Here is a 144,179-nt window from a genome sequence, read left to right as displayed (position 1 = left end):
GCTCCCTGTCCCGGTCTCACTCCCTGTCTGTCTCTCTTGCTCTCTCTCTGTCAGGGAACATAGGGGCTGATGAGAGGGAGGAACTGAAAGAAATCAGTATTTGTAGGGAAATGGTGTTAGGGAATTGATGGGATAGAAGGCTGATAAATCCCCAGGGCCTGATAATCTACATTCTAGGGTACTTAAGGAAGTGGCCCTAGAAATAGTAGATGCATTGCTGGTCATCTTCCAAAATTCGCTGGAATCTGGAACAGTACCCATGGATTGGAGGGTAGCTAATGTTACCCCACTATTCAAAAAAGGTGGTAGAGAGAAAACGGGGAATTATAGACCGGTAAGCCTGACATCGGTAGTGGGGAAAATGCTAGAGTCCATTATAAAAGATGTAATAGCAGAGCACTTGGAAAACAGTGACAGGATCGGACAAAGTCAACATGGATTTACAAAAGGTAAATCGTGCTTGACTAATCTACTGCAATTTTTTGAGGATGTAACTGGTAAAATAGATAAGGGAGAACCAGTGGATGTGGTGTATTTGGACTTTCAAAAGGCCTTCGATAAGGTCCTGCATAAGAGATTAGCGTGTAAAGTTAAGGCACATGGGATTGGGGGCAAGGTATTGACTTGGATAGAGAACTGGTTGGCAGACAGAAAGCAAAGAGTTGGATTAAACGGGTCTTTTTCCAAGTGGCAGGCAGTGACTAGTGGGGTACTGCAGGGATCGGTCCTTGGACCCCAGCTATTCACAATATATATTAATGATCTAGACAAGGGAACTAGATGTAATATCTCCAAATTTGCAGATGACACAAAGCTGGGTGGGCGTGTGTGCTGTGAGGAGGATGCTGAGAAACTCCAGGATGATTTGGACATGTTGGGTGATTGGGCAGAAACATGGCAGATACAATATAACGTGGATAAATGAGAGGTTGTCCACTTTGGTGGCAAAAACAGGAAGGCAGATTATTATCTAAATGGCAATAGATTGGGAGAAGGGGAAGTGCAACGAGACCTGGGTGTCCTTGTGCACCAGTCGCTGAAAGTAAGCATGCAGGTGCAGCAGGCGGTTAAGAAGGCAAATGGTATGTTGGCCTTCGTAGCGAGAGGGTTCGAGTACAGGAACAAGGATGTCTTGCTGCAGTTGTACAGGGCCTTGGTGAGACCACATCTTGAGTATTGTGTGCAGTTTTGGTCGCCTTATCTGAGGAAGGATGTTCTTGCCATGGAAGGAGTTCAGTGAAGATTCACCAGGCTGATACCTGGGATGGCAGGAATGACGTATGAGGAGAGATTGGGTCGATTGGGCTTGTACTCACTGGAGTTTAGAAGAATGAGAGGTGATCTCATTGAAACTTATAAAATTCTGACATGACTGGACAGACTAGATGCAGGAAGGATGTTCCCGATGGTCGGAGAGTCCAGAACCAGCGGTCACAGTCTAAGGTAAGGGGTAAGCCATTTAGGACAGAAATTAGGAGGAATTTCTTCACCCAGAGAGTGGTGAACCTGTGGAACTCTCTACCACAGAAGGCGGTGAAGGCCAGTTCATTAAATATATTCAAGAAGGAGTTGGATATATTTCTTAAGGTTAAAGGGATCAAGTGGTATGGGGAGAAGGCAGGGACAGGGTACTGAATTTGGATGATGAGCCATGATCGCATTGAATGGCGGAGCAGGCTCGAGGGGCCGAATGGCCTACTCCTGCTGCTATCTTCTATGTTTCTATGTTTCTGTCTGTCTCTCTCGCTCTCTGTCTGTCTCTCTCACGCTCTGTCTGTCTCTCTCGCTCTCTGTCTGTCTCTCTCGCTCTCTGTCTGTCTCTCTCGCTCTCTGTCTGTCTCTCTCGCTCTCTGTCTGTCTCTCTCGCTCTCTGTCTCTCTCGCTCTCTGTCTGTCTCTCTCGCTCTCTGTCTGTCTCTCTCGCTCTCTGTCTCTCTCGCTCTGTTTCCCTCACTCCCTTTCTCTCTCTCTCTCTCAGTCCTGGGTTAATTTGTGTATGACTGTGTAACCTCTCCTTGTTGCTAGACGGCTCCTCTGCTGTGTGTCAACGCTTCACTGAAATGCGGAATATATCTAAGGGTCGGTGCCAGCTGGAGAATGTGGCGGTCAGTTCCTGCAGGGGAAGCTGCCTCTCCCGAGTACAAGTCATCCCAGAGGTAAGAGGACTTAAACACTTGGGGGGAGAAATTTGTGCGTTTAACGCCACACATTAGTGGCACTAAAATGCCGTTCAGAGCTCTACCGCCAGCTGATGGCGGTTCCAGCGCAACAGGCCATATCCATCTTGCCGATAGCGCTGCCGGTAAACTCGATCGCCAGGGACATCGCAATCATGGAGACCATGACGTCAGTGAATGTGCAACGCTCACTTGACGCCCGATCTCCCAAATTCATTTTGGCCACTGAACTTACCGGCTGGAGAAAGCAAGGACAGATTGAGGTGGCGGCAGCAGGAGGCCGGCTCCAGGGACGCTATTTAAAAGGATCCTCACCAATCGCTCGCACCTGACAGGGTTTTGCAGTGTGAGTGGCTGTGTGCTACTTCCTGCTATTGCAAGAGTTTTCTTTAGTCATTTCAAGGTTTTTTGGTATCGGGGAGTTTTCTGGCAAATACAAAACTCCCTAATTATTTGTGAAACACTTCAAACTACAACACTTGCTAAAAGTCACCCTGCTCGATGCCTCCTCTCCCTGTCGCTGTCGGGGCAAAGCGCTAAGGCAGGGAACGACAATGAATTTTGCAGCTCGGGCACCTGGTTGCACGCTCACTGACATCACGATCTGCCTGGCGCTGAGGTCCCCGGCGGTAACTCATAGCGGCAGCGCTACAGGGTGGACGGATTTGGCGTGCGTCGCTGGATTCGCCGCGCCCCGGCGCTACTGCATCAGCGCCCCCACCAGGTGCTAACTGGAGCAGCTAACCAACTGAAATTTTCCCCCAGATTCTTACATTTATTTCTGTAAGTTAGGGAATGGGTGACCGTCAGACAGACAAGGAGGACCAGGCAGGTAGTGCAGGAGTCCCCTGAGCGCATCTCACTCTTCAACCAGTATTCTGGTGAGGGCGATGGTTCCTCTGGGGAGTGCAGCCAGAGCCAATTCCATGGCACCATGGGTGGCTCAGCTGTACTGCGGGGGGCGTGGGGGAGGAGGAAGATCGGGAAGGCAATACTGGTAGGGGATTTGATAGTTAGGGGAACAGACAGGCATTTCTGCGGCCGCAGACGTGACTCCAGGATGGTCTGGTGCCAGGGTCATAGATGTCACTGAGCAGCTGCAGAACATTCTGATGGGGGAGGGTGAACAGCCGGAGGTCGTGGCCCATATCGGTACCAACGACATAGGTAGGAAGAGGGATGAGGTCCTGCAGGCAGATTTTAGGAAGCCAGGATAGAGATTAAAAAGCAGGACCTCAAAGGTAGTAATCTCTGGATTACTCCCGGTGCCACGTGCTAGTGAGTACAGGAATAGGAGGATAGAGCAGATGAATGTGTGGCTGGAGAGATGGTGCAGGTGGGAGGGCTTCAGAGTCTTGGGACATTGGGGCTGGTTCTGGGGGAGGTGGGACCTGTACCGGCCGGACGGGTTGTGCCTCAACAGAGCCGATACCAATGTCCTCGCGGGGGGGTGGTTTGCTAGTGCCGTTGGGGAGGGTTTAAACTAATTTGGCAGGGGAATGGGTACCAGGATGTAGTATTAGAAAGGAGAAACAAAGGGCACAAAGGATGGGGAGAGACATAGCACTAGAGTTCCTGGTAGTTGAAGGTCAATCATCACAGCCCCAGGACATCGCTGCAGGAGTTCCTCAGGGCAGTGTCCTAGGCCCAACCATCTTCAACTGCTTCATCAATGACCTTCCCTCCAACATAAGGTGAGAAATGGGGATGTTCGCTGATGACTGCACAGTGTTCAGCGCCATTCACAGCTCCTCAGATAATGAAGCAGTCCATGCCCGCATGCAACAAGACCTGGACGACGTTCAGGCTTGGGCTGATAAGTGGCAGGTAACATTCGCGCTACAGAAGTGCCAGGCAATGACTGTCTCCAACAAGAGAGAGTCTAACTACCGCCCCTTGACATTCAACGGCATTACCATCACCGAATCCCCCACCATCAACATCCTGGGGGTCACCATTGACCAGAAACTTAACTGGACCAGCCACATAAATACTGTGGCAACAAGAGCAGGTCAGAGGCTGGGTATTCTGCGGTGAGTGTCTCACCTCCTGACTCCCCAAAGCCTTTCCACCATCTACAAAGCACAAGTAAGGAGTGTGATGGAATACTCTCCACTTGCCTGGATGAGTGCAGCTCCAACAACACTCGAAGCTCGACACCATCCAGGACAAAGCAGCCCACTTGATTGGCACCCCATCCACCACTTTAAACATTCACTCCTTCCACCACCGGCGCACCGTGCCTGCAGTGTGTACCATCTACAAGATGCACTGCAGCAACTCGACAAGGCTTCTTCGGCAGCACCTCCCAAACCCGCGACCTCTTCCACCTAGAAGGACAAGGGCAGCAGGCACATGGGAACACCATCACCTCCAAGTTCCCCTCCAAGTCACACACCATCCTGACTTAGAAATATATCGGCCGTTCCTTCATCGTTGCTGGGTCAAAATCCTGGAACTCCCACCCTAACAGCACTGTGGGGGCACCTTCACCACACGGACTGCAGCGGTTCAAGAAGGCGGCTCACCACCACCTTCTCAGGGGCAACTAGGGATGGGCAATAAATGCTGGCCTTGCCAGCGATGCCCACATCCCATAAACACATTTTTTTAAAATAGTAAGGTATTATGTGGGGTCAGACTGAGAGAGAGTACAGGATGGTCTAAGTCAGATTTACAGTGCTTGTGTGTAAATGCACCAAGTGTGGTAAATAAGGTTGGTGAGCTACAGGCGCAAATAGCCATATGGGAATATGATGTCGTGGCGATAATGGAGACCTGGCTCAAAAAAGGGCAGGATTGGGTATTAAATATTCCTGGATATAAGGGGGGAGAAATTCAGTTGTTTGCACCACCTGTTAGCACCTTAAGAGGGCGATAAGTGGGGCGCGAGGCGGCTAACGCCCGGGCATGGCGAGACCTGCGCCTCTCGTGAAATTGGACATTTAGCGGCGGTGCAAAACCGCAACGCCCACTCAGCTGCGCGCGAAGCTCCTGACGTCATTTCATGGTGCAACGCCCTTGGGGCGCCCCGAACCGGAAATTCAGTGGCGCCCCCCTCCTTTCCGCCTGGCGCTCCCAGCGACTGGTTGACTGGAACGGTTCCCAGTTGCTGTGGGGCTGGGGGTGCGCTATTTAAAGGGGGCTCTTCCTGGCTTCTTTGTGGTAGCCATTTTTGGACCACTCCTTCTGAGAGAGAGAGAGAGATTTGCAGAGGGACAAAGGGAGAGAGCTTTCTGCATCGAGTCAGCGCTCGCACAGGAACTTCTGGCTTCAGCCCAGAACTTTGTAGTTGGTTTGCTTTTTCACTGGCATAACCTTGAGTGGCCACATACTGTGGGGGCTGCAATGGGTGGAAACGTTGGGCTTCTCCATTACATTGAGAGGGCCCAGAGATGCCGAGAGAGAGTGCCAATCATGGCCAGACGGAGGAGGGCCAACAGGCGTCGGCACAGGAGGCCTTACCCTCCCAGGGTATACCGCCAACAGTTCTCATACCTCAACATGTCTGAGGAGCAGTGTTTTCGGAGGCTGCGAATCAGCAGGGAGGTGGTCACTGAGCTCTGCCACCTGCTTCAGCCAGATCTGCAGCCTCAACTGAGGGCTATCCTCTGTGCACCTGGCTGATGACCCCGCTCCATGCGCCCAGCACCCCTGCTGAAGAACGTTACAATGAGAGCCATCAAGCGACCAGGAACATCATTGAGCACACAATCGGCGTGCTCAAGCAACGGTTCCGCTGTCTGGACCATTCCGGAGGAGCCCTTCAGTACTCACCTGAGCGAGCCTCCCATTTCGTTGTAGTGTGCTGCATGCTGCATAACCTGGCAATCCTCAGGACTCAGCCACTGCCACCAGACATTGGAGCACCAGCAGAGGAGGAGGAGGAGGAGCACCAAGACTGGAGGGAGGCACAAAGTGCAAGGGCTGTCCGTCAGCGGCTTATTGCAAGTCGGTTCTAGGCCCCCTCTGAGGGAATGGCTTCTGCCATTGGAAGAACATGAATGGAACCGTTCCGCAACCCCTAAGCCGGTCAAGGCAAAAAATAGTTCAAAGAGCAAACATGCACGTTCTGAATAAAGACACTTCTTTATTGAACAAACTGTGTGCCCTTCCCACATGACAAAGTATAGAGAGAAACCCAAAAAAAAGCCATCAGACACATAACTGGCTCTCACAACCTGGAGACAATGAACAAAACAGTAACCAAAAAATGGCCACGATCCTCAGCCTTCAATAAAACATTTAACAGCATTTTGCCACACCACCTACTTTTTGCCCTTCGAGGGTGATTTGCTTCGCTTGCGAGATTGGCCCCTTCCCACCCTGCAGCTCCTCCGCACTGGGACCCCAGTGGCTGCAGCAAGGCTGGGGGAAGGCTGCTGAGTGTCAGAAACTGAGTCGGCAGATGTACTTGAGGGACGGCCTGGACCAGCTCTGGGCCTGGATGGCCTGGCTGCTGACTGCTCCAACTCTGCATGGGCGGCAGCAGTCTGTCCTACGGGTGGTGGCAGCTGCAGTGGAGAAGTAACAGTGTTGGCAGCAGGAATGCTGCCATCCTGACAGAGGACAGCCACTCCCTGGTCAGACAACACACTGGCACTCCCACGGGGCAGCACTGCAGCATGCGGCGCAATCTGCTGAAGCACAGACTGCTGGCCTGCTGCAGCGCTGCGAGGGCCCTGGCGATTCGTGCCCGATCCAGCGAGGGTGGCAGCAGTCAGTGCTCGTGTGGCCTCAATCTGCGTCTGCATCAGACCAGCCACTGACTGCATTACACCACTAAGCACTTGCGTGGAAGCCGCCTGTGCTGCGCCGAAGTCCTGGAGACTCCTTTCCTGTGCTGCGCCGAAGTCCTGGAGACTCCTTGCCTGTGCTGCACCGAAGTCCTGGACACTCCTTGCCAGTGACTCAATGGATTCAGGCATCCTTGCCACAGCAGCCATGAGCTCAGTGTGCCTGTGCTCCACCTGGGCGCTCATTTCAGCGAGGAGCCGCACCTCTTCTGCGCTCACTGTAGCAGGACTCAAGGCCAGACTCTCCCTCCAGGGAGAAGGCCGCCGAGCTTCCCTACCGCCCCCGCGTTGCTGCAGCCCGCTGGGCCCCGGAGCTTCGCCCTCCTCAGACCATTCCCCCCTGCTCCCCTCCAGGGAAGACGTGTCCCCATTGTGGCCTTGGGCTGCCTCAGCTGAGAGTGGCACTGATGGTCCGGCTTCCTCCTCGTCGTCGCCTTCAGAGTCACTCACAGTGGCAGCTTGAGGGCCCGCCTCCTCACCTGGCGAATCAGCATCTGAAAGCAGGGAGGTACAAGAGTGGCTTTAGCGTGAGGACAGGGCGGCAGCGAGAGAGGCATGAGTGCTGCAATGTACTGTATTGGTTCAATAGTGGCAAAGGATGCTGGTGTGAGGCACAAGTGGAAGGAGAGAGGTCAAAAAGGTGATGACCTTACCATTGCTGTCCAGAACGGGGTCGACATCTCCAGTGGCGACGGGGCCAATCATCCGGCCTGCCATAATCCGCTGGACTCGCTGCTCCAGATCGGTGAGGGCTTGAAGGTGAGGCCGGCCTCCCCCGGTCTGTTGCTGTTGCCTCCTGTTATGGGCCAGCTTGCCCTGCAAGAGAAAGGATGGGCTCTGAGTACAGTGTGAAGCCCTGATCTTGGCTGCACTGCCCTCCCATGGTGGAATAGCCCTTACAGTTTGAAGCCCTGATCTTGGCTGCACTGCCTCCCATGGTCGAATAGCCCTTACAGTGTGAAGCCCTGATCTTGGCTACACTGCCTCCCATGGTGGAATAGCCCTTACAGTGTGAAGCCCTGATCTTGGCTACACTGCCTCCCATGGTGGAATAGCCCTTACAGTGTGAAGCCCTGATCTTGGCTGCACTGCCTCCCATGGTCGAATAGCCCTTACAATTGTGTAAAGTGCTGAATGTGCGTGTGAGTTTCCTGAAAGGGCCATAGGTGCTGGATGAGGGCTGGGCATTGGGGCTTTCAGGACCCTTTGGTCATAAAGTGAGGTCGACATGCAGGGATGAAGAGGATTCTGAAAAGGGTACTCGCCCTGACGACCCGAGTGAGGTCGTTGAACTTCTTCCTGCATTGCACAGGGGTCCTAGGCGCCATGCTGCTGGAGGTCACTCTGTGAGCCACCTCCCTCCAAGCTTTGCGATAGTCGTTGGGCAGCGGCCTCCTGCCACTGTCCGGGAACAGGATAGATCGCCTGCGCTCCACCGCGCCAACCAGAAGCTGCAGGGCCCCCTCACTGAACCTCTGCGCTCGCTCCCTGGCCCTCTCCATGGTCCTAGGCGTTAGAATGTGGCTGCAGGTCTGTCCAGGCCGAGAATCAGGGCTCCGATGTGCAGGGTGTGGCTGCAATCCAAGATCGAACCTCCCCTTTAAGAGCTGACCGGCGCCAGCGTGTCTGCGTGCAATCGCTAACTGGCCGCACCTGCGCTGCGCCCACCCTCGGTGGTAGCGCCTCGCTTCTCCGGCTTAGCGCCTTAAGACAGTCGTGCAGCGCCTGTTTTAGCGCACCAAGCACCTCCTGGGGCGAAGCAGGTCAATTTAGCAGTAGGTGGCGATAATTTGCACCCGCTCGAGTATTACGCCCCAAACGTGGCGATACTGAATTTCTCCCCCAAGGTGTTCAGGAAAGATAGGGAAGGAAAGAAAGGAGGTGGGGTGGCAGTATTGATTAAGGAGAATATTACAGTGCTGGAGAGAGAGGATGTGCTGGAGGGGTCAGGGACAGAATCTATTTGGTTAGAGTTGAGAAACAATCGAGGTGCCATTACACTACTCGGTGTATTCTATAGACCACCAACTAGTGGGAAAGATATAGAGGAGCAAATTTACAGGGAAATTAGAGAGGTGCAAGAACTATAGAGTAATGATAATGGGGGACTTCAACTACCCTAATATAGACTGGGATAGTAATAGTGTAAAGGGCAGAGGGGGAAGAATTTCTGAAGTGCGTTCAGGAGAAATTTCTTGATCAGTGCGTTTCCAGCCCAACGAGGAAGGGGGCATTGCTGGATCTGGTTCTGGGGAATGAGGTGGGTCAAGTGGAGCAAGTGTCAGTAGGGGAACATTTAGGGAACAGTGATCATAATATAAGGTTTGGATTAGCTATGGAAAAGGACAGGGAGCAATCTAGAGTAAAAATACTTAATTGGAGGAAGGCCAATTTCAGTGGGTTGAGAGCGGACCTGGCCCGGGTAAACTGGAATCAAAGATTGGCAGGGAAACCTGTAATTGAACAATGGGCTGCCTTTAAAGAGGAGATGGTTCGGGTACAGTCGAGGTACATTCCCATGAGGGGGAAATGTAGGGCAACCAAAGCCAGAGCTCCCTGGATGATGAAAGAGATACAGAGTAAGATGAAGCAGAAAAAGAGTGGGTATGACAGATGCCAGGTTGAGAATACAAGTGAGAACCAGGCTGAATATAGAAAGTTCAGAGGGGAAGTGAAAAAGAAAATAAGGGACAAAGAGAGGGTATGAGAATAGATTGGCAGCGAACATGAAAGGGAAACCAAAAGTCTTCTATAGGCATATAAATAATAAACGGGTAGTAAGAGGAGTTAGTATATATATATATAGATACTGGATGGGATTAAAATTGATGGAGGAGTTACTAGAAAGGCAGGCTGAATTTAAAGTTGTTAAGTCACCAGGACCAGATGGGATGCATCCTAGGATGCTGAGGGAGGTTAAGGAGGAAATCGCGGAGGTACTGGTCATAATCTTCCAATCCTCCTTGGATACGGGGGTGGTGCCAGAATTTGTTAAAGTCAAATCGTGTTTAACTAACTTGATTGAGTTCTTTGATGAGGTAACAGAGGGGGTTGATGAGGGTAATGTGACTGACACAGTGTACATGGACTTCCAAAAGGCATTTGATAAAGTGCCACATAATAGGCTTGCCAGCAAAGTTGAAGCCCATGGAATAAAAGGGACAGTGGCAGCATGGATACGGAATTGGTTAAGTGACAGGAAACAGAGAGCAGTGGTGAACGGTTGTTTTTCGGACTGGAGGAAGGTACACAGTGGTGTTCCCCAGGGGTCGGTGCTGGGACCACTGCTTTTCTTGATATATATTAATGACTTGGACTTGGGAGGAGAAGCATCCGGGAAGGCGCCGAACACCTCGAGTCTCTTCGCCGGGAGCAAGCGGAAGCCGAGCGCAAGGAGCGCACGTCAACCCAAGCACCCCACCCACCCGCCCCTTCAACCACCGTCTGCCCCACCTGTGACAGAGACTGTCGGTCCCACATTGGACTCATCAGTCACCTGAGAACTCATTTTTAATGTGGAAGCAAGTCATCCTCGGTTCTGAGGGACTGCTTAAGAAGAAGGACTTGGGAGTACAGGGCACAATTTCAAAATTTGCAGATAACATTAAACTTGGAAGTATAGTGGACAGTGGAGAGGAGAGTGATAGACTTCAAGAAGACACAGACAGGCTGGTGAAATGGGCAGACACGTGGCAGATGAAATTTAACGCAGAAAAGTGCGAAATGAAACATTTTTGTAGAAACATTGAGGAGAGGCAATATAAACTAAAGGGTACAATCCTAAAGGGGGTGCATGAACAGAGAGACCTGGGGGTATATGTGCACAAATCGTTGAGGGTGGCAGGGCAGGTCGAGAAAGTGGTTAAAAAAGCTCACGGGATCCTGGGCTTCATAAATAGAGGTATAGAGTACAAAAGCAAGGAAGTTATGATGAACCTTTATAAAACACTGGTTCGCCCTCAACTGGAGTATTGTGTCCAATTCTGGGCACCGCACTTTAGGAAGGATGTGAAGGCCTTAGAGAGGGTGCAGAAAAGATTTACAAGAATGGTTCCAGGGATGAGGGACTTCAGTTAAGTGGAGAGACTGGAGAAGCTGGGGTTGTTCTCCTTGGAGCAGAGAAGATTGAGAGGAGATTTGATAGAGGTGTTCAAAATCATGAGGGGTCTGGAGAGAGTAGAGAGAGAGAAACTGTTCCCATTGGCGGAAGGGTCGAGAACCAGAGGACACAGATTTAAGGTGATTGGCAAAAGAACCAAAGGCGACACGAGGAAAAACTTTTTTACACAGCGAGTGGTTCGGATCGGGAATGCACTGCCTGAAAGGGTGGTGGAGGCAGATTCAATCGTGGCTTTCAAAAGGGAGTTGGATAAGTATCTGAAGGAAAAAGTTTGCAGGGCTACGGGGAAAGGGCGGGGGAGCGGGACTAGCTGAGGTGCTCTTGCAGAGAGCCGGCACGGGCTCGACGGGCCGAATGGCCTCTTACTGTGCTGTAACCATTCTACGATTCTATGATTACAGATTGTTCACATACAGGTCATGTTCTGTTCCTACTGATCCCGTGTCTGATTGCTGCTGATTGTGTTACAGGAGCCGTACCTGCAGAGTGAGTGCGAGTGCTGCAGTTACCGTCTCGACCCCCACAGCCCAGTGAAGTTCATGAATTTGCAGTGTGACAATGGAGAGGTGGAACCTGTTGTCCTGCCAGTTATTCACAGCTGTGAATGTAGCAGCTGCCAGGGTAAGTGCCAGGGTTGCATGGGAAGGGAACGCCCAGCTTCCGACAGGGATAAGACCTATTGATCTGTCGGAGGTAAATAAGGTTGGTGAGCTGCAGGCACAAGTTGCCGCATGGGACTATGATATAGTGGCAATAACAGAGACTTGGCTCAGTGAAGGGGAGGAATGGGAACTTAATATTCCTGGCTACAAGGCATTCAGGAGAAATAGGGAAGGAAAAAAGTGAGGTGGGGTGGCAGTATTGACCAAAGACACTGTTACCGCACTGGAGCGGGATGATGTTTAATGGGATCAAAGACAGAATCTATTGGGTTACAATGAAGGGACAATAGAGGAGCTATTACGCTACTGGGTGTATTCTATAGATCACCAAATCGTGGGGAGGATATAGAGGAGCAAATTTGCAGGCAAATTACAGAGAGGTGCAAGAACTATAGAATAGTGATAATGGGGGACTTCAACTACCCTAATATAGACTGGGATAGTAACAGTGTAAAGGGCAGAGAGGGGGACGAATTTCTGAAAGGTGTTCAAGAGAAAATGGCCACCATGCTAAGCCAAATAAATTTGCCTGGGGTACTGGAGATTGGTGGCGCAGCGCTTACCTTCTGTGCAGCGCCGTCCTCGTGGCATTACTGGAGACCGCCGAGGCTAAGGTCCTGTCTTAAATTGGCGTTCGAGCTTCTAACAACCTCTGAGAGCGAGGCTGTGGAGCTTGCAAGGAATTGTGGCCAATGAATTAAAGGAGCAATGCACTGAGACCTAATATAAATTAAAATGCAGTTAAAAAATAAAGGGAGCAAAATTGGGTCCCCGCGCCCGAAATTCACTGGTAGAGCACCAAGAGGGAGGCGGGACTCTACTGGCAGCATCGAGCCGTGGTACTGCAGGACTTCCTCCCCTTATTAAAGGGGAGGGGCTGAGCGCAGCGTGACCCGGGGATCCCTGGGCCACCAGGGATCGGAGTGCCAGCAAAAGAGCCCGACACTCGAGAGACACGGAGCACATCCGGCACCCCGCGGGGGGGCTGCACAGGAGACCAGGATCAGCAACGGGGGCAGGTGCTGGCAGGCGGCCAGCAACAAAAATGGCCGCCTGGCACCTCCCCTTTAATTTGCGCCGCCCTGGCCGTAGGTAGGCCCCCCTGACCCTGTTGGACATAGCGTCCGGCGGTAAGTCAGGAGGCACCACCGATGATCGCGGACGGGACGCGAGCGGGGCACTGCGCATGGCAATGATGTCATTGCCGGAGGCGCAGCACCGCAGTGCGCTAACAGTTACCGCCGCCGCTAACCTACCGCTGAATTTCGTGGGAGGCGTTAGCGGTGCCGCGCCCAGGCGCTGGTTGCTTTGCGCCCTGTTAGCGCCCTCTTAGGGCACTAATGAGAGGTGCAAATCAACTGAATTTTTCCCCAAAAGTTTTTAGCCTTTCAAAAAAACTTAACATTAAAAAGAAATCCCAAAGGTGAATATTCAGCTCTTAAAGCTGAATTCCCTTCCTAACCTCAATAAATGGCAAAAGTGCTTCAGCACTGACACAAGTGACTCAACAAGCCAGGGAACAGTCACCCAGGGTCTCGCACGCAGCACTCCAGCTTTGTGCAGGGGGTCAACACTGCAAGAGCGGTCCCCTACCCACAGGGGCCTGGTGGCCCTCCAGGAAGAAGGATGTGGGGCCACGTCACCGAGGCTGTCACTGCCAGCAGCGTCGCCCCCACCACCTGGCTCCAGTACCCAAAGAAGCTTCATGACCTCAGACCACTGGTCAAGGTCAGTGAATGCATCTTCAAAAGCCGTCTCCTACCAACGGCACCACTAGCCTCACACACAGCTCAATGCAGGACACTCACCTACCAACAATCTGCACCAATCCTGAGGCACATCTCCCATTCCTAGCCTCATCTCACCCCCTTGGAGGAGATGGTGCAGGCCTTTCTTGGCAGGGGCATGGTAGAGCCCTTGGCCAGCGGGGGGGCTGAAAGGATACAAGATAATGGTATCCTCATACATTATCCTCCTTCTGTTTCTCTCTCCACTGATGTTGCTGAGTATTTGCAGCATTTTCTGTCTTCTCAAAGGCCTTTATTTACCATCCAAGGCCTTGCAAGCATCCAGCAACACTCCCTTCACACTTAAAAAAAACTTTTAACATCAGTGGCAGCAAGTCACCACTTCAATAAAATCAAAAAAACCCTGTCCAAAAGTTTAAATGCAAACTTACCTGGAATATGTGTGTGTCCCTTTAAAAGGTGCTGACATTGCCTGCTCACACGTTAACCTGGCGTGTTTGGGACCCAGCACTGAATTCAGCGCTCAGGTCAAAGTTCGGCGTGGTGACGTTAAGTTGCCATTGCATGCCGATTGACGTCACCACGTCACCATTTCTCTTTCAGGGCACTACCAGTTACCGGCAGCACAAAGGGGGATACGAATATGGCGGCTGCTGCGGGACTCGCCACCAGATGGCGAAAGAGTGGTGGCCGCCATTTTATCAGCATTTCATGGTGCTACGGAGTGTCGTTAAGGAGATGAATTTCTAGCCCCTAGAGATTAAAATGTAACAGAGAAAAGAGGCTTATGACAAATGTCAGATTCATAATACAGTAGAGAACCAGGCTGAATACAGAAAGTACAGAGGAGATCTAAAAAAGGAAATAATAGGGGCACAGAGAGAGTCTTTTATAAACATTTAAATAGTAAAAGGGTTGTCAAAGGAAGGGTGGGACTGATTAGGGACCAAAAAGGAGATGATCTTGTGGAGGCAGAGGGCATGGCTGAGGCACTAAGTGAGGACTCTGCACCTGTTTTCACTGGAGAAGAGGATGCTGCTAATGTAGCAGTACAGGAGGAGGAAGGATCAATATTGGATAGGATAAAAAGGAGATACTTAAAAGGTTGGCAGCGTTCAAAGTAGAAAAGCCACCCGGTCCGGATGGGATGGATCCTAGGTTACTGAGGGAAGGAAAGGTGGAAATTGCGGAGGCTCTGGCCATAATCTTCCAATCCTCCTGAGATATGGGGGTGGTGCCAGAGGACTGCAGTGCTACACCCTGTTTAAAAAAGGGGAGAAGGATAAACCCGACAACTACAGGCCAATCAGCCTAATGTCTGTGGTTTGGAATTTTTGTTGGAGACAATTCAGGCCAAAATTAATTGTCCCTTGTAAAATGTTGGTTAATAAATGAAGGCAAGCACAGATTTGTTAAAGGCACATCGTGTTAGACTAACCTGATTGAGTTCTTGATGAAGCAACAGAGAGGGTATATGAGGGTAGTGCGGTTGATGTTGTGTATATGGACTTTCAAAAGGCGTTTGATAAAGTGCCACATAATAGACTTGTTAGCAAAATTGAAACCCGTGGGATTAAAGGGGCATAGAAACATAGAAGATAGGAGCAGGAGTAGGCCATTCGACCCCTCGAGCCTGCTCCGCCATTCAATGAGATCATGGCTGATCATCCAAATTCAGTTCCCTGTCCCTGCCTTCTCCCCATATCCCTTGATCCCTTTAGCCTTAAGAAATATATCCAACTCCTTCTTGAATGTATTTAATGAATTGGCCTCTACTGCCTTCTTTGGCAAAGAATTCCACAGGTTCACCACTCTCTGGGTGAAGAAATTCCTCCTCATCTCTGTCCTAAATGGCTTACCCCTTATCCTTAGACTGTGACCTCTGGTTCTGGACTCCCCGACCATCGGGAACATCCTTCCTGCATCTAGTCTGTCTAGTCCTGTTAGAATTTTATGGCCTAGAAATTGGGTTTTGGCTTAGCCAGGGCTTTAGCGCCGGAAGTTAGTGCCGGCGCTAAGTCCCCTGCGCGCGCCAAAAATTCAGTGGCGTCGCGCCCAAACGGCTGCCGGCGCTACTGAAGGGTCTTAGCGCCTGGAAAAGGGCGCTAACTGCCGTTTCGCGCCGCAATTCCGGCGCTGCGGCACCCGATGCGGTGCGGCAGGCTGGGGAAGTGCAGGCCTCCTCCTTCTGTTAAGGAGGAGCTGCCTGCACCCGGCCGCGGCCCGCGCAAATCTGCTTAAAAATGAGCCCGGCACCTCGGACAAGTGCCGGGCTTGCATCTGTTCCGGGGGGGGGGGGGGAGAGAAGTCCGGGGAGGGAGCTGCGGGCAGGCGGCCGGCGGGAAAGCGGCCGGCCGCCGCGGGGCCTTTAATGCGCTGGCGCTAACTGCAGTAAGGCACCTCTGACAAAACGCTGGTTGCGGCTGCCACGGGCGAGGCGGCCGCAACTCAATTTCGGAGTTCGGGCGGGTTACCACGGCAACCGGGACGCTGCGCACACCGATGACGTCATCGGTGCCGGCGCAGCGCTACCGGAGCAACGCCGATTTAGGGCCCCAGGGAATTTCACTACTGGCCATAACTCCGGCGCAAGGCCCTCTAGCGCCTCAAATGAGGCGCTAAGGCTACTGAATTTTCAGCCGTATAAGTTTCGATGAGATCCCCTCTCATTCTTCTAAACTCCAGCGAGTACAAGCCCAATCGACCCAATCTCTCCTCATACATCATTCCTGCCATCCCAGGTATCAGCCTGGTGAATCTTCGCTGCACTCCTTCCATGGCAAGAACATCCTTCCTCAGATAAGGCGACCAAAACTGCACACAATACTCAAGATGTGGTCTCACCAAGGCCCTGTACAACTGCAGCAAGACATCCTTGTTCCTGTACTCAAACCCTCTCGCTACGAAGGCCAACATACCATTTGCCTTCTTAACCACCTGCTGCACCTGCATGCTTACCTTCAGCGACTGGTGCACAAGGACGCCCAGGTCTCGTTGCACTTCCCCTTCTCCCAATCTATTGCCATTCAGATAATAATCTGCCTTCCTGTTTTTGACACCAAAGTGGATAACCTCACATTTATCCACGTTATATTGCATCTGCCATGCTTCTGCCCAATCACCCAACCTGTTCAAATCATACTGGAGTTTCTCGGCATCCTCCTCACAGCACACATGCCCACCAGCTTTGTGTCATTTGCAAACTTGGAGATATTACATCTAGTTCCCTCGTCCAGATCATTAATATATATTGTGAATAGCTGCGGTCCTAGGACCGATCCCTGCGGTACCCCACTAGTCACTGCCTGCCACTCGGAAGAAGACCCATTTATTCCAACTCTTTGCTTTCTGTCTGCCAACCAGTTCTCTATCCAAGTCAATACCTTGCCCCCAATCCCATGTGCCTTAAATTTACACGCTAATCTCTTATGCGGGACCTTATCAAAAGCTTTTTGAAAATCCAAATACACCACATCCACTGGTTCTCCCTTATCTATTTTACCAGTTACATCCTCAAAAAATTCCAGTAGATTAGTCAAGCACGATTTATCTTTTGTAAAGCCATGTTGACTTTGTCCGATCCGGTTACTTTTTTCCAAGTGCTCTGCTATTACATCCTTTATAATGGACTCGAGCATTTTCCTCACTACCGATGTAATTCCCCGTTTTCTCTCTACCACCCTTTTTGAATAGTGGGGTAACATTAGCTACCCGCCAATCCATGGGTACTGTTCCAAAGTCTATCGAATTTTGGAAGATGACCAGCACTGCATCTACTATTTCTAGGGCCACTTCCTTAAGTACCATAGGATGTAGATTATCAGGCCCTGGGGATTTATCGGCCCTGAATCCCATCAATTTCCCTAACACCATTTCCCTACAAATACTGATTTCTATCAGTTCCTCCCTTTCATCAGACCCTATGTTCCCCGACATCTCTGGGAGGTTATTTGTGTCCTCCTTTGTGAAGACAGAACCAAAGTATGTATTTAATTGGTCTGCCATTTCTTTGTTCCCCATTATAAATTCCCCTGATTCTGACTGCAAGGGACCTACGCTTGACTTCCACCAATCTTTTTCTCTTCACATATCTATAAAAGCTTTTACAGTCAGTTTTTATGTTCCCTGCAAGCTTACTCTCATATTCTATTTTCCCCCTCTTAATGAATCCCTTTGTCCTCCAGTGGCAGCATGGATATGAAATTAGCTAGAACCATAGAATCTTAGAATCATAGATTGATACAGCACAGGAGGAGGCCATTCAGCCCATCGAGCCTGTGCCAAATCTTTGAAAGAGCAATTCTCTTAGTCCCTGCTCTTTCCCCACAGCCCTGCAATTTTTTCCCTTCAAGCATTTATCCAATTCCATTTTGAAAATTACTATTGAATCTGCTTCCACTGGCCTGGCTCTTTTGCCAATTACCTTAAATCTGTGTCCTCTGGTTACCGACCCTCCTGCCACTCTATTTACTCTATCAAAACCCTTCGTGATTTTGAACACCTCTGTCAAATCTCCTCTTAATCTTCTCTGGTCTAAGGAGAACAATCCCAGCTTCTCCAGTCTTATCCACGTAACTGAGGTCCCTCGTCCCAGGTACCATTCTAGTAAATCTCCACTGCACCCTCTCCAAGGCCTTGACATCCTTCCTAAAGAGTGATGACCAGAATTGAGCACAATACTTCAACTGGGGCTTAACAAGTGTTTTATAAATGTATAGCTTCTGTAAGCAGCAACTTTATTTATAACGCAAGGATCCTGTACGCCTTTTCATCAGCCTTCTCAGTGTCAAATTTCATCTGTCATGTGTCTGCTCAGGGACAGAAAGCAGAGAGTAGTGATAAATGGTTTGTTTTACAGACTGGAGGGAAGTATACAGTGGTGTTCCCCAGGGGTCGGTATTAGCACTACTGCTCTTTGATATATATTAATGGCCTGGACTTGGGGATACAGGGGATAATTACAAAGTCTGCAGATGACATGAAACTCGGAAATGCGGTAAAAAAAAAAACAACTTGCATTTATATAGCGCCTTTAATGTAGTAAAGCGTTCCGAGGCACTTCACTGGAGCGATTATCAAACAAAATTTGACACCGAGCCACATAAGGAGATATTAGGACAGGTGACCAAAGCTTGGTCAAAGAGGGAGGTTTTAAGGAGCGTCTTAAAAAGGAGGAAAGAGGCGGAGAGGTTTAGGGAGGGAATTCCAGAGCTTAGGGCCTCGGCAGCTGAAGGCGCGACCGCTAATGGTGGAGCGATTGAAATCAGGGATGTGCAAGAGGCTGGAATTGGAGGAGCACAGAGATCTGAAAGTATTCGGGATTTTCGGATTAACACCACAGTCCCAGTGAGCTTGTTATTTTGCTAAATTCCTTGTTCTGCTTATTTCAGGTGGAGATTTTTCTGGACGTTGATGTTATTCCTGGTTGTTCCCGATGATTGATGGAATACATGTCCTCTCCTGTTAAACAGAGCTGAGATTTCTTTCAGAAGAGATTGTGACAGGTCTGAAGAGCTGTGAAAATTAACTGGATTTCTTCCTAAAATGTTTTTTTGGTGCGGAGTGAAATCCTTGTTATTAAAACTCTAAATTGTGTGTTTGTAATAAAGAGATTTCTATCTGATTGCCTATGACTGTTTGTTGTAGACTAGACCCTGTTCCTGCTGGGATATATCCAGTGTATCAGAAATATTCTGGGTCCTCTCTTCTCTCTTCGGCAGTCCCTCGGGAACCGAGGATGACTTGCTTCCACATTAAAAATGAGTTCTCGGGTGACTGATGCGTCCAACGTGGGACCGACAGTCTCTGTCACAGGTGGGGCAGACGGTGGTTGAAGGGGCAGGTGGGTGGGGTGCTTGGGTTGACGTGAGCTTCTTCTGCTTGGTTTCTGCTTGCAACCTCTGGGTCCATTACTATAAGGACTGGTACAGTGGGTTTAACTGGGATTGTTCTCACCCCCTGGAGTTTGAGCAAGTGTTTAAGATGCAAAATGGCTAAAATATATCTTACTGTCCCATTACAGGAGTACTTAGATGCACACACCATGATAGGAGACGGCCTGTGTAATGCAAGATTCAGTAGTCACAATTCCCTCTCTGTAACACACTGTTCAGTAAACACACAGATCGTCAAGAGAGGAGGAACAAGGTGCACAGGACTGGAGAGACAAATGGCACTAGAATAAAGAATAGTTCAGGAATAGGAGGGGATCAGGTAGGGGTCAAAGTGAGGCAGGCTAAGAAGAGTTTGGAATGCTTGTGCAGGATAGAGCGGCAAAAACAGAGACCCGGCTAAATTCCATCTGCCCTGTGTCCGCCCATTTCACCAGTCTGCCCGTGTCCTCCTGAACTCTGTTACTCTCCTCCTCACTGTTTAATACATTTCCGAGTTTCCTACCATCTCCAAACTTTGAAATTGAGCCCTGTATACCCAAGTCCAGGTCACTAATATAAATCAGAGCAGTGGTCCCAATACCGCCCCTGGGGGACACCACTGTGTACTTCCCTCCAGTCTGAAAAACAACCGTTCACCACTACTCTCTGCTTTCTGTCCCTCAGCCACCACATTCTGGGTGAAATAATGTTCTTAACTCCAAGTGATGACAGTGCAGGCGGTGCCGCAACTGCAGCACGTGGGAGTTTGTGGAGAGCATTGTGATCCCGGACAACCACGTCTGCAGTAAGTGCCTGCATCTTGAGGAGCTTCAGCTCAGAGTTGTTGAGCTGGAGTCTGAGGTGCAGACATTGCGGGGCATCAGGGTGGGGGAGAGTTGCCTGGACACTTGATCCAGGAGGCAGTCACACCCATTAGGCTAAAGGGATCCAGGGATATGGGGAGAAAGCAGGGACCGGGTACTGAATTTGGATGATCAGCCATGATCGCATTGAATGGCGGAGCAGTCTCGAGGGGCCGAATGGCCAATCCTGCTCCTATCTTCTATGTTTCTATTAGGTTAGGTAGTGGTACAGGTCTGCTTAGTGGTCAGGGACAAGAGGGTCATAGGGTCATAACGGCACAGGAGGAGGCCATTCGGTCGATCGAGTCTGTGCCGGCTTTGTAGATCAATCCAGTCAGTCCCATTCCCCCGCTCTATCCCCGTAGCCCTGCAAGTTTATTTCCCTCAAGTGCCTATCCAGTCTCCCCTTGAAAACATCGAGTGTCTCCGCTTCCACCACTTCCGTCGGCAGCGAGTTCCAGGTCATCACCAGTCGCTGCGTAAAAAAGTTTTTCCTCACGTCTCCCCTGTATCTCTTGCCCAAAACCTTAAATCTGTGTCCCCTAGTCCTTGTACCATCAACTAGTGGGAACAGCCTTTCCCCGTCTAGCCTGTCCAAACCCGTCATAATCTTGTACACCTCTATCAAATCACCCCTCAACCTCCTTTGCTCTAAAGAAAACAAATCCAGCTTCTCCAACCTGTCCTTGTAGCTAAGATCCCCCATCCCCGGAACCATTCTGGTAAATCTCCTCTGCACCCTCTCAAGGGCCTTCACATCCTTCCTAAAGTGTGGTGACCAGAACTGGACGCAATACTCCAGTTGTGGCCTAACCAGCACTTTATAAAGGTTCAGCATAACTTCTCTACTTTTGTACTCAATACCTCTATTTATGAAGCCCAAGATCCCATATGCTTTGCTAACCACTCTCTCAATATGTCCTGCCACCTTCAGGGACCTACGCACATTAACTCCCAGGTCCCTCTGTCCCTGCACACTCTTTAAAATTGTGTTATTAAGTGTATATTGCCTCTTCTGCCAAAATGCATCACCTCACACTTTTCTGTATTAAATTCCATCTGCCACTTTTATATTAACTGCCATTCTACTCTCATATTCTCTCTCTGCCAATCTTATTTTCATCTTCACATCCCCTCTCAACTTATTGTATTTGGTCTGGTTCTCCCTTGAAGAATTCACCTGACATTCATCATACACCCTCTTTTTTTGTTTCATCATCTTCTCTATCTCCCTCGCCATCCAAGGAGCCCTTGCTTTGGTTCCCTTACCCTTCCCTCTTGTTGGAACGTACCGAGCCTGTACTTGGAACATCTCCTCCTTAAAGATCACCCATTGTTCCATTACAGTTTTTCCTGTCAGTCTTTGGTTCCATTTTACCCTGGCTAGATCCTTTCGCATCCCATTGAAGTTAGCCCTATTCCAGTTTAGAAGTTCCACTCTAGATTGTTCCTTGCTCATCTCCATTGCTAATCTAAATCTTATGATATAATCACTCGTACCCAAGTGTTCTCCCACAGACACTTGGTCGACCTGGCCCACCTCATTCCCCAGCACCAGATCCAGCAATGCCTCCTTCCTAGTTGGGCCAAGAACATACTGGTCAAGGAAATTCTCCTGAACACATTTCAGAAGTTCCTCCCCCTCCTTTCCCTTGACCCTAGCATTATCCCAATCGATATTTGGGTAATTAAAGTCCCCCAATATCACCACTCTATAGCTCTTGCATATCTCTGCGATTTCCCTGCAGATTCACTCCGCTAGCTCCCTCTCACTATTTGGAGGCCTATAGAATACCCCCAATAGTGTGATCATACCCTTTTTGCTCCTCAACTCTAACCAAATGGACTCTGTCCTTGTCCCCTCAAGAACATCCTCCCTTTCCAACACTACAATGTCATCCTTAATCAGCACTGCCACCCCACCTCCCTTTTTTCCTTCCCTATCTTTTCTGAACACCTTGTACCCTTGAATATTCAGTGCCCAGTCCTCACCGTTTTTAAGCCATGTTTCCGTTATTGCCACAACATCATATTGCCACACGGCTAATTGTGTTTGTAGCTCACCAACCTTATTCACCACACTTTGTGTGTTTACCTACATGCATTCTAAACCCATTTTTGAATTTTTCGTAGTCTTTCTTGTCTGCTCCTATCTAATGTGGTACTACTACTGTCTCTGGTACTATCCAACACACTCACTCTTTTATGCACCTTATTCCTTTTCTACTCCTATATGCTGGTGCCCATCCCCCTGCCAAGCTAGTTTAAACCCTCCCCAACAGCACTAGCAAACCTCCTGGTGAGAATATCGGTCCCGGCTCTGTTGAGGTGTAACCCGTCTGGCTTGTACAGGTCCCACCTTCCCCAGAAATAGTCCCAATGCCTCAGGGTCTAAAGCCCTCCCTCCTGCACCATCTCTCCAGCCACGCATTCATCCGTTCTATCCTCCTATTCCTGTACTCACTAGCACGTGGCACCGGGAGTAATCCAGAGATTACTACCTTTGAGGTCCTGTTTTTTAATCTCTCTCCTAGCTCCCTAAACTCTGCCTGTAAGACCTCATCCCTCTTTCTGCCTATGTCGTTGGTACCGATATGGACAATGACCTCTGGCTGTTCAGCCTCTCCCCTCAGAGTGTTCTGCAGCTGCACAGTCACATCCTTGACCCTGGCACCAGGGAGGCAACATACCATCCTGGAGTCACGTCTATGGCCACAGAAACGCCTGTCTGCTCCCCTAATTATTGAATCCCCTACCACTATTGCTCTTCCACTCTTTTTCTTCCCCCCCCCACCCCGTGCAGCTGAGCCACCCGTGGTGCCGTGCACTTGATTCTGGCTGTACTCCTCAGAGAAACCATCGCCCTCACCAGTACTCAGAATAGAATACTGGTTGGAGAGTGCAATGCACTCCGGGGACTCCTGCACTACCTGCCTGGTCCTCCTCTTCTGTCAGGCTGCAACTCAGGCGGCTAAGGGGACCACAAGTGCAGTGCTGGAGGAGCCTCAGCCTTTGCCCTTGTCCAACAGGTGTGACGTTTTTCCAGTTCTGACGAAAGGTCATCGACCTGAAACGTTAACTCTGTTTCTCTCTTCACAGATGCTGCCTGACCTGCTGAGTTTCTCCAGCATTTTCTGTTTTCATTTTAGGTATGAGGTTCTTGCTGCCTGTGTGGATGAGGGAAAAGCCTGCAGGATGGATGAGCAAGCTGACCATGGCACCATGGTGCAGGAGGCCATTCAAGTGGGGGGAGTGAAAGGGAATGTAGTTGTGGTAGGAGACAGTATAGTCAGGGGGAGAGATACTGTTCTCTGCAGCCGCGACCGAGAGTTCTGAAGGTCGTGTTGCCCGCCCGGTGCCAGGGTTAAAGACATCGCCTCGCGGCTGGAGAGGTACTTGGAGTGGGAGGGGGAGGATGTTGGATCCGTGGTTCAGTGGATATGCTGTTATTAAATAATCACACGGATGCTGTACATTAACAATAAACAGGTCTTTACTGGAGGAGGGTAGTCTCAAGACTGGGGGTACAGAGGGATGCGCAAAGCTGCCGGTACTACAGTATACAGGAGCTGTAAAAGTAGTTCTGACTTAAAGGCACATACACTACAATTCCTCCCCTTTTAGATTAGTAGTACCCCTAATATTCAAATAACAATTGACATTTCAACATGTACATTCAACAAAAGTCCATTTACAGATTCAGTCTTTCAGGCGGCTTCCTGACCCTTTCGGGATGGTGCCTTTCCGGAGTTTTTGTTCTTGGTGCAGAGGCGATTCTGACCCCTTTTCATAGGGTAGTTCATCGGGTTCCACTGCTACTGGGTCTGAGGTAGATGCTACCGGTATGCCAGGTTCATCCCCAGGTACTCAAGACATGGGGTTGACGCGTTCCTATGACGCTAAGATCTGATCGACGTGGCGTCTCACAATGTTCTCCCCAATATCACAGAATCACAGAAACCCCACAGTGCAGATAGAGGCCATTTCGGCCCATCGAACCTGCACCGACACATATCCCACCCGATCCCCATAACCCCTACACCAACACATATCCCACCCTATCCCCGACACATATCCCACCCTATCCCCGTAACCCCACGTATTTAATCCCCCTAACACTAAGGGTCAATTTATCATAGCCAATCATCCTAACCCGCACATCTTTGGACTGTGGGAGGAAACCGGAGCACCCGGAGGAAACCCACGCAAACACGGGGAGAATGTGCAAACTCCACACAGACAGTCACCCGAGGCCGGATTCGAACCCGGGTCCCTGGTGCTGTGAGGCAACAGTGCTAGCCACTATGCCACCGTGCTGCCCTGTGTACATTAATGGCCCCTGCCTTGTACATATAGTTCCGGGTTGCCATTTCTCTGTTCGATAGTCACGGGCCAAGACTGGTTGCCCTACATTGAAGCTCCTTGTCGGCTTCTCATTGATGTGCTGGAATTGTTTGTCATAGAGTCATAGAGTTATACAGCACGGATAGAGGCCCTTCGGCCCATCGTGTCCGCGCCGGCCATCACGCCCTGTCTAATCTAATCCCATATTCCAGCATTTGGTCCGTAGCCTTGTACGCTATGGCATTTCAAGTGCTCATCCAAATGCTTCTTGAATGTTGTGAGGGTTCCAGCCTCCACAACCCTTTCGGGCAGTGAGTTCCAGACTCCAACCACCCTCTGGGTGAAAAAATTATTTCTCAAATCCCCTCTAAACCTCCCGCCCTTTACCTTGAATCTATGCCCCCTAGTTATTGACTAAGGGAAAAAGCTCCTTAGTATCAATCCTATCTATGCCCCTCATAATTTTGTACACCTCAATCATGTCCCCCCTCAGCCTCCTCTGCTCCAAGGAAAACAAACCCAATCTGCCCAGTCTCTCTTCATAGCTGAAGCGTTCCAGCCCTGGTAGCATCCTGGTGAATCTCCTCTGCACCCTCTCCAAAGCTATCACATCCTTCCTGTAGTGTGGCGACCAGAACTGCACACAGTATTCCAGCTGTGGCCTAACCAGTATTTTATACAGCTCCATCATAACCTCCTTGCTCTTATATTCTATGCCTCGGCTAATGAAGGCAAGTATCCCATATGCCTTTTTTACCACCTTATCCACCTGTTCCGCCGCCTTCAGGGATCTGTGTACTTGCACACCCAGATCCCTCTGACCCTCCGTCTTGCCTAGGGTCTTACCATTCATTGTGTATTCCCTTGCCTTGTTAGTCCCCCCAAAGTGCATCACCTCGCACTTTTCCGGGTTAAATTCCATTTGCCACTGTTCCGCCCATCTGACCATCCCATCGATATCATCCTGCAGACTGAGGCTACCCTCCTCGCTATTTACCACCCTACCAATTTTTGTATTATCCGCGAACTTACTGATCATACCTTTTACATTCATATCCAAGTCATTAATATAGACCACAAACAGCAAGGGACCCAGCACCGATCCCTGTGGTACCCCACTGGCCACAGGCTTCCAGTCACAAAAACAACCTTCGACCATCACCCTCTGCCTTCTGCCACTAAGCCAGTTTTTTATCCAAAGTGCCAAGGCACCCTGGATTCCATGGGCTCTTACCTTCTTGACCAGTCTTTATCGAAGGCCTTACTGAAATCCATGTATACCACATCCACTGCGTTGCCCTCATCCACACACCTAGTCACCCCCTCAAAAAATTCAATCAAATTAGTCAGACATGATCTTCCCTTGACAAAGCCATGTTGACTACCCCTGATTAATCCTTGCCTCTCCAAGTGGAGACTGATTTTGTCCCTCAGAATTTTTTCCAATAATTTTCCCACCACTGATGTTAGGCTCACTGGCCTGTAGTTCCCCGGTTTTTCCCTACTCCCCTTCTTGAATAATGGAACTACATTAGCGGTTCTCCAGTCCTCTGGCACATCCCCTGTGGCCAGAGAGGTTCTGAATATGTGTGTTAGAGCCCCCGCAATCTCTTCCTTTGCCTCACACAGCAGCCTGGGATACATTTCGTCCGGGCCTGGGAATTTATCCATTTTTAGGCCTGCTAAAACCGCCAATACCTCCTCCCTCTCGATGTTAATGTGTTCGAGCATATCACAGTCCCCCCGCCCTATTTCTATGTCTACATCGTCCCTCTCCATAGTGAAAACAGATGCAAAAAATTCATTTAGAACCCCTCCTACATCTTCCGGCTCCACACACAGATTGCCACTTTTGTCCCGAATGGGCCCTATTTTTTCCCTAGTTATCCTCTTACCCTTAATATACTTATAAAACATCTTAGGATTTTCCTTTATTTTGCTCGCCAGTGTTATTTCATGGCCCCTCCTTGATCTCCTAATTTCTTTTTTAAGTATCCCCCTGCACTTTTTGTACTCCTCTCGGGCTTCCTCCGTCTTTAGCCTTGTCCTCAACATTTCTTTGCACATTTGGTCTGAACAAGTCCAGACGAGATCTCAACCTTCGGTTAAAGAACATCATGGCCGGGGTCTGGTTGGTAACTGCATGTGTCGCGTTTCGGTAGGCTAATAAGAAATTGTCCATCTTATGCTGTAGTGGAATTTCATCGTCACACATGGCCTTTATCGCCTTCTTAAAGGTTTGTACAAACCTCTCAGCCAATCCATTTGTGGCTGGATGATACGGGGCGGATGTGTAATGCCTTACCCCATTCCTTCTCATAAATTTTTGGAACTCGGACACAAACTGTGGTCCATTATCAGAGCAAATCTGCTCTGGCAAACCGTTTCTGGCAAATATGGTCCGTAGGGCTGCAATCGTTTTCTCTGTAGTGGTTGAAGACATTTTTATCACCTCAGGCCACTTTGAATGAGCATCCACTGCTATTAAGAACATTGAGTCCATGAATGGACCAGCGAAATCAATATGCACCCTTTGCCATGGAGGGGAGGGCCACTCCCATGGGTGTAGAGGGGCATGTGGTGGTGCATTTTGGACCTTCTGGCATCCTAAGCAGCTCTTAGTTAGGTCTTTGATTTGTTGATCGATTCCCGGCCACCACACATAAGCCCTAGCAAGGCTTTTCATTTTCACTCCCCCCAGATGACCTTCATGTAGCTCATTTAGCACTCTCTCCCTTAACTTGGGTGGAATCACCACTCTGGATCCACACATCACTGTCCCCTGGCATACTGACAGCTGTTCTCTTCTGGATGAGAATGCTGGCAACAGTGAGTCGCCATGTGTTGGCCATCCCCTCACCGTCAAATCATATACCTGAGACAGCGTCGGATCATTGCAGGTCTCCTTCTCTATATCCGCGTTTGTTACTGGCAATCGTTCAATTATTGACGAATAAAATATCTCGATAGGGTCCACTGCTGGTGCTTCCTCCACAGTAGGCAGTGGCAGGCGCGATAGCCCATCAGCGTTCCCATGCTGTTTTGTGCCTTTATATTCTATTTCATATTGATTCGCCCCTAGAAACAGGGACCATCTTTGTAACTGCTGTGCAGTCATCACTGGAACGCCCTTCTTAGGATTAAAGATGGAGACAAGTGGTTGGTGGTCAGTCAGCAAGGTGAACTTCTGCCCATGCAGATAGCGGTTGAATTTTTTTACTCCCCATACTAGGCTGAGGGCCTCCCTGTCAATCTGGGCGTAGTTGCGCTCGGCTGAGGTTAGTGACCGAGACGCAAAGGCTACTGGCCTCTCCAACCCGTCTGGGAATTTGTGTGACAGCACCGCTCCAGTACCATAGGGTGATGCATCACATGCCAAACGAATTGGTAGTGCTGGGTTGAAATGGGCCAACACCTCTTTTGATGTGATCAATTCTTTACACTTCTGGAAAGCTCGTCTACGTTCGTCATCCCACTTCCATGGTACCCCTGTTTGCAGTAGGGTGTTCAGTGGGTGTAATACCGTAGACAAATTTGGTAAGAACTTGTGGTAGTAGTTTACCAGCCCGAGGAACGACCTCAGTTGTGACACATTTTCCGGTGCTGGAGCCTTGACTACTGCCTCAATCTTGTCAGGGGACTTATGTAACCCCTCTTCATCGATGACGTGGCCGCAATACGAGATCTGTTTCTGGAAAAACTCACACTTGTGGCGATTAGCTCGTAGCCCATACTCCTTTAATCTGGTGAGCACCTTCTCCAAGTTGGCGAGGTGATCACCGTCATTTTCGCCCGTGACCAAGATGTCATCCAAATAACACTGGGTCTCTGGAATCCCTTGCAGGACCTGATCCATCACCCTTTGCCAGATAGCCAGAGCCGAGGCTACTCCAAACACCAGCCGGTTGTATTGATAGAGACCTTTATGGGTGTTGATCGTAAGGTATTGTTTCGAAGCTTCTTCTAACTCCATTTGCAAGTACGCCTGGGCTAGATCAATTTTGGTGAAGCTGTAAGGGGTTGTCCTTCCTCGAGAGGTTTCCCTGAGGTTTCTCTCTCCAGAGGCCTCTCTCTCTTGCACAGTAAACCTTGAGTGGTTCGACCCACTCGCCCCTTAGATTCTATACTCTGGACTTAGGCGCAGGAACTGCAATGTAGAGAAAACTCGTGTAGACCAAGTTTGATAAAACAAAATGAAATTTTATTGCAAATGGAAAAAATAATCAAATCAAATCAAATGCAACACAGATAAGAGTACGGTACATGGGAGGGAAAAACAAACACAAACAAATCATAACGACATAGTACTAACTAAGGCAAATACAGGCATCTTATACTCTACAAAGATCATCATGAAATAAGGAAACACACGGAACATCGAGGGACAACAACTCATGTTAATTGTACCCTTAAATCCACCCCCTTATTAAACCTATCTAGACCTGATTGTGAAGGGCCAGAAACATGCTCACCAATCCCACTAGGAAGTGCAAGGTTTTGAAATCGAGTCTGTGTTTGGTCCTTTCAGGCGTCTCGTCTCCACGTGGATCGTGGAGCCCCTGCGAGCTGCGCCACACCTCTCTCCTGAGGTGGGGGCCGGGGGCGGCTGGACACCGGCGGGCCTGGATGTCGGCGGGGTCGAGGATCGTCGGCTCGACCCTGGTTAGAGGAGCCTTGGGCTGGCTCCCATCACTTCTTCAGGTTCCCTTCCTCTCTTCTACCGAGCCGTGGTGGCTGGAAGGTTTCTTCGCTTGGGACCTTTATTTTTTTTTCTCTTCTCCCAAGCTGGGTTTATGGCCTCTCGTTCCGGCAATGGCCCGGGGATGGTCGATGATCTCCCGATGTGCTTCCCCGGGGCGGAACGCCTGCGATTGACTGCTCCTTCTTCTGGGTGTCCGGATTCAAGCTGCGTGTTTCCAGCTCTCCAACCCGGCGTGTCTGTGTTCAAGCTGCAGGCTTGCAACTGTTTGTCTTCCAACTCGCTCTGGCCTGCCTGTCCCGACTGTCCAACTGCCGAAAAGTCTCTCCAGATATACCTTTCTTCCCGAGGCCTCACTCCCCACCCAAAATCAGGTTAGTCTTTGTTTTAACTTTGGCGGGCTTTGAGCACAGCGGGACAGTTATTATATTTAAAATCATTTTAAGCGGCTGGTAATAGGCCCATCTCTGGTTGGAAATGGCTTTCATTGCTTTGAATGTCCTGCTGATCTCGTTATCTAGTCCTGGGTGCTGTTCTCATGAATATGAAATTGTCCCCTTTTGTCTGGGTCAGCATCTTGATGACCTCTGTCTCCAGGCTGATCTTGACTGGATCTGCATCTAATCCATATGCATACCTGTGGGTCTGGTTTTGTTCTCTCAGGAACGGCTTCCAGAACTTACTGTGGATTGAATCCACAAATCTGTCTGAGGTTGCGCAGGAACCATTTTAAAGTGTCCCAATAAGTTGGTCACATGGTATGGTGGCCATTTTGTATGCCCCTTTTTCTGGGCTTCTTTTAAAACAGTCTTAGAATCACGGCCTCTTCTGCCATTTAACCCTTATTAATATGAAATCCAATTTTGCGAATCCTACAAAGCGTTTACCTCCAGATAGCGAGGCGAAAATATCCTCAATTTGTGGAAGCGGATATTGCACCGTGTGAAGGACTGGGTTCACTGTCACCTTAAAATCCCCACAGACGCAGACCTTCTTTGGTTCCCCAGGCGTATTACTCAACGACCTCTTCATTACAGGAACGATGGGTGTAGCCCACTCGCTCCAGTCTACTTTGGACAGTGCTCCTGAACGTTCCAACCCTTCCAGCTCTGCTTCAATGGCTGGTCGGATCGCATAAGGCACCGGTCTGGCCTTAAAAAACTTTGGACTTGCATTTTCCTCTATTTTAATCGTTGCTGTTATGCCTTTTAGTGTTCCTAGTCCCTCCTGGAACACTTCTTTTGTGTCAGTTAGCATTTTTGACAGTCGTCCAGGTGTGACGTCGTCATCCTTTTTGGCCTCAACCTTCAGTGCCTGTATGGAATGCCAATCTAATTGTATCTTCCGGATCCATTCACGTCCTAGCAGTGGTGGTCCTCCATCTGGCAATACATATATATCCATTTTAGGTATTTCCTGGCCTTTATATGTCACTTTCACCCTTATTTTTCCTTTGGGGTAGACTTTTTGCCCCGTATACGTCTTCAAGACAATCTGTAGCTTTCAAGGGTATGTGTGAAAATAGCCGCTTGTAGTCTCTTTGATTTATGACTGTTAGAGCTGACCCTGTGTCCAATTCCATTTTCACTTGAACTCCGTCTATCTTGAGTGTAACCCAGGTAGTCTGGTGATCCTCCATTTCTGTTACCTTATGTAGTTTCAGACAACCCAGCTCCTTGATTCCGGAGTCTGTTTCACTTTTCTGTTCGTCTGAACCACTGTCCATCACCTGGTGTACCTTTTTGTACTTCTCCTGTGGAGATTTCTTACTGTTGGTTTTCTTCCCAGACCTGCAGACTCTTGCTATGTGTCCTGCTTTCCCACACTGTCTGCACACTTGGTCCTTGAACCAACAATCTTTCTGGTCATGTGTTGTTCTGCCGCAGCGATAGCACTTCCCTGTTCCATAGGACATTTCATTGGTGCCATATTCTTGCGGTCTCCGTTGTATCTCTGCAGCGCCCCTTGCGGCTGCTTCGTGTGATACTGCCATACTGAAAGCTTTGTCCAGCATAAGGTCCTTTTCTGATAGAAGCCGTTTCTGGGTTCCTTCACTTTGTAGCCCACACACAAACTTGTCCCTTAACGTATCTGCTAGTCCCGCTCCAAACTGGCAGTGTTTCGATAGCTTGCGCAGCTCCGTTAGGTACTCAGCATTGCTTTCGTCTTTGTGTTGGTTCCTTTTATGGAACTTAAATCGTTCTGCTATCAGCAGCGGTGTGGGGTTTAAGTGGTCCTGTAGGAGTTCTACTATGCTTTCAAAATTCTTGTTTACCGGCTTCTCTGGGGTTATTAGATTTCGCAGTAACCCATAAGTTTTTGCACCCATGGAATTTAACAGAACCAGTGCTTTATTAGCATCTGGCACTTCATTCGCCCTGCAGTACACCTCAATACATTCCACATATGTCGCCCAATCTTCGACTTCATTGTCGAACGTAGAGATACTGCCACTCTTCGGCATCCTTGGGTGTGAGTTAACTGTCAAAAATGGCGCCTCCCGCGCTTCCCCTTCTTCTCCGCTGGCACAAAATGGCGTCTCCCGCGCTTTCCTTCCTTCCCGCGCTCGCCCTTCTTCTCCACTGCGGCTTCTAAAAATGGCATCTCCCGCGCTCTTTCTTCTTCTCCGCGGCTCAATGGCGTCTCCCGCACTCCCCTTTCTTCGCCCCGCGGACCCTGTTCAGCCCGTGAGCCCTGGCTGTGCTCTGCACGTTCTTCTTTTTATATTTTTCGACGCCGCTCAGTCTAGAACCCGGCTGTTTCTCTACCCTCTCTCTCTCCAGTTTGTTTACTTTTTCTCGATGCCGCTCGGTGTTCAACCTCCGGCTGCGCCCTGTGCTCTTCACCCTCTGTCTTACCCCATTGACGCTGCTCGGCTTTCTCTCCACTGTCGGTCGGCTCCAGCCGCCGCTGCTCGGGAAGGGTCTGCGCTGGACCTGTCGTCGGTCTCTTGCTGCTCGTCGTGGCTGGGGAACCAAGCCCAGCTCTCCACAGCCTCCCCTGCGAAGTTCAGTCTCTGCCTGACTGCTGGGCGGTTGCTCGTGGTCGACGCCCGTGTTCCTGGCTCGACTACTTTTTTTTTATGTTGCAGGTAGATTCGAATCGACACTCGTCGCCACTGTTGGATCCGTGGTTCAGTGGATATGCTGTTATTAAATAATCACACGGATGCTGTACATTAACAATAAACAGGTCTTTACTGGAGGAGGGTAGTCTCAAGACTGGGGGTACAGAGGCATGCGCAAAGCTTATATACAGGTGTGGTCACTGCCGGTACTACAGTATACAGGAGCTGTATAAGTAGTTGTGACTTAAAGGCACATACACTACATATAGTAAGTCTAATTTGTCACCTCACTGCTCCCAGCACCAGTGACTGGCCTGTAACCACCAGCACTTCACCACAGCTGTACAGAGCTCAAAATGCTCCTTCAGATAGAACCCAGTTTAGGAGGATCAAATCTAAAAATTCACTACCAAATGCTCTTCACAAGGAAGAGCGACAGTAGTGTCTGCTCTCCTGCTATCTAAGCTATGGTACTTATTGACGGTGGAGGATATTCCTGAGTGGGCAGAAAAGTCCATCCGAGAGGCTTGTGTGAGGTTTTTATGGGAAGGGAAACCAGCCTTGGTGGCTTACAATATCATCATTGGATGGAGAAATCAGGGAGGACTCAATTTCCCAGATATTGATTTGAAGAAAAAATCCTTTAGAATCAAATGGGTGAAGAGATTTCTTCAGAAGTCAAATACAAGTTTTTGGAAGAGTTGTTTTGAGCATTTTTTTAAACAAAGTGGGATAGGAGGGCAGGGGATATTGTATATGGAATACAATAATAGGTTCTTGAAATCGATTAAACTTCTCCCTAGGTTTTATAAGGGGGTTGTAGAGACTTGGGCCCAATTTTTAAAAAGTGTGCAGTTTATGCCCAAGGGGGCTGAGGAATTTTTAGAACAGCCCTTATTTTTGAACAGGTGGGTCAACATCGAAGGAGAGGTTTTATTTAATCAAGCTTTTATAAAAGCTGGGATTATATCTGCGAAAGATGTATTATATGAGGTAATTCCAGGTTGGTTGCCGGAAGTGATAGTGAGGGACATGGTGTGGGAGGAGGATCAGGAGGTGGAGGAAAAGCAATAGGAATCATGTATGAGAAGATTGTGAGGGCAATGCCACAGGATTGGATGGAAGAAATAAATGTGGAAATCTCCAAAGGAAGTAAAATGCGTCCTGCTTTTCCAAGCTTTGTACTGGAGAAAGGGGGAGAGTTGGTCCAATTTGACAACTGTAATACTCGAGATTTCTATGAGGTATTCAGAGAATGGAGATTCAAGACACCTGCTGGTCAGGAGTTTTGGCAGAGTATATATCCACAGCTGGACTTCAACAGGAATTGGAAGGGAGTGTGGGCGAATTTTAAATGTCCAGAATGGATTGAACTGGATTTCAAATTGGCTCATAACCGGATTTTTACCATGACGATCTTGTGCAAGATTGGACGAGTGGAGGCGGCAACTTACCCAATGTGTGGGACACGGGATGAGACTCTGTCCCATTTACTGGTGTTATGTCCACAGTTAAATGATTTTAAGTACTATGTTCGACAGTTGTGTGAAGTTTTTTTGCTGGGTGGGGACCGAAGAGCGAGAATGGGAATCCCGTGGGACTCAATTTTGGAATGGGGATTGCAGGAGAGTCTGCCCGAGTCTAGCGGAGCGGCAATTAATTTAATGTTCAGTTTGGTTAGATTCGTGATTGTGCAAAGAAGGAATGCTCTGTTTTTTAAGGGGAGGAGAATCAATCTAAAAGAGTATTTTAAATATAAGCTAAAAGATCATTATAAGGCTCTGTGGATGTTTTATTCAGAAAGGAATTTAAGGACAGTATTTTACAACCAATTTTTAATATATGTTACAGATGACAAATTAAACTTCAGGTTTTGATGTTAAAATGTGGTGGCGGAATGGCTGTGCAGGGCGGTGGAATTGATTTGTATCATACAATGAAATGGTCACGATGTTGTAAATGTTCTTAATGTTCAATAAAGTATATTAAAAAAAAAGTGGGTATCACTCTTGCCTCTGAGTCAGAAAGTTGTGGGTTCAAGTCCCACTTCAGAGACTTGAGCACAAAAATCCAGGCTGGCACTCCAGTGCAGTGCTGAGGGAGTGCGGCACTGTCGGATGTGTCGTTTTTTGGATGAGACGTTAAACTGAGGCCCCGTCTGCTCGCTCAGGTGGATATAAAAGATCCTATGGCACTATTTCGAGAAAGATAGGCTTGCATTTATATAGTGCCTTTCATGACCAGCAGATGTCTTGAAGTGCTTTACAGCCAATGAGGTACTTTTGAAGTGTAGTCACTGTTGTAATGTTGGAAAGAGCTGGGGAATTATCCCCGGTGTCCTAATCAATGTGTATCCTTCAATTAACTTAACAAAATATAGATTATCTGGTCATTATCACATTGTTGTTTGTGGGAGCTTGCTGTGCGCTTATTGACTTACACGTTTATTACATTACAACAGTGATTACACTTCAAACAGTACTTCATTGACTGTAAAGCATTTTGGGACGTCCGGTAGTGGTGAAAGGCGCTATATAAATGCAAGTCTTTCTTTCTTCACTGGTCTCACCAGCGACCTCTTCTGGCAGTTGGTTGAGTGACAGCCGAGATCCCGCGCATGCGCACACGGAGCTGCGCCTGCGCACTCGGATCCTGCCGGACGGAGTCGGCGCGGGGCCATTCCGGGGAGAGGCCTTGGTGTCGGTTCCAGAGTCGCGATCGGTGACGCGAAGTGAGTTTTCTCCGCTCCGATTGGGTGGAGAATGGCGCGGGGTGGATCGGGAGAGAATCGAGAGAAATAGAAAAACCTCAGAGTCCGCGAGGCCCCGGACCGAGCGGCGGCACTTGGACGGTGCACGTGATCTCCTCGGGGACACGTCACCCGGGCCCGCGGCCTGATTGACGGCAGCTTCCCACCAATAGGGAGCGAGCGGGGCGGGCCTGGAGGAGCGAGCCGGCGGCGGGTCCTCCAACCAATCGGGGAGCCCGAGGGGCGGGGCTAGCGGCACCCAGTGGGTGGGGCTGGAGGAGCGAGCCGGCGGCGGCGGGTCCTCCAACCAATCGGGGAGCCCGAGGGGCGGGGCTTGCGGGTCCCAGTGGGCGGGGCTGGAGGAGCGAGCCGGCGGCGGGTCCTCCAACCAATCGGGGAGCCCGAGGGGCGGGGCTAGCGGCACCCAGTGGGCGGGGCTGGAGGAGCGAGCCGGCGGCGGCGGGTCCTCCAACCAATCGGGGAGCCCGAGGGGCGGGGCTTGCGGGTCCCAGTGGGCGGGGCTGGAGGAGCGAGCCGGCGGCGGGTCCTCCAACCAATCGGGGAGCCCGAGGGGCGGGACTAGCGCCGGCTGATTGTCTGATCCGCAGGGCAGCGAGTTTCTCCAGTCCCTTGTTCAGGGCCCGGGGCCCGGGGAGGCTGTGGGCCTTTATTCCCCGCATTGGACACAAGGCTCTTTGTCCTACAACACACTGGCTCAGGTTTTAATAGAGACTTTTAAAATTCATCAATAAAAGCAGATAAACCGCATGCTTCTGTGGAACAAACTTTCGAATATTTTATAGAATCAGAGAATGGTTACAGCACAGAAGGAGGCCATTCGGCCCGTCGAGCCCGTGCCGGCTCTCTGCAAGACCACTTCAGCTAGTCCCACGCCCCCGCTCTTTCCCTGTAACCCTGCAAATTTCTTTACTTCAGGTACTTATCCAATTCCCTTTTGAAAGCCATGATTGAATCTGCCTCCACCACCCTCTCAGGCAGTGCATTCCAGATCCTAACCACTCGCTGCGTAAAAAAGTTTTTCCTCATGTCGCCTTTGGTTCTTCTGCCAATCACCTTAAATCTGTGTCCTCTGGTTCTCGACCCTTCCGCCAATGGGAACAGTTTCTATCTACTCTGTCCAGAACCCTCATGATTTTGAACACCTCTATCAAATCTCTCAACCGTTCACCACTACTCTCTGTTTCCTGTCACTTAGCCAATTCCGTATCCATGCTGCCACTGTCCCTTTTATTCCATGGGCTTCAACTTTGCTGGCAAGCCTATTATGTGGCACTTTGTCGAACGCCTTTTGGAAATCCATGTACACCCTGTAAACCGCATTGCCCTCATCAACCCTCTCTGTTACCTCATCAAAAAACTCAATCAGAATCAGAGCGGCTGGGACCGGCGGACGTGCGGCCAGGGTCCCGGCACCAGGAAACCCAGGGTGCAGCGCCTCCCCCAGACAGGAGAAACCACAACTGGATCGACACAGCAGAGCCGCCAATCCAGAGCCGGCTTGTATCAGGGCGGGCGCTGGATGCGGAAGTCGGTCCCTGGCCGCCTGTGTAGGTGTTTCCTGGTGCATCAGTTTGAGCTGGAGTGGAGATGGAGGAGAAGCTGCTGGGTTTAACCCCCAGTACTTCTGAGCCCAGGAGGACCCAACAATTTCCAACGTGAGACTGTCAAGGGAGGTGGATTCTGGGGGAGATTAGGTTGTTACACAGACACTGTCCGCACAATGTAAAAGAATATTGTTTTAGGAACAAGTATTTCTGTACAGGCTTTTAATCCAGTTTACATATACAGACTTGTTTTAATTCATTCTTGGGATGTGGGCGTCGCTCGCAAGAGCAGCAAATATTGCCAATCCCCAGCTTCCCATTGAGAAGGGGGTGGTGAGTTGCCTTCTTGAACTCCTGCAGTCCGTGTGGTGAAGGTACTCCCACAATGTTGTTCGTTAAGGAGTTCCAGGATTATGACCCAGCAACGATGAATATATGAGTCAGGATGACGTGTGACTTGGAGGGGAACTTGGATGTGATGGTGCTCCCATACAACAGCTGCCCTTGTCCTTCTAGGTGGTGGAGGTTGCGGGTTTTGGAGGTTCTATCAAAGTTCTGGTCGAGTTGCAGATGTATAAAGTTCCTTTCCTTCGCCCCCTCCCCCTCCCACACCCACCTCTCTCTCTCTCCTCCCATAGAGGCCAGAGTCTTGTGTAGGCCCAGACCAGGTGGCGGATTCCCTTCCCTGAAGGACATCAGTGAACCAGTTCGGTTTTTATGTCAATCCGGCAGCTTTTTTCTAGTGCCGGCCCCACAATTGACCAGATTCATTGAGCTCAATTTCACAACCTGCCTTTGTTTTCTTGTGGGTTGTCTCTCACGCTCCCTGTTTTAAATTAATTTTACAGGGCACTGGAAGGGGAGGATTTACAGACAGGAAACTCAAACCAAACATCACGTCAAGATCTAAATATCACCAGCTCTGAACATGGAAGCAAAAAGCACCGTTCACAGCGGGGAGAAACCGTACACGTGTTCTGTGTGTGGACGAGGCTTCAACCAATCCTCTGCCCTATCGAGACACAAGCGCATTCACACCGGGGAGAGGCCGTTCACCTGCTCTGAGTGTGGGAAGGGATTCACTCAGTCATCCCACCTACTGAGACACCAGCGAGTTCACACTGGGGAGAGGCCGTTCACCTGCTCGGAGTGTGGGATGGGATTCACTGATTCATCCAAACTGCTGATGCACCAGCATGTTCACACCGGGGAGAGGCCATTCACCTGCTCTGAGTGTGGGAAGGGATTCACTCAGTCATCTGACCTTCAGACACACCAGCGTGTTCACACCGGGGAGAGGCCGTTCACCTGCTCTGAGTGTGGGAAGGGATTCACTAATTCATCCCACCTACTGAGACACAAGCGAGTTCACACTGGGGCGAGGCCGTTCACCTGCCCTGTGTGTGGGAAGGGATTCACTGAGTCATCCAACCTGCTGACACACCAGCGAGTTCACACTGATGAGAGACCTTTTAACTGCTCGGACTGTGGGAAGTGCTTTAAAAGATCCTGGGAACTGACATGCCATCAACGTGTTCACACTGGGGAGAGACCGTTCAGGTGCTCTCACTGCGGGACTGGGTTTAGGCAGTCATCTGAGCTCACTATACACCAGCGCACTCACACTGGGGAGAGGCCGTTCACCTGCTCCGTGTGTGGGAAGGGATTCACTCAGTCATCCCACCTGCTGAGACACCAGCGAGTTCACACTGACGAGAGACCTTTCAGGTGCTCTCACTGTGCGACTGGGTTCAGGCGATCATCTGACCTCACTGTACACCAGCGAGTTCACACTGGGGAGAGGCCGTTCACTTGCTCCGTGTGTGGGAAGGGATTCACTCGTTCATCCCACGTCCTGACACACCAGCGAGTTCACAAGTGACTGCAGGGGGTGGATTCTGTTGTTGTTGCTGCTGTTAATCACATCCAGGACTGAACCATGTTCATTCTGACAGTTGGGGATTGTTCCTGCTGATGTTAATAACTCCGGGAACTGGGCTGGAGTTTAATATTCTGGATATATGTCCAATAAATCAACTTTGTTTTAAACACATTGTTGTAGATTTTTGTCTTTCCCACCTGAGTGTTTTGCATCACCTGGCTAGAGCTCAGAAAGGACAATCTGGGGGAGGATCGTACGACGGGAGCAGAACTCCAGCCTGGACACAGTCCTTCAGGGCCACACTGAGAGGGGCAAACGGCACTTTGGTCTTTCTTGTCTCTCTTCACTGACAGCAAAGTTGCCGTGCGGGTTAATCTCGAGGCGTGTGAGAAACGTGTTCCAGCCGCTCTCTGCCATGGTTCAGAGCTCCTAGGCACGGAACAGAAGGCTCCTTTAGGAATGTACCCCAGTGCTATTTTTTTAATGGCCGTGTTAACGTGTGTCGCTACTTTTAGTGATTTCTGTATCGGTGTCCCTGGATCCCTCTGCTCCTCCAGCTCATTTAGACTCTTAGGGGGAAATTCAGTGGCACCCCCTTTGGGTCGCTAACGTCACTGGGGCTAATTTTAGCACCCCGAAAAAGTTAGCGCCCCTGCGCATTAAATTCAGTGGTAGCGCCCCAGGCAGGAGACAGGCTGCTACTGGAAGTGCTCCCCTCCCTCTTGAGGCGCTACCAGTGAATTTCACGGTGCTTCGTGTAACAGCGCCACGCCCATCGGCACATAGCAGACCTCCCTCCCTGATTAAAGGGGAGGGGCCTAGCACTGCACACACCGGGGTCCTGCTGGACCACCGGGGAGTGGGCTGTCGGATCAAGAGGAGCGCCGGGCTGTGCGATCGCGGCCGGCACCCCGAAGAAGAAAGGGGAAGGGGGCAGGTGCTGGCAGTCGGCCAAAATAAAAAGTTGCCACCCGACACCTGCCCTTTAAGTGGCGTCGCCGCGGCTGCAGAAACGACCCCATACCCTGTCGGACATATCGTCCAGCAATAGGTCAGGGGTCGCAACCCAAGGTTGCAGCCAGGGTGCTGCGCGTGGCGATGACGTCATTGCCGGCAGTGCAGTGCTGCGGGGAGCTACCGACTACCTCCGCCGCTAACCTCCCACTGAATATCGCGGGAGGCACAAAGCAACCCAATTTCACCCCCTTGTCCAAATAGTGAGTGGCCTACTTATTCTTCCCACCAAAACACACCACCTCACACTGACCTATAGTGAAATTCATTAACACACCACCTCACACTGATCTATAGTGAAATTCATTAACACACCACCTCACACTGATCTACAGTGAAATTCATTAACACACCACCTCACACTGACCTATAGTGAAATTCATTAACACACCACCTCACACTGATCTATAGTGAAATTCATTAACACACCCCCTCACTGACCTATAGTGAAATTCATTAACACACCACCTCACACTGATCTATAGTGAAATTCATTAACACACCGCCTCACACTGACCTATAGTGAAATTCATTAACACACCACCTCACACTGATCTATAGTGAAATTCATTAACACACCGCCTCAAAATTCATTAACACACCACCTCACACTGATCTATAGTGAAATTCATTAACACACCCTCACACTGACCGATAGTGAAATTCATTAACACACCACCTCACACTGATCTATAGTGAAATTCATTAACACACCACCTCACACTGATCTATAGTGACATTCATTAAAACACCACCTCACACTGATCAATAGTGACATTCATTAACACACCACCTCACACTGATCTATAGTGACATTCATTAACACACCCCCTCACACTGATCTACAGTGAAATTCATTTGCCAATTACACGCCCCTTCTGAAATTTATTAATGTCTTCTTGCATTTTGTCTTCCTCAGTATTAACTCTACCTCCCAATTTGGTGTCATCGACAAACTTTGAAATTGTACTTCTGATTCCCGAGTCCAAATCGTTGATGAACAACAGTGATCCCAGCACCGGTCCCTGTGGAACACCACTTCCCACCTTTTGCCAGTCTGAGTAGCTACTCTTAACCCCTACTCTCTGTTTCCTGTTTTGTGACCAGCTTGCTATCCATAAACAGTTTGTAAGATCGACAAGATGACCAAGGTCAGGCCGAGTGGAGTGAAGGGCCAGGCAGCAGAATGGATGAAAAGCTGGCTACAAAACAGAAATCAGAGGGTTGGAGTTAAGGGAAGTTTGTTGCGATCTTTCCATCCATTCTGCTGCCTGGCCCTTGACTCCACATGGCCTGACCGTGGTCATCTTGTAGACCGTACGTACTGCAGACACAGTGCACCAGTGGTGGAGGGGCTGGATATTGAGTCCTGGGGCAGGGGCGCCCCTGACAGGGTTACAGACCCTTCAGCCACTGGAAAAACATGGAGAGCTGAGCTCGGCAGCATTAGTCCGGTTTTGTCTCCTTCAGAGACCAGGTGTACGAGCAGAGTTAGCGCAGCCTTCACAGCAACCGTAATAAAATTGTTACAGTTGTGAAGGAACTTTGTGTCAGTGCACTGGACCACAAACAAAGCATGTGTGTCGATTATTGTCTGACTGCGTTACTGTGACATTTTAAAGGTGCTATATAAAGGTAAGTTGTTGTTGCTGGTCTGAGTTTGCGGTGTGTTGATCCTGCCCTTCTCACAGCCTGTAAAAGGAGTTTACAAAAGCCATCACTGTGAGTCCAGGCTAGAAATTGACAAGATTCTCTCCTCCTGGTTCCTGGCCAAGGGGGCCGCGCATGCGCCCTGCTGCCCCCTGAGCCTCTCAAGATGGCAGCCGTTACCCCGGGCCTGTCACTGGGAGAAAGCCCCACAGCTGCCGCCTCGCTCGGGGCAAACGCCCGGCCCGGAGGCTGTTGTTCGGGGCCTGTTGTGTCCATCAGTAGTAAGACACAGACTGCAGGAGAACGGTACAACAGGTGTTTACTCAACGTGGCTCACTCTGGAACTGAACTGTACAGATTACTACTCAGGGCTATATACAGGTGTGGTCACTGGCGGCACTACAGTATACATGAGCTGTAAAAAGTAGTTCCTGTAATGTATATACCTTTAAGGGGGGAACTATCTTTTACAGCTCATGTACACTGTCCCATCAAACACTCCCAGGACGGGTACAGCACGGGTTGGATACAGAGTAAAGCTCCCTCTACACTGTCCCATCAAACACTCCCAGGGCAGGTACAGCACGGGTTAGATGCAGAGTAAAGCTCCCTCTACACTGTCCCATAAAACACTCCCAGGACAGGTACAGCACGGGTTAGATACAGAGTAAAGCTCCCTCTACACTGTCCCATCAAACACTCCCAGGGCAGTTACAGCACAGGTTAGATACAGAGTAAAGTTCCCTCTACACTGTCCCATCAAACACTCCCAGGGCAGGTACACCATGGGTTAGATACAGAGAAAAGCTCCCTCTACACTGTCCCATCAAACATTCCCAGGGCAGCTACAGCACGGGTTAGATACAGAGTAAAGCTCCCTCTACACTGTCCCATCAATCGCTCCCAGAGTAGGTAGAGCACAGGTTAGATACAGAGTAAAGCTCCCTCTACACTGTACCATCAAACAATCCCAGGGCAGGTAGAGCATGGGGTTAGATACAGAGTAAAGCTCCCTCTACACTGTCCCATCAAACACTCCCAGGGCAGGTACAGCATGGGTTAGATACAGAGTAAAGCTCCCTCTACACTGTCCCATCAAACACTCCCAGGGCAGGTACAGTATGGTGTTAGATACAGAGTAAAGCTCCCTCTACACTGTCCCATCAAACACTCCCAGCGCAGATACAGCACGGGTTAGATACAGAGTAAAGCTTCCTCTACACTGTCCCATCAAACACTCCGAGGGCAGGTACAGCATGGGTTAGATACAGAGTAAAGCACCCTCTACGCTGTCCCATTAAACACTCCCAGGGCAGGTACAGCACGGGTTAGATACAGAGTAAAGCTCCCTCTACACTGTCCCATCAAACACTCCCAGGGCAGGTACAGCACGGGTTAGATACAGAGTAAAGCTCCCTCTACACTGTCCCATCAAACACTCCCAGGGCAGGTACAGCACGGGTTAGATACAGAGTAAAGCTCCCTCTACAATGTCCCATCAAACACTGCCAGGGCATGTACAGCACGGGTTAGATACAGAGTAAAGCTCCCTCTACACTGTCCCATCAAACACTCCCAGGGCAGGTAGAGCATGGGGTTAGATACAGAGTAAAGCTCCCTCTACACTGTCCCATCAAACACTCCCAGGGCAGGTACAGCATGGGTTAGATACAGAGTAAAGCTCCCTCTACACTGTCCCATCAAACACTCCCAGGGCAGGTACAGCACGGGTTAGATACAGTATGAAGCTCCCTCTACACTGTCCCATCAAACACTGCCAGGACAGGTACAGCACGGGGTTAGATACAGTATAAAGCTCCCTCTACACTGTCCCATCAAACACTCCCAGGGCAGGTACAGCATGGGTTAGATACAGAGTAAAGCTCCCTCTACACTGTCCCATCAAACACTCCCAGGGCAGGTGGAGCATGGGGTTAGATACAGAGTAAAGCTCCCTCTACACTGTCCCATCAAACAGGAGGGTGGATGACTGAGTGAATCCCTTCCCACACACGGAGCAGGTGAACAGTCTCTCACCAGTGTGGAGGAGCCGATGTCTCTTCAGCTCCCTGGAGCTTTTAAATCTCTTCCCACAGTCAGAACATTTAAAGGGGTTCTCGCATCAGTGTGAACTCGTTGATGTGTCAGCAGGTTGGAGGACCGAGCGAATCCCTTCCCACACACGGAGCAGGTGAACGACCTCTCCCCAGTGTGGAGGAGCCGGTGTTTCTTCAGATCCCCGGAGCTTTTAAAACTCTTCCCACACTCAGAACATTTAAAGGGTCTCTCGTCAGTGCGAACTCGCTGATGTGTCTGCAGGTTGGTTGACTGTGTGAATCCCTACCCACACACGGAGCAGATGAATATCCTCTCCCCAGTGTGAACTCGCTGGTGTCTCTGCAGGTTGTTTGACTGAGTGAATCCCTTCCCACACACGGAGCAGATGAATATCCTCTCCCCAGTGTGAACTCGCTGGTGTCTCTGCAGGTTGGTTGACTGAGTGAATCCCTTCCCACACACGGAGCAGATGAACGGCCTGTCCCCAGTGTGGAGGAGCCAGTGTCCCTTCAGATCCCCAGAGCTTTTAAGGCTCTTCCCACAGTCAGAACCTTTAAAGGGTCTCTCATCAGTGTGAACAAGCTGGTGTCTCAGCAGGGTGGATGACTCAGTGAATCCCTTCCCACACACGGAGCAGGTGAATAGCCACTCCGCAGTGTGAACAAGCTGGTGTCCCTTCAGATCCCCAGAGCTTTTAAAGCTCTTCCCACAGTCAGAACCTTTAAAGGGTCTCTCATCAGTGTGAACAAGCTGGTGTCTCAGCAGGGTGGATGACTCAATGAATCCCTTCCCACACACGGAGCAGGTGAACAGTCTCTCCCCAGTGTGGAGGAGCCAGTGTCCCTTCAGATCCCTGGGGCTTTTAAAGCTCTTCCCACAGTCAGAACACTGAAATGGTCTCTCCCCAGTGTGAACTCGCTGGTGTGTTTGCAGGTGGGATGAACAAACAAATCCCTTTCCACACATGGAGCAGGTGAACGGACTGTCCCTGGTGTGACTGCGTTGTTGAACTTCTATTGCAGATGGGGAACTGAATCCATTCCCACCATCCCCACCTTTACCTGGTTTCTCCCCGGTGTGACGGTGTATGTGTCTCGCCAGGTCAGGCGATCAGCTGAATCCGCGTCCACACACTGAACACGTGTGCGGTTTGTCATCGCTGCGATCGCTTCTTTCTCCTTCCATGTGCAAAGGCTGATGATATTCAGGTCCTGATGATCCAGCGACTCTGTCAGATCTTGACGTGATGTTTGGTCTGAGCTTCCCGCCTGTAACTGCTCCACTTCTGTAACCCTGTAAATTGAGATCAGAAAAGAATCAGAGGCAAACTGTTGTTTAATTTTCCCCTTTCCGAACCTAGGGGCAGTGAAGCTGATTTTCAGGCCCCAGCTGCTGCACAGGTTGGTTGAAAGGATCAGCAGTAATGGCGGCTGTAATACCCACAAGCCCCCGGCGCTGCAGAAAGCACTCTGTTGACTCTGAGTCCCGCGCATGTGCTCATGGCCCCCGTGCTCTCCCTCCTGCTCTACAATCGCCCGTCCCGATCGGTCCGCAACACGCATGCTCAGCACACAAAACCCCGCGGTTGGAACATCGGGCGTGCATGCGGAGCCGCAACATCTGGTACGCGTGCGCGGCTCAGGTGGGGGCGAGTCGGTGTTTCGCCTCAGCCGCCAGGGAGGTGCGCATGCGCAGGACGACCCAACATTCTTCCTGTCAGCAAGCACTCCCTCGCTTCTTTAATAAAAACAGAAAATGCTGGAAATACTCGGCAGGTCAGGCAGCATCTGTGGAGACAGAAACAGAGTTAATGTTTCAGGTCGATGACCCTTCGTCAGAACAGCTTGTTCTTTAGTGTCAGCTGTGGCTCAGTGGGTAGCATTCTCTAGGTGGGAGGGGCTATGAGTGAGCCAGGTGTTACTGGTTGCCTGATTGCAGCTGGGAGTTGGAGGGAGTTTTGTAAAAAGTTGGTGGTGGGTTTTGGGGTTTTGTTTTCAGGTTTTAGGGCCTTTTTGGCCCACAAAAAACAGCCAGATGGCTGCTGAGGGGTCCGGAGAGCCGGGCCCCTCAGAGGACAATGTTCCCGAGAGGAATTTAATTAGGGAAGAAACTGTGGTGGGAAAGGAAAAAAAAAGGCCCAAAGATTTGGGCCGGGACCCCAGGAGGTTTGGTAAAGAAAACACGGTGGTGGTGCAGTGTGAGGATAAGAAGATTCGAGCCTGGGATATTATCCAGGCGGTTCATGAGGACTGTGGCGAGGGAAGCTGCTTTGCCTGCCGACCAAAGCCGAATGTGGGATTCGAGGTGACGGTCAGTGGCCGTGAGGAGGTGGAAAAACTGCTACTCAGTCTGAAAGTTGGTGAGAAATTCTTGGAGGTGACTCTGCTATATTCAGGGGAGGTGGTGGTTTCATTTTTGAACTTGCCAGTTTACATCGAGGACGAAGTGCTGAGCAAAAAGTTGGAGTCGTGGGACATTAAAATCTGTTCTGAAATAAAGAGGAGGTACTATCCGGGAACACGGGTAGCAGACGGAACCTGGTATGTAAAGGTGCGGTTCCCAGAGGGGGTGAGGTCTTTGCCGTACAGTATGAAGTTCGAGACACTGGAAGGAGTGCAGTACTTTCGTGTGCTGCACGATAACCAAGTAAAGGTGTGCTATTATTGTCTGGGACATGACCATCTCGTAAGAAACTGTCCAGATTTGTATTGTTACAATTGCGGTGAGTCAGGACACATCGCTCAGAGCTGCAAGGCGGAGAGCTGTGGGGTGTGTCACAGAGGCCCCACCCGCTGCGAGTGTGTGGCAGAAGGGACTGATATGAGTGATGAGGAGATGGGGGAAGGAGAAGGAGATGAGAGTGGATCGGCCGGAGGAGCGGTGCAGTCGGAGGACACAGCCGGTAAAATGAAGGAGAAAGGAGCACAGGAAGAGGCAGAGGAAGGCGGAGCGGAGAATGGGATGGAGTTGGCGTAAAACACGCCGAGTGCTGTGGAGGGGAACAAAGACAGCAGCGGGCAGCGAGGGTCAAGTGCAGACTCGAGCCTTAGTGCGGTTCGGCTCCCCCTGGGGAGTCTGGTGTCTACGGGGGGAGAGGAGGCGGGAGCGGGGTGTGTGGTGGATGTGGGTGCTCCGGGGAGAGGTGGGGAGTCAGATATCTTGGTGAGCAGGAGGGGGCAGGACGGGGAAAGGGTGCAAGAGGCAGGAGCCTTAAAGGGACAGCAGGATGGGATCGGTGAGATAGAGACATCAGAAGGGAACAATTTAGGTGCGCCATTGTCCCATGGAGAGAGGGAACAGGGTGCAAGGGTCAGAGGTGGAGACGTGGTCAAAGGGGGCGGCACAGTGGGAGAAACTGCGATAGCAGGAAGACTCTCTATGGGAGATGAAGTATCTGACAGGGAGCAGGATTATGTATCTGACGAGGAGCAGGCACAGAGGGTTGCAGAAGAGCTTGAGTGTGAGGAATAAGAGGAGGACAGAGACATGGAAGTTGGGGGTGGGGTAGCATCATGTGGAAAGGGAAAGGTTAGTGAGGGGCAGAAGGAGGGAGAAAGGGCAGCTCCTGGGCCCAAACTTAATGCAAGGAAGAGGCTGAAACAGCAGGGAAAGTTTAAACAGGAGGTGAAAAAGAGTCGGAGGCTGCAGGAAAAAGCAACAGCTGCCCGAAAAGTGAGGAAGGAGCATGAGAGGAGGGAAGGGCCAGAGATTAAATGATGGCGAGATTATTAGGCATACTTCCCTTTTTTGGAGCCATGATTACATTGGTCTCGATTAATGTGAACGGACTGAGGGGTGAGAGGAAATTGCAGCAGTTGTTGCAGGGTTTTAAAGGTACGGACTTGTTGTGTCTGCAAGAAACCTTTTGAGATGAGGAGATCCTAGAAAGAGTTCAGAAGGTTTGGAAGGGAGAGGTGTTTGCAAGTTGTGCAAACAATAACCGTAGATGGGTGGCTGTTTTGGTGAGTCCGTCCATAGAAGAGAACGTGGCCTTGGTGGATAAGGACACCGAGGGGAGATTTTTACGGCTAAGGGTAAAAATGGAGGGATTTAATTGCGATCTTGTGGCGGAGCCACCAAAGGACTCAGATCGGTTGTATATAATTCCTTTAACAGCATGTTAGCTACAGCCTGAGTCTGTACCTTTATTTATACTGTTTAACTGTACAGAGTGTAGTTACCTTAACAGCGCGGGTAAAACATGATGACGTCATGCCGTTCATCACGTGATCCCCGACTGGCAGGAAGAATGTGATGACGTCATGACGTCAGCCACCGGACCGCCCCAGCAGTCCTCATGGAGCCTCCGAAGAGAGCAGACCTGTATTCGATGTTATCCTGCAGTTTCTTGTTAAAACCTGTTTGTTTCATTAAAGTTCATTTGTTTGATTGCCTGAGTCGAACTCAGTCTTTTAGTTAGGAACCCACGTTCCTACATTGGTGACCCCGACTTTTGCGAACGGTTTTCGCAGAAGATATTCAGCATGGAAACGAACGCCGTGACTCTGAAACTGCCACAGTTCTGGGAGCAACAACCAGCTGCGTGGTTCATCCAGGCTGAAGCCCAATTCGCCATCAGGAACATCATCGCGGATCAGACCCGTTATTACTACATGGTCTCCGCCCTCGACAGCGTCACAGCCTCGCGGATCGTCAGCCTACTCGGTAGCCCACCTACTGACAGCAAGTATGATACGTTAAAGGCGCGGTTGCTGCAGGTCTTCAGACCCTCGAAGTCAGAGCGCGCTCGCCGGCTCCTCGCGATGCCCGGTCTCGGGGATTCCAAACCGTCCGAGCTCATGAGCCAAATGCTCACGCTCTTGGGTGCTGAACCGGAATGCTTCCTGTTCAGGGAGTTATTCCTCTGCCAACTACCAGAGCTAGTGCAGGCTGCCCTAGCCAGGTCCAAGTTCACAGACTGCGCTGAGCTTGCGGCCGAAGCAGATAAGATTTTCACAGTAACCCAGCAGTGCTGCGCGGCCACGAGGCACCCATCCCCCACAGACGCGACTCCAGCTCCTCTTGCAGCAGGCTGGTGCTTCTACCACGCCCGTTTTGGTGCGAAAGCAAGATGCTACCGCCCTCCCTGCAGTTTTTCGCCAAAAAAAAAGCTCCTGCAGCATTCCTCGCGAAGGAGGACCGGGTCTAACGGGCGCTCCGCGGCTGCGATGGCCATCGGATCTTCAGGGAAGCTTCTTTTCATCACCGACTCCCTATCGGGTCGACGTTTCCTTTGTGACACCGGTTCGCAGTGTAGCATCCTACCTGTGCCGAGTCTCGATATCCAAGCTGGGGGCCATGGCCTTTCCCTCGAGGCGTCTAATGGCACGGCCATTCGTACTTTCGGAAAGCGGCGGGTCCAAGTGTGCTTCGGCGGTCAGCGCTTCTACTGGAAATTCGTCATGGCCAAAGTCTCGCAGGCCATCTTAGGGGCGGATTTTCTGTGTGCCAACGGTTTCCTCGTCGATGTCCAGTACCGCCGGTTGATCAACACGGCCACTTTCCACTCAATCCTCTGCCACTGCGGTAACGCCGTGTCGTGCTCTGTCGCCTGCGTGTTCCCATCTTCGGATGACTTCACTCGTCTCCTCGGAGAGTTCCCGGAGCTGACCAGGCCCACTTTCTCCTCCTCAGTCACGAAGCATGGTGTTGAACATCACATCACCACGACTGGCTCCCCGGTTTATGCACGGGCTCGAAGGCTTGAACCCGGCAAGCTCGCGGCTGCGAAAGTGGAGATCGACACGATGGAGTGGTTGGGGATTATTCACCGGTTGAATAGTCCCTGGTCTTCGCCTCTCCACATTGTTCCGAAACCTGGCGGCGGCTTGTGGCCATGCGGCGACTACCGGCGCCTAAACGACGCCACTACTCCTGATCGGTACCCGATCCCGCATATTCAGGATTTTTCGGCCCATTTAGCGGGAAATTCCATCTTTTCAAACGTTGACCTCGTCCGTGGGTATCACCAGGTTCCCGTTCACCCGCAAGACGTTCCAAAAACCGCCGTTATCACCCCGTTCGGCCTTTTTGAGTTCCTGCAGATGCCGTTCGGTTTGAAGAACGCGGCACAGGCTTTCCAGCGCCTTATGGACTCTGTGCTCCGAGACCTAACTTTCATCTTCGTCTACCTCGACGACATCCTCATCACCAGTGCTAGCAAGGAAGAGCACATCGGCAATTTGCGTACCCTCTTCACACGCCTCAGCCAGCACGGTTTAATCATCAACCCGGCCAAGTGCCAGTTCGGCTTGCAACGGATCGATTTTTTGGGACACCGCATCACCTCGGACGGCGCCATTCCCTTACTGATGAAGGTGGAGGCTGTTACCTCTTTCCCGCGCCCGCAGACTGTCAGGGCTCTGCAAGAGTTCCTGGGGATGGTCAATTTCTATCACCGATTCATCCCTAAGGCGGCTCTGCTTATGCAGCCTTTGTACGAGGCCCTCAAGGGCAAATCCGTTAAAGATCCAATCAGCTGGACGGCCGAGATGGACCAGGCGTTCATCAACACCAAGAGCGCCTTGGCCAATGCAACCATGCTGGCGCACCCGCTTCCAGGCGCCACCATCGCCCTTACTACAGACGCGTCAGACTACGCCATTGGCGCAGTACAGGAGCAGTGGGTGAACGGCACGTGGCAACCGCTGGCGGTTTTCAGTCGTCAACTGCGGAAAAATGAACGAAAATGCAGCACCTTCGATCGGGAGTTGCTGGCCCTTTTTCTGGCCATCCGCCATTTCCAGTTTTTATTAGAAGGACGTCCCTTCACGGCTTTTGTCGACCACAAGCCGCTGACTTTCGCCATGGCCAAGACCACCGAACCGTGGTCAGCTCGTCAACAACGTCACCTGATGTTTATTTCTGAATTCACCACGGACATTCAACATGTGTCTGGTAAAGACAACCTGGTAGCGGATTGCCTCTCCCGTGCGACGGTCCAGGCGGTTCATCTTGGGATTGACTACGCCCTCATGGCTGAGGATCAGATTTCGGACCCAGAGGTCCAATCATACAGAACCGTCCCATCTAGTTTCCAAGCGGCCGACGTCAGCTTCCAGGCCGCAGGCAGCACGCTCCTTTGCGACGTCTCCATGGGAGTTCCCCGACCTATCGTGCCAGTCGCATGGCGCCGGAGAGTGTTTGACGCAATACACGGGTTGTTGCATCCTGGTATGAAGGCTTCACAGCGGCTAATGTCGGCGAAATTCATCTGGAAGGGTATGCACCTGGATGTCCGTGACTGGGCCAACACCTGCGTGGTCTGCCAGAAGGCCAAGGTCCAGCGGCATGTTAAAGCTCCAGTGGTTACGTTTGCTGTTCTGGAGCGTCGTTTCGACCACGTGCATGTGGACCTTGTGGGGCCACTTCCGCCTTCCCATGGCTATACTCATCTCCTCACTGTGGTGGACCGCACCACTAGGTGGCCAGAGGCAATTCCTTTGGTTTCCACCACTTCGGCAGACGTCGCTAGAGCCTTCATCTCCTGTTGGGTTGCTCGTTTCGGGGTACCGGCGGACATCTCTTCCGATCGTGGGCCACAATTCTCCTCGGAGCTCTGGAATGCTGTAGCTCAGGGGCTTAGCACCAAACTTCATCGCACCACCGCCTATCATCCACAGGCGAACGGCCTGTGCGAGCGATTCCACAGGTCGCTTAAAGCCGCCCTACGGGCCAGTCTTCAAGATGCAGGATGGGTGGACAGACTCCCATGGGTCCTTTTGGGCCTTCGTACGGCGCCCGTAGAAGACCTGCAATCGTCCTCGGCGGAGCTCGTTTATGGCCAGCCGCTCCGAGTTCCAGGTGATTTCCTCCCTTCTCCCACAGAACCATGGTCCGCCTCCCAGCAACTCGTCAGCCACCAGGAAGCGGCCAGGTGTTTCGCTTCGGTGCCTATGTCAAATCACAGCCTACAGGCCTCCCACATGCCGGTTGAGCTGAAGAGTGCCGAGTACATCTTCATCCGCCATGACGCTCACCGAGATCCGCTCAAGCCTCCTTACACTGGTCCGTTCCGCGTCATCGAACCGGGAGACAAATCCTTTTCGGTCGACATCGGAGGAAAGCCAGATCACATTTCGGTGGACCGGTTGAAGCTGGCTCATTTGGACCTGGACCGCCCAGTCGTCATCGCTCAACCACCGAAATGTGGCCGTCCGCCCGCAGCCGCCTTGACAGATCAACCACAGCCGCCCGCCAGTTCGACCACACCCGCCGCGCCAGCTAAACCGTAGCCGCCCGCCAGCTCGACCACCGTCCATCAGCTTCCTCTGCCAGGTTACCGAAGTCACTCGGACAGGCTTGTCAGGCCTCCTCGACGTCTCACTTTTACTGTTAAAGACAATTCTGGGGGGGTGCATGTGGCGGAGCCACCAAAGGACTCAGATCGGTTGTATATAATTCCTTTAACATCATGTTAGCTACAGCCTGTGTCTGTACCTTTATTTATACTGTTTAACTGTACAGAGTGTAGTTACCTTAACAGCGTGGGTAAAACGTGATGACATCATGCCGTTCATCACGTGATCCCCGACTGGCGGGAAGAACGTGATGACGTCAGCCACCGGACCGCCCCAGCAGTCCTCGTGAAGCCTCCGAAGAGAGCAGACCTGTATTCGATGTTATCCTGCAGTTTCTTGTTAAAACCTGTTTGTTTCATTAAAGTTCGTTTGTTTGATCGCCTGAGTCGAACTCAGTCTTTTAGTTAGGAACCCACATTCCTACAATCTCTTTAATATCTATGCACCGAACGACCATTGCAAGTGTCACGAGTTTTTTCAGGGGTTATTCACTGAAGTCATGGTGTGGAGATGCCGGTGTTGGACTGGGGTGGACAAATGTAAGAAATCAGTAATGTTTTCCTGACTGACCTGTTTGGACACCATTTACACCTTTGATTGCTGTGATTATCTCTCTGCCGAGGTGTGATAAATGGCAGTTAGAAAGATTACCTGTAAACATCTGACATTATTCTCTGACTATATAAGCTGTGTTTTTATGCATCTCTCCACTTCACCTGACGAAGGAGCAGCGCTCCGAAAGCTTGTGATTTCAAATAAAGCTGTTGGACTATAACCTGGTGTTGTGTGATTTCTTACATTCACTGAAGTGGCAGAGGTGGAAAATCCTTGTATAGTGGGGGATTTTAATGTATTTTTATCTCGGATGGACATTTCAGCCAAGATGACCTTTAAGGATGATAACTCCAGAGGGATGATTGTAAAAATGATGGCAAATTTAAATTTGAGAGACTTATGGAGGGACCGGAACCCCATAAAAAGGGAGTTCTCCAGAGCAGGTTGGGTGGGTGATGTTTTAAAACAGAGCCGAATAGATTTTGTGTTAATGCGGGAAGGGTTAAGTTCTGAGGTGATGGAGATTTATTATAAAAAAGTATTTTTTAGTGATCACTTGGCTTTGGTTCTTAGAATTAGGAACAGCAGAGTTAAGATCGGTTTAGGGGTGTGGATTTTAAACAATCAATACCTGAAAGAAATTGCTTATAAAGAAGGGATTATAAATATAATAAAGAATGCTCGGAAGGAACCTTTGTTCTTGAAAGAAAGAAGAGTTTGGTGGGACAATTTCAAATATGAGGTAAAAGTTTTTTCGGTACGTTATGGGAAAAAGAGGGCGGCAGCTAACCGGCGTCGAGAAGAGAATATAAACAAAAGGTTTACAGATGTCTGTAAAGCAGTTGACGGAGGAGATAAGGGAGCTGAGACTAAGTTCCGGGTGCTAAAGGAAGAGTGGGAATTATTGCAAGCTGAAAAATGCAAGGGGGCCATTCTCCGTGCAAAGGCTAGAGATGCATTGGAGGGCGAAAGATGCACTAGATATTTTCTAGAGCAAGAGAAGCTGCGACAGAGATTATCGTTAATTGAAGAGTTGAAGGTTGGGGAGAAGATCGTTCATGAAAGTGGGGAGATTTTAGAGGCGACTAGCAGCTTTTATCAAGAGTTATATACAAAAGAAGACATTTCCAATTTGGCGATGGAGAAGGTTACTGCTTTTATTGAAAAGGGTTTAAAGGAGGATGAGAGAAGCATGTGTGATAAAGAAGTAGGATTAGCGGAAATAAAAGTAGCAATAAGTGGAATGAAGGGGGGGAAAAGCCCAAGATCTGATGGACTAAGTGCAGAATTTTATAAAGAATTTTTCGAGATTTTAAGTCCATTGCTCTTAGAAGTTTTTAAGGAAATTAAAATTGAGGGAAGCCTGGCCCCATCTATGAGGAGAGGTGTCATAAGTTTAGCTTATATAAAAATAAAGGGGATAGATGGGTTCTGAAGAATTGGATGCCCATCACATTATTAAATGTGGATTATAAGATCTTGGCGAGGGTTATGGCAAATCGTTTGAAGGAGGTGTTACCGCAGATAGTTTGGCCCTCTCAGTCCTATGGAGTCATAGGCCGGGACATCGCAGACTCTGTGGTCTCAATCCGAGATGCGATAGAGCTCATGGAAGAGTGGGAGGGAGGCTTATGTATTAAGAGAAAGCCTTTGACAGGGTCTCTCATGAGTTTTTATTGAAGGTTTTGGAAGCATTTGGTTTCAAGGAAAATTTCATTCAGTGGATAAGGATTTTTTATTCAAACATATTTAGCTGTGTTAAATGTAATGGTTTTTTATCCAAGTATTTTCCGATACAGAGATCAGTGAGACAGGGTTGTCCCCTGTCCCCATTGTTGTACACATTGGTAGCAGAACCATTAGGTTACATGATGCGACAGAAACAAGGTGTAGTTGGGATTGTGGTTGCCAGTTCTGGGCTGGTGTCGGTGATACACCAATATGCAGATGACACAACCTTAACATTGAGAAATGGGGAGTCAGTGAGGAAAGCTATGGAGGTAGTGGAGGAATATTGTACAGCTTCAGGTGCCAGAGTGAATTATAGTAAGTCCCAATGCCTGGTTGCGGGGGGGTGGGTAGGGGGGAATGGTTGGGGGAATGTCCCTTTAAGGTGGTGGAGGTTTTGGAAGTTCTGGGGGTGCATATGGGGTGCAAGAAAGGCAGGGATGAAGTGGATCGATTAAATTGGGAACCGAAGGTTATGAAAATTAAAAAGGTTTTGGGAAGATGGGAAAGAAGGTGGTTGAAAGTGCAAGGAAGAGCGACAGTGGTGTCTGCTCTCCTGCTATCTAAGCTATGGTACTTATTGACGGTGGAGGATATTCCTGAGTGGGCAGAAAAGTCCATCCGAGAGGCTTGTGTGAGGTTTTTATGGGAAGGGAAACCAGCCTTGGTGGCTTACAATATCATCATTGGATGGAGAAATCAGGGAGGACTCAATTTCCCAGATATTGATTTGAAGAAAAAATCCTTTAGAATCAAATGGGTGAAGAGATTTCTTCAGAAGTCAAATACAAGTTTTTGGAAGAGTTGTTTTGAGCATTTTTTTAAACAAAGTGGGATAGGAGGGCAGGGGATATTGTATATGGAATACAATAATAGGTTTTTGAAATCGATTAAACTTCTCCCTAGGTTTTATAAGGGGGCTGTAGAGACTTGGGCCCAATTTTTAAAAAGTGTGCAGTTTATGCCCAAGGGGGCTGAGGAATTTTTAGAACAGCCCTTATTTTTGAACAGGTGGGTCAACATCGAAGGAGAGGTTTTATTTAATCAAGCTTTTATAAAAGCTGGGATTATATCTGTGAAAGATGTATTATATGAGGTAATTCCAGGTTGGTTGCCGGAAGTGATAGTGAGGGACATGGTGTGGGAGGAGGATCAGGAGGTGGAGGAAAAGCAATAGGAATCATGTATGAGAAGATTGTGAGGGCAATGCCACAGGATTGGATGGAAGAAATAAATGTGGAAATCTCCAAAGGAAGTAAAATGCGTCCTGCTTTTCCAAGCTTTGTACTGGAGAAAGGGGGAGAGTTGGTCCAATTTGACAACTGTAATACTCGAGATTTCTATGAGGTATTCAGAGAATGGAGATTCAAGACACCTGCTGGTCAGGAGTTTTGGCAGAGTATATATCCACAGCTGGACTTCAACAGGAATTGGAAGGGAGTGTGGGCGAATTTTAAATGTCCAGAATGGATTGAACTGGATTTCAAATTGGCTCATAACCGGATTTTTACCATGACGATCTTGTGCAAGATTGGACGAGTGGAGGCGGCAACTTACCCAATGTGTGGGACACGGGATGAGACTCTGTCCCATTTACTGGTGTTATGTCCACAGTTAAATGATTTTAAGTACTATGTTCGACAGTTGTGTGAAGTTTTTTTGCTGGGTGGGGACCGAAGAGCGAGAATGGGAATCCCGTGGGACTCAATTTTGGAATGGGGATTGCAGGAGAGTCTGCCCGAGTCTAGCGGAGCGGCAATTAATTTAATGTTCAGTTTGGTTAGATTCGTGATTGTGCAAAGAAGGAATGCTCTGTTTTTTAAGGGGAGGAGAATCAATCTAAAAGAGTATTTTAAATATAAGCTAAAAGATCATTATAAGGCTCTGTGGATGTTTTATTCAGAAAGGAATTTAAGGACAGTATTTTACAACCAATTTTTAATATATGTTACAGATGACAAATTAAACTTCAGGTTTTGATGTTAAAATGTGGTGGCGGAATGGCTGTGCAGGGCGGTGGAATTGATTTGTATCATACAATGAAATGGTCACGATGTTGTAAATGTTCTTAATGTTCAATAAAGTATATTAAAAAAAAAAAGTGGGTATCACTCTTGCCTCTGAGTCAGAAAGTTGTGGGTTCAAGTCCCACTTCAGAGACTTGAGCACAAAAATCCAGGCTGGCACTCCAGTGCAGTGCTGAGGGAGTGCGGCACTGTCGGATGTGTCGTTTTTTGGATGAGACGTTAAACTGAGGCCCCGTCTGCTCGCTCAGGTGGATATAAAAGATCCTATGGCACTATTTCGAGAAAGATAGGCTTGCATTTATATAGTGCCTTTCATGACCAGCAGATGTCTTGAAGTGCTTTACAGCCAATGAGGTACTTTTGAAGTGTAGTCACTGTTGTAATGTTGGAAAGAGCTGGGGAATTATCCCCGGTGTCCTAATCAATGTGTATCCTTCAATTAACTTAACAAAATATAGATTATCTGGTCATTATCACATTGTTGTTTGTGGGAGCTTGCTGTGCGCTAATTGACTTACACGTTTCCTACATTACAACAGTGACTACACTTCAAACAGTACTTCATTGACTGTAAAGCATTTTGGGACGTCCGGTAGTGGTGAAAGGCGCTATATAAATGCAAGTCTTCACTGGTCTCACCAGCGACCTCTTCTGGCGGTTGGTTGAGTGACAGCCGAGATCCCGCGCATGCGCACACGGAGCTGCGCCTGCGCACTCGGATCCTGCCGGACGGAGTCGGCGCGGGGCCATTCCGGGGAGAGGCCTTGGTGTCGGTTCCAGAGTCGCGATCGGTGACGCGAAGTGAGTTTTCTCCGCTCCGATTGGGTGGAGAATGGCGCGGGGTGGATCGGGAGAGAATCGAGAGAAATAGAAAAACCTCAGAGTCCGCGAGGCCCCGGACCGAGCGGCGGCACTTGGACGGTGCACGTGATCTCCTCGGGGACACGTCACCCGGGCCCGCGGCCTGATTGACGGCAGCTTCCCACCAATAGGGAGCGAGCGGGGCGGGCCTGGAGGAGCGAGCCGGCGGCGGGTCCTCCAACCAATCGGGGAGCCCGAGGGGCGGGGCTAGCGGCACCCAGTGGGTGGGGCTGGAGGAGCGAGCCGGCGGCGGCGGGTCCTCCAACCAATCGGGGAGCCCGAGGGGCGGGGCTTGCGGGTCCCAGTGGGCGGGGCTGGAGGAGCGAGCCGGCGGCGGGTCCTCCAACCAATCGGGGAGCCCGAGGGGCGGGGCTAGCGGCACCCAGTGGGCGGGGCTGGAGGAGCGAGCCGGCGGCGGGTCCTCCAACCAATCGGGGAGCCCGAGGGGCGGGGCTTACGGATCCCAGTGGGCGGGGCTGGAGGAGCGAGCTGGCGGCGGGTCCTCCAACCAATCGGGGAGCCCGAGGGGCGGGACTAGCGCCGGCTGATTGTCTGATCCGCAGGGCAGCGAGTTTCTCCAGTCCCTTGTTCAGGGCCCGGGGCCCGGGGAGGCTGTGGGCCTTTATTCCCCGCATTGGACACAAGGCTCTTTGTCCTACAACACACTGGCTCAGGTTTTAATAGAGACTTTTAAAATTCATCAATAAAAGCAGATAAACCGCATGCTTCTGTGGAACAAACTTTCTAATATTTTATAGAATCAGAGAATGGTTACAGCACAGAAGGAGGCCATTCGGCCCGTCGAGCCCGTGCCGGCTCTCTGCAAGACCACTTCAGCTAGTCCCACGCCCCCGCTCTTTCCCTGTAACCCTGCAAATTTCTTTACTTCAGGTACTTATCCAATTCCCTTTTGAAAGCCATGATTGAATCTGCCTCCACCACCCTCTCAGGCAGTGCATTCCAGATCCTAACCACTCGCTGCGTAAAAAGGTTTTTCCTCATGTCGCCTTTGGTTCTTCTGCCAATCACCTTAAATCTGTGTCCTCTGGTTCTCGACCCTTCCGCCAATGGGAACAGTTTCTATCTACTCTGTCCAGAACCCTCATGATTTTGAACACCTCTATCAAATCTCTCAACCGTTCACCACTACTCTCTGTTTCCTGTCACTTAGCCAATTCCGTATCCATGCTGCCACTGTCCCTTTTATTCCATGGGCTTCAACTTTGCTGGCAAGCCTATTATGTGGCACTTTGTCGAACGCCTTTTGGAAATCCATGTACACCCTGTAAACCGCATTGCCCTCATCAACCCTCTCTGTTACCTCATCAAAAAACTCAATCAGAATCAGAGCGGCTGGGACCGGCGGACGTGCGGCCAGGGTCCCGGCACCAGGAAACCCAGGGTGCAGCGCCTCCCCCAGACAGGAGAAACCACAACTGGATCGACACAGCAGAGCCGCCAATCCAGAGCCGGCTTGTATCAGGGCGGGCGCTGGATGCGGAAGTCGGTCCCTGGCCGCCTGTGTAGGTGTTTCCTGGTGCATCAGTTTGAGCTGGAGTGGAGATAGAGGAGAAGCTGCTGGGTTTAACCCCCAGTATTTCTGAGCCCAGGAGGACCCAACAATTTCCAACGTGAGACTGTCAAGGGAGGTGGATTCTGGGGGAGATTAGGTTGTTACACAGACACTGTCCGCACAATGTAAAAGAATATTGTTTTAGGAACAAGTATTTCTGTACAGGCTTTTAATCCAGTTTACATATACAGACTTGTTTTAATTCATTCTTGGGATGTGGGCGTCGCTCGCAAGAGCAGCAAATATTGCCAATCCCCAGCTTCCCATTGAGAAGGGGGTGGTGAGTTGCCTTCTTGAACTCCTGCAGTCCGTGTGGTGAAGGTACTCCCACAATGTTGTTCGTTAAGGAGTTCCAGGATTATGACCCAGCAACGATGAATATATGAGTCAGGATGACGTGTGACTTGGAGGGGAACTTGGATGTGATGGTGCTCCCATACAACAGCTGCCCTTGTCCTTCTAGGTGGTGGAGGTTGCGGGTTTTGGAGGTTCTATCAAAGTTCTGGTCGAGTTGCAGATGTATAAAGTTCCTTTCCTTCGCCCCCTCCCCCTCCCACACCCACCTCTCTCTCTCTCTCTCCTCCCATAGAGGCCAGAGTCTTGTGTAGGCCCAGACCAGGTGGCGGATTCCCTTCCCTGAAGGACATCAGTGAACCAGTTCGGTTTTTATGTCAATCCGGCAGCTTTTTTCTAGTGCCGGCCCCACAATTGACCAGATTCATTGAGCTCAATTTCACAACCTGCCTTTGTTTTCTTGTGGGTTGTCTCTCACGCTCCCTGTTTTAAATTAATTTTACAGGGCACTGGAAGGGGAGGATTTACAGACAGGAAACTCAAACCAAACATCACGTCAAGATCTAAATATCACCAGCTCTGAACATGGAAGCAAAAAGCACCGTTCACAGCGGGGAGAAACCGTACACGTGTTCTGTGTGTGGACGAGGCTTCAACCAATCCTCTGCCCTATCGAGACACAAGCGCATTCACACCGGGGAGAGGCCGTTCACCTGCTCTGAGTGTGGGAAGGGATTCACTCAGTCATCCCACCTACTGAGACACCAGCGAGTTCACACTGGGGAGAGGCCGTTCACCTGCTCTGAGTGTGGGATGGGATTCACTGATTCATCCAAACTGCTGATGCACCAGCATGTTCACACCGGGGAGAGGCCATTCACCTGCTCTGAGTGTGGGAAGGGATTCACTCAGTCATCTGACCTTCAGACACACCAGCGTGTTCACACCGGGGAGAGGCCGTTCACCTGCTCTGAGTGTGGGAAGGGATTCACTAATTCATCCCACCTACTGAGACACAAGCGAGTTCACACTGGGGCGAGGCCGTTCACCTGCCCTGTGTGTGGGAAGGGATTCACTGAGTCATCCAACCTGCTGACACACCAGCGAGTTCACACTGATGAGAGACCTTTTAACTGCTCGGACTGTGGGAAGTGCTTTAAAAGATCCTGGGAACTGACATGCCATCAACGTGTTCACACCGGGGAGAGACCGTTCAGGTGCTCTCACTGCGGGACTGGGTTTAGGCAGTCATCTGAGCTCACTATACACCAGCGCACTCACACTGGGGAGAGGCCGTTCACCTGCTCCGTGTGTGGGAAGGGATTCACTCAGTCATCCCACCTGCTGAGACACCAGCGAGTTCACACTGACGAGAGACCTTTCAGGTGCTCTCACTGTGCGACTGGGTTCAGGCGATCATCTGACCTCACTGTACACCAGCGAGTTCACACTGGGGAGAGGCCGTTCACTTGCTCCGTGTGTGGGAAGGGATTCACTCGTTCATCCCACGTCCTGACACACCAGCGAGTTCACAAGTGACTGCAGGGGGTGGATTCTGTTGTTGTTGCTGCTGTTAATCACATCCAGGACTGAACCATGTTCATTCTGACAGTTGGGGATTGTTCCTGCTGATGTTAATAACTCCGGGAACTGGGCTGGAGTTTAATATTCTGGATATATGTCCAATAAATCAACTTTGTTTTAAACACATTGTTGTAGATTTTTGTCTTTCCCACCTGAGTGTTTTGCATCACCTGGCTAGAGCTCAGAAAGGACAATCTGGGGGAGGATCGTACGACGGGAGCAGAACTCCGGCCTGGACACAGTCCTTCAGGGCCACACTGAGAGGGGCAAACGGCACTTTGGTCTTTCTTGTCTCTCTTCACTGACAGCAAAGTTGCCGTGCGGGTTAATCTCGAGGCGTGTGAGAAACGTGTTCCAGCCGCTCTCTGCCATGGTTCAGAGCTCCTAGGCACGGATCAGAAGGCTCCTTTAGGAATGTACCCCAGTGCTATTTTTTTAATGGCCGTGTTAACGTGTGTCGCTACTTTTAGTGATTTCTGTATCGGTGTCCCTGGATCCCTCTGCTCCTCCAGCTCATTTAGACTCTTAGGGGGAAATTCAGTGGCACCCCCTTTGGGTCGCTAACGTCACTGGGGCTAATTTTAGCACCCCGAAAAAGTTAGCGCCCCTGCGCATTAAATTCAGTGGTAGCGCCCCAGGCAGGAGACAGGCTGCTACTGGAAGTGCTCCTCTCCTTCTTGAGATGCTACCAGTGAATTTCACGGTGCTTCGTGTAACAGCGCCACGCCCATCGGCACATAGCAGACCTCCCTCCCTGATTAAAGGGGAGGGGCCTAGCACTGCACACACCGGGGCCCTGCTGGACCACCGGGGAGTGGGCTGTCGGATCAAGAGGAGCGCCGGGCTGTGCGATCGCGGCCGGCACCCCGAAGAAGGGGAAGGGGGCAGGTGCTGGCAGTCGGCCAAAATAAAAAGTTGCCACCCGACACCTGCCCTTTAAGTGGCGTCGCCGCGGCTGCAGAAACGACCCCATACCCTGTCGGACATATCGTCCAGCGATAGGTCAGGGGTCGCAACCCAAGGTTGCAGCCAGGGTGCTGCGCGTGGCGATGACGTCATTGCCGGCAGTGCAGTGCCGCGGGGAGCTACCGACTACCTCCGCCGCTAACCTCCCACTGAATATCGTGGGAGGCACAAAGCAACCCAATTTCACCCCCTTGTCCAAATAGTGAGTGGCCTACTTATTCTTCCCACCAAAACACACCACCTCACACTGACCTATAGTGAAATTCATTAACACACCACCTCACACTGATCTATAGTGAAATTCATTAACACACCCCCTCACACTGATCTATAGTGAAATTCATTAACACACCACCTCACACTGATCTACAGTGAAATTCATTAACACACCACCTCACACTGACCTATAGTGAAATTCATTAACACACCACCTCACACTGATCTATAGTGAAATTCATTAACACACCCCCTCACTGACCTATAGTGAAATTCATTAACACACCACCTCACACTGATCTATAGTGAAATTCATTAGCACACCGCCTCACATTGACCTATAGTGAAATTCATTAACACCGCCTCACACTGATCTATAGTGAAATTCATTAAAACACCACCTCACACTGATCTATAGTGAAATTCATTAACACACCGCCTCACACTGACCTATCGTGAAATTCATTAACACACCACCTCACACTGATCTATAGTGAAATTCATTAACACACCGCCTCAAAATTCATTAACACACCACCTCACACTGATCTATAGTGAAATTCATTAACACACCCTCACACTGACCTATAGTGAAATTCATTAACACACCACCTCACACTGATCTATAGTGAAATTCATTAACACACCACCTCACACTGATCTATAGTGACATTCATTAACACACCACCTCACACTGATCTATAGTGACATTCATTAACACACCACCTCACACTGATCTATAGTGACATTCATTAACACACCCCCTCACACTGATCTACAGTGAAATTCATTTGCCAATTACACGCCCATTCTGAAATTTATTAATGTCTTCTTGCATTTTGTCTTCCTCAGTATTAACTCTACCTCCCAATTTGGTGTCATCGACAAACTTTGAAATTGTACTTCTGATTCCCGAGTCCAAATCGTTTATGAACAACGGTGATCCCAGCACCGGTCCCTGTGGAACACCACTTCCCACCTTTTGCCAGTCTGAGTAGCTACTCTTAACCCCTACTCTCTGTTTCCTGTTTTGTGACCAGCTTGCTATCCATAAACAGTTTGTAAGATCGACAAGATGACCAAGGTCAGGCCGAGTGGAGTGAAGGGCCAGGCAGCAGAATGGATGAAAAGCTGGCTACAAAACAGAAATCAGAGGGTTGGAGTTAAGGGAAGTTTGTTGCGATCTTTCCATCCATTCTGCTGCCTGGCCCTTGACTCCACATGGCCTGACCGTGGTCATCTTGTAGACCGTACGTACTGCAGACACAGTGCACCAGTGGTGGAGGGGCTGGATATTGAGTCCTGGGGCAGGGGCGCCCCTGACAGGGTTACAGACCCTTCAGCCACTGGAAAAACATGGAGAGCTGAGCTCGGCAGCATTAGTCCGGTTTTGTCTCCTTTAGAGACCAGGTGTACGAGCAGAGTTAGCGCAGCCTTCACAGCAACCGTAATAAAATTGTTACAGTTGTGAAGGAACTTTGTGTCAGTGCACTGGACCACAAACAAAGTATGTGTGTCGATTATTGTCTGACTGCGTTACTGTGACATTTTAAAGGTGCTATATAAAGGTAAGTTGTTGTTGCTGGTCTGAGTTTGCGGTGTGTCGGTCCTGCCCTTCTCACAGCCTGTAAAAGGAGTTTACAAAAGCCATCACTGTGAGTCCAGGCTAGAAATTGACAAGATTCTCTCCTCCTGGTTCCTGGCCAAGGGGGCCGCGCATGCGCCCTGCTGCCCCCTGAGCCTCTCAAGATGGCAGCCGTTACCCCGGGCCTGTCACTGGGAGAAAGCCCCACAGCTGCCGCCTCGCTCGGGGCAAACGCCCGGCCCGGAGGCTGTTGTTCGGGGCCTGTTGTGTCCGTCAGTAGTAAGACACAGACTGCAGGAGAACGGTACAACAGGTGTTTACTCAACGTGGCTCACTCTGGAACTGAACTGTACAGATTACTACTCAGGGCTATATACAGGTGTGGTCACTGGCGGCACTACAGTATACATGAGCTGTAAAAAGTAGTTCCTGTAATGTATATACCTTTAAGGGGGGAACTATCTTTTACAGCTCATGTACACTGTCCCATCAAACACTCCCAGGACGGGTACAGCACGGGTTGGATACAGAGTAAAGCTCCCACTACACTGTCCCATCAAACACTCCCAGGGCAGGTACAGCACGGGTTAGATGCAGAGTAAAGCTCCCTCTACACTGTCCCATAAAACACTCCCAGGACAGGTACAGCACGGGTTAGATACAGAGTAAAGCTCCCTCTACACTGTCCCATCAAACACTCGCAGGGCAGTTACAGCACAGGTTAGATACAGAGTAAAGTTCCCTCTAAACTGTCCCATCAAACACTCCCAGGGCAGGTACACCATGGGTTAGATACAGAGAAAAGCTCCCTCTACACTGTCCCATCAAACATTCCCAGGGCAGCTACAGCACGGGTGAGATACAGAGTAAAGCTCCCTCTACACTGTCCCATAAAACAATCCCAGGGCAGGTACACCATGGGTTAGATACAGAGTAAAGCTCCCTCTACACTGTCCCATCAAACATTCCCAGGGCAGGTACAGCACGGGTTAGATACAGAGTAAAGCTCCCTCTACACTGTCCCATCAAACACTCCCAGGGCAGGTAGAGCATGGGGTTAGATACAGAGTAAAGCTCCCTCTACACTGTCCCATCAAACACTCCCAGGGCAGGTACAGCATGGGTTAGATACAGAGTAAAGCTCCCTCTACACTGTCCCATCAAAAACTCCCAGGGCAGGTACAGTATGGTGTTAGATACAGAGTAAAGCTCCCTCTACACTGTCCCATCAAACACTCCCAGCGCAGATACAGCACGGGTTAGATACAGAGTAAAGCTTCCTCTACACTGTCCCATCAAACACTCCCAGGGCAGGTACAGCATGGGTTAGATACAGAGTAAAGCTCCCTCTACACTGTCCCATCAAACACTCCCAGGGCAGGTACAGTATGGTGTTAGATACAGAGTAAAGCTCCCTCTACACTGTCCCATCAAACACTCCCAGCGCAGATACAGCACGGGTTAGATACAGAGTAAAGCTTCCTCTACACTGTCCCATCAAACACTCCGAGGGCAGGTACAGCATGGGTCAGATACAGAGTAAAGCACCCTCTACGCTGTCCCATTAAACACTCCCAGGGCAGGTACAGCACGGGTTAGATACAGAGTAAAGCTCCCTCTACACTGTCCCATCAAACACTCCCAGGACAGGTACAGCACGGGTTAGATACAGAGTAAAGCTCCCTCTACAATGTCCCATCAAACACTGCCAGGGCAGGTACAGCACGGGTTAGATACAGTATAAAGCTCCCTCTACACTGTCCCATCAAACATTTCCAGGGCAGGTACAGCACGGGTTAGATACAGAGTAAAGCTCCCTCTACACTGTCCCATCAAACACTCCCAGGGCAGGTACAGCACGGGTTAGATACAGAGTAAAGCTCCCTCTACAATGTCCCATCAAACACTGCCAGGGCAGGTACAGCACGGGTTAGATAAAGTATAAAGCTCCCGTTACACTGTCCCATCAAACATTCCCAGGGCAGGTACAGCACGGGTTAGATAGAGTAAAGCTCCCTCTACACTGTCCCATCAAACACTCCCAGGGCAGGTACAGCACGGGTTAGATACAGTATAAAGCTCCCTCCACACTGTCCCATCAAACACTGCCAGGACAGGTACTGCATGGTGTTAGATACAGTATAAAGCTCCCTCTACACTGTCCCATCAAACACTCCCAGGGCAGGTACAGCATGGGTTAGATACAGAGTAAAGCTCCCTCTACACTGTCCCATCAAACACTCCCAGGGCAGGTAAAGCATGGGGTTAGATACAGAGTAAAGCTCCCTCTACACTGTCCCATCAAACACTCCCAGGGCAGGTACAGCACGGGTTAGATACAGTATAAAGCTCCCTCTACACTGTTCCATCAAACACTCCCAGGGCAGGTACAGCACGGGTTAGGTACAGTATAAAGCTCCCTCTACACTGTCCCATCAAACACTGCCAGGATAGGTACAGCACGGGTTAGATACAGTATAAAGCTCCCTCTACACTGTCCCATCAAACACTCCCAGGGCAGGTACAGCACGGGTTAGATACAGAGTAAAGCTCCCTGTACACTGTCCCATCAAACACACCCAGGGCAGGTACAGCACGGGTTAGATACAGAGTAAAGCTCCCTCTACACTGTCCCATCAAACACACCCAGGGCAGGTACAGCACGGGTTAGAGTAAAGCTCCCTCTACACTGTCCCATCAAACACTGCCAGGGCAGGTACAGCACGGGTTAGATAGAGTAAAGCTCCCTCTACACTGTCCCATCAAACACTCCCAGGGCAGGTACAGCACGGGTTAGATACAGTATAAAGCTCCCTCGACACTGTCCCATCAAACACTGCCAGGACAGGTACAGCACGGGGTTAGATACAGTATAAAGCTCCCTCTACACTGTCCCATCAAACACTCCCGGCGCAGATACAGCACGGGTTAGATACAGAGTAACGCTTCCTCTACACTGCCCCATCAAACACTCCGAGGGCAGGTACAGCATGGGTTAGATACAGAGTAAAGCACCCTCTACACTGTCCCATTAAACACTCCGAGGGCAGGTACAGCACGGGTTAGATACAGAGTAAAGCTCCCTCTACACTGTCCCATCAAACACTCCCAGGACAGGTACAGCACGGGTTAGATACAGAGTAAAGCTCCCTCTACAATGTCCCATCAAACACTGCCAGGGCAGTTACAGCACGGGTTTAGATACAGTATAAAGCTCCCTCTACACTGTCCCATCGAACACTCCCAGGGCAGGTACAGCATGGGTTAGATACAGAGTAAAGCTCCCTCTACACTGTCCCATCAAACACTCCCAGGGCAGGTACAGCATGGGTTAGATACAGAGTAAATCTCCCTCTACACTGTCCCATCAAACACTCCCAGGGCAGGTACAGTATGGTGTTAGATACAGTATAAAGCTCCCTCTACACTGTCCCATCAAACACTGCCAGGGCAGGTACAGCATGGGTTACGTACAGAGTAAAGCTCCCTCTACACTGTCCCATCAAACACTCCCAGGGCAGGTACAGCATGGGGTTAGATACAGAGTAAAGCTCCCTCTACACTGTCCCATCAAACACTCCCAGGGCAGGTACAGCATGGGTTAGATACAGTATAAAGCTCCCTCTACACTGTCCCATCAAACACTGCCAGGATAGGTACAGCACGGGTTAGATACAGTATAAAGCTCCCTCGACACTGTCCCATCGAACACTCCCAGGGCAGGTACAGCACGGGTTAGATACGGAGTAAAGCTCCCTCTACACTGTCCCATCAAACACACCCAGGACAGGTACAGCACGGGTTAGATAGAGTAAAGCTCCCTCGACACTGTCCCATCAAACACTGCCAGGGCAGCTACAGCACGGGTTAGATAGAGTAAAGCTCCCTCTGCACTGTCCCATCAAACACTCCCAGGGCAGGTACAGCACGGGTTAGATACAGTATAAAGCTCCCTCTACACTGTCCCATCAAACACTGCCAGGACAGGTACAGCCTGGGATTAGATGCAGCATAAAGCTCCCTCTACACTGTCCCATCAAACACTCCCAGCGCAGATACAGCACGGGTTAGATACAGTATAAAGCTCCCTCTACACTGTCCCATCAAACATTCCCAGGGCAGGTACAGCATGGGTTAGATACAGAGTAAAGCTCCCTCTACACTGTCCCATCAAACACTCCCAGGGCAGGTACAGCACGGGTTAGATACAGAGTAAAGCTCCCTCTACAATGTCCCATCAAACACTGCCAGGGCAGGTACAGCACGGGTTAGATACAGTATAAAGCTCCCTCTACACTGTCCCATCAAACATTCCCAGGGCAGGTACAGCACGGGTTAGATAGAGTAAAGTTCCCTCTACACTGTCCCATCAAACACTCCCAGGGCAGGTACAGCACGGGTTAGATACAGTATAAATCTCCCTCTACACTGTCCCATCAAACACTGCCAGGACAGGTACAGCACGGGGTTAGATACAGTATAAAGCTCCCTCTACACTGTCCCATCAAACACTCCCAGGGCAGGTACAGCATGGGTTAGATACAGAGTAAAGCTCCCTCTACACTGTCGATCAAACACTCGCAGGGCAGGTACAGCATGGGTTAGATACAGAGTAAAGCTCCCTCTACACTGTCCCATCAAACACTCCCAGGGCAGGTACAGTATGGTGTTAGATACAGTATAAAGCTCCCTCTACACTGTCCCATCAAACACTCCCAGGGCAGGTACAGCATGGGTTAGATACAGAGTAAAGCTCCCTCTGCACTGTCCCATCAAACACTCCCAGGGCAGGTAGAGCATGGGGTTAGATACAGAGTAAAGCTCCCACTACACTGTCCCATCAAACACTACCAGGGCAGGTACAGCACGGGTTAGATACAGTATAAAGCTCCCTCTACACTGTCCCATCAAACACTCCCAGGGCAGGTACAGCACGGGTTAGATACAGTATAAAGCTCCCTCTACACTGTCCCATCAAACGCTGCCAGGATAGGTACAGCATGGGTTAGATACAGTATAAAGCTCCCTCTGCACTGTCCCATCAAACACTCCCAGGGCAGGTACAGCACGGGTTAGATACAGAGTAAAGCTCCCTCTACACTGTCCCATCAAACACACCCAGGGCAGGTACAGCACGGGTTAGATAGAGTAAAGCTCCCTCTACACTGTCCCATCAAACACTGCCAGGGCAGGTACAGCACGGGTTAGATAGAGTAAAGCTCCCTCTACACTGTCCCATCAAACACTGCCAGGACAGGTATAGCACGGGGTTAGATACAGTATAAAGCTCCCTCTACACTGTCCCATCAAACACTCCCAGGGCAGGTACAGCATGGGTTAGATACAGAGTAAAGCTCCCTCTACACTGTCCCATCAACACTCCCAGGGCAGGTACAGTATGGTGATAGATACAGAGTAAAGCTCCCTCTACACTGTCCCATCAAACACTCCCAGCGCAGATACAGCACGGGTTCGATACAGAGTAAAGCTTCCTCTACACTGTCCCATCAAACACTCTGAGGGCAGGTACAGCATTGATTAGATACAGAGTAAAGCACCCTCTACACTGTCCCATTAAACACTCCCAGGGCAGGTACAGCATTGATTAGATACAGTATAAAGCTCCCTCTACACTGTCCCATCAAACACTCCCAGGGCAGGTACAGCACGGGTTAGATACAGTATAAAGCTCCCTCGACACTGTCCCATCAAACACTGCCAGGACAGGTACAGCACGGGGTTAGATACAGTATAAAGCTCCCTCTACACTGTCCCATCAAACACTCCCGGCGCAGATACAGCACGGGTTAGATACAGAGTAACGCTTCCTCTACACTGTCCCATCAAACACTCCGAGGGCAGGTACAGCATGGGTTAGATACAGAGTAAAGCACCCTCTACACTGTCCCATTAAACACTCCGAGGGCAGGTCCAGCACGGGTTAGATACAGAGTAAAGCTCCCTCTACACTGTCCCATCAAACACTCCCAGGACAGGTACAGCACGGGTTAGATACAGAGTAAAGCTCCCTCTACAATGTCCCATCAAACACTGCCAGGGCAGTTACAGCACGGGTTTAGATACAGTATAAAGCTCCCTCTACACTGTCCCATCGAACACTCCCAGGGCAGGTACAGCATGGGTTAGATACAGAGTAAAGCTCCCTCTACACTGTCCCATCAAACACTCCCAGGGCAGGTACAGCATGGGTTAGATACAGAGTAAATCTCCCTCTACACTGTCCCATCAAACACTCCCAGGGCAGGTACAGTATGGTGTTAGATACAGTATAAAGCTCCCTCTACACTGTCCCATCAAACACTGCCAGGGCAGGTACAGCATGGGTTACGTACAGAGTAAAGCTCCCTCTACACTGTCCCATCAAACACTCCCAGGGCAGGTACAGCATGGGGTTAGCTACAGAGTAAAGCTCCCTCTACACTGTCCCATCAAACACTCCCAGGGCAGGTACAGCATGGGTTAGATACAGTATAAAGCTCCCTCTACACCGTCCCATCAAACACTGCCAGGATAGGTACAGCACGGGTTAGATACAGTATAAAGCTCCCTCTACACTGTCCCATCGAACACTCCCAGGGCAGGTACAGCACGGGTTAGATACAGAGTAAAGCTCCCTCTACACTGTCCCATCAAACACACCCAGGACGGGTACAGCACGGGTTAGAGAGAGTAAAGCTCCCTCGACACTGTCCCATCAAACACTGCCAGGGCAGCTACAGCACGGGTTAGATAGAGTAAAGCTCCCTCTGCACTGTCCCATCAAACACTCCCAGGGCAGGTACAGCACGGGTTAGATAGAGTAAATCTCCCTCTACACTGTCCCATCAAACACTGCCAGGGCAGGTACAGCACGGGTTAGATAGAGTAAAGCTCCCTCTACACTGTCCCATCAAACACTCCCAGGGCAGGTACAGCACGGGTTAGATACAGTATAAAGCTCCCTCTACACTGTCCCATCAAACACTGCCAGGACAGGTATAGCACGGGGTTAGATACAGTATAAAGCTCCCTCTACACTGTCCCATCAAACACTCCCAGGGCAGGTACAGCATGGGTTAGATACAGAGTAAAGCTCCCTCTACACTGTCCCATCAAACACTCCCAGGGCAGGTACAGTATGGTGATAGATACAGAGTAAAGCTCCCTCTACACTGTCCCATCAAACACTCCCAGCGCAGATACAGCATGGGTTCGATACAGAGTAAAGCTTCCTCTACACTGTCCCATCAAACACTCTGAGGGCAGGTACAGCATTGATTAGATACAGAGTAAAGCACCCTCTACACTGTCCCATTAAACACTCCCAGGGCAGGTACAGCATTGATTAGATACAGTATAAAGCTCCCTCTACACTGTCCCATCAAACACTCCCAGGGCAGGTACAGCATGGGTTAGATACAGAGTAAAGCTCCCTCTACACTGTCCCATCAAACACTCCCAGGACAGGTACAGCACGGGTTAGATACAGAGTAAAGCTCCCTCTACAATGTCCCATCAAACACTGCCAGGGCAGGTACAGCACGGGTTAGATACACTATAAAGCTCCCTCTACACTGTCCCATCAAACACTCCCAGGGCAGGTACAGCATGGGGTTAGATACAGAGTAAAGCTCCCTCTACACTGTCCCATCAAACACTCCCAGGGCAGGTACAGCATGGGTTAGATACAGTATAAAGCTCCCTCTACACTGTCCCATCAAACACTGCCAGGATAGGTACAGCACGGGTTAGATACAGTATAAAGCTCACTCTACACTGTCCCATCAAACACTCCCAGGGCAGGTACAGCACGGGTTAGATACAGAGTAAAGCTCCCTCTACACTGTCCCATCAAACACACCCAGGGCAGGTACAGCACGGGTTAGATACAGAGTAAAGCTCCCTCTACACTGTCCCATCAAACACACCCAGGACAGGTACAGCACGGGTTAGATAGAGTAAAGCTCCCTCTACACTGTCCCATCAAACACTGCCAGGGCAGCTACAGCACGGGTTAGATAGAGTAAAGCTCCCTCTGCACTGTCCCATCAAACACTCCCAGGGCAGGTACAGCACGGGTTAGATACAGTATAAAGCTCCCTCTACACTGTCCCATCAAACACTGCCAGGACAGGTACAGCATGGGGTTAGATGCAGTATAAAGCTCCCTCTACACTGTCCCATCAAACACTCCCAGCGCAGATACAGCACGGGTTAGATACAGTATAAAGCTCCCTCTACACTGTCCCATCAAACATTCCCAGGGCAGGTACAGCACGGGTTAGATACAGAGTAAAGCTCCCTCTACACTGTCCCATCAAACACTCCCAGGGCAGGTACAGCACGGGTTAGATACAGAGTAAAGCTCCCTCTACAATGTCCCATCAAACACTGCCAGGGCAGGTACAGCACGGGTTAGATACAGTATAAAGCTCCCTCTACACTGTCCCATCAAACATTCCCAGGGCAGGTACAGCACGGGTTAGATAGAGTAAAGCTCCCTCTACACTGTCCCATCAAACACTCCCAGGGGAGGTACAGCACGGGTTAGATACAGTATAAAGCTCCCTCTACACTGTCCCATCAAACACTGCCAGGACAGGTACAGCACGGGGTTAGATACAGTATAAAGCTCCCTCTACACTGTCCCATCAAACACTCCCAGGGCAGGTACAGCATGGGTTAGATACAGAGTAAAGCTCCCTCTACACTGTCCCATCAAACACTCCCAGGGCAGGTACAGCATGGGTTAGATACAGAGTAAAGCTCCCTCTACACTGTCCCATCAAACACTCCCAGGGCAGGTACAGTATGGTGTTAGATACAGTATAAAGCTCCCTCTACACTGTCCCATCAAACACTCCCAGGGCAGGTACAGCATGGGTTAGATACAGAGTAAAGCTCCCTCTACACTGTCCCATCAAACACTCCCAGGGCAGGTAGAGCATGGGGTTAGATACAGAGTAAAGCTCCCACTACACTGTCCCATCAAACACTACCAGGGCAGGTACAGCACGGGTTAGATACAGTATAAAGCTCCCTCTACACTGTCCCATCAAACACTCCCAGGGCAGGTACAGCACGGGTTAGATACAGTATAAAGCTCCCTCTACACTGTCCCATCAAACGCTGCCAGGATAGGTACAGCACGGGTTAGATACAGTATAAAGCTCCCTCTGCACTGTCCCATCAAACACTCCCAGGGCAGGTACAGCACGGGTTAGATACAGAGTAAAGCTCCCTCTACACTGTCCCATCAAACACACCCAGGGCAGGTACAGCACGGGTTAGATAGAGTAAAGCTCCCTCTACACTGTCCCATCAAACACTGCCAGGGCAGGTACAGCACGGGTTAGATAGAGTAAAGCTCCCTCTACACTGTCCCATCAAACACTCCCAGGGCAGGTACAGCACGGGTTAGATACAGTATAAAGCTCCCTCTACACTGTCCCATCAAACACTGCCAGGACAGGTATAGCACGGGGTTAGATACAGTATAAAGCTCCCTCTACACTGTCCCATCAAACACTCCCAGGGCAGGTACAGCATGGGTTAGATACAGAGTAAAGCTCCCTCTACACTGTCCCATCAAACACTCCCAGGGCAGGTACAGTATGGTGATAGATACAGAGTAAAGCTCCCTCTACACTGTCCCATCAAACACTTCCAGCGCAGATACAGCACGGGTTCGATACAGAGTAAAGCTTCCTCTACACTGTCCCATCAAACACTCTGAGGGCAGGTACAGCATTGATTAGATACAGAGTAAAGCACCCTCTACACTGTCCCATTAAACACTCCCAGGGCAGGTACAGCATTGATTAGATACAGTATATAGCTCCCTCTACACTGTCCCATCAAACACTCCCAGGGCAGGTACAGCATGGGTTAGATACAGAGTAAAGCTCCCTCTACACTGTCCCATCAAACACTCCCAGGGCAGGTACAGTATGGTGTTAGATACAGAGTAAAGCTACCTCTACACTGTCCCATCAAACACTCCCAGGACAGGTACAGCACGGGTTAGATACAGAGTAAAGCTCCCTCTACAATGTCCCATCAAACACTGCCAGGGCAGGTACAGCACGGGTTAGATACAATATAAAGCTCCCTCTACACTGTCCCATCAAACATTCCCAGAGCAGGTACAGCACGGGTTAGAGACAGAGTAAAGCTCCCTCTACACTGTCCCATCAAACACTCCCAGGGCAGGTACAGCACGGGTTAGATACAGAGTAAAGCTCCCTCTACAATGTCCCATCAAACACTGCCAGGGCAGGTACAGCACGGGTTAGATACAGTATAAAGCTCCCTCTACACTGTCCCATCAAACATTCCCAGGGCAGGTACAGCACGGGTTAGATAGAGTAAAGTTCCCTCTACACTGTCCCATCAAACACTCCCAGGGCAGGTACAGCACGGGGTTAGATACAGTATAAAGCTCCCTCTACACTGTCCCATCAAACACTCCCAGGGCAGGTACAGCATGGGTTAGATACAGAGTAAAGCTCCCTCTACACTGTCCCATCAAACACTCCCAGGGCAGGTACAGCATGGGTTAGATACAGAGTAAAGCTCCCTCTACACTGTCCCATCAAACACTCCCAGGGCAGGTACAGTATGGTGTTAGATACAGTATAAAGCTCCCTCTACACTGTCCCATCAAACACTCCCAGGGCAGGTACAGCATGGGTTAGATACAGATTAAAGCTCCCTCTACACTGTCCCATCAAACACTCCCAGGGCAGGTAGAGCATGGGGTTAGATACAGAGTAAAGCTCCCACTACACTGTCCCATCAAACACTACCAGGGCAGGTACAGCACGGGTTAGATACAGTATAAAGCTCCCTCTACACTGTCCCATCAAACACTCCCAGGGCAGGTACAGCACGGGTTAGATACAGTATAAAGCTCCCTCTACACTGTCCCATCAAACGCTGCCAGGATAGGTACAGCACGGGTTAGATACAGTATAAAGCTCCCTCTACACTGTCCCATCAAACACTCCCAGGGCAGGTACAGCACGGGTTAGATACAGAGTAAAGCTCCCTCTACACTGTCCCATCAAACACACCCAGGGCAGGTACAGCACGGGTTAGATAGAGTAAAGCTCCCTCTACACTGTCCCATCAAACATTGCCAGGGCAGGTACAGCACGGGTTAGATAGAGTAAAGCTCCCTCTACACTGTCCCATCAAACACTCCCAGGGCAGGTACAGCACGGGTTAGATACAGTATAAAGCTCCCTCTACACTGTCCCATCAAACACTGCCAGGACAGGTATAGCACGGGGTTAGATACAGTATAAAGCTCCCTCTACACTGTCCCATCAAACACTCCCAGGGCAGGTACAGCATGGGTTAGATACAGAGTAAAGCTCCCTCTACACTGTCCCATCAAACACTCCCAGGGCAGGTACAGTATGGTGATAGATACAGAGTAAAGCTCCCTCTACACTGTCCCATCAAACACTCCCAGCGCAGATACAGCACGGGTTCGATACAGAGTAAAGCTTCCTCTACACTGTCCCATCAAACACTCTGAGGGCAGGTACAGCATTGATTAGATACAGAGTAAAGCACCCTCTACACTGTCCCATTAAACACTCCCAGGGCAGGTACAGCATTGATTAGATACAGTATAAAACTCCCTCTACACTGTCCCATCAAACACTCCCAGGGCAGGTACAGCATGGGTTAGATACAGAGTAAAGCTCCCTCTACACTGTCCCATCAAACACTCCCAGGACAGGTACAGCACGGGTTAGATACAGAGTAAAGCTCCCTCTACAATGTCCCATCAAACACTGCCAGGGCAGGTACAGCACGGGTTAGATACAGTATAAAGCTCCCTCTACACTGTCCCATCAAACACTGCCAGGATAGGTACAGCACGGGTTAGATACAGTATAAAGCTCCCTCTACACTGTCCCATCAAACACTCCCAGGGCAGGTACAGCACGGGTTAGATACAGAGTAAAGCTCCCTCTACACTGTCCCATCAAGCACACCCAGGGCAGGTACAGCACGGGTTAGATACAGAGTAAAGCTCCCTCTGCACTGTCCCATCAAACACACCCAGGAAAGGTACAGCACGGGTTAGATAGAGTAAAGCTCCCTCTACACTGTCCCATCAAACACTGCCAGGGCAGCTACAGCACGGGTTAGATGGAGTAAAGCTCCCTCTGCACTGTCCCATCAAACACTCCCAGGGCAGGTACAGCACGGGTTAGATACAGTATAAAGCTCCCTCTACACTGTCCCATCAAACACTGCCAGGACAGGTACAGCATGGGGTTAGATGCAGTATAAAGCTCCCTCTACACTGTCCCATCAAACACTCCCAGCGCAGATACAGCACGGGTTAGATACAGTATAAAGCTCCCTCTACACTGTCCCATCAAACATTCCCAGGGCAGGTACAGCACGGGTTAGATACAGAGTAAAGCTCCCTCTACACTGTCCCATCAAACACTCCCAGGGCAGGTACAGCACGGGTTAGATACAGAGTAAAGCTCCCTCTACAATGTCCCATCAAACACTGCCAGGGCAGGTACAGCATGGGTTAGATACAGTATAAAGCTCCCTCTACACTGTCCCATCAAACATTCCCAGGGCAGGTACAGCACGGGTTAGATAGAGTAAAGCTCCCTCTACACTGTCCCATTAAACACTCCCAGGGCAGGTACAGCACGGGTTAGATACAGTATAAAGCTCCCTCTACACTGTCCCATCAAACACTGCCAGGACAGGTACAGCACGGGGTTAGATACAGTATAAAGCTCCCTCTACACTGTCCCATCAAACACTCCCAGGGCAGGTACAGCATGGGTTAGATACAGAGTAAAGCTCCCTCTACACTGTCCCATCAAACACTCCCAGGGCAGGTACAGCATGGGTTAGATACAGAGTAAAGCTCCCTCTACACTGTCCCATCAAACACTCCCAGGGCAGGTACAGTATGGTGTTAGATACAGTATAAAGCTCCCTCTACACTGTCCCATCAAACACTCCCAGGGCAGGTACAGCATGGGTTAGATACAGAGTAAAGCTCCCTCTACACTGTCCCATCAAACACTCCCAGGGCAGGTAGAGCATGGGGTTAGATACAGAGTAAAGCTCCCACTACACTGTCCCATCAAACACTACCAGGGCAGGTACAGCACGGGTTAGATACAGTATAAAGCTCCCTCTACACTGTCCCATCAAACACTCCCAGGGCAGGTACAGCACGGGTTAGATACAGTATAAAGCTCCCTCTACACTGTCCCATCAAACGCTGCCAGGATAGGTACAGCACGGGTTAGATACAGTATAAAGCTCCCTCTGCACTGTCCCATCAAACACTCCCAGGGCAGGTACAGCACGGGTTAGATACAGAGTAAAGCTCCCTCTGCACTGTCCCATCAAACACACCCAGGGCAGGTACAGCACGGGTTAGATAGAGTAAAGCTCCCTCTACACTGTCCCATCAAACACTGCCAGGGCAGGTACAGCACGGGTTAGATAGAGTAAAGCTCCCTCTACACTGTCCCATCAAACACTCCCAGGGCAGGTACAGCACGGGTTAGATACAGTATAAAGCTCCCTCTACACTGTCCCATCAAACACTGCCAGGACAGGTATAGCACGGGGTTAGATACAGTATAAAGCTCCCTCTTCACTGTCCCATCAAACACTCCCAGGGCAGGTACAGCATGGGTTGGATACAGAGTAAAGCTCCCTCTACACTGTCCCATCAAACACTCCCAGGGCAGGTACAGTATGGTGATAGATACAGAGTAAAGCTCCCTCTACACTGTCCCATCAAACACTCCCAGCGCAGATACAGCACGGGTTCGATACAGAGTAAAGCTTCCTCTACACTGTCCCATCAAACACTACCAGGGCAGGTACAGCACGGGTTAGATACAGTATAAAGCTCCCTCTACACTGTCCCATCAAACACTGCCAGGGCAGCTACAGCACGGGTTAGATAGAGTAAAGCTCCCTCTGCACTGTCCCATCAAACACTCCCAGGGCAGGTACAGCACGGGTTAGATACAGTATACAGCTCCCTCTACACTGTCCCATCAAACGCTGCCAGGATAGGTACAGCACGGGTTAGATACAGTATAAAGCTCCCTCTGCACTGTCCCATCAAACACTCCCAGGGCAGGTACAGCACGGGTTAGATACAGAGTAAAGCTCCCTCTACACTGTCCCATCAAACACTGCCAGGGCAGGTACAGCACGGGTTAGATAGAGTAAAGCTCCCTCTACACTGTCCCATCAAACACTCCCAGGGCAGGTACAGCACGGGTTAGATACAGTATAAAGCTCCCTCTACACTGTCCCATCAAACACTGCCAGGACAGGTATAGCACGGGGTTAGATACAGTATAAAGCTCCCTCTACACTGTCCCATCAAACACTCCCAGGGCAGGTACAGCATGGGTTAGATACAGAGTAAAGCTCCCTCTACACTGTCCCATCAAACACTCCCAGGGCAGGTACAGTATGGTGATAGATACAGAGTAAAGCTCCCTAAACACTCCCAGCGCAGATACAGCACGGGTTCGATACAGAGTACAGCTTCCTCTACACTGTCCCATCAAACACTCTGAGGGCAGGTACAGCATTGATTAGATACAGAGTAAAGCACCCTCTACACTGTCCCATTAAACACTCCCAGGGCAGGTACAGCATTGATTAGATACAGTATAAAGCTCCCTCTACACTGTCCCATCAAACACTCCCAGGGCAGGTACAGCATGGGTTAGATACAGAGTAAAGCTCCCTCTACACTGTCCCATCAAACACTCCCAGGGCAGGTACAGTATGGTGTTAGATACAGAGTAAAGCTCCCTCTACACTGTCCCATCAAACACTCCCAGGACAGGTACAGCACGGGTTAGATACAGAGTAAAGCTCCCTCTACAATGTCCCATCAAACACTGCCAGGGCAGGTACAGCACGGGTTAGATACACTATAAAGCTCCCTCTACACTGTCCCATCAAACATTTCCAGGGCAGGTACAGCACGGGTTAGATACAGAGTAAAGCTCCCTCTACACTGTCCCATCAAACACTCCCAGGGCAGGTACAGCACGGGTTAGATAGAGTAAAGCTCCCTCTACACTGTCCCATCAAACACTCCCAGGGCAGGTAGAGCATGGGGTTAGATACAGAGTAAAGCTCCCTCTACACTGTCCCATCAAACACTCCCAGGGCAGGTACAGCACGGGTTAGATACAGTATAAAGCTCCCTCTACACTGTCCCATCAAACACTCCCAGGGCAGGTACAGCACGGGTTAGATACAGTATAAAGCTCCCTCTACACTGTCCCATCAAACACTGCCAGGACAGGTACAGCACGGGTTAGATACAGTATAAAGCTCCCTCTACACTGTCCCATCAAACACTCCCAGGGCAGGTACAGCACGGGTTAGATACAGAGTAAAGCTCCCTCTACACTGTCCCATCAAACACTCCCAGGGCAGGTACAGCACGGGTTAGATACAGTATAAAGCTCCCTCTACACTATCCCATCAAACACTCCCAGGGCAGGTACAGCGCGGGTTAGATAGAGTAAAGCTCCCTCTACACTGTCCCATCAAACACTCCCAGGGCAGGTACAGCACGGGTTAGATACAGTATAAAGCTCCCTCTACACTATCCCATCAAACACTCCCAGGGCAGGTACAGCACGGGTTAGATACAGTATAAAGCTCCCTCTACACTGTCCCATCAAACACTGCCAGGACAGGCATAGCAGAGTCAGCACCTGTGTGTCAGCTGTGGCTCAGGTGGTCGCACACTGAGTCAGAAGGTGGTGGGTTCAAGTCGCACTCCAGGGACTTGAGCACATAAAGCTAGGCTTACACTCCAGTGCAGATCTCAGGGAGCGCTGCACTGTCAGAGGTGCCGTCTTTCAGAACCGAAGCCCCGTCTGCTCTCTCAGGTGGACGAAAAAGATCCCGCGGCACTATTTCAAAGACGAGCCTGGGAGTTATCCTGGAGTCCTGGCCAATATTTATCCCTCAACCAACATAACAAAACCAGATTATCTGGTCATTACCACATTGCTGCTTGTGGCAGTTTGCTGTGTGCCAATTGGCTGCGGCATTTCCCACATTATAACAGTGACTCCACTTCAAAAGTACTTCATTGGCTGTAAAGCGCTTTGGGACATCCGATGGTTGTGAAAGGTGCTGTAGAAATGCAAGTCTTTCTTTCAGGGGCGGAGAGAGAGTGTATCCCACCATCGCTGCGTGGCTCAATCCGGTGTCTGAAATCATAGGATTCAACTTTCATTGATCTTCTCATCCTCCTCCTATTCCAGTCTCACTGATGTTTGAAATATTTCCCCACAGACAGACGAGACAAACATTTCTCCTTCCACATTCAAAGACCGAGGATATTTAGGTCCTGATGAATCGAGTGAGTCTGTCCGATATGACATAATGTTTGGTTTGAGTTTCCAGTCTTCAAATCCTCCTCTTCTAATTTCCTGTAAAACCAGTTTCTAAAAGTCATCACTGTAATTACAGAACAGAAATTCAGAGCAGACAATTCTAGTTAGATTCATAGAATGATACAGCATGAAGCAGGACATTCTCGGGGCTCGACAGACTGGATGCAGGGAGGATGTTTCCCCTGGCTGGGGGGTCTAGAACGAGGGGTCACAGTCTCAGGATACCGGGTAGGACATTCAGGACTGAGATGAGGAGAAATTTCTTCACTCAGAGGGTGGTGAACCTGTGGAATTCTTTATCACAGAAGGCTGTGGAGGCCAAGTCACTGAATATATTTAAGAAGGAGATAGATAGATTTCTAGACACAAAAGGCATCAAGGGGTATGGGGAGAGAGCGGGAATATGGTATTGAGATAGAGGATCAACCCTGATCATATTGAATGGCGGAGCAGGCTCGAAGGGCCGAATGGCCGACTCCTGCTCCTATGTCTCTATTCGGCCCATCGAGCCTGTGCCGGCTCTTTGAAAGAGCGCTCCATTTAGTCCCACTCCCCTACTCTTTTCCCATAGCCCTGCAAATGTTTCCACTTCAAGTATTTCTCCAATCCCCTTTTGAAAGTTATTATTGAATCTGCTTCCACCGCCCTTTCAGATGGTGCATTCCACAACATAGCAACTCGCTGTGCATTTCATTTTCCTCACGTTGCCCCTGGTGCTTTTCACCAATCTGTGTCCTCTGGTTACCAACGATTCTGTCATTGGGAATAGTTTCTCTTCAGGCCCTCTATCAAAATCATTCCTAACTTCCAACACCTCGGTCAAATCGCCCCTTAACCTTCTCTGCTCGAAGGAGGACAACCCCAGCTTCTCCAGTCTCTCCACATAACTGAAGTCCCTCATCCCTCGTACCATTCCAGGAAATCTCCTCTGCATCCTCTAAGGCCTTGAGAACCTCACGGACCTTATAGGTGTGATAACCAGACGGGCTTGTGGTTATGGTCTGGTCCGGCTGGAGTGTCTAGAATTAGGGGCATAGTCTCAGGATAAGGGGTCGGCCATTTAAGACTGAGATGAGGAGGAATTTCTTCACTCAGAGGGTTGTGAATCTGTGGAATTCTCTGCCCCAGAGGGCTGTGAATGCTGAGTCTTTGAGTATATTCAAGGCTGAGATTGATAGATTTTTGGAGTCTGGGGGAATCCAGGGATACGGAGATCGGGAGAGAAAGTGGAGTTCAGGTCGATGATCAGCCATGATCTCATTGAATGGCGGAGCAGGCTCGAGGGGCCGTATGGCTTACTCCTGCTCTTATTTCTTCTGTTCTTGAACTGAATCCCCTTTACTCACCTCTACAACAGATGATGGAGATTCACAATCTGCACAGGGTGGGGAAGGAACCTCGGAACAGGACGAGGCCATTCAGCCCCTCGAGCCTATTCCACCATTCAATCAGATCACGACTAATCCGTATCTCACTCCATTTACCCGCCTTGGTTCCATAATCCTCACCACCCATCCCCAACAAATTCTATCAATCTCCATTTTGATATTTTCAGTTGACCACCAGCCTCAACAGCTTCTTGTGGGAGTGTGATCCAGATTTCCACTACCCTGTGTGTGAAGAAGTGCTTCTTGACATCACCCCTGAATGGTCGAGCTCTAATTTTAAGGTTGTGCCTCCTTGTTCTAGAATCGCCCCCCACCCCCACCAGAGGAAATAGTTTCTCTCTCGACCCTATCAAATCCTTTAGTCATCTTAAACACCACAATTAGATCACCCCTTAATCTCCTATACTCGGGGGAATACCAGCCTCGTCTGTGCAACCTGTCCTCATAACTTAACCCTTTCAGCTCCGGTATCATTCTGGTGAATCTGTGCAGTGTCCCTCCAAGGCCAGTATATCCTTCCTGAGGGGCGGTGCCCAGAACGGAACAGGAGGGCAGACTGACTGCAGCCTGCTAGACTGTTCAAGGTCAAAGCTTACACAATCTGGTGACAGGTGAGATGTAAAAAAGAAACATAGAAACGTAGAAGATAGGAGCAGGAGTAGGCCATTCGGCCCCTCGAGCCTGCTCCGCCATTCAATGAGATCATGGCTGATCATCCAAATTCAGTACCCTGTCCCTGCCTTCTCCCCATATCCCTTGATCCCTTTAGCCTCAAGAAATATATCTAACTCCTTCTTGAATATATTTAATGAATTGGCCTCTACTGCCTTCTGTGGTAGAGAATTCCACAGGTTCACCACTCTCTGGGTGAAGAAATTCCTCCTCATCTCTGTCCTAAATGGCTTACCCCTTATCCTTAGACTGCGACCCCTGGTTCTGGACTCCCCGGCCATCAGGAACATCCTTCCTGCATCTAGTCTGTCCAGTCCTGTTAAGAATTTTATAAGTTTCAATGAGATCCCCTCTCATTCTTCTAAACTCCAGCGAGTATAAGCCCAATCGACCCAATCGCTCCTCATACATCATTCCTGCCATCCCAGATATCAGTCTGGTGAATCTTCGCTGCACTCCCTCCATGGCAAAAACATCCTTCCTCAGATAAGGCGACCAAAACTGCACACAATACTCAAGGTGTGATCTCACCAAGGCCCTGTACAACTACAGCAAGACATCCTTGTTCCTGTACTCAAACTCTCTCGCTACGAAGGCCAACATACCATTTGCCTTCTTAACCGCCTGCTGCACCTGCATGCTTACCTTCAGCGACTGGTGCACAAGGACACATCAGGTCTTGTTGCACTTCCCCTTCTCCCAATCTATTGCCATTCAGATAATAATCTGCTTTCCTGTTTTTGCCACCAAAGTGGATAACCTCGCATTTATCCACGTTATACTGCATCTGCCAGGCATCTGCCCAATCACCCAACCTGTCCAAATCACAGAATCACAGAAATCACAGAAACCCCACAGTGCAGATAGAGGCCATTTCGGCCCATCGAGCCTGCACCGACACATATCCCACCCGATCCCTGTAACCCCTACACCAACACATATCCCACCCTATCCCCGTAACCCCACGTATTTAATCCCCCTAACACTAAGGGTCAATTTATCATAGCCAATCAACCTAACCTGCACATCTTTGGACTGTGGGAGGAAACCGGAGCACCCGGAGGAAATCCACGCAAACACGGGGAGAATGTGCAAACTCCACACAGACAGTCACCCGAGGCCGGATTCGAACCCGGGTCCCTGGCGCTGTGAGGCAACAGTGCTAACCACTATGCCACCGTGCTGTCCTACTGGAGTATGCTATCATACTGGAGTTTCTCAGCATCCTCCTCACAGCACACACGCCCACCCAGCTTTGTGTCGTCTGCAAACTTGGAGATATTACATCTAGTTCCCTCGTCTAGATCATTAATATATATTGTGAAATAGCTGGGGTCCTAGGACCGATCCCTGCGGTACCCCATTAGTCACTGCCTGCCACTCGGAAAAAGACCTGTTTATTCCAACTCTTTGCTTCCTGTCTGCCAACCTGTTCTCTATCCAAGTCAATACCTTGCCCCCAATCCCATGTGCCTTAACTTTACACACTAATCTCTTATGCGGGACCTTATCGAAAGCCTTCTGAAAGTCCAAATACACCACATCCACTGGTTCTCCCTTATCTATTCTACCAGTTACATCCTCAAATAATTCCAGTAGATTAGCCAAGCACGATTTACCTTTTGTAAATCCATGCTGACTTTGTCCGATCCTGTCACTGTTTCCCAAGTGCTCTGCTATTACATCTTTTATAATGGACTCTAGCATTTTCCCCACTACTGATGTCAGGCTTACCGGTCTGTAATTCCCCGTTTTCTCTCGACCACCTTTTTTGAACAGTGGGGTAACATTAGCTACCCTCCAATCCATGGGAACTGTTCCAGAGTCTATAGAATCATCAGCACAACAGTTATATAATTTTTTTGACATATATATATAAATGACCTGGATATTGGAATACAGAGTAGAATTTCTAAATTTGCCGATGACACCAAACTTGGGGGTGTGACAAACAGTGAGGATGATACCAATCGACTGCAACAGGACATAGAAAGGCTAGCAGAATGGGCAGACAAGTGGCAGATGGAATTTAATACAGAGAAGTGTGAGGTGATGCATTTTGGCAGAAGGAACAGGGACAGGCAATATACACTTAATGGCACAGTTTTAAAGAGAGTGCAGGGACAGAGGGACCTGGGAGTTAATGTGCACAGGTCCCTGAAGGTGGCGGGACATATTGAGAGAGTGGTTAGCAAAGCATATGGGATCTTGGGCTTCATAAATAGAGATATTGAGTGCAAAAGTAGAGAAGTTATGCTGAAAGTTTATAAAGCACTGGTTAGGCCACAACTGGAGTATTGCATCCAGTTCTTGTCACCAAACTTTAGGAAGGATGTGAAGGCCCTTGAGAGGGTGCAGAGGAGATTTACCAGAATGGTTCCGGGGATGGGGGATCTTAGCTACAAGGACAGGTTGGAGAAGCTGGATTTGTTTTCATTAGAGCAAAGGAGGTTGAGGGGTGATTTGATAGAGGTGTACAAGATTATGACGGGTTTGGATAGGCTAGACGGGGAAAGGCTGTTCCCACTAATTGATGGTACAAGGATTAGGGGACACAGATTTAAGGTTTTGGGCAAGAGATACAGGGGGGATGTGAGGAAAAACTTTTTTACGCAGCGAGTGGTGAGGACCTGGAATTCGCTGCTGACGGAAGTGGTGGAAGCGGAGACACTCAATGTTTTCAAGGGGAGACTGGATAGGCACTTGAGGGAAATAAACTTGCAGGGCTACGGGGATAGAGCGGGGGAATGGGACTGACTGGATTGCTCTACAGAGAGCTGGCACGGACTTGATGGGCCGAATGGCCTCCTTCTGTGCTGCTATGACTCTTTAACTGTGACTAGAACAGTGTGAATGCGCTGGTGTCTCACCAGGCTTGATGACTGAGTGAATCCCTTCTCGCACACGGAGCAGGTGAATGTCCTCTCCCCAGTGTGAACTCGCTGGTTCATCAGCAGGCTGGAGAACTCAGCGAATCCCTTCCCACATACAGAGCAGGTGACTGTCCTCTCTCCAGTGTGGACTTGCTTGTGTCTCAGTAGGTGGGATGGCCGACTGACTCTCTTCCCACACACAGAACAGGTGAACGGTCTCTCCCCAGTGTGAACTTGCTGGTGTCTCACCAGGCTTGATGACTGAGTGAATCCCTTCCCACACATGGAGCGGGTGAACGGTCTCTCCCCAGTGTGAACTCGCTGGTGTCCGTTCAGTTTCCCGGAGCTTTTAAAGCTCATCCCACAGACAGAACATGTAAATGGTCTCTGATTGGAGTGAACTCGCTGGTGTTCCTTCAGCTCCCCGGAGCTTTTAAAGCTCTTCCCACAGACAGAACATTTAAATGGTCTCTGATCGGTGTGAACTCGCTGGTGTTGCTTCAGATCCCCAGAGGCTTTAAAGCTCTTCCCACAGTCAGAACATTTAAACGGTCTCTCCCCAGTGTGAACTCGCTGGTGTGTCACCAGATGGGATGACTGAGTGAATCCCTTCCCACACACGGAGCAGGTGAACGGTCTCTTTCCTGCTCTCTCCAGCTGGTGTCCCTTCAGCTCCTGGGACATTTGAGACTTCATCCCTCTCCCTAACATCTGTCTGAGACTGAACCACACTGTTCACAACCTTGGTGTCATACTTGACCCTGAAATGAGCTTCCGACCACATATCCGCAGCATAACTAAGACCGCCTACTTCCACCTCGGTAACATCGCCCGTCTCCGCCCTTGCCTGAGCTCATCCACTGCTGAAACCCTCACCCGGGCCTTTGTTGCCTCTAGACTCGACTATTCCAACGCACTCCTGGCTGGCCTCCCACATTCTACCCTATGTAAACTTGAGGTGATCCAAAACTACCCGTGTCGTAACTCAACGCCAAGTCCCGTTCACCCATCACCCCTGTGCCCGCTGACCTACACTGGCTCCCGGTTAAACAATGCTTCAATTTCAAAATTCTCATCCTTGTTTTCAAATCCCTCCATGGCCTCGCCCCTCCCTATCTTAGTTATTCCCTTCAGCCTCACAACCACCCGCCCCCCGCGATAGAAACACAGAAAAATTACGGCACAGAAGGAGGCCATTCAGCCCATCTTGTCCGTGCCGGCCGATTAAGTGCTATCCACACTAATCCCACTTTCCAGCACTTGGTCCGTAGCCTTGTAGGTTACGGCACTTCAGGTGCACATCCAAGTACTTTTTAAAATGTGATGAGAGTTTCTGCCTCGACCACCCTGTCAGGCAGTGAGTTCCAGACCCCCACCGCCCACTGGGGGAAAACATTTCTCCTCAACTCCCCTCTAAAGCTCCGACCAATTACTTTAAATCTACGCCCCCTGGTTGTGGACCCCTCTGCCAAGGGAAATACGTCCTTCCTATCTCAGCCCCTCAGAATTTTGTACACCTCAATCAGGTCTCCCCTCAGCCTCCTCCCCCCCAAGACATCTGCGCTCCTCCAATTCTGCCCTCTTGAGCATCCCTGATTATAATCGCTGCACCATCAGTGGCCGTGTCTTCTGTTGCCTCGGCCCTAAGCTCTGGAATTCCCTCTCTGAACCTCTCCGCCTCTCTTTCATAGAAAATAGGAGCAGGCGTCGGCCATTCGGCCCCTCGAGCCTGCTCCACCATTCAATGAGATCATGGCTGATCAAAACCCACCTCTGTGACCCAGCTTTTGGTCATCTGCCCTAATTTCTCCTTATGTGGCTCGGGGTCACATTTATCAATGTCTTACAATACTCCTGTGCAGCGCCTTGGGACGCTTTCCTACGTTAAAGGCGCTATAGAAATACAAGTTGTTGTTGTTCTCATTGTTGGAGGTGAGCTCTGAACAGGCCCCGCCCCCTCCCCCTACTCCGCATGCGCCGCTCCAAGGGGAGCGCGGGATCTGAACAGGCCCCTCCCCCTACTCCACATGCGCCGCTCCAAGGTAAGCGCGGGCTCTGAACAGGCCCCGCCCCCTCCCCCTACTCTGCATGCGCCGCTCCAATGTGAGCACGGGATCTGAACAGGCCCCTCCCCCTACTCCGCATGCGCCGCTCCAAGGTGAGCGCGGGCTCTGAACAGGCCCCGCCCCCTCCCCCTACTCTGCATGCGCCGCCAGGCCCCGCTCCCGAGGATGAGCCGCTACCGCGCCTGCGCAGGGCCTCGCATTCTGGGTCGGCCCGGGCAACCGCGAGAGTCCGGATCACCGGCGGAAAGTGAGATTTATCAGGGTTTTTTTTACATAGCGGAGAGAAGCGGGGAGATAAATAAAAAGAAAATGCAAATCGCACCGTCCCAGCGCCCTCCCAGCACCGAGTGGAGTGGATTGAGCGGCCGCAGCCCCTTGTCTTCTGCAGGGAGCCGGACTGGGGCACGTCATCAACTCCACGGCGGTGACTGACGGAACTCAGACCAATAGGGAGAGAGCGGGCACAGCTCGGAGGACTGAGGTGGCGGCGGGTACTCCAACCAATCGGGGTGTCCGAGGGGCGGGACTTCCGCCGCCTGCTTCTCCCGCTGCTGAGACAAGTAGAATGCAGCAGAGGGCGCTCTTCTGAGTTTGGGGCTCAGGCCTGTTAGTGGAGCAGTGCAGAGGGAACTTTACTCTGCACTGGGCTTTACTCCCTCAGCACTGCACTAGAGGGGCAGCACAGAGTTTTAGACTCCAGTCTCTGAAGTGGGACTTCAACCCACAACCTTCTGGCTCAGAGGAGAGAGTGCTAGCGCCTGAGACACGGCTGACACTCTGAATCTAACCCGTGCTGTACCTGCCCTGGGAGTGTTTGAAGGGACAGTGTAGAGGGAGCTTTACTCTGTATCTAACCCGTGCTGTACCTGCCCTGGGAGTGTCTGATGGGACAGTGTAGAGGGAGCTTTACTCTGTACCTAACCTGTGCTGTACCTGCCCTGGGAGTGTTTGATGGGACAGCGTAGAGGGAGCTTTACTCTGTATCTAACCCATGCTGTACCTGCCCTGGGAGTGTCTGATGGGACAGTGTAGAGGGAGCTTTACTCTGTATCTAACCCATGCTGTACCTGCCCTGGGAGTGTCTGATGGGACAGTGTAGAGGGAGCTTTACTCTGTATCTAACCCGTGCTGTACCTGCCCTGGGAGTGTCTGATGGGACAGTGTAGAGGGAGCTTTACTCTGTATCTAACCCATGCTGTACCTGCCCTGGGAGTGTTTGATGGGACAGTGTAGAGGGAGCTTTACTCTGTATCTAACCCATGCTGTACCTGCCCTGGGAGTGTTTGATGGGACAGTGTAGAGGGAGCTTTACTCTGTATCTAACCCGTGCTGTATCTGTCCTGGGTGTATTTGATGGGACAGTGTAGAGGGAGCTTTACTCTGTATATAACCCGTGCTGTACCTGCCCTGGGAGTGTTTGTTGGGACAGTGTAGAGGGAGCTTTATTCTGTATCTAACCAATGCTGTACCTGCCCTGGGAGTGTTTGATGAGACAGTGTAGAGGAAGCTTTGCTCTGTATCTAACCCGTGCTGTACCTGCCCTGGGAGTGTTTGATGGGACAGTGTAGAAGGAGCTTTACTCTGTATCTAACCTGTGCTGTACCTGCCCTGGGAGTGTTTGATGGGACAGTGTAGAGGGAGCTTTACTCTGTATCTAACCGGTGCTGTACCTCCCTTGGGAGTGTTTGATGGGACAGTGTACAGGGAGCATTACTCTGTAACTAACCGGTGCTGTACCTGCCCTGGGGGTGTTTGATGGGACAGTGTAGAGGGAGCTTTACTCTGTATCTAACCCGTGCTGTACCTGCCCTGGGAGTGTTTGATGGGACAGTGTAGAGGGAGCTTTATTCTGTATCTAACCCATGCTGTACCTGCCCTGGGAGTGTTTGATGGGACAGTGTAGAGGGAGCTTTACTCTGTAACTAACCCGTGCTGTACCTGCCCTGGGGGTGTTTGATGGGACAGTGTAGAGAGAGCTTTACTCTGTATCTAACCCATGCTATACCTGCCCTGGGAATGTTTGATGGGACAGTGTAGAGGGAGCTTTACTCTGTATCTAACCCATGCTGTATCTGCCCTGGGAGTGTTTGATGGCACAGTGTAGAGGGAGCTTTACTCTCTATCTAACCCGTGCTGTACCTGCCCTGGGAGTGTTTGATGGGACAGTGTAGAGGGAGCTTTACTCTGTATCTAACCCGTGCTGTACCTGCCTTGGGAGTGTTTGATGGGACAGTGTACAGGAAGCTTTACTCTGTATCTAACCCGTGCTGTACCTGCCCTGGGAGTGTTTGTTGGGACAGTGTAGAGGGAGCTTTATTCTGTATCTAACCAATGCTGTACCTGCCCTGGGAGTGTTTGATGAGACAGTGTAGAGGGAGCTTTGCTCTGTATCTAACCCGTGCTGTACCTGCCCTGGGAGTGTTTGATGGGACAGTGTAGAGGGAGCTTTACTCTGTATCTAACCTGTGCTGTACCTGCCCTGGGAGTGTTTGATGGGACAGTGTAGAGGGAGCTTTACTCTGTATCTAACCTGTGCTGTAGCTGCCCTGGGAGTGTATGATGGGACAGTGTAGAGGGAGGTTTACTCTGTATCTAACCCGTGCTGTACCTGCCCTGGGAGTGTTTGATGGGACAGTGTACAGGAAGCTTTACACTGTATCTAACCCGTGCTGCACCTGCCCTGGGAGTGTTTGATGGGACAGTGTAGAGGGAGCTTTACTCTGTATCTAACCCGTGCTGTACCTGCCCTCACGAGCAAATTTGGCTAGGGTAAATAAAATCAGAAAGTTAAATGCGCGGCTCAAAGACTGGTGTGGGAGAAATGGGTTTTGCTTCTTGGGACACTGGCACCAGTACTGGGACAGGAGCGAGCTGTTCCATTGGGACGGACTTCACTTGGCCAGTGCTGGGACTAGAATCCTGGTGAATCGAATAACTAGGGCTGTCGAGAGGGCTTTAAACTAATTAGTGGGGGGGAGGTTTCAAGAGAATGAAAAATAAAAATGTCAGCGGAGAAGGCAATAGAGCAAGGTAGCAGTGGGGGAATTAAAAACCAGAGCGTGTCAGGAAGGGACAGAATATATAAAGATAAAGGTAAAGTAGTAAAGGGGGTAAAAGCGGGAATAAATTGTCACAAAACATATTTAAAAGTTCGTTATCTGAATGCACGCAGCATTCGTAACAAAATAGACGAGTTGATGGTACAAATAACTACACATGGGTATGACCTGGTGGCCATTACAGAGACATGGCTGCAGGGTGACCATGACTGGGAACTAAACATCCAGGGATATTTGACTATTAGGAAGGACAGACAGGAAGGAAAAGGAGGTGGGGTGGCTGTGTTAATAAAGGATGGAATCACTGCAATAGTGAGAAATGATATTGGGTCAAAGGATCAGGATATTGAAACGGTTTGGGTGGAAATAAGGAATAATAAGGGGAAAAGTCATTAGTGGGCGTAGTCTATAGGCCTCCTAACAGTTGCAACTCTGTTGGTCGGAGTATAAATCAGGAAATAGTTGGGGCTTGTAATAAGGGAACAGCTATAATCATGGGAGATTTTAACTTTCATATTGACTGGACAAATCATATTGGGTAGGGCAGCCTTGAGGAAGAGTTCATAGAGTGCATTAGGGACGGGTTCCTTGAGCAGTATGTTACTGAACCAACCAGCGGGCAGGCAATCTTAGATCTGGTCCTGTGTAATGAGACAGGATTAATAAAATATGTCCTAGTTGTGGTAAACCACTGCTAACTCTGTACATGTCTGTGTGGTAAACCACTATTAACTCTGTACAGGTCCGGGCATGTCTCCGCCCCTGGCTCCACCCCTAAGCCCGGGTATAAAGGTGACTCACCACCCTTCCCCCGGGAGCTCTTAGGATGGATCCACTAGCAGAGGCATGCTCCAGTTCTTAGTCAATAAAAGCCTACTTCGTATAAGTTCAACTCGTAGTCTTTGGTGTTGTTGATAGCGCATCAATTTTATTGACTAAATTTTCGACATGGAGCAAATCTTGAAGCCGGAACGTTTAGACCTGGATCCTCAAGCAGCAGATGCAGCCAATAACTTTGAACACTGGCTGAGCTGTTTCGAAGCCTTCCTGGAGGCCTCCAGCACTACCGTCACTACAGATGACGCGAAACGGCTTGTCTTGAACTCACGGGTGAGCCACTGAGTCTACTCGATCATCCGAGACGCCACAACTTACGCGGCCACCATCGCGACGCTAAAGGAACAATACGTGAGGCCTGTTAACGAGGTCTACGCCAGACACCTCCTGGCTACCCAAAAACAGCGCCCCGGGGAATCGGGCGCCGAATATTTACTGGCACTGAGAGTCCTCGGCCGGGCCTGTAATTGCAAAGCGGTGACGGCCAAGGGATGCACGGAAGACCTGATCCGAGACGCCTACGTAGCCGGCATCAGGTCCAACTATACACGGCAGAGGCTGCTGGAACAGAGGGGGCTCGAGCTGCAGAAGACGGTGGCCCTCGCTAACTCGTTAGACGTGGCCCTCCAGAACATGGACGTCTACCCCACTGACCGGATGGCCACGTGGATGTCACGGGAGCAGCCATCTTGGGACCCGGTAAGGCCACAAGCTGTCAGCAGCCCAACTACAGCTGCAATGACCAGAGGCCAGAAATGCTACTTCTGCGGCCAGGCCAAGCACCCCAGACAGCAATGCCCAGCAAAGGACGCGACCTCCTCCAAATGCGGCAAGAAAGGCCACTACGCGAGAGTGTGCAGGGCGAAATCGACCCCCAATTCCAGCAGCGCCGCGTGTGAACCGTGCAGGCCGCCATTTTGGACCCCACCAACCACGTGTGAGCCGTGCGGGCCGCCATTTTGGGCACCACCAGCCGCGGGGGAGCCGCCATCTTGGACACCATTTTGGGACCAGGCCCCCGGCGCGGGCGAATACTACAGCGACCCACCGACCTCGACGATGGCCTCCATCACCCTGGACCAATCTAGGCCCCATCAACTAGCCAGGTCCATGATGAACGTAAAGGTAAATGGCCATGCCACAAATTGCCTTTTCGACTGCGGAAGCACGGAGAGCTTCATCCACCCCGACACGGTGCGACGCTACTCCCTATCGGTTATGCACACACGCCACCAGGTCTTTATGGCCTCAAAGTCCCATACGGCGGACGTCGGCGGCTACTGTGTAGCGACTCTGACAGTGAACGGCGTGGAGTACAGGGATTTTAAATTCCTCGTCCTGCCACAGCTCTGCGCTCCCGTACTGCTAGGATTAGACTTCCATTGCCATCTGGAGAGCGTCACGATGGCATATGGCGGGCCCCTGCCCCCACTTACAGTCTGCAGCCGGCAGAATTTAAACACGGCGCCGCGCAAAGTATGCAGCCTGTCGACCCTGAAGGTCAAACCCCCCCCGTTGTTCGCTAACCTCGCCAAAGACTGCAAGCCAATTGCTACTAAAAGCAGGCGGTACAGTGCCGGGGATAGGAGCTTTATTAAATCAGAAGTAGAAAGACTCCTGAGTGAAGGGATTATCGAGGGCAGCACCGGCCCATGGCGAGCCCAAGTGGTGGTAGTGAAGACCGGCGAAAAACAGCGCCTGGTTATTGATTACAGCCAGACAATCAATCGATACACGCAATTAGACGCATACCCACTTCCCCACATATCTGACATGGTCAACCAGATAGCACAATACCGGGTATTCTCGACGATTGATCTGAAGTCGGCATACCACCAGCTCCCCATCAGGCCTGAGGACCGCCAGTACACGGCCTTCGAGGTTGACGGTCGCCTCTACCACTTCCTCCGAGTCCCCTTCGGCGTCACCAACGGGGTCTCGGTCTTCCAAAGGGAGATGGACCGGATGGTTGACCAGAACGCGCTGCAGGCCACCTTCCCCTATCTAGACAACGTCACCATCTGCGGCCATGACCAGCATGACCACGACGCCAACCTAGAAAAATTCCTCCGTACAGCCCAACGGCTGAATCTGACATACAACATGTATGTTCCGCACCACGCGCCTCACTATTCTTGGCTGCGTGGTGGAAAACGGAGTCATCGGCCCCGACCCCGACCAAATGCGCCCCCTCCTGGAACTACCCCTCCCCCATTGCCTAAAAGCCCTGAAGAGATGCCTAGGGTTCTTCTCTTACTACGCCCAGTGGGTGCCCAACTATGCGGACAAAGCCCGGCCCCTCATCATGTCAACCTCCTTCCCCCTGATGGCAGAGGCCTGTGCGGCCTTCACCCTCATAAAAGAGGACATTGCGAAGGCCACAATGCACGCAGTGGATGAGTCCATCCCTTTCCAAGTGGAGAGCGATGCATCCGACTTCGCCCTAGCTGCAACCCTTAACCAGGCGGGGAGACCCGTGGCCTTCTTTTCACGGACCCTCCAGGGCCCCGAAATTCGACACTCCTCAGTCGAGAAGGAGGCCCAGGCGATAGTGGAGGCTGTACGGCACTGGAGGCATTACCTGGCCGGTAAACGTTTCACCCTGCTCACTGACCAACGGTCAGTAGCATTTATGTTTAACAACAGACAAAGGGGGAAAATCAAAAATGATAAGATATTGCGGTGGAGGATCGAGTTATCCACCTACAACTACGATATCTTATACCGGCCCGGGAAACTTAATGAGCCCCCAGACGCCCGATCCCGTGGGACATGTGCCAACGCACAAGTCGATAGGCTACGGACCCTCCACAATGATCTCTGCCACCCGGGGGTCACCAGGTTCTTCCATTTTATTAAAGCTCGCAACCTGCCTTACTCCATCGAGGAGGTCAGGACCATGACCAGGAACTGCCAGGTCTGCGCCGATTGCAAACCGCATTTTTATAGGCCAGACAGGGCACACCTGATTAAAGCCACCCGCCCCTTCGAACGTCTCAGTGTCGATTTCAAGGGGCCCCTTCCCTCCTCTGACCGCAACACGTACTTCCTCAATATTATTGCCGAGTACTCCCGTTTCCCCTTCGCCATCCCCTGCCCGGACATGACCAGCGCCACAGTCATCAGGTGCCTCAACGACCTGTTCGCCATATTTGGCTTCCCCAATTACATCCACAGCGACAGGGGCTCGTCGTTCATGAGCGACGAGCTGCGCCAGTACCTGCTCGAGAAGGGCATAGCCACGAGCAGGACTACCAGCTACAATCCCCGGGGTAACGGACAGGTAGAGAGGGAGAACGCAACGGTGTGGAAGACCGCCATGCTCGCCCTAAAATCCAAGGGCCTCCCAATCTCCCGCTGGCAAGATGTCCTCCCCGATGCGCTCCACTCCATACGATCACTGCTCTGTACTGCCACAAACGCCACCCCTCACGAGAAGATGGTCGTCTTCCCCAGGAAATCCACCTCGGGGACATCACTACCGCCATGGCTGACGTCTCCGGGACCCGTCCTGCTCAGGAAACACGTGAGGAGCCATAAGACGGACCCCCTGGTCGAAAAGGTTCACCTCCTCCACGCCAACCCACAGTACGCCTAAGTGGCGTATCCTGACGGGCGGGAGGACACAGTCTCAATTCGAGACCTCGCACCCTCAGGTACCACCCGAAACACCATCGATCACCATCCACTACCTCCACCCACCACCACTACCCACGACGCACCACCGGGGTGTCTACCACGAACTGACGACATGCCGGTGCCATCCCTACCCCGAGAGGACGACACGCCAGTGCTCCGTCCCACGCGAGAAGCGGCCGCGGGCAAAGAACCGCCACAACCGGCACCACGAAGATCATTACGGCAGACAAGACCCCCGGAGAGACTTTCGTATACGAACTTTTGAAACACTTCACCCCGCCGGACTCTTTTTTAAACGAGGGGTGAATGTGGTAAACCACTGCTAACTCTGTACATGTCTGTGTGGTAAACCACTGTTAACTCTGTACAGGTCCGGGCATGTCTCCACCCCTGGCTCCACCCCTAAGCCCGGGTATAAAGGTGATTCACCACCCTTCCCCCGGGAGCTCTTAGGATGGATCCACTAGCAGAGGCATGCTCCAGTTCTTAGTCAATAAAAGCCTACTTCGTATAAGTTCAACTCGTAGTCTTTGGTGTTGTTGATAGTGCATCACTAGTAAAGGATCCCCTTGGAATGAGTGACCATAACATGGTTGAATTCCAAATTCAGTTGGAGGGTGAGAGAGTTGGATCTCAAACCAGCGTACTAAGCTTAAATAAAGGAGACTATGAAGGTATGAGAGCAGAGTTGACTAAAGTGGACTGGGAAAATAGATTAAGGTGTAAGACGGTACATGAGCAGTGGTGTACATTCAAGGAGATATTTCACAACTTTCAAGAAAAATATATTCCACTGAGGAAAAAGGGGCGTAAAAGAAAAGACAGCCATCCGTGGCTAAGTAAAGTAATAAAGGATAGTATCCGACTGAAAACAAGGGCATATAAAGTAGCCAAATCTAGTGGGAGGATAGAAGATTGGGAAGCATTTAAAAGCCAGCAAAGAATAACTAAAAGATTAATTAAGAAAGGGAAGATAGATTATGAAAGTAAACTAGCAAAAAATATAAAAACAGACAGCAAGAGTTTCTACAGTTATATAAATATAAAAAGAAAAAGGGTGGCTAAAGTGAGTGTTGGTCCCTTAGAGGATGAGACCGGGAAATTAGTAGTGGGGAACATGGAGATGGCAAAAACGCTGAACAAATATTTTGTATCAGTCTTTACAGTAGAGGACACTAAAAATATCCCAACACTGGACAAACAGGGGGCTATGGGGGCGGGAGGGGCTAAACACGATTAAAATCACTAAGGAGATGGTACTCGGTAAGATAATGGGACTTAAGGCGGATAAATCCCCTGGACCTGATGGCTTACATCCTGGGTCTTGAGAGAGGTAGCGGTGGGGATTGCGGATGCATTGCTGGTAATTTTCCAAAACTCCCTGGATTCAGGCAAGGTCCCAGCAGATTGCAAAACTGCTAATGTAATGCCCTTATTTAAAAAGGGAGGTAGACAAAAGGCTGGAAACTATTGACCAGTTAGCCTAACATCTGTGGTTGGTAAAATGTTGGAGTCCATTATTAAGGAAGCAGTAACAGGACATTTGGATAAGCATAATTTAATCGGACAGAGTCAGTATGGTTTTATAAAGGGGAAGTCATGTTTGACAAATTTGCTCGAATTCTTTGAGGATGTAACAAACAGGGTGGATAAAGGGGAGCCAGTGGATGTGGTGTATTTGGACTTCCAAAAGGCATTTGACAAGGTGCCACACAAAAGATTACTGCACAAGATAAAAAATCACGGGATTGGGGGTAATATACTGGCATGGGTGGAAGATTGGCTATCTAACAGAAAACAGAGAGTTGGGATAAATAGTTCATTCTCGGGTTGGCAATCAGTAACTAGTGGTGTTCCGCAGGGGTCAGTGCTGGGACCCCAACTCTTTACAATCTATATTAACGATTTGGAGGAGGGGACCGAGTGCAACATATCCAAGTTTGCCGATGATACAAAGATAGGAGGGAAAGCAGTGAGTGAGGAGGACATAAAAAACCTGCAAAAGGACATAGACAGGCTAAGTGAGTGGGCAGAAATTTGGCAGATGGAATATAATGTTGGAAAGTGTGAGGTTATGCGCTTTGGCAGAAAAAATTCAAAGAGCAAGTTATTATCTAAATGGAGAGAAACTGCAAAGTGCTACAGTACAAAGGGATCTGGGGGTCCTGGTGCATGAAACACAGAAGGTTAGTATGCAGGTACAGCAGGTGATCAGGAAGGCCAATGGAATCTTGGCTTTTATTGCAGGGGGGATGGAGTATAAAAGCAGGGAAGTCTTGCTTCAGTTATACAGGGTACTGGTGAGGCCACACCTGGAATATTGCGTACAGTTTTGGTTTCCATATTTAAGAAAAGATATACTTGCACTCGAGGCAGTTCAGAGAAGGTTCACTCGGTTGATTCCGGAGATGAGGGGGCTGACTTATGAGGAAAGGTTGAGTAGGTTGGGCCTCTACTCATTGGAATTCAGAAGAATGAGAGGCGATCTTATCGAAACATATAAGATTGTGAGGGGACTTGATTGGGTGGATGTGGGGAGGATGTTTCCACTGATGGGTGAGACTAGAACTAGGGGGCATAATCTTAGAATAAGGGGCTGCCGTTTCAAAACTGAGATGAGGAGAAACTTCTTCACTCAGAGGGTAGTAAATCTATGGAATTTGCTACCTAAGATAGCTGTGGAAGCTGCGACATTAAATAAATTTAAAACGGAGATAGTTTCCTAACTGATAAGGGAATTAGGGGTTACGGGGAGCGGGCAGGGAAGTGGACGTGAGTCTAGGTTCGGATCAGCCATGATCCTATTGAATGGCGGAGCAGGCCCGAGGGGCCGAATGGCCTACTTCTGCTCCTACTTCTTATGTTCTTATATTCTTATGTTCTTTTTCTCTTCACATATCTATAAAAGCTTTTACAGTCAGTTCTTATGTTCCCTGCAAGCTTACTCTCATTCTATTTTCTCCTTCTTAATTAATCCCTTTGTCCTCCTTTGTTGAATCCTAAACTGCTCCCAATCCTCAGGTTTACTGCTTTTTCTGGCCAATTTATATGTCCTCTCCTTGGATCTTATGCTATCCCTAATTTCCCTTGTTAGCCACGGTTGAGTCACCTTTTTTGTTTTATTTTTATGCCAAACTGGGATGAACAAATTCTGTAGTTCATCCATGCGGTCTTTGAATGTTTGCCATTGCCTATCCACCGTCAACCCTTTGAGTGACATTCCCCAATCAATCCTACCCAACTCGCTCCTCAGACCATCGTAGTTTCCTTTATTTAAATTTAGGACCCTAGTCTCTGAGTCAACAACTTCATTCTCCATCTTAATGAAGAATTCGATCATATTATGATCACTCCGACCCAAGGGGCCTCGTACAAAATGATTGCTAATTAATCCTTTCTCGTTACATAATAACCAGTCTAAGATGGCCTGATCTCTGGCTGGTTCCTCGACATATTGGTCCAGGAAACCATCCCGTAAACTCCAGGAATTCCTCCTCCACAGTAGTGGACATGAGAGGGGGGGAGGGTGTCCCTTTAAATGTGGAGGGGTTGGATGTCCCTTTAAATGTGGAGACGGTGGGTGTCCGTTTAAATGTGGAGGGGGTGGTTGTCCCTTTAAATGTGGAGGGGGTAGGTGTCCCTTTAAATGTGGAGGGGGTGGGTGTCCCTTTAAATGTGGAGAGGCGGGGCCGCGCATGCTCCTTCGGCTCCACCATAACCCAAGACTGCCAGTGCGGCTGCGCGGGGTCTCCGGGGAGCAGCTGGAAGACCGGGCCCAGGGAAGAGGCGGAATCAGCGGCCGGGATAAAGTAATGTGTTGGGGAATCGATTTAAATCGAGGTGAGGGGGTAGCGGAGAGCGAGATTATAAAGTAAAATACGAGAAAAACCAAACCTGAGAGTCGGGCGGGACCTCCGCGGACGCCGAACGGAGCGGATTGAGCCGCGCGGGGGGGCGGAGTGAGCCGGAGCAATGTGATTCTGACTGACGGGAGCGCGGACCAATAGGAAGAGTGTAAAAAGTCACACAACACCAGGTTAAGAAGGAGCAGCGCTCCGAAAGCTTGTGATTTCAAATAAAGCTGTTGGACTATAACCTGGTGTTGTGTGACTTTTTACATTTGTCCCCCCCAGTCCAACTCCGGCATCTCCACACAATAGGATGAGGACTGAGCTGGGACGGCCTGATCCTCCAACCAATGGCGGCGCGGCTAGGGGGCGGGAACTACCCTCCCCGGCGCTGAGGCTGGGGCCCCATTGTGACGTCATCACAGGAAGATGCCATTCAAGGATGGAGGCCGGCCCGGCCTGTGACTGACGGGTGCTGTGACCAATAGGACGAGGGCTGAGCTGGGAGGACTGAACTGGGCGGCCTGGTCCTCCAACCAATGGCGGCGCGACAAGGGGGCGGGGCCTCTTCAAGCTCAGGTGCGCTGGGGCCGATTGTGACGCGTTGTCCCCAGGTGAGAGCAGCTCAGGCAGCACAGAGCTGGGACTGGAATCTGGGAGAGGGGCCGCAGGCAGCACAGAGCTGGGGCTGGAATCTGGGAGAGGGGCCGCAGGCAGCACAGAGCTGGGGCTGGAGAGGGGCCGCAGGCAGCACAGAGCTGGGGCTGGAATCTGGGAGAGGGGCCGCAGGCAGCACAGAGCTGGGGCTGGAGAGGGGCCGCAGGCAGCACAGAGCTGGGGCTGGAATCTGGGAGAGGGGCCGCAGGCTTTAGGGGAGGCGGAGAGTGCAAAAGCAAGGAAGTTATGATGAAACTGTGTAAAAGACTGGAGTCAGCTGTGGCTCAGTGGATAGCAGAGTCAGAAGGTTGTGGGTTCAATTCCCGCTCCAGGGACTTGAGCATATAAAGCGAGGCTGACACTGCAGTGCGGTGCTGAGGGAGCGCCGCACTGTCGGAGGAGCAGTACTGAGGGAGTGCCGCACTGTCGGAGGGGCAGTACTGAGGGAGCGCCGCACTGTCGGAGGGGCAGTACTGAGGGAGCACTGCACTGTCGGAGTGGCAGTACTGAGGGAGTGCCGCACTGTCGGAGGGGCAGTACTGAGGGAGCACTGCACTGTCGGAGGGGCAGTACTGAGGGAGTGCCGCACTGTCGGAGGGGCAGTACTGAGGGAGCGCCGCACTGTCGGAGGGGCAGTACTGAGGGAGCACTGCACTGTCGGAGTGGCAGTACTGAGGGAGTGCCGCACTGTCGGAGGGGCAGTACTGAGGGAGCGCCGCACTGTCGGAGGGGCAGTGCTGAGGGAGCGCCGCACTGTGGGAGGGGCAGTACTGAGGGAGCCCCGCACTGTGGGAGGGGCAGTACTGAGGGAGCGCCGCACTGTGGGAGGGGCAGTACTGAGGGAGTGCCGCACTGTCGGAGGGGCAGTACTGAGGGAGTGCCGCACTGTCGGAGGGGCAGTACTGAGGGAGTGCAGCACTGTCGGAGGGGCAGTACTGAGGGAGTGCAGCACTGTCGGAGGGGCAGTACTGAGGGAGCGCCGCACTGTCGGAGGGGCAGTACTGAGGGAGCGCCGCACTGTCGGAGGGCTGTCTTTTGGATGAGACGTTCAGGTGGACATAAACGATCCCACTATTTCGAAGAAGGGCAGGAGAGTTATCCCCGGTGTCCTGGCCATTATTTATCATGCAAATTCGCTGCAGTGTTTCCCACATTACAACAGCGACTACACTTTAAAAAGTACTTCATTGGCTGTAAAACCGTTGATTGTGAAAGGCGCTGTATAAAGGCCAGTCTTTCTTTATTTTCTCTCCTGTATTTACATTAATTACTTATATAAACCTGTTTTACCGTCTCTTGCAAGGACAGGAATTGTAGATGGGCAGCTTAACGCAAACTTCACACGAAGATCTGACAGAGTCACTCGATTCATCAGGACCTGAATATCATCGACATATGGAAGCGGAAAGCAGCAATCAGAATGCGGGCAAACTGCACACGTGTCTTGTGTGTGGACGTGGATTCAACCGAAGGTGCAGCCTGGGGAGGCACAAGTGTAACCAAAGCGAGGAGAGTCCGTGCAAATGTCGGGAATGCGGGAAGGGATTCAGTTGCCTCTCCGAGCTGGAGACTCATCAACGCAGTCACTCCGTGAAATGGCCGTTCACCTGCTCCATGTGTGGGAAGGGATTCACTCAACAATCCGCCCTGCTAAGACACCGGCGAGTTCACACCGGGGAGAAGCCGTTCGCCTGCTCTCACTGTGAAAAGAGGTTTAACCAGTCTTGCCACCTGTTGATACACGAGCGTGTTCACACCGATGAGAGACCTTTTCAGTGCTCTGACTGCGAGAAGGGCTTCAGAAGATCCAGCGAACTGATACAGCACCAGCGAGTTCACACCGGGGAGCGGCCGTTCACCTGCTCCGTGTGTGAGAAGGGATTCACACTCTCCTCCACCCTGCTGAGACACCAGCTGGTTCACACTGACGAGAGGCCGTTCTCTTGCTCCGAGTGCGGGAAAGGATTCACTTGTCCCTCCTCTCTGCGGCTGCACCAGCGAGTTCACACTGACGAGTGGCCATTCACCTGCTCCGAGTGCGGGAAAGGATTCACTCGTCCCTCCACTCTGCGGGAACACCAGCTGGTTCACACTGACGAGAGGCCGTTCACCTGCTCCGAGTGCGGGAAAGGATTCACTCGTCCCTCCTCTCTGCGGGAACACCAGCTGGTTCACACTGACGAGAGGCCGTTCACCTGCTCCGAGTGTGGGAAAGGATTCACTTGTCCCTCCTCTCTGCGGGAACACCAGCTGGTTCACACTGACGAGAGGCCGTTCTCCTGCTCCGAGTGCGGGAAAGGATACACTCGTCCCTCCTCTCTGCGGCTGCACCAGCGAGTTCACACTGATGAGAGGCCGTTCACCTGCTCTGAGTGTGGGAAAGGATTTACTCGTCCCTCCGCTCTGCGGGAACACCAGCTGGTTCACACTGACGAGAGAACGTTCTCCTGCTCCGAGTGCGGGAAAGGATTCACTCGTCTCACCTCTCTGCAGGAACACCAGCGGGTTCACACTGACGAGAGGCCATTTAAATGTTCCGACTGCGACAAGAGTTTCAAATGCTCCAAGAGCCTGAAGAAGCATCGACGCATCCACACCGGGGAGAGGCCATTCAGCTGCTCTCACTGCGGGAAGAGGTTTACGCACTCATCCGGTCTTTGGAAACACCAGTTCACCCACACTGGGAAGATGCCATTCCCCTGCTCAGTGTGTGAAAAGGGATTCACCAGTTCATCTCACCTGCTGAGACACCAGCGAGTTCACACCTGAGTGCACTGGTCCCATTCTGCTGTTAATCACATGAAGGACTGTTCTGTGTTAATAATGGCAATTACGGGGTTGGGGGGGCGGGGGGGAGGCGGAGGCGGTTTGAAGATGCTGATAACCCCAGTAACTAGGCTGGAGTTTAAGAGGGGTCAGCCTCGGCTCAGTGGGTGACACTCTCACCTCTAGAGTCAGAAGGTCGTGGGTTTGAGTCTCACTCTGGAGACTTGAGCACTTAATCTAGGCTGACACTCCAGGGCAGTACTGAGGGAGAGCTGCTCTGTCAGAGGTGCCATCTTTAGGATGCGACCTTAAACCGAGGCCCCGTCTGAAGGGAGAATTACAGTCCTAACCCTTTTGGGCTATTCCAGATCGGGCGTATTCCCCAGACGTTCACCCTCAACTTAAGTTAGAGACAGCCAAATTCCATAAGACGCTTAAATGGGTCTAAAGGTTCAGGCTATCTCTCCCTAAAGGAATGGAATGACTAAAGATGTTACCATCCTCCGGATAGTACTTTTAATATGTTGAACTAGACTAACCTTCTGGATATTATGAGGGTCCGGAATACCCCCCAGAATTCTGCAACTCCTTACAAAAGTGTGTACAGAATTTGTGGGTTCGCGAGTCTATACAGAATTACTCTTTGAGACTATTCTAAAAGTATATAGTTTTATTTAAGAGCTGACATTCAGTTAACATCTGTTGAATCAGTCGCAACATTAACAAATCAAAATACAATTAGCTTACATTCCTTATTTCTCAGAGATCCTTATTTTCAAATCTTTACTTCGTTACATTTCTTATTTCTTACTTCTAAATCCAGAACAACCACCAAAATCAATCTGACTTCCCGAGACTCATAGTTAAAGACTTACGGAGATGCCTCTGGAAAGTTGAGAAATGCTTTGCCCGTTCAGCGTGTTCTGACTTTCTGTTAAAAAGGTCTTATTTTTATACCCTTTTGGCAGTGGTTTCTTCTTTGATGTTCTCTGCTGATGTCAGCTAATTGTCTTTATTGATACCTCTTTCGAATGCTTTCTATTTTACTGTCAATTCAACTATTGCATGCATAATTATTTCTCTACCTTTAAGTGTTCCAAAAACCATAATAAAATCAACAACAGCAATGGTTTCCGTTTGATGTCATTCTTACCAAAGATTCTTCATTCAATTCTTAATATTGGCCTTACTGGTTCTTAGCAGACATTTTGACTCCCCTTATTCTCCAAGTTCAATACAAACACAATGCAATTGCTTGGTGTATCTACTGAAGTCATATCTTCCAAGTGTCCTTCTTGGTATCATATTTACTATGTCTATAAATTCAAGACACTTCAACTGAATGTTTCATGCATTTCTAGCTATCTCAATTGGTTGCATATTTTAATCTTATGGTTCCTGTTTTCCAAGTCTAACATAAAACTATTTGACCAGCAGATGTTTCTTTTACTTGATGTCATGTTTTCAAAGGCACATGCCTCTTTTAATGTTTGTGTTTCTGTTCCAACGTGTTAGTTCTTAACACTTAAACTGGGCATTCTCATTGTGTTCGTTCCAAACTCTAGACTCTTCGGAACCACCAATGGTTTGCTTCAATCTTTCATTGTTTTAGCATATTTAACGAATTCCCATTTCAAAGCTTGTTTACAACTTTGTTATCAACTGACCTTTATCTCAGAAGCCTGTATTTCTGTTCCCAGCCTGTGTCTGCGGAGACTCGTGTCTGTTAAACCCAGTCTGTCTTTTATTGATAATATTAGAAATCTGGTCATGGTATCGTGTATTTCCCTGAATCACGGCGATTCCTTCACAATGTCTGCCCTCTCAGGTGGGCATAAAAGATCCCGTGGCCGCTATTTCAAAGAACAGATGCAAGAAAGGATCTTGGCTCAGAAGATCAGGAAGTAGAATAAGGAACTAAGGAATAACAAGGGACAGAAAACACTGGTAGGGGTCGTATAAAGGCCCCCTAACAATAGCTATACTGTTAGACAGAATATTAATCAAGAAATAGTGGGAACTTGCAACAAAAGTAATGCAATAATCTTGAGGTGTTTAATCTTCATATCGACTGGACAAGTCAAATTGGCAAAGGTAGTCTGGAGGACGATACATGGAATGCATTTGGGACAGTTTCCTAAAACAATATGTCATGGAACCAACCAGGGAACAGGCTATTTTAGATCATGTATTGTGTAATGAGACAGGGTTAATTAGCAATCTCACAGTAAAGGATCCTCTGGGGCAGAGTGATCATAATATGATGGAATTTTACATTAATTTTGAGAGTGACTTGCCTCAGTCCAAAACTAGAGTCTTAAACTCAAATAAAGCCTATTATATAGGTATGAGGGGCAAGTTGAATAAGATAGATTGGAAAAACAGATTAAAAGATATGGCAGTAGATAAGCAGTGGCTAGCATTTAAAGAAATATTTCATAATTCTCAACAAAAATACATTCCATTGAGAAATAAATACTCCATGGGCAAAGTGGTCCAACTGTGGATAACTAAAGAAGGCATTAGATTGAAAGAAGAAGCTTATAATGTTGCAAAGAATAATAGTAAGCCTGAGGATTTGGAGATTTTCAGAAACCAGTAAAGGTTGACCAAAAAATTGATAAAAAGGGAAAAAATGGAATATGAGAAAAACTTGTAAGAAATATAAAAGCAGATTGTAAGAGTTTCTACAAGTATGTAAAAAGGAAAAGAGTAGCAGAGGTAAACGTTGCTCCCTCAGAGGCTGAGACAGGAGAAATTATTATAGTGAATAAGGAAATGGCAGAAATGTTAAAAAATATGTCTTCACAGTAGAAGACACAAAAAGCAAAATGGTGGAGAACCAAGGGTGTAATGAGGGTGAGGAACTTAACTAAGTAGAGAATAAGTACGAGGGAAACTAATGGGACTAAAAGCCGACAAATCCCCTGGACCTGATGGCCTACATCCTAAGGTTCTAAAAGAGGTGGCTGAAGAGATAGTGGATGCATTGGTTTTGATCTTCCAAAATTCCCCAGATTCTAGAATGGTCCCAGAGGATTGGAAGGTCGCAAATGTAACACCGCTATTCAAGAAAGGAGGGAGAGGAAAAGAAGGGAACTACAGGCCAGTTAGCGTGACATCAGTCATTGGGAAAATGCTGGAATCCATTGTTAAGGAAGAGGTATCAAGTCGTTTAGAAAATCATAACATGATTAGGCAGTCAACATGGTTTTATGAAAAGGAAATCGTGTTTGACGAATTTATTAGAGTTTTTTGAGGATGTAACTAGCAGGGTAGATAGAGGGGAACCAGTGGATGTAGTATATGTGGATTTACAAAAAGCATTCGATAAGGTGCCACATAAAAGGTTATTACACAAGATATGGGGCTTGGGGTAATATAGTAGCATGGATAGAGGATTGATTGACGGACAGAAAACAGAGTAGGGATAAACGGATCTTTTTCAGGTTGGCAGGCTGTCACTAGTGGTGTGTGTAATGTATATACCTTTAAGGGGGGAACTACTTTTTACAGCTCATGTATACTGTAGTACCGGCAGTGACCACACCTGTATATAGCACTGAGTAGTAATCTGTACATGCAGTTCCACTGTGAGCCACGTTGAGCAAACACCTGTTGTACCGTTTCTCCTGCAGTCTGTGTCTTATTATACCCAGACACAACATTGGCAACAAGGCAAGTTCGAACCTACCTGCAACTCTGCATCACCTCCCGGGGATTCGTTCCTGGAGATCAGTGGATTGGAGGTCAAGGCCAGAGACTCGGGCGTCGACCACGGGCAACCGCCCAGTCATCCAGCAGAGACTCGAGAATTGCGGGGGAGGCTGTCGAGAGCCAGGCTTGACTTTCCAGTCAAGGTGGTCCAGTGAAACGGGCTGGCAACAGGTAGTGCGCAGACCCTTCCCGGACAGCGGCGGGCTAGAGCCCGACCGAGCGGCACAGCAAAGGGCTGAGCAGCATTGACGGGGGAGAGAGAGAGGGCAGAGCGCACAGGGCGCAGCCGGTGTTCAGGGGCCGAGCAGCGTCGGAGAGAGGGAGAGAGAGACGCGCAGAAAACCGCGAGGCGCCGCCATTGCCACGAGGATCGCCGAGAGTGGCGTTGGCAGCAGCGCAGGAGAAGCATGCGAAACCTACAGGGCGCCGCTATTGCCACGAGAACTGCCGGGAGCGGTGTTGGCAGCAGCGGGGGAGGAAGGAAAGCGCGGGAGATGCCATTTTAAGCAATTGGGAGACGCCATTTTAAACCACACCCAAAATGCCGAAGAGTGGTAGTATCACCGCATTTGACAATGAAGTCGAAGATTGGACTACATATGTCGAACGAATAGAGGTGTACTGCAAGGCAAATGAGGTGTCAGATGACAAGAAAGCATCGGTATTGTTAAATTTAATGGGTGCAAAGACGTATGGTTTATTACGAAATCTAGTAACCCCAACGAAGCCAATGGAAAAGAGTTTTGAAGACAGTAACGATACTACAGGGACATTTAAACCCCACACCGCTGCTGATAGCAGAAAGATTCAAGCTTCACAAACGGAACCAGCATAAGGATGAAAGCAATGCTGATTATTTAACAGAACTGCGCAAACTATCGAAACACTGCCAGTTTGGAGCGGGACTGGCAGATACCTTAAGGGACAAGTTTGTGTATGGGCTTCAAAGTGAAGGAACCCAGAAACGGCTTTTATCTGAAAAGGACCTTATGCTGGAAAAGTCTTTCAGCATTGCGGTATCATATGAAGCAGCAGCACGGGGCGCTGCAGAGATACAACAGAGACCGCAAGAATATGGCACAAACGAAATGTCATATGGAACAGAGAAGTGCTATCGCTGCGGCAGAACAACACACGACCAAAATGATTGCTGGTTCAAAGACAAAGTGTGCAGACAGTGTGGAAAAGTAGGACACATAGCACGAGTCTGCAGGTCGGGAAAGAAAACCAGCAATAAGAAACCTACCAAAGGAAAGTACAAGAAGGTACATAAGATGACGGAGAATAGTTCAGACGAACAAAAGAGTGATAATGACTCCGAAAGCAGGGAACTGAGTTGTCTGAAACTACATAATGTGATCACAACGGAGGATCACCGAACCATTTGGGTCACTCAAGATAGCAGGAGTCCAGGTAAAGATGGAATTGGACACAGGATCAGCCCTAACAGTCATAAACCGACGGGACTACGAGCGGCTATTCTCACACATACCCTTGAGAGACACAAAAATTATTTTGAAGACGTACACGGGGCAAAAAGTCTACCCCAAAGGAAAAATAAGGGTGACCGTTATATAGAACGGTAAGGAAACACCAAAATTAGACCTGTATGTATTGCAAGATGGAGGACCACCATTACTGGGACGTGAATGGATCCGGAAAATACAACTGGATTGGCATTCCATACAGGCACTGACTGTGGCTGACAAAAAGGATGACGACATCACACCTGGGCGACTGTCAAAGATCCTAACTGACACGAAAGAAGTGTTCCAGCAAGGACTCGGAACACTAAAAGGCATGACAGCGACGATTAAAATTGAAGAAAACGCAAGCCCAAAATTTTTTAAGGCCAGACCGGTACCTTATGCGATCCGCCCAGCCGTCGAAGCAGAGCTGGAGAGTCTGGAACGTTCAGGTGTACTGTCCAAGGTAGACTGGAGCGAGTGGGCTACACCCATCGTCCCTGTGATGAAAAAGTCGTTGAGCAGCACGACTGGGGAACCAAGGAAGGTTCGCATCTGTGGGGACTTTAAGGTAACAGTGAACCCGGTCCTTCACACCGTACAATATCCACTTCCGCGGATTGAAGATATTTTCGCCTCGCTATCTGGAGGGAAACGCTTCACTAAGATTGATCTGGCCCAGGCGTATCTGCAAATGGAAGTAGAAGGAGCATCAAAAAAATACCTCACAATCAACACCCATAAAGGTCTCTACCAATACAACCGGCTGGTATTCGGGGTAGCATCAGCTCCGGCTATTTGGCAGAGGGCAATGGAACAAGTCCTGCAAGGGATCCCAGGGACCCAGTGTTATTTGGACGACATCCTGGTCATGGGCGAAAATGACAGTGATCACCTTGCCAACCTGGAGCAGGTGCTCACTAGATTGCAGGAATATGGGCTCCGAGCTAACCGCCCCAAATGCGAGTTTTATAGAAAACAGATCTCGTATTGTGGTCACATTATCAATAAAGAGGGGTTACATAAGTCCCCAGAGAAGATTGAGGCAGTAGTCAAGGCTCCAGCACCGGAAAATGTGTCACAGCTGAGGTCGTTCCTCGGGCTGGTAAACTACTACCATAAGTTCTTGCCAGATTTGTCTACAATACTACACCCACTGAACAGCCTACTGCAAACTGGGGTGCCATGGAAGTGGAGTGACAAATGTAGACGAGCTTTCCAGAAGAGCAAAACACTAATCACATCGAAAGAGGTATTGCCCATTACAACCCGGCATTACCAATTCGTTGGCATGTGATGTGTCACCCTACGGCATTGGAGCAGTGCTGTCGCACAAATTCTCGGACGGCTCAGAGAGGCCAATAGCCTTCGCGTCACAATCACTAACCTCAGCCGAGCGTAACTACGCCCAGATTGACAGGGAGGCCCTCAGCCTAGTGTGGGGAGTGAAAAAGTTCAATCACTATCTGCACGGGCAGAAATTCACCTTGCTGACTGATCACCAGCCTCTTGTCTCCATTTTTAATCCGAAGTAGGGCGTTCCGGTGATGACTGCACAACGACTACAAAGATGGTCACTTTTTCTAGGGGCGCACCACTATGAGATTGAATATAAGGGCATGAAACAGCATGGAAATGCTGATGGGCTATCACGCCTGCCACTGTCTACTGCGGAGGAAGCACCAGCAGTGGATCCTGTCGAAATATTCCATTCGACTATAGTTGAATACCTACCGGTAACTAATGCTTGTATCGAAAAGGAAACCCGAAATGACTCGACACTGTCTCGGGTATATGATTTGACGGTGAAGGGATGGCCAGCACGTGGCGACTCACTGTTACCAGCATTCTTGACAAGGAGAGAACAGCTGTCAGTGTGCCGGGGGACCTTGATGTGTGGATCCCGAGTGGTAATTCCACCCAAGTTAAGGGATAGAGTGCTCAATGAGCTTCATGAGGATCATCTAGGAGGGGTAAAAATGAAAAGCCTAGTCAGGGCTTATGTGTGGTGGCCGGGAATCGATAAACAAATCGAGGACCTGACCAAGAGCTGCTCAGGATGCCAGAAAGTCCAAAATGCACCACCACAGGCCCCTCTACACCCATGGGAGTGGCCCTCATCTCCATGGCAACGGGTGCATATTGATTTTGCTGGTCCATTCATGGACTCAATGTTTTTAATAGCCGTGGATGCGCACTCGAAATGGCCTGAGGTGATCAAAATGTCCTCCACCACCACGGAGAAAACTATTGCAGTCCTACGGACCATTTTTGCCAGGAATGGCTTGCCAGAACAGATTTGCTCCAACAACGGACCACAGTTTGTGTCCGAAGAGTTCCGGAGGTTCTTGAAAAAGAATGGGATAAGGCATTACACATCCGCCCCGTATCATCCAACCACAAATGGATTGGCTGAGAGGTTCGTACAAACCTTTAAGAAGGCAATAAAGGCTATGTACAATGACAACATTCCGCTGCAGCACAAGGTGGACAATTTCCTGTTCGCCTACCGGAATGCGACACATGCAGTCACCAACCAGGCCCCAGCCATGATGTTCTTTAACCGAAGGTTAAGATCTCACCTGGATTTGCTCAGACCAAACGTACGAAGAGATGTTGAGAGTAAGCAATTCCAGCACATCCATGAGAAGCCAACAAAGAGCTTCAATCTAGGGCAATCAGTCTTTACCCGCGACTACCGAACAGAAAAATGGCAGCCAGGAACGATATGCACACGGCAGGGCCCACTAATGTACACAGTGGACGTTGGGGAGAGCATCGTGAGACGCCATGCTGACCAGATCCTAGAGTCACAGGAACAAGTCAACCCCATGCCTCGCCCATACGTACCTGGTGATGAACCCGACGTACAGGTCGCATCTACCCCAGAAACAGTAGCATCGGAAGCTGATGAACCAACCGACGACAGGTTGCCAGAATCGCCTCCGCACCAAGAGCAAGACACTCGGGAAAGGCGCTATCCAGAAAGGATCAGGAAGCCTCCCCGAAGACTGAATATATAAATAGACTATTTTCGGCTAATGTTGCATGTTAAAAGTGTTAATTGTAATTAGTTTGATATTTAATTGTTAAATGAGTGTTATGGTACTGTTAATCTAAAAGGGGAGGAATTGTAATGTATATACCTTTTTAAGGGGGGAACTATGTTTTACAGCTCATGTATACTGCAGTACCGGCAGTGACCACACCTGTATATAGCACTGAGTAGTAATCTGTACAGATCAGTTGCAGTGTGAGCCACGTTGAGTAAACACCTGTTGTACCGTTCTCCGCAGTCTGTGTCTTATTATACATGGACGCAACACAATCTATATGTAGATTAAAGTCACCCATGATAACTGCTGTGCCCTTATTGCATGCGTCTCTAATTTCCCGTTTAATACCATCCCCAGCCTCAGCATTACTGTTTGGGGGTCTGTATACAACTCCCACTAACGTTTTCTGCCCCTTGGTATTTCTCAGCTCTGCCCATACAGATTCCACATCATCAGAGCTAATATCCTTCCTTACTATTGTGTTAATCTCTTTAACCATCAAGGTTACCCTACCTCCTTTTCCTTTTTTCCTGTCCTTCCTGAATATTGAATACCCCTGGATGTTGAATTCCCAGACTTGGTCATCCTGGAGCCATGTCTCCGTAATCCCATTTATATCATATCCGTTTACATCTATTTGCGCAGTTAATTGATCCACCTTATTACGAATGCTCGTCGCATTAAGACACAAAGGCCTAGAAATTAGGTATGGCCCCGCCAGCTCAGTTGCACCCAAAAGTTTGCGCAGCGCCCGGAGCCCGTTGCGCCCGCCAGAAATTCACTTTTAGCGCCCCAAGTCGGAACCGGGCGCTGTTCCAGGGTGTGCCCGCCTCCGCTTGGGGCACTGAAAGTGAATTTCAGCGCTCCAGCTGCCGCTGCGCCACCCGATGCGGTGCGGCAGGCTGGGGTACTGCAGGCCTCCTCCTCTTAAGGAGGAGCTGCCTGCAGCCATGAGATCGCCGCTGGATTCTGCCGGCAAATGAGCCCGGCACCACGGAGAAGTGCCGGGCTCGCGGGAATCAGCCACCAATGCCACGGGGGGGGTGGTGTAGGAGGCCGGGGAGGGAGGTGCGGGCAGGCGGCCGCCGAAAAAGCGGCCGGCCGCTCCTCCACCTTTATGCGCCCCACTAACGCTGCATGAAGGCCGTGTTTCACGAACGTTGTTTGCGGCCGCTGCGGAAGAGGTGGCCGCAACTGAATATGGGCGTCGGGCCGGCATCGGGGCGGAACCGGGGCGCTGCGCACACCGATGACGTCATCGGTGCCGGCGCAGCGCTACCGGCTACCGTCGCCTTTAAAGCTGCACTCAATTTCCGCGCTACCAATCCTGCCGGCGCAGAAGACCTCTTTAGGCGCTAAGTGGGCGCAAGGCCCACTGAATTTCTAGGCCAAAGTCTTCAGGCTTGATTTTTTAACACTCTCATTCCTTTTAGAATTATTATTTAATGTGGCCCTGTTTGATTTACACCCTTGATTTCTCAGCCTTCCACTTTTGCTATTCTCCTTCCTGTCTTTTGTTTGTATCCTTGCTTCCCTTTCCTCTGTCTCCCTGCACAGGTTCCCAACCCCCTACCTCTTTCACCAAGCTTTTGGTCACCTATCCTGTAAAGTCTGTGGGTTGTACAGTTAATAACGACACAGACTTCAGGAATAACAAACAAACAGGTCTTTACTATTCGAAGGTCAGGGCGAATCTGCCCAAGGAATCATGCCACAACACTTATATACCGGTGTGGTCACCGTCGGTATTACAGTATACAGAAGCCAAACAAGTAGTGCCACACCTAAAGTAGTTCTCTTAAAGGTGAACGGTTACATACAATAGTTCTCTTAAAGGTAGACGGGTACATACACTACAATCCTCCCTTTTTAGCTTATTACATACAGAGTCCCCATTAAACATAACATATCTTCAACTTCATATAAAACAATTTACAGACATAGTCTCGGTGGGAAACAGTTCACAGGTTCAGTCTCTGCGGGAACAGTTCACAGATTAAGTCTCTGATCTTGACTCGGTCCGAACAACATCTCTTTGGTGTAGATGGTTCACATTGCTAGCGTGACTCCTCCATATTCTTTTCTTGACGTAACAGCTTGAACTTTCGTCCTGCTGAACCAGCAGTGCTGACTTTTACAACAACTGGGTTGCCTTGATATTTTCCTACTTCCCAACTGATTTAACTCCTTTCGTAGGGTCCACGCATGATCTGGTAGAAGTGATAATATTTGCGATAGTTATCATCTTCTGCTTCTTCTTTTTCTTTTCTGCTTTTTGGAGACTCTTGGGGCTCCCTTATCAGTTGCCAGCTGTAGCGCCACCAACTCTCTATGTTCCTTCGACTTTAAGTGCTTCATCCTGATTTCGGCACTTTGGGAGTTTTCATCACAAACTGGGCAGACCACATCCTCGTAATATTCAGTGTCACTCAACAGGTCATGGTAATATTCGGGTTCGTCCTGAGTTAGGCCAGCGAGAGGGCCTTCTACTTCCTCCTTACCCATCTGGACGTTAGCTGACTATGGTTCCTTCCCTAGACATCTTTCTTGAAAAGACTTCTTCATGCATTCATCTTCATCCCGCTCTTCCTGGGTTTCCTGCAAATCCTTCACTAATGACCTCATTTGTGATTTCAATACTTCCCCTTCCCTCAGGGATTGATTGATCAGGCTATTCAATCCTTCTACTGGAGCAGCTGTTTCAACATTCTGTTGTTCACATAGACGCGATTCAGCGTACTTTTGGCATCCCAGTAAAGTCTGTTTTGCAACCTCAGCTATTTCCCAAACTTTTGAGAGCTCCGAACTCCTTCCTGTTGAAGATTGAAGCTCGTGTTCAGATTGTTCCCATTGCAGAGTCTTTTCCCTCAGCATATGAAGGAGTTGGCTGACCGTTAACTCTTCCACGGGAACACTGTGGATCAGAGTCTTCTCCATTTCATCCACCTTTTCCTCCAATGCTTCCACCTTCTGTTCCTCTTGTACTTTGGCTTTCAGCGCTCGGAAAAGTTGCGCCCTGATGCTCTCTAGCTCATGTTCAGGGACCATTCTTACAGTCTCTGTGTTTCTTACAGTTTCCTTTTCTTCCACTGAAAGGATTCCCAGTTGAATCTGTTCTTCAAGTTGTTGAACCTCGGACATTGCCGCCTCATATTTGTCTTGGGTTTCCTTCAATATTTTTATGAGTTCTTGGACATCTTGTCTTTCATGTTCTGCCATGTCTTTCACCTCTAATTTCTCATCTATGGATGGAACTTCTACCGATGAGTCTGTCTTGGCCTTGAGCTCATCAAGAATTTCCTGCAGCCTTTGGACTTCTTGCTCATGTTCAACCTTTAGTTGTTCATATGCTTCTACTGAAACTAGCTTTTCGGAGGTTGCCGAGTTAACCCCCTCCAGAATTGTAGCCTGGGCCTGTTCATACTGTTCTTTCAACTTCTCACACTCTGCTTGTAAGGAGTCGTAGAGAAGAACTGGAATAACATCCTGGCTTCCTGAAGATTCCTCTTCATTTGCTTCTTTCGCAATTTCCTGTTGGAGTTCAGCCAAGGCTGCTATGCTATCTGCCTCTTGAAGTCTCACTGCCATCAAATCTTCTTTATTCTTGCAGTCTATCTCAGCCATTTTCCGATTACTTTCATTTAACTGAGTGAGTAGTCCCTTATTCTGGGCTGAGAGATATTGCACCTTCTCATGTAGACCATAGCACTCCTCTGCTCGACATAGCTGGTTACTGCTGATTTGGTTCTGTGTTTCAAGTTCCAACATCCTTTGCTTAGCTTCTTTCAGTTTCGCCCCTATAAGCTCCTCTTGCAACATGGCCACATTATTCACATCAGGTAAAGAAGCGTTTCTCTTTTCCATGTCCAAGATTTTTTTCTGCATATCTTTAAGTGCACACTGCGATTCAGCTTCTCTTAACCTTGCTTGCACTAGCTCCGTCTCCAATTGCAGAACAAAATCCTCAGTGTAGCGTGGTTTGCCTTTATGCTGTATCTCTAGATCATGCAAATATTCTAACTCCTGAACATCATAAGGGAGATGTGATCGGTAATTGGTCACGATGGCTCTATGGTCGCTCTTTGCTTGAGCTAGCTGCCTCTGCTGTCTTTCCAGGTTCTCCCATTCGGTGTCCCAGAACTTTTCCATTGTTTTCATCTCTTGTACGAGACGGTAACTCAACTGTTCTAATTGTTGTCGTACTTTGAAATAAGTTTGAGTCCGAGTTCGGTGTTCTTCCGTCGTGGATAAGTCCTTAACTTGAACAGGCTCAGAATTCTCTGTCAAACTGGAGTTCTGCTCTGAAGCTTTATTCTTCTCGGTAGCATAAGCCTTTATGCATGTCTTCGTTTCCTCCACCATAGTCGGCAAGTTCATTTTAGCCTTGTCTTCCATATTTGAGTTGGTCTTATCGTCATCCGTTTCAGAATCTGAGCTGATAGCTTGCACCGAGTCCTCACTCATTATGGCTTTTAGATAGTGCCATTCCATGTCTATTTTCTTGATCCACTCTCGTCCTAGAAGTGGTGGTCCTCCCTCAGATAATACGTACAAGTTCATTCTTGGGTGTTCTTTACCCCTATCTCTCACCTTGACTCTTATCTTCCCCATGGGGTATACCTTATGCCCCGTGTATGTCTGCAATACGAACTTGGTATTTCTTAAGGGTATGTGAGAGAATAGCCGGTGGTAGCCCCTTCGATTTATGACTGATAGAGCTGATCCAGTGTCCAACTCCATTCTTACTTGGACTCCAGCTATTTTTAGTATGACCCAGATAGTTTGTAGGTCAGCTTCCTTACTCATATTGTGAATTCTCAGACTACCCAGCTCCTGGCTGTTTGGGTCTGAGTCTGAATTCTGTTCATCTGAACTCTTCTCAGCCACCTTGTGTACCTTGTTGTACTTTTCTTGTGGTGGCTTCCTTTGGTTGTTGGTCTTCTTCCCTGACCGGCATACCTTAGCGATGTGACCCAGTTTGCCACATTTCCTACATTCTTGGTTCTTAAACCAGCATTGATTCTGGTCGTGTGTTGTCTTCCCACAACGATAGCATTTTGTTGTACTTGAGGTAATTTGGTCCACCCCGAGTGCCGCCGTCTTTAGCTGCATTTCTGCCGTTCCTTTCGCTGCGGCTTCGTGTGATGCGGCTATAAGGACAGCCCTGCCAAGTATGAGGTCGTTCTCTTCGAGTAGTCGCTTTTGTGTCCCTTCCTTGGACAATCCTCATACGAACTTGTCTCGCAGTGCCTCTGTCAGATTCCCTCCGAACTGGCAGCATTTCGCTAGCCTACGCAGTTCGACCAAATATTCCGCGTTGCTTTCATCTTTCCGTTGCGTTCTTGCATAGAATTTGAATCGTTCAGCCAACATCAACGGTGTGGGGTTCAAGTGGTCCTTCAGAACAGCCACAATCTCTTCGAAAGTCTGATCCGCCGGTTTATCTGGTGCTATTAGATGCTTCAAGAGCCCGTATGTTTTTGCGCCCATCGAGTTTAGCAATGTTATCGCTTTGTCGTCTTCCTCTATTTTGTTGGCATCACAATAGATCTCGATGCGTTCCACGTACGTGGCCCAGTCTTCTATCTCAGAATTAAAATCGTTAATATTCCCTTGCTTAGGCATCTTCCTTTCCTTGGGAGCAGCACAAGTATTTCTTTAAATTCTTATTTATTATTTATTTATTTCTAAGATGGCGGTTTTTCCGCGAAAATGGCGGTTTCCCGCTCTCCTTCTCTCCCCGCCCCTTCAATGGCGGTTTCCCGCGTCTCTTCCCTGGTGGGAGGGGTATGCTTTCCCCACAGCGGACAGGTTCAGCCGCTGGGCTGGCTTCCGCACAGCTCCCCTTACTCGGCTCTGTCTTTCTCTCCCGCTCGCACGGCTCTACCGGCGCTGGGTACCCCGTTCACGGAGAACAGTTCAGCCGCTGGACTGGCTCTCGCGCAGTCTCTCTCCCCTTGCTCGGCTCTGTCTCTCTCTCCCCCACGTTCGGCTCTACCGGCGCTGGGTACCCCGTTGGTGGAGAACAGTTCAGCCGCTGGACTGGCTCTCGCACAGCCTCCTTTGGTCAGCTCTGCCTCTCCCACACGCCCGACTCCCGTTCGCCTCCCAGCCCTCACGCAGTCCGGTGCTTCCCTCCCCGGCTGCGGCTGAGTTTCTCTCTTCCCGCGCCTGCTCCCGGTCTCAGTGCTTCGTGGCTTCGGTCACTGCCCGGCTTTTCCCTCCGATCGCGGTCCGGCTATCTCACGATGCCGTTGGACCCGCCTTCCTGACCAGCTCTGCTCCCCCTCGACCGTGGTCGAGTGCACAGCCCTTATCCTCCGGATTTCGTTACACTTTCCCCTACTCACAGTCTCCGCGGCCGCCTTGTTTCCTGCTGATCGGCTCACTCCGCACCGTGGTGGAAGGGTAGTCAGTGCCTGTTGCTGCTGGAAGCTTTTGTTGCTAAAGTCTTCTTCCTTTCTATTGCTGCAGCCTCGTGTTTTCTCCCAGCATAACGACGAGGGCGGTTGCCTCTCTTCGACGCTCTTTAGTTGCTTTGGTAGTCTTGCCGCAGGGTACGATCGGACTCGTCGCCACTGTAAAGTCTGTGGGCTGTACTGTTAATAACGACACAGACTTCAGGAGTAACAAACAAACAGGTCTTTACTATTCGAAGGTCAGGGCGAATCTGCCCCAGCAATCCTGCCACAACACTTATATACCGGTGTGGTCCCTTTCGGTATTACAGTATACAGAAGCCAAACAAGTAGTGCCACACCTAAAGTAGTTCTCTTAAAGGTGAACGGTTACATACAATAGTTCTCTTAAAGGTAGACGGGTACATACACTACATATCCTAATATCTCTTTATATCAGTCTGTGTTAAATTTGGTCTGATGGTGCTCCTGTGAACTGATTGGGTCATTTGCACTATGTTACATTGGATTACATATGGCATACGGCACAGAAACAGGCCATTCGGCCCAACCAGTCCAAGCTCCACTCGAGCCTCCTCCCGTCTTTCCTCATCTAAATCTATCAGCATAACCCTCTATTCCAGAACATTCTCCCTCATATGCTTGTCCAGCCTCCCCTTAAATTCAATAACAAAATACTGTGGATGCTGGAAATCTGAAATAACAACAGAAAATGCTGGAAATACTCAGCAGGCCAGGCAGCATCCGTGGAGAGAGAAACAGAGTTAACTTTTCAATTCTATTCCTCTAGAAATAAACCCTAGAGCTTGGTTTGCTTTTTTTATGGCCTTGCTAACCTGTGGCGCAACTTTTAGTGATTTGTATATTTGTATTCGAGATCCCTTTGCTCCTCTACCCCACCTAGACTCGCACCTTCCAAGTGATAAGTGACCTCCCCATTCTTCCTACCAAAATGTAATACCTCACGTTTATCTGTGTTGAACTTCATTTGCCAATTATATACCCATTCTGTAAGTTTATTAATGTCCTCCTGTAATTTGTTGCAGTCCTCATCAGTGTTGACTTTTCCCCAAAGTTGGTGTCATCTGCAAATTTAGAAATTGTGTTTTTGATTCCAAAGTCTAAATCATTAATATAACTTGTGAGCAACAGTGGACCCAGCACTGATCCTTGTGGAACACCACCACCCACCTTCTGCCACTGTCAACGGCTACCTTTGACCATTGATTTGTGAAATAAAATGTATCAATCAGACGTCTCAATGTTTCCTGTTCCCCGAGCTTGTTTCGGGGGTCTGGCTCAGCGACTATCCTGTAATTCCACCAACAAGTCCCACTGGGCTGAACAATGGAGGAGAGGCGTTGGAGGAGGATGGTGTGATCAACCGTGGTGAAGCTTGCAGACACGTCGAGAAGGATGAAGAGAGATAGCCCACCGGTTGCAGCCACGGAGGATGTAATTTGTGACTTTTATTGAGGGTCGTTTCATAGAATCGTAGAAAGCTACAGCACGGAAGGAGGCCATTTCGGCCCATCGTGTCCGTGCCGGCCAACAAAGAGCTCTCCAGCCTAATCCCACTTCCCAGCTCTCGGTCCGTAGCCCTGCAGGTTACAGCATCCCAAGTGCACATCCAAGTACTTTTTAAATGTGGTTAGGGTTTCTGCCTCTACCACCCTTTCAGGCAGTGAGTTCCAGACCCCCACCACCCTCTGGGTGAAGAAATTTCCCCTCAAATCCCCTCTAAACCTTCCACCAATTACTTTAAATCTGTGCCCCCTGGTTTTTGACCCCTCTGCTAAGGGAAATAGGTCCTTTCTATCCACTTTATCTATGCCCCTCATAATTTTATACACCTCAATAAGGTCTCTCCACAGCCTCCTCTGTTCCAAGGAAAACAAAGCCAGCGTATCCAGTCTTTCCTCATAGCTAAGATTCTCTACTCCCAGCAACATCCTTGTAAATCTCCTCTGTACCCTCTCTAGTGCAATCACATCTTTCCTGTAATGTGGTGACCAGAACTGCACGCTGTTCTCCAGCTGAGGCCTAACTAGTGTTTTATACAGTTGAAGCATAATCCCCCCTGCTCTTGTATTCTATGCCACGGCTAATAAAGGCAAGCATTCCATATGCCTTCTTAACCATCTTATCTACCTGGCCTGCTACCTTCAGGGATCTGTGGACATGCACTCCAAGGACCCTTTGCTCCTCTACACTATTCAGTGTCCTACCATTTAATGTGTATTCATAAGAACATAAGAAATAGGAGCAGGAGTAGGCCAATCGGCACCTCGAGCCTGCTCCGCCATTCAAAAAGATCATGGCTGATCTGATCCTAACCGCCAATCTACTATCACAGAACCATCTCCTGAATCTAACAGAATTAGACACACGAAATAGGAGCAGGATCAGGCTACACGGCCCCTGGGCCCGCTCCGCTACCCACAGGGCCATGACCAATCCGAACCTAGACTCATGTCCAAATTCCTGCCCGCTCCCCGTAACCCTTAATTCCCTTTACTTCTAGGAAACTGTCTATTTCTGTTTTAAATTTATGTAATGATGTAGCTTCTACAGCTTTTTGGGGCAGCATATTCCATGGACCTACCACCCTCTGAGTGAAGTAGTTCCTCCTCATCTCAGTTTTGAAAGAGCAGCCCATTATTCTAAGACTATGCCCCCTAGTTCTAGTTTCACCCATCATCGGGAACATCCTCCCCGCATCCACCCGATCCAACCCCTTCACAATCTTATATGTTTCAATAAGATTGCCTCTCATTCTTCTGAACTCCAATGAGTAGAGTCCCAATCTACTCAACCTCTCCTCATATGTCCATCCCCTCATCCCCGGGATTAACCGAATGAACCTTCTTTGTACTGACTCGAGAGCAAGTATGTCCTTTCTTAAGTATGGACACCAAAACTGTATGCAGTATTCCAGGTGCGGTCTCACCAATACCTTGTACAACTGAAGCAATACCTCCCTATTTTTATATTCTATCCCCCTAGCAATGAAAGCCAACATTCCATTGGCTTTCTTAATCATTTGCTGCACCTGCATACTAACCTTTTGAGTTTCGTGCACCAGGACCCCCAGATCCCTTTGTACTTCAGTACTTTCCAGTTTCTTGCCATTAAGATAATAACTTGCTCTACGATTTTTCCTGCCAAAGTGCATAACCTCACACTTTCCAGTACTGTATTCCATCTGCCAAATCTCTGCCCACTTACTTAGCCTGTCCATGTCCCCTTGCAGGTTTTTTATGTCCTCCTCACTCACTACTTTCCCTCCCATCTTAGTACCATCTGCAAACTTTGATATGTTACACTCGGTCCCCTCCTCCAAATCGTTAATATAGATTGTAAAGAGTTGGGGTCCCAGCACTGACCCCTGCGGAACACCACTGGTTACTGATTGCCAGTCTGAGAATGAACCATTTATCCCAACTCTCTGCCTTCTGTTAGATAGCCAATCCTCTATCCATGCCAGAATATTACCCCCAATCCCGTGATTTTTTATCTTAAGCAATAATCTTTTGTGTGGCACCTTGTCAAATGCCTTTTGGAAGTCTAAATACACTACGTCCACTGGTTCCCCTTTATCCACCCTATATGTTACTTCCTCAAAGAACTCCAGCAAATTTGTCAAACATGACTTCCCCTTCATAAAACCATGCTGAATTTGTCCTATTAAATTATGATTATCCAAATGCCCTGTTACTGTCTCCTTAATAATGGACTCCAAAATTTTACCTACCACAGATGTTAGGCTAACCGGTCTATAGTTTCCAGCCTTCTGTCTACTGCCCTTTTTAAATAAGGGTGTTATATTAGCAGTTTTCCAGTCTGCCGGGACCTTTGCTGAGTCCAGGGAGTTTTGGAAAATTATTACCAATGCATCCACAATCCCTACCGCCACTTCCCTCAAGACCCTAGGATGTAAGCCATCAGGTCCAGGTGATTTATCCGCCTTGAGTCCCATTATTTTACCGAGTACCACTTCCTTAGTGATTTTGATCGTGTTTAGCTCCTCCCCCCCTTTAGCCCCCTGTTTGTCCAGTGTTGGGATATTCTTAGTGTCTTCTACTGTAAAGACTGATATAAAATATTCATACAGTGTTTTTGCCATCTCCATATTTCCCACCATTAATTTCCTGGTCTCATCCTCTAAGGGACCAACATTTACTTTAGCCACCCTTTTTCTTTTTATATAACTATAAAAACTCTTACTATCTGTTTTTATATTTTTTGCTAATTTACTTTCATAATCTATCTTCCCTTTCTTAATCAATCGAATTTATTCGAATACTATCCTTAATTTCTTTCCTTAGCCACGGATGGCTGTCTTTTCTTTTACACCCTTTTCTTCTCAGTGGAATATATATTTTTTGGAAGTTGTAAAATAACTCCTTAAATGTACACCACTGATCATGTATCGTCTTACCCTTTAATCTATTTTCCCAATCCACTCTACTCAATTCCGCTCTCATACCTTCATAGTCTCCTTTATTCAAGCTTAGCACGCTTGTTTGAGATCCAACCTTCTCACCCTGTAATTGAATATGGAATTCAACCATGTTATGGTCACTCATTCCAAGGGGATCCTTTACTAGGACATTTTTAATGAATCCTGTCTCGTTACACAGGACCAGATCTAAGGTTGCTTGCCCCCTGGTCGGTTCAGTTACATACTGCTCAAGAAACCCATCCCTAATACACTCAATGAACTCATCCTCAAGGCAGCCCTGCCCAATTTGATTTGTCCAATTAATATGATAGTTTCCTTGTTAGCCCTCCCCAAATGCATTACCTCACACTTCTCCGGATTGAATTCCATTTGCCACTGTTCTGCCCACCTGACCAATTTATTGATATCTTCCCGCAGCCTACAGCTTCCTTCTTCAGTATCAGTGTAAGGTGTTTGGTTCCCTCATCCTTACAAGGGTTCTTTGACTCTGGGTTTTACAGGAACAAAATGGTAGATGACACAAAGGTTTAGGTTCAACCCAAAACTGTTAGTTTATTAAAACCAACAAAACACAGACAAAAACCTGTTGAGATTGGGCTGAAACTTACAATCACCCGTCTGGCCGGTCATTACCGGTGTGGATTGTAGGCCTGGATCGGAGATGACCTGTCCCCATCCTTCGTTATCTGGCTGCAGCTGCCTACACAGCGCAAACCCCTTGTAGAGCCAACTAATACTTACAATCACCCGTCCGGCTGGTCGTGGCCAACGTCGATTGCTGGCTGGGGCTGGAGATGACTGTCTTCCCTTCCTTCTTACACCTGGCAGTTGCTGTAGTTCGAGCTAGCTTCCGAGAGAGAGAGCTTCCGAGTGAAAAGAGCGAGAGCTGTGGTGTGGTTCCTTCTTATAGTTCTTTTAGCTCCATGCTGGGCCTCCCCCAACCAGTTTCGGTTGTCGGTTTGCTGAACTGTCCGACATTCACACCTCGTCAACCTGTAATTCAATCACCAGAGGTGTACAGAGTTGTGAGATCGAAGATAACTCTTTATTTCCTCTCCTGCTTTATGTAACACATATTCAATGTGATTTCTATTACTATTGAGGGGCGGCTGGCTGATTGACTTGTGTATCTTCCAGTGAAGCCAGGAAGTCCATCGTGACCCCCATTGTTTCAGTTAAACTCAGAGCATTGTCCAGATGTTAATTTTTCCCATCGAAACCAATCATGATTCAAGGCCTCACAGTTCAATGTCAATGTCCTTTTCAGAGTTAATCATGAGTCAAAGCTTTCATTGTCCAGTATCAATGTGTTCTCCAAGAAACATAGAAACATAGAAGATAGGAGCAGGAGTAGGCCATTCGGCCCCTCGAGCCTGCTCCGCCATTCAATGAGATCATGGCTGATCATCCAAATTCAGTACCCTGTCCCTGCTTTCTCCCCATATTACTTGATCCCTTTAGCCTTAAGAAATATATCTAACTCCTTCTTGAATATATTTAATGAATTGGCCTCAACTGCCTTCTGTGGTAGAGAATTCCACAGGTTCACCACTCCCTGGGTGAAGAAATTCCTCCTCATCTCTGTCCTAAGTAGCTTACCCAGGAATTTCAGCAGTGGCAGCGGGGCAATAAAAGGCTCCAGAAACCAGGTAGGCCTCAGAGCATCGGCGGGAATTTCAGCGGCAGCAGCGGGGCTATAAAAGGCTCCAGAGACCAGGTAAGGCCTCAGAGCATCGGTGGGAATTTCAGCGGCAGCAGTGGGGCTATAAAAGGCCCCAGAGACCAGGTAAGGCCTCAGAGCGTCGGTGGGAATTTCAGCGGCAGCAGCAGGGCTCGAAAAGGCTCCAGAGACCCAGGTAGGTTTACTGTTATGTTCATAAATAAATAGACGTTTTCATTATGAACAGCTAGCTTGAGCTAGTCATTTATTCAGCCATGTGGACTAGTGTACAGCATCCATCTTGACTACTGCCTTGTGGGTAGCCCACTACTTAAACATACAGCGCCACCTAGTGTACCATTCTAGAATGACATGTTACTGATCATTACATCCCCCTTTCTTTGAGTTTAAACAAAATCAATATCATTCAATCAATCATAACGACATAAACATCTTCACAACAGTCAACACATTTTCAAAGCTTTACTTTATGAACTCTAAGCTTTTAATTCTTTTATTATAGTTTTCTTTGTACTCAAAGATTAAGTCTATCAGGCTTTTTTACTTCACGTGTGGATCTTCTCAGCACAGGTAAGTCTGATGTGTTTGTGTTAGATTGTTCTGGTGGTGAGTCACAAGATTCAGTTGCGGCATTGTCATCGATTTGCTCTTCGATAGTCTCTTGTGTTTTCAGAAGGGAACGGCGGTTCCTCCTGAGAATCTGTCCTTCCTCAGTTCTAACAGTGTATGACCTTGGTCCTACTTCCTCAAGAACTGTAGCTTTCCTGTTCCATGCATTTGGATCCTCAATCCTGACAACATCATCCCTTGTCAATGGTTTCAGAGTTTTGGATGACTTGTCATAGTTTGATTTCTGTTTCAGCTTTAACAGTTGAAGTCTTTGTCTCAGTTCCTTACTCTGCTTTTCTTTTGCACAGCAGGGTAGCGTAGTGCGCAACTTGCGACCCATTAGGAGTTCAGCAAGTGAAGAACCATGGTCTAAAGGGGAGGCTCGGCAGCTCAGCAGGGCGAGATAAGGATCAGACTTGCTTTCTGTTGCTTTCTTCAGTAGCTGTTTGAGAACTTGAACACCTTTCTCTGCCTTACCATTTGACTGAGCATACAGAGGACTGGATGTGATGTGTTGAAAGTCATAATGTGCTGCAAACTGTTGCCACACTTTACAGTTGAAGCACAGACCATTGTCGCTAACGGCAATCCTGGGAATTCCATGTCTGGCGAAAATGGATTTAACATGCATTATGACACTGCTTGCTGATGTGCTTGAGAGCAGCGCCATCTCAGGATAGTTAGAATAGTAGTCAATCACTATTAGATAGTCTTTACCATTCAAATGAAAAAGGTCCATACCAACCTTTTGCCATGGTGCTGTTGGTAAGTCAGTTACTATCATTGGTTCCTTTGCTTGTTTGTTTTGGTGTTTCTGACATGTCTCACATTTGCCTATCATGTTCTCAATGTCCTTATTTATGCCAGGCCAATAACCAGTGTCTCTTGCTCTCCTTTTGCATTTTTCAATTCCAAGGTATCCCTCATGAATCCTTTTGAGCATGTCTCGACGTAGAGCCTGTGGAATGACTATTCTGTTCTGTTTTAGTAATAGTCCACTTGTGACACTCAATTCTGACCTGATGTGATAGTGCTTTGGACAGGACCTTTTGGCCAACCATGATGAATGTTCTCTATTACTGTTTGTAACACTGTGGCCTAGAAATTGGGTTTTGGCTTAGCCAGGGCTTTAGCGCCGGAAGTTAGTGCCGGCGCTAAGTCCCCCTGCGCGCGGCAAAAATTCAGTAGCGCTGCGCCCAAACGGCTGCCGGCGCTACTGAAGGGTCTTAGCGCCTGGAAAAGGGCGCTAACTGCCGTTTAGCGCCGCAATTCCGGCGCTGCGGCACCCGATGCGGTGCGGCAGGCTGGGGAAGTGCAGGCCTCCTCCTTCCGTTAAGGAGGAGCTGCCTGCACCCGGCCGCGGCCCGCGCAAATCTGTTTAAAAATGAGCCCGGCACCTCGGACAAGTGCCGGGCTTGCATCTCTTCCGGGGGGGGGTGGAGAAGTCCGGGGAGGGAGCTGCGGGCAGGCGGCCGGCGGGAAAGCGGCCGGCCGCCGCGGGGCCTTTAATGCGCCGGCGCAAACACATGTTGGACTCTGTTGCCAGAGTCTTAGGCCTAGAAATTCACTAGCCTTAGCGCCGCTTTTGAGGCGCTAGAGGGACTAGCGCCAGAGTTATGGCCAGTTGAAAAATTCCTTGGGGCCCTAAAGCGGCATTGCACCGGTAGCGCTGCGCTGGCACCGATGACGTCATCGGTGTGCGCAGCGTCCCGGTTGCCATGCCGACAGGCCCCAGCGCCGAAATTCAGTTGCGGCCGCCTCGCCCGTGGCAGCCGCAACTAAGACTCTGGCAACAGAGTCCAACATGTGTTTGCGCCGGCGCATTAAAGGCCCCGCGGCGGCCGGCCGCTTTCCCGCCGGCCGCCTGCCCGCAGCTCCCTCCCCGGACTTCTCCCCCCCGCCCCCCCCGGAAGAGATGCAAGCCCGGCACTTGTCCGAGGTGCCGGGCTCATTTTTAAACAGATTTGCGCGGGCCACGGCCGGGTGCAGGCAGCTCCTCCTTAACGGAAGGAGGAGGCCTGCACTTCCCCAGCCTGCCGCACCGCATCGGGTGCCGCAGCGCCGGAATTGCGGCGCTAAACAGCAGTTAGCGCCCTTTTCCAGGCGCTAAGACCCTTCAGTAGCGCCGGCAGCCGTTTGGGCGCAGCGCTACTGAATTTTTGCCGCGCGCAGGGGGCTTAGCGCCGGCACTAACTTCCGGCGCTAAAGCCCTGGCTAAGCCAAAAACCAATTTCTAGGCCTTAGTTGCGGCTGCCACGGGCGAGGCGGCCGCAACTGAATTTCGGCGCTGGGGCCTGTCGGCATGGCAACCGGGACGCTGCGCACACCGATGACGTCATCGGTGCCGGCGCAGCGCTACCGGTGCAACGCCGCTTTAGGGCCCCAGGGAATTTTTCAACTGGCCATAACTCTGGCGCTAGTCCCTCTAGCGCCTCAAAAGCGGCGCTAAGGCTAGTGAATTTCTAGGCCTGTGTCTTTTACTGTTTCTTCTGCTATTTGCTTTGATTTTGTGTCTGACATGGGCAGCGCAGCAGTGACCATACTCACATGAACATCCACGTCTTCTTCAGTAGAGCTCACATGACTCATTGTGGGTGCTCGGGATAGTGCATCTGCTAACACTATGGCCTAGAAATTCAGTTCGGACGCTATTGCGGCGCTAAAGTCGGGCGCTCGTCAAATTTAGCGGCCGCCGGAAAGTGCAGGCGAGCTCGCCGAAATTCAGTAGATTTGGCCAACTTTTTGGCCGAGCGCTGCAAAAGGCGTTGGAACCCTGTGTTCAGGCGCTAATCCGGCGATGCAGCCTGATAACGCCGATTCCGGGCGCAGCGCAGGTGCGATCATGTGGTGAGTGTCAGCAGACACCCTGACGCCGGCCAGCTCTTAAAGGGGGAAGGGTCAACTTTGACTGCAGCCACGCCCTGCATGCTGTAGCCCTGCAACTAGGCCTCAGGACTGGTTGTGTGCCATATCAACGCCTGGAGGTCATGGAGAGGGCCCGTGAAAGAGCCCAGCGGTTCTCTGAGCATGCGCTGGGTGTGCTCCTTCATGGGGTGCGCAAAAGAAGACGGGTCGTGTGCCTGGCTAGTGGCAGGAAGGCTCCCAGGAGCCAGTTCAGGGAGGCGTGGACCAAAATTGCCCGGAGGGTCTCCTCCAACTCCGATGTTCCCAGGAGTGCGGACCAGTGCCGCAAGAAATACAATGACCTATGTCGGCTGGTCAAGGTGAGTACCCTTTCCAATGTCCCCCTCATCCTTGCATGTGCACCTCCCATTAGGGCCAAAGGGACATCCAAGGTCTAATGCCCAGCCCTGCTGCCGCTGCAATGGCACTTGCATGTTAATCAATAGCTCTTAGTGCACTTACCACACTGTGCAAGCTATTCCACCATGGGAGGCCTCACACACAGCTACAGGGCACCACACTGTGCAAGCTATTCCACCATGGGAGGCCTCACACACAGCAACAGGGCACCACACTGTGCAAGCTATTCCACCATGGGAGGCCTCACACACAGCAACAGGGCACCACACTGTGCAAGCTATTCCACCATGGGAGGCCTCACACACAGCAACAGGGCACCACACTGTGCAAGCTATTCCACCATGGGAGGCCTCACACACAGCAACAGGGCACCACACTGTGCAAGCTATTCCACCATGGGAGGCCTCACACACAGCTACAGGGCACCACACTGTGCAAGCTATTCCACCATGGGAGGCCTCACACACAGCAATGGGGCACCACACTGTACTTAGACGCCCTCCTTTCTCTTGCAGGCCAAGCTGGCAAGGAACGCCAGGAGCCTGCGTGTCACTGGTGGAGGCCCTCGCGATTACCAGGAGCTAACGGCTCTGGAAGAGAGGGTGGCCCGACTCCTGCATCACCCGGTGACTGGGCCTGTGGCGCTCGGCGACGCCGACCCTTTACTGGAACCCACTGGTAAGGACAGGACCGGGTGCACCTCTCTCCTTGCCCTCGCGCATCAGATCTACATCCTTCCCCACTGGCCGAAAAATGTGCATAATGCACCAGTGCGGCCTCCCTCGCTGTCGGCCTGTCCTCACTCTAAAGCTACACTTGTGCCTTCCTGCTTTCAGCTGGTGAGGAGGAGGTGCTCCCTGAAGCCCACACAGCCAGGCCCTCGGAGGAGGAGGACGTCGAGGAGCAGCAGGAAGGCGCCACCTCGGGGGAACCCTCCTCCGCTCCAGGAGATGGCAATGAAGGGGAGACGTCTGGCGTGCCGGAGAGCCAGGGGGAGGCGGGGGAGGGGAGCCCCGAACCTGGTCCCAGTGGCATGGACGCACGCGGCAAGGCTCCGGCGGCACACCAGCCTTCTGCCCAGAGGGGGGAGGCGGTGGAGGGGAGGGCAGAACCTGGTCCCAGTGGCGTGGCCGCACGCGGCAACGCTCCGGCGGCACGCCAGCCTTCTGGCCAGAGGGTGGAGGCGCCCTCCAGTCCGGACTCGGACGTCGCCCAGGAGGTGCGCCTCCTGGACGAGATGTCGGCGGCGTCGGAGCGCCGGCACGTCGAAATCATGGAGGTGGTGGCACAGATGCCTCACGCCATCGAAAGCCTCGCTCAAAGTGTGGTGGCTTTCGGCCAATCCCAGGCCAGGGGCCTAGAGCTATTCGCAGCAGCGCACCCCAGGGGGGTGGAGCTCCTTGTGGCAGCGCATGAGAGGGGGGTCGAACAACTCGAGGCAGCGCAGCACGCCAGTCGCCAGCTGAGAGGTGCTGTGCAGACAATGGCACTGCAGATGCGGGGACATGCCGGCGCAGTTGGGGCACTGACTTCTGCCACCCTCGCACTGGCGCGGAGGTGTCGCCAGGCCAGCCGCCGCCCTGCTGCCGCACACCGGTCTGGCGACCAACAGTTTGGCGCGCTTGCTCCCCGGCCAGGCCGGCCGAGTGCACGTGTGTCTGGCGCCCAGCGCGCGCCTGGCATCACCCACCTTGTCCCCATTGGTGCAGGCGAGCCTGCGACTCCCCCAGCCAGGGTGCAAGGAGCTACTGCAGCCAGTGAAGAGGGCCACCCACAGCTGCAGCAGCCACCAGCCGGCCCCTCCCGGGCCCGCCCTCGTGTAGGCCGACCCCCAAGGGCATCTGGCGAGACGCCTTGTCGCCCTGAGGATCCTTCCCCCAGCCTCGCCACAGCCTCACGGCCCAGCTTGAGGCGCAGCAGCAGGACGGGCCGGGGCAAAAGACGGCTGTCGACAGACTCGCCCTCTCGCCACACCGAATAGAGTGTGTTGAGCGAGGGTTTGGGTGATGCGGGGGCTTCTGTTCTGGGGGGCATTATGTGGTTTGGTTTTATGGGGGTCTTTGTGTTGTGGGGGGGGCTTGTTTTTGTTAGGCCAGTGACGAAGGCCATTTGGATGTTGATGTTGTGTTAGTCCTCCCCAGGTTTTGGGAGTGACAGAAGTTTGTTACTGTTTTTTGGGGGTCTTCTCTGTTTTGCTCTTCCATGTGGGAAGGGCCCTGAGTTTTTGAAATAAAGATGTTTATTTATTCACCATGTGCAGGTGTCATGTTTCAAGTGGTTGTTGGGTTAACCGGCTGAGGGCTTGCGAAGCGGCTGCGTTCAGTGGGCCAGGCCATTCCCTGACAGGGGGCCTAGAAGTGTCGAGCAATAAGCCCCCGGCGGACGGCCCTTGGACCTTGTCGCTCCCTCCTGGCCTGGTGCTCCTCCACCTCAGGGTCCTCCTGCTCGTCCTCCTGAGGTGGTGGGGCAATGTCAGGTGGCAGTGCCTGAGTCCTGCGGATAGCCAGGTTGTGGAGCATGCAGCACACCACGACGAACTGGGAGACTCTATCCGGCGAATACTGAAGAGACCCGCCCGAACGATCCAGGCAATGGAACCGTTGCTTGAGGACGCCTATCGTTTGCTCTATTAGGTTCCTTGTGGCTTGATGGCTTTCGTTGTATGCCAGCTCTGCTGGGGTCCTGGGCGCGCGGAGCGGGGTCATGAGCCATCTGCACAAAGGGTAGCCCTTGTCCCCGATAAGCCATCCCCTTGGTGGAGGCTGTGCCTGGAACATGTCAGCCACAGTAGTCTGGCGCAGGATAAAGGCATCGTGGCTGCTTCCTGGGAAGCGGGCATTGACAGCTAGGATGCGCTGCCTGTGGTCACACACCAGCTGCACATTTAGGGAATGGTAGCCCTTCCGGTTGCGGTATTGCTCGGCATTGTGGATAGGTGCCCGCATAGCCACATGCGTGCAGTCAATGGCGCCCTGCACCATGGGGAAGGCCGCGATCCTGGCAAATCCGAATGCACGCTGCTCCTGCTTGTGTTGGGTCATGGGGAAGGAGATGAATTGGTGCCTCCTCGCGAAAAGTGCTTCGGTGACCTGTCGGATGCAGCGATGCACGGCGAACTGGGAGATGTTCGCGATGTCCCCAGCAGCGGCTTGGAAGGAGCCGCTTGCATAAAAGCTGAGAGCCACTGTGACCTTCACTTCCACCAAGAGAGACGCCCTGGACATGAGCTGTGGCTGCAAATCTGCATGAAGCAGCTGGCAGATCTCTTCAACCACCTCCCTTCTGAAGCGCAGCCTCTTAACACAATGCGCCGCAGTCATGGTGAGATATGAGACCTGCTCCCGGTATTGCCTGACTGGGTAAGGCCTACGTTGGCGACGCCTAATGGCCCCTCTGCGTCTAGGCATGCCTGGGCCTGTCTCAAAGCGTCTGCGAGCCCTTCGCACAAAATGTAGCAACTGAGGGTTGGCCCCCCATGCAGCCCCCATTACAAAGTTCCAAACAGCAAAATCACAAGGATGCAAATGTCAAAGCACTGGCTAGAAGCCAAAAATACCTCTCCTATGGTGTCCGAAATCAGTAATCTCTGTGCCTTGCTCTCTGTGCAGAAATCCAAACCAGTCAAGTCATTGCAGCGAAATGGCTGGCTTTTATGGGTGAGTGGATGTGCCCTTTAATTAGCGCTCCCCGAATCCCACAGGGCCTCTGTTGAGTTCCATTTCACAGTTCTTAGCAGCGACACGGCCACATCGGCCGGGCGCCACTGAATTTCCGGTTTGGGGTGCACAAACGGCGTTGCACGACGGAATGACGTCATAAGATGCGCGCGCAGCTGAGCGGGCGCTAACACTTTGCGCCGGCGCTAAAGCCCAGCTGAATTTCGGCGTAGGCGCAGATCCGGCGGTGCCCGGGCGCTAAGTGGATAGCGCCGGAAAGCTGGCGCTAACGGCTGGCGCAAACAGCTGAATTTCTAGGCCTATGTGTTTGCCTGGTGTGTAGATCAGTTCAAAATCATATTTTTGCAGCTTCATCATGAGTCGTTGAATCATTGGAGACATCTCATTCAGATTTTTTTTTATGATGGCAACCAGTGGGCAGTGGTCTGTCTCAACTGTGAAGGTGGGAAGTCCATATATGTAGCATGGAACTTTTCTAGTCCAACTACCAAGCCTAGACATTCCTTTTCAATCTGGGTGTATCGACACTCAGAATCAGTCATAGACCTGGAGGCATAGGCAACAGGCTTCCAATCTTCACCCTCTGCTTGTAGCAAGACCACGCCTCGGCCATCTTTTGATGCATCCGTTGACACTTTGATTCTCTTTGTTGGGTCAAAGAAGGTGAGCACAGGTGTGGTTGTCAGCACTGTTTTGAGGTTCATCCACTCTTGTTCATGTCTTTCTGTCCATGCGAACTCATTTGTTTTATGTAGCAGGTCTCGCAGACAGGTTGTCTTGGCTGACAAGTTAGGAATGAACTTTTCAATGAAGTTTATCATCCCCATGATGCGTAGCACTCCTTTTTTGTCAGTGGGTCGGGGCATGTTGAGTATGGTGTTTACTTTTTCCATATCTGGCTCTATTCCTTTACCAGATAGATTATCTCCTCGCAAAGTGACTTCCTGGATGCCAAACTGACACTTGGCTTTGTTGAGCTTCAGTCCATTCCGGCGTATGCTCTGCAGCACTTTAGTCAGTCTCTCATTGTGTTCTTTCAGTGTGGAGCCCCAGATGATGATGTCATCAACATAGACCCGAACTCCTTCCAGACCTTCAATTATGTGTTCCATCGCTCTATGAAAGATTTCAGATGCAGATATTATCCCGAAAGGCATTCTGAGGAAACAATACCTGCCAAATGGTGTGTTGAAGGTACAGTATTTGGTGCTCTCTTCATCCAGTTTTAGTTGCCAAAATCCTTGTGAGGCATCGAGCTTTGTGAAGTATCTGGTACTTGACATTTCACTGGTGATTTCTTCTCGCTTGGGAATCTGGTAGTGTTCACGTTTTATGTTTGCATTTAAGTCCTTTGGATCCATGCATACTCTTAGATCATTGTTCTTTTTCTTTACACATACCATGGAGTTAACCCAGTCTGTTGGCTCTTCGACTTTCCTGATGACTCCTAGTGTGGTCATTCTGTCCAGTTGTTTCTTGAGCCGGTCACGCAGGGGTGCTGGAACTCTCCGTGGAGCATGTACCACTGGCTGAGCATCCTCCTTTAGCTGGATCTTGTAAGTGAATGGTAGAACTCCAAATCCTTTGAACACATCCTGGAATTTACTCACTACAGAATCCACTGAGTCATCTGGTCTGCTTATGGCACAGTTTATACGGTCGACTCTCTTGACCAGTTCTAAGTCCTCACAAGCTTTGTCACCTAGTAGTGAATCAAGTCCTTCAGCCACAACAGAAAATATGAGATGATGCACTTTGTCTTTGACTGTCACTTTAAATGTGCATACACCTAAGATATCTATTTTCTGTCCATTATAGTTCTTCAGTAGTACTGACTTTTTCTGTATTTTGGGCTTTTCTTTCATATTTCTAATGTCACTCATACTGATTAAGTTTGCTTTTGCCCCAGTGTCTAGTTTCAATGTAACTAATGCTCCATTTACCTGCAGTGACCGTATCCATTTGTCCTCTTTTACTGCATTAACTTTATGTTCAGCATTGTCCATTCCTGAGGGCTGCACATTTTCTGTATCCTTTTCTATATTGTCACATGACACCATTCCTACAAAAAATGTCTCACTTAAATCAGTGTCCTCAATCACATTGACTTGTTGCCCTTTCTTTGTTTTTACTTTTGAAAAGCATTGTTTGGCAAAGTGATTCTTTCCATTACATTTTGTGCACATTTTGCCAAACACTGGACATTGTCTTGACTGGTGCTGGTAACCACAGCGTTTACAATTAAAAGTTCCATCCTCCGATTGCTTTTCATTTCTGTTCTGCTCATGTTTCTTCCCCTTGTAGGACACAGCACTGACAGCAGCACAGTCACTCATTACAGTCGCATCATTATTAATTTCACTGAAAGTCTTCGCATGCTTCTGAGCTAGCTCACTGGCATGGCATATTTTCACAGCATTCTCCAATGTTAGTTCAGTTTCTCTCAACAAACGTTCCCTGACTTTTTTATCATGAATACCAAACACAATCTGGTCACGAATCATGGATGATTTCAGTTCAGAGAAATTACATGTCTGTGCTTTCAGTTTCAGATCGGTCACAAAGCTATCAAAAGTCTCATTTTGCTGCTGTGTCCGTGAACAGAACATGTACCTCTCATAGGTCTCGTTCTTTTTGGGAGAACAATGTGTATCAAACTTCTTTAGCACATCGTCCATTTTTTCTCTGTCCTCCTCTTGATCAAAAACAAACGTATTAAATACCTCTATCGCCTGCAGGCCTGCAACCATGAGCAGCAACGCTATTTTCCTTGCATCTGGCTTGGTACTGAACCCGATGGCGGCAATGTAGAGTTCAAAATGTTGTTTGAAAGTCCGCCAATTGCAGTCGACATTCCCCATGAGTTTCAAAGCCTCCGGTGGCTTCAAATTCTCCATGTCACATTTCACAATATTACCAATCCTGGTACCATGTTATGTTCATAAATAAATAGACGTTTTCATTATGAAAAGCTAGCTTGAGCTAGTCATTTATTCAGCCATGTGGACTAGTGTACAGCATCCATCTTGACTACTGCCTTGTGGGTAGCCCACTACTTAAACATACAGCTCCACCTAGTGTACCATTCTAGAGTGACATGTTACTGATCATTACAGTTTACCAGTCTCCGAACTCGGAACTCAGGGGGAAGGAGAGAAGTCAAAAGAAATCGAAGTGTGACATCAGCAGAAAGCAGGTAAGTGATTGGTTGGTGAGTATTTCTCTCTTTTTAAACTTAAACTCTGTGGTTTATAGTTTCTAAGGTGTGATATTCATCATCTAGAATCTGGGCAGAGGGTATTTAAAAATAATAATAATAAATGTAATTAATTACATAGAATGGGAGATCAGGTGATGTGTTGCTGCTGCAATATGTGGGAGCTGGTGGACACCATTGATGCTCACGGTGATCACATTTGCAGTAAGTGTTGGCTGCTCGAGCAATTCCGGCTCTGTGTTGATGAGCTGGAGTCCGAGCTTCAAACACTGAGACACATCAGGGAGGGGGAAAGTTACCTGGACTCTGTGTTCCAGGAAGTAGTCACACCAATTAGATTAACTAATTCAGATGTAGTCCGTGGTCAGGGACAGGAGGGTGTGACTATGAGTGAGGCAGGTACGGGGATCCAGGAGGTAGTGTTGGAGGAGCCGCAGCCCTTGCTCTTGTCCAACAGGTTTGAGGCTCTTACTCCCTGTGAGGACAGGAGCAGGGACTGCAGGGAGGATAAGCAACCTGGCCACAGTACCGTGGAATGGGGGACCATTCAAGTGGGGGGAGCAAAAAGAAATGTTGTAGTGGTAGGGGATAGTATCATAAGGGGGATAGATAGGATTCTTTGCAGCCGAAAGCAAGAGTCCCGAAGGTTGTGTTGCCTGCCCGGTGCCAAGGTTAAGGACATCTCCTCTGGGCTGGAGAGAAACTTGGAGTGGGAGGGGGAGGACCCAGTTGTTGTGGTCCATGTTGGTACCAACGACATAGATAGGACAAGGAAAGAGGTTCTGCTGAGGGAGTATGAGCAGCAAGGGGCCAAATTAAAAAGCAGAACCACAAGGGTAATAATCTCTGGATTACTACTTGAGCCACGAGCAAATTTCTTTGTTCCCCATTATAAATTCCCCTGATTCTGACTGCAAGGGACCTACACTTGACTTCACCAATCCTTTTCTCTTCACGTATCAATGAAAGCTTTTACAGTCAGTTTTTATGTTCCCTGCAAGCTTACTCTTGTATTTTATTTTCCCTTTCTTAATTAATCCCTTTGTCCTCCTTTGTTGAATCCTAAACTGCTCCCAATCCTCTGGATTACTGCTTTTTCTGGCCAATTTATATGTCGTCTCCTTGGATCTTATGCTATCCCTAATTACCCTCGTTAGCCATGGTTGAGTCACCTTTTTTGTTTTATTTTTATGCCAAACTGGGATGAACAAATTCTGTAGTTCATCCATGCGGTCTTTGAATGTTTGCCATTGCCTATCCACCGTCAACCCTTTGAGTGACATTCCCCAATCAATCCTACCCAACTCGCGCGTCAGACCATTGTAGTTTCCTTTATTTAAATTTAGGACCCTAGTCTCTGATTCAACAACTTAATTCTCCATCTTAATGAAGAATTCGATCATATTATGATCGCTCCGACCCAAGGGGCCTCGTACAACAAGATTGCTAATTCGTCCTTTCTCGTTACATAATACCCAGCCTAAGATGGCCTGATCTCTGGTTGGTTCCTCGACATATTGGTCCAGGAAACCATCCCGTAAACACTCCGGGAATTCCTCCTCCACAGTATTGTTACTAATTTGGTTAGCCCAATCTATATGTAGATTAAAGTCACCCATGATGACTGCTGTGCCCTTATTGCACGCTTCTCTAATTTCCCTTTTAATGCCATCCCCAACCTCCGCGTTACTGTTTGGAGGTCTATATACCACTCCCACTAACGTTTTCTGCCCCTTGGTATTTCTCAGTTCTACCCATACAGATTCCACATCATCAGAGCTAATATCCTTCCTTACAATTGTGTTAATCCCTTCTTTAACCAGTAATGCTACCCCACCTCCCTTTCCTTTTTGCCTATCTTTCCTGAATATTGAATACCCCTGGATGTTGAGTTCCCAGCCTTGGCCACCCTGGAGCCATGTTTCCGTAATCCCAATCAAATCATATTCGTTTACCTCTATTTGTGCAGCAAATTCATCCACCTTATTACGAATGCTCCTCGCATTAAGACACAAAGCCTTCAGGCTTGTTTTTTTAACGCTCTTAGACCTATTACAGGAAACTCTGGTATCCAGCACCGACGGTACTGCCGTGTTGCCGGTTGATCAAAAATTCTGGATGACGGAGAGGGTTATCTACCAAGGCTATTTTTAACAAAGAAAAATAAAAAAAATCAAGAAATGTGCAGTATACAGTATTTGGGTAGTCACCGACAGAATGTTGTGTTAAATGGATGGTGGAAGATGCTTGATTAAGTACAGTACTGCCAGTTGAGGGTAATGCAATGCAATGACTACCAGCAGCGTGGGAGACACACAGTACCCCTGTAAAATGGCGGATCGGAAGAGACGACCGGCAGCGCGGAAGAGTCAGACTCCTGTTACAGAGGTACTGAGGTGTTCCGACTTCCGCCAGTGCCAAGAAGCCGAGTAGTGGCAGTTTGGAGAACTACCCCCACTGACTAACTCGGCCACCGCGCGAGACTCGGACTCGCAAACATTGCCGGTTATTGAGTTGTTGCTTTCAGAGTGAGAATTTTGCCGGTTAATAGAGAATTCCAGATATTTAGATGCCGTTTAAACAAGAGTTTCCTGTAGAATTATTACTACTGTGGCCATGTTTGATTTAAACCGTTGATTTCTCTGACTGCCGCTTTTGTTTTTCTCCTTCCAATCTTTTGCTTTTATCCTTGTTTCCCTTTCCTCTGTCCCCCTGCTCAGGTTCCCAACCCCCTGCCATTTTAGTTTAAACCCTCCCCCAGAGCACTAGCAAACACTCCCCCTAGGACATTGGTCCCGGCCCTTCCCAGGTGCAAACCGTCCGGTTTGAACTGGTCCCACCTCCCCCAGAACCGGTTCCAATGTCCCAAGAATTTGAATCCCTCCCCCCCTGGCACCATTCCTCCAGCCACGTATTCATCTAAAATATCCTTCTATTTCTACTCTGACTAGCACGTGGCACTGGTAGCAATCCTGAGATTACTACCTTTGAGGTCCTATTTTTTAATTTACCTCCTAACTCCCTATATACAGCTTTTAGGACCTCATCCTGTTTTTTACCTATATTGTTGGTACCTATAAGCACCACGACAACTGGCTGTTCACCCTCCCCTTCCAAGATGTTCTGCAGCCGCTCTGAGACATTCTTGACCCTTGCACCAGGGAGGCAACACACCATCCTGGAGTCTCGTTTGCGGCCGCAGAAACGCCTATCTATTCCCCTTACAATAGAATCCCCTATTACTATAGTTCTACCCCTCTTTTTCCTCCCGTCCTGTGCAGCAGATCCACCCCTGGTGCCAGGAAGTTGGCTGCTGCTGCCTTCCCCTGGTAAACCATGCCCTCATCAGTATCCAAAGTGGTGTATCTGTTTGAGAGGGGGATGGCCACAGGGGACCCCTGCACTACCTGCCTGCGCCTACTACTCTGCTTGTTGGTCACCCGTTCCCTTTCTGCCTGTGGCACATTTATCTGTGGTGTGACCAACTGATTAAATGTGCTATTCACGACGTCCTCAGCATCGTGAATGGTCCAGTATATATCCAATCGCTGCTCCAGCACCGCAATGTGGTCTGCCAGTAGCTGCAACTGGACACACTTCCTGCACACATGGTTGTCAGGGACACAGGAAGTGTCCCTGAGTTCCGACATAGCGCAGGAGGAGCATACCATGGCACCGGGCTGTCCTGCCATGACTTACCCTTTAATTAATTGCAATTAAATTAAATCAAATCAATCCCACCAATTACACTACAGTTAAATGGTATATTTAAGGGCCCTGGTTTACAAACAGTCCCCGCTACACCACAGAGACTTTAGAAACTATAAGCCACAGAGTTCAAGTATAAAAAAGAGAGAAATACTCACCAACCAATCACTTACCTGCTTTCTGGTGACGTTACACTTCAATTACTTTTTACTTCTCTGCTTCCCTCTGAGTTCAGAGATTGGTAAACCTACCTGGTCTCCGGGGGCCTTTTAAAGCCTCGCCGCTCGCGTTTCCCACCGCCGCTCGCACCGCACTGAGGCCTACCTGGTCTCTGGGGGCCTTTTAAAGCCTCGCCGCTCGCGTTTCCCGCCGCCGCTCGCGCTGCACTGAGGCCTACCTGCCTCAGCCTTAAGCTTTTTAATTCCCTCCTTAAACCTCTCCGCCTCTCTTTGCTGCTTAAAGACGCTCCTTCAAACCGGTTTCTTTGAGCAAGCATTTGGTGATTTGCCGAATATCTCCTTATGTGGCTCGGGGTCAGATAGAAACATAGAAACATAGAAGATAGGAGCAGGAGTCGGCCATTTGGCCCCTCGAGCCTGCTCCGCCATTCAATGAGATCATGGCTGATCATCCAAATTCAGTACCCTGTCCCTGCCTTCTCTCCATATCCCTTGATCCCTTTAGCCTTAAGAAATATATCCTACTCCTTCTTGAATATATTTAATGAATTGGCCTCCACCGCCCTCTGTGGCAGAGAATTCCACAGGTTCACCACTCTCTGGGTGAAGAAATTCCTCCTAATCTCTGTCCTAAATGGCTTACCCCTTATCCTTAGATAGTGGCCCCTGGTTCTGGACTCCCCGACCATCGGGAACATCCTTCCAGCATCTAGTCTGTCTAGTCCTGTTAGAATTTTATAAGTTTCGATGAGATCCCCTCTCATTCTTCTAAACGCCAGCGAGTACTAGCCCAATCGACCCAGTCGCCCCTCATACGTCATTCCTGCCATCCCAGGTATCAGCCTGGTGAATCTTCACTGCACTCCTTCCATGGCAAGAACATCCTTCCTCAGATAAGGCGACCAAAACTGCACACAATACTCAAGATGTGCTCTCACCAAGGCCTTGTACAACTGCAGCAAGACATCTTTGTTCCTGTACTCAAACCCTCTCGCTATGAAGGCCAACATACCATTTGCCTTCTTAACCGCCTGCTGCACCTGCATGCTTACCTTCAGCGACTGGAGCACAAGGACGCCCAGGTCTCGTTGCACTTCCCCTTCTCCCCATCTATTGCCATTCAGATAATAATCTGCCTTCCTGTTTTTGCCACCAAAGTGGATAACCTCACATTTATCCACGTTATATTGCATCTGCCATGCTTCTGCCCAATCACCCAACCTGTCCAAATCATCCTGTATTTTCTCGGCATCCTCCTCACAGCACACACGCCCACCCAGCTTTGCGTCGTGTGCAAACTTGGAGATATTACATCTAGTTCCCTCGCCCAGATCATTAATATATATTGTGAATAGCTGGGGTCCAAGGACCGATCTCTGCGGTACCCCACTAGTCACTGCCTGCCACTCAGAAAAAGAGCTGTTTATACCAACTCTTTGCTTTCTGTCTGCCAACCAGTTCTCTATCCAAGTCAATACCTTGCCCCCAATCTCATGTGCCTTAACTTTACACGCTAATCACTTACGTGGGACGTTGTCGAAAGCCTTTTGAAAATCCAAATACACCACATCCACTGGTTCTCCCTTATCTATTTTACCAGTTACATCCTCAAAAAATTCCAGTAGATTAGTCAAGCACGATTTACCTTTTGTAAATCCATGTTGACTTTGTCCGATCCGGTCACTTTTTTCCAAGTGCTCTGCTATTACATTCTTTATAATGGACTCTAGCATTTTCCCCACTACCGATGTCAGGCTTACCGGTCTGTAATTCCCCATTTTCTCTCTACCACCCTTTTTGAACAGTGGGGTTACATTAGCTACCCGCCAATCCATGGGTACTGTTGCAGAGTCTATCGAATTTTGGAAGATAACCAGCAATGCATCTACTATTTCTAGGGCCACTTCCTTAAGTACCCTAGGATGTAGATTATCAGGCCCTGGGGATTTATCGGCCCTCAATCCCATCAATTTCCCTAACACCATTTCCCTACAAATACTGATTTCTATCAGTTCCTCCCTTTCATTAGACCCTATGTTCCCCAACATCTTTGGGAGGTTATTTGTGTCCTCCTTTGTGAAGGTGTGGAGATGCCGGAGTTGGACTGGGGTGGACAAATGTAAGAAGTCACACAACTCCAGGTTATAGTCCAACAGTTTTATTTGAAATCACAAGCTTTTTGTCTGTTTTTTGTTTTTCATACAGACCCCAGCATCTGCAACATTTGACCTCTTGTGACCCCACCTCATTGTTCTTTGATGTAATGTTTTCCTGACTAACCTGTTTGGACACCATTCACACCTTTGATCGCTGTGATTATCTCTCTGCCGAGGTGTGATAAATGGCAGTTAGAAAGATTACCTGTAATCATCTGGCATTATTCTCTGACTATATAAGCTGTGTCTTTATGCATCTCTCCACTTCACCTGATGAAGGAGCAGCGCTCCGAAAGCTTGTGATTTCAAATAGAACTGTTGGACTATAACCTGGTGTTGTGTGACTTCTTACATTTCTCCTTTGTGAAGACAGAACCAAAGTATGTATTTAATTGGCCTGCCATTTCTTTGTTTCCCATTATAAATTCCCCTGATTCTGACTGCAAGGGACCTATGTTTGACTTCACCAATCTTTTTCTCTTCACATATCTATAAAAGCTTTTACAGTCAGTTTTTATGTTCCCTGCAAACTTACCCTATTTTCCCCCTCTTAATTAATCCCTTTGTCCTCCTTTGTTGGATCCTAAACTGCTCCCAATCCTCAGGTTTACTGCTTTTTCTGGCCAATTTATATGTCCTCTCCTTGGATCTTATGCTATCCCTAATTTCCCTTGTTAGCCACGGTTGAGTCACCTTTTTGTTTTATTTTTATGCCAAACTGGGATGAACAAATTCTGTAGTTCAACCATGCGATCTTTGAATGTTTGCCATTGCCCATCCACCGTCAACCCTTTGAGTGACATTCCCCAATCAATCCTACCCAACTCGCACCTCAGACCATTGTAGTCTCCCTTATTTAAATTCAGGACCCTAGTCTCTGAGTCAACTATTTCACTCTCCACCTTAATGAAGAATTCTATCATATTATGATCACTCTGATCCAAGGGGCCTCGCACAACAAGATTGCTAATTAATCCTTTCTCATTACATAATACCCAGTCTAAGATGGCCTGATCTCTAGTTGGTTCCTCGACATATTGGTCCACTCCAGGAATTCCTCCTCCACGGTATTGTTACTAATTTGGTTAGCCCAATCTATATGTAGATTAAAGTCACCCATGATAACTGTTTGCTAACACACCTGTGAAGGGCCTTGGAACATTTGACTCAGTTACAGGCGCAAGATAAATTGTGATTTTTAGTTTTATTAACTGTCATTCAAGTTTCACCCCCTCGATTGTAAAGGGCAGGTAGGCACTGGGATACAGTTCTACAGTCACTGGTTGCAGTGATTGTTGGCCGCCTATTCAACCGACAAAATCAAGCCCCCTTTGCAGACTCGGCCTTTGCTGCTGGGGGTGACTGGACAGTGATCGGTAGCAGGAGCCCAGGGCACTGAAAGAAAAAAGGAAAGAAAGACTTGCATTTATATAGCGCCCTTCATTACCACCGGACATCTCCAAGCGCTTTACAGCCAATTAAGGTACTTTCAGAGTTTCATAATGTGGGAAACGCGGCAGCCAATTTGCGCACAGCAAACTCCCACAAACAGCAATGTGATAATCTGTTTTTGTTATGTTGGTTGAGGGATAAATATTGGCCGGGACACCGGGGAGAACGCCCCTGCTCTTCTTTGAAATAGTGACATGGGATCTTTTACGTCCACCTGAGAGAGCGGACGGGGCCTTGGTTGAACGTCTCATCCGAAAGACGGCACCTCCGACAGTGCAGGACTCCCTCAGCACTGCACTGGCATGTCAGCCTAGCTTTATGTGCTCGAGTCTCTGAAGTGGGACTTTGAACCCACAACCTTTGACCCAGAGGCGAGGGTGCTACCAACTGAGCCACAGCTGACACTGAGGCTAACTGCAGTCTCCCCAACTGCATCCCAGGCCTGGATCAGCTGAGCACCCCCACTGTGTGCAGCTGGAATGTGCAACCTATCCTGGACTGCACTGGGTAGCGGGGGAAAGGGAGATCACGGGTCAGCACAGAATGTCAGTCAACCTTGACCCCCCCAGCCTCCCGCACTCAGAAGAACCAAGTGGCGATGACTGCAGCAACTCACCAAGGCTTCTTTGGCAGCACCTCCCAAACCCGTGACCTCTTCCACCTAGAAGGACAAGGGCAGCAGGCGCATGGGAACACCACCACCTCCAAGTTCCCCTTCAAGTCACACACCATCCTGACTTAGAAGTATATTGCCGATCCTTCATCGTCGCTGGGTCAAAATCCTGGAACTCCCTCCCTAACAGCACTGTGGGAGCACCTTCACCACACGGACTGCAGCGGTTCAAGAAGGCAGCTCACCACCACCTTCTCAAGGGCAATTAGGGATGGGCAATAAATGCTGGCCTTGCCAGTGACGCCCACATCCCCCATAAACGAATAACAAAAATCTCCTCTGCGCCCCCTCTAGTGCAATCACATCTTTCCTGTAATGTGGTGACCAGAACTGCACGCAGTATTCTAGCTGTGGCCTAACTAGTGTTTTATACAGTTCAAGAATAACCTCCCTGCTCTTATATTCTATGCCTCGGCTAATAAAGGCAAGCATTCTGTGTGCCTTCTTAACCACCTTATCTACCTGTCCTGCTACCTTCAGGGATCTGTGGACATGCACTCCAAGGTCCCTCTGATCCTCTACACTTCTCAGTGTCCTACCATTTATAATGTATTCCCTTGCCTTGTTCGCCCTCTCCAAATGCATTTGGGACAAGTTAAGAAACATAAGATGGCTCTAGATGAAGTGTAAATGGCACTCCCATTACCATCTCCTTTTGCCTTGCACCATCTCCTAATCCCTCCTGCCTTCCATCCAATCACAGACCTTCCCTTTTGTTCTTTCCTCCCCTCCCCCCTTTCCCTGCCCCACCACTTTATTGGTTTATGGGATCTGGGTGTCGATGGCAAGGCCAGCATTTATTGCCCAGCCCCTGCTTAAAAACCTGTTCCATCTCCAGCTTTTTCCAGTTCTGACGAAGGGTCATCGACCTGAAACGTTAACTCTGAGGGGGATTTATTCAGCGGCCCACACTGCGCCTGCACAGGGCACACACCGGCCGTGCTGTGATCGCTGCTCTCTCCTTCCACGTGCAGAAGCTGATGATATTCAGGTCCCGATGAATAGAGCGACTCTGTCAGATCATGGTCTGAGCTTCCTGTCTGTAAATGCTCCACTTCTAAAACCCTGTAAAAGGAGTGTAGAAAGTGGGTAAGAGGGGGAATGTTGTCTCGTGTCACCCTTTCCCAGCCCAGGGGCAGTGAAGCTGATTTTCAGGCCCCAGCCACCACCTTAAATCTTCACTCCCTCCACCACCGGCGTACTGTGGCTGCAGTGTGTACCATCTACAAGATGCACTGCAGCAACTCACCAATACTTCTTCGGCAGCACCTCCCAAACCCGCGACCTCTACCACTTAGAAGGACAAGGGCAGCAGGTGCATGGGAACATCACCACCTCCAAGTTCCCCTCCAAGTCACACACCATCCTGACTTGGAAATATATCGCCGTTCCTTCATCGTCACTGGGTCAAAGTCCTGGAACTCCCTCCCTAACAGCACTGGTAGTACCTTCACCACAAGGACTGCAGCGGTTCAAGGCGGCGGCTCACCACCACCTGCTCAAGGGCAATTAGGGATGGGCAATAAATGCTGGCCTTGCCAGCGATGCCCATATCCCATGAATGTAGAGGGAGCTGTATTCTGTATCTGTATTCTGTATCTGATCCCTGCTGTACCTGTCCTGGGAGTGTTTAATGGGACAGTGCGGAGGGAGTCTTAATCTGTATCTAACCCAGGCTAATCATCCACTTTTTTTTAAGTAGAATAATCAACTTTAACAATTTAATCTCATCTTCTAACCCTTTCTAAAATTGTGCTACTTGCCCGTGCGCTGAGTGTATCCGAGCATTGCTCCGATGGACGCCGCGCGGATCATCCCGGTATCTGAAATCACAGGAATCAACTTTCATTGATTTTCTCATCCTCCTCCTATTGCTTGCTCTAAATGTATCTCTGCGCTCCTCAGCCGGCCGGGACAATGGCGGTGGTTGTTACCCAGAATGCTCCGCGAGGTAGAATAGGCCCTATCAATGCTGCAGGGGCCTGGTGCACAGGCGCGGCGTGGGGGCAGGGCGGGTTCCGCGCATGCGCATTCAGTGCCGCCAGTCGGGTGATTGCGGCGGAAGGCGGAGAGAAGATTCCGGAGCGGGGAGGCGGAGGGGCGCAGGGGAGCAATGGAACCGGCGGGGAGGCTTTATAAACACCCGGTGTAGGCCTCAAGCCCCCGAATAAGAACCTACAGGTCCCGCGTTTGCCCCGAGCGGGGCGGCGGGGCTTTCTCCCGGTGACAGGCCCGGCTCAACGGCCGCCATCTTGAGAGGCCGAGTGTGCAGCGGGGCGCATGCGTGGCCCCCTTGGGCCAGGGAGCAGGAGGAGAGAATGTTGTCAATTTCTGTCCTGGACTGTCAGTGATGGCTTTTGTAAACTCCTTTCACAGGCTGTGAGAAGGGCAGGATTGACAGACGGGGAGACTCAAACCAAACTTCACATCAAGATCTCAGAGAGTCACTCCATTCATCAGGACCTGAAATTCATCGGCCTTTTGAGTGCGGAAGGAGAAATGTTTGGGAGGTAAGTAGCACGGAGCCCAGTTCTACGGAGTACTGCTTCTACAGAGTACTAAACTCGGGAATTGGGTGAGTGAGCGAATTCGATGAGGTGGGGGTAAGAGGTGCTGCTTGATACATTAAAAAATATATAAACAACTAGGGTTAAATTAGGACTGTGGGCTAAGTTATAGTAAAGACCTAAAGCATATAACATAAATTTAATAATTAAACAAGGTTATTACCTAGATTAAAAACTATTAATAGATAATTTGGGTATTTCAAAACTTGAAAACTGTTAAGTCTGTGAATTATTTAGTTAATTAAAACACAGACTAATGAGTAACAATAAAAACAGGTCTTTACTTGTTGGAGGTAGGGACTATTCTGAATACAAGATTACTGCACAGTGCTTATATACCGGTGTGTTCACCCCCGGTATTACGTCTACAGCAGCCTGAGAAAGTAGTACATCTCTTAAGGTGGAACAGGCTTAAGCTCTCTTAAGGTGGAACAGGTTACATACACAACACTCCTCCCTTCTTAGCTTTATAGTCATCCCCCCCATTTAACATAACGTAATAACATATATACATATATAACTTCATGTTTAACGTAACATATCACAGATTCAGTCTCTGCGGAAAACAGTTCACAGATTCAATCTCTGTGGTGTAGTCGGTTCACGTTACTCATTCAATAGTCCTTTCATGGATTTAACAGCTTGAACTTCCGAAC

General features: G+C 49.7%; 3 protein-coding genes across 4 annotated transcripts in view; all 3 read left to right on the top strand.

Moving 5' to 3' along the window:
• The window catches only part of sspo (SCO-spondin), a 546,162-nt gene extending 527,037 nt beyond the window's left edge, over positions 1-19,125 (top strand). The window contains exons 57-59 of the mRNA XM_085993923.1: positions 2,025-2,155; positions 11,563-11,713; positions 18,893-19,125. Coding sequence (XP_085850049.1) covers positions 2,025-2,155; positions 11,563-11,713; positions 18,893-18,915 — 305 coding nt within the window. The 3' untranslated portion in view covers positions 18,916-19,125. The remainder of the gene's footprint in view (positions 1-2,024; positions 2,156-11,562; positions 11,714-18,892) is intronic.
• Positions 19,126-34,992: 15,867 nt separating this feature from the next.
• LOC147114463 (uncharacterized) lies at positions 34,993-38,791 on the top strand. Of its 2 annotated transcripts, none has more exons than XM_085992155.1 (2): positions 34,993-35,079; positions 37,511-38,738. In XM_085992155.1, the coding sequence occupies exon 2, from the start codon at positions 37,591-37,593 to the stop codon at positions 38,542-38,544; it is 954 nt and encodes a 317-aa protein (XP_085848281.1). In that variant the 5' UTR covers positions 34,993-35,079; positions 37,511-37,590; the 3' UTR covers positions 38,545-38,738. The 2 variants fall into 2 exon arrangements, with proteins under 2 accessions (XP_085848281.1, XP_085848282.1); XM_085992156.1 differs by lacking the exon at positions 34,993-35,079 and adding an exon at positions 35,744-36,033 and having other exon boundaries at positions 37,511-38,791.
• Positions 38,792-56,583: 17,792 nt separating this feature from the next.
• On the top strand, positions 56,584-104,845 carry LOC147114462 (uncharacterized). Its single transcript, XM_085993922.1, has 3 exons — positions 56,584-56,677; positions 59,110-60,131; positions 99,769-104,845. The coding sequence occupies exons 2-3, from the start codon at positions 59,190-59,192 to the stop codon at positions 101,218-101,220; spliced, it is 2,394 nt and encodes a 797-aa protein (XP_085850048.1). The 5' UTR covers positions 56,584-56,677; positions 59,110-59,189; the 3' UTR covers positions 101,221-104,845.
• Positions 104,846-144,179: the final 39,334 nt, after the last annotated feature.

This window comes from Somniosus microcephalus, chromosome 7, assembly GCF_052327205.1.
Source record: "Somniosus microcephalus isolate GS21.2 chromosome 7, FLI_Smic_1.0, whole genome shotgun sequence".
Lineage (NCBI taxonomy): Eukaryota > Metazoa > Chordata > Chondrichthyes > Squaliformes > Somniosidae > Somniosus > Somniosus microcephalus.
This window is presented reverse-complemented; position numbering and strand designations above follow the sequence as displayed.

Coding starts and splice junctions, on each gene's coding strand:
- LOC147114463 (XM_085992156.1), top strand. CDS start 37,591: ATGGAAGCAAAAAGCACCGTTCACAGCGGGGAGAAACCGTACACGTGT.
- LOC147114462 (XM_085993922.1), top strand. CDS start 59,190: ATGGAAGCAAAAAGCACCGTTCACAGCGGGGAGAAACCGTACACGTGT. Junction 60,132..99,768: donor ACGTCCTGACACACCAGCGA/GTTCACAAGTGA, acceptor CAGGAATTGTAG/ATGGGCAGCTTAACGCAAAC.